Genomic DNA, 144,179 nt, shown 5'->3' on the forward strand with positions numbered 1-144,179 from the left:
TGGAGGGCTGCCTTTCTGCACGGACAGCGTCTGCCAGTCTTCTCCCCCACCAGCAAGATTCTGTTAAAGTCCTGCTCGTTCCCTCCTCCCCTTCTTGCATTGTGCCATCTAATCTAGAGCAGGGACTGTCCTTCAAAGTGTCTCTGTCCTCTGCATTCCGTTACTGTGTGTACCTGAGAACACAGTATGAAAGCTGCAGGGGAAGGGAAGTGAGAGGTGGACGCATCTGTCTTTCATGTACAGTCCAGTTAGTTGTTCACTAAATGATCCCAGTGTTCCAGCCCAAGCTATGTTCTGTTCACAGTAGGAGTTGCGTTGCGTTCACTGTAGCAGCAGGAATGCAACGCAATAGATAGGTAAAATGACTCCACGCTTGTCACTAACCGTCCCTCAGAGGGGCTCACAATCTAGTCCCCACCATAGTCATATGTCTGTATGTATTGTGTAATGTATTTATTGTAGTCTAGAGCCAATTTAGGGGGAAGCCAATTAATTTATCTGTATGTTTTTGGGATGCGGGAGGTGGAGCAGTGCTTTTCAGCGCTGCTAGATTTGGGCGCAGCCGGCGCCTTCATAGACTTCAATAGGGATCACTCCTATTGCAGCGCTCAGTGAGTAACGTCGGCTCCGTCAGAAGACAGAGCCGAAGTTGCTTAAAAACAGAATAATTCGGCCTCCAGCAATCGCTGGAAGCCGAATTATTTCATTCCCCTACTATCCATGTCGGCCTGGAGGGGGAATAGTAATTAAATCGGCCCGGACTTGTGCAGAAGCAGGATCAGCTATATACCGCTGTATCCTGCGCCCAAGTCTACCGGTGCCGATTTCAAATGTACGCGCGGGAGGAAACCGGAGTTCCCGGAGGAAACCCACGCAGACACGGGGAGAACATACAAACTCCTTGCAGATAGTGCTATGGCTGGGATACGAACCGTGAACCCAGCACTGCAAGGCGAGAGCGGCGCGCTAACCACTACGTCACCGTGCTGTATGTCGCATTACATACAGTGAAGCACAGCGTCAATGAAAAGTATGCTTCTCCGTAACTGTTAAAGGCATATAGTTTGTTACCATGCCGCTCTCCACTGTACCGCAACATACCCACCACACTGTGAATGTAGCATAGGTAGTGCATTGCAGTTTGGTGAGCTGCGTTACAGAGCAGCTGTTATGCTGCATCCCAACACACCCATGTGAAAGTACCTTAAAGAGACTCAGAGATTAGTTAAGTGGGCTTTTTTTTTTTACCCGGGGCTTCTTACAGCCCCATAAGCATGGCTGTGTCCTTCGCCCTCCTCCCGCAGTCCTCACTGAATCCTCCATTCAGCCGCAATCAACTCCTGGTGCGCGGCTCAGCCAGGCCTTTTGCGCTTGCGTAGAAGGTCCATGCATGCGTAGAAGGTCCATGCATGCGCAGAAGGCCCCTGCTGATGTCACTGAGCCGTATACCGGAGACACCGGAGGCACTAAAGAGGACAGCGAGGGTACATCCGTGCTTATGGGGCTGGAGGCCACTTGACTCAACTCTGAGTCTCTTTAAGCTGTATACTCACCTGAAGATGGATGGGGGAACTTAACAGCGACTAACGAGTTCCCCGATCCATCTTCCTACCCAGATACGTGAACAGGAGGTTAAACAATTGTGGTACTTTGTGTGGGAGTCATCGGGGATCTTAAACATCTGATTCATCGTGACATTGTTGTCATTATTGTTGCACATTGTCAAACGTTGTTTGTGTAATCGCGCTCTTGTACCCATATCGTGAGATCGCCAAAACAATCGCTCATCGCAGAAAAAATAGATGGTCGTCAGAGAAAAATCTCACAGTGGGAGCGGGCCTTTACTGTATACTCCAGCCTTGTCACTCAGAGTGTACGAAAACTCTCTTTTGTTATAAAAGTGTGTTAACAATTCTGTGTGTGTGCTCTGTGCTGTGTTGTAAAAGTAATGTTTATTGTCTGTAATTTTAACTTTCAACACAACTACGGTAGATTATTTTGGGATTGTTAACTGTTTAATGCCGAATATAATATTGCAGATGTTATGTGATCGGTAAAGCCCTGCAGCTGTGATCTCTGTAGAGGTGATTTCACTAGCAGCGTTGTGATCACTCTGCATGCAGCATTTTCAGAGCAATCGCATTCAATGGCTGCTGGGCCGAATTGTGATTGCTCTGGGAATCATGTTTAGGCCTCTTGCACACATGCAATTCTGTTTTTTGATTCAGATTAAAAAACGTAGCAGCATGCAGTGCTTTTTTAATTGGAACCAATCAGATCGAATAAAATATCGGAATCGCATTTAGTGTGCAAGAGGCCTAATAAATTGCACATGTGCAAGCTCTACTTAGACTTGGGGGGGGGGGGGGGGGGGGGCGGTTGGAGAAAGTGGGGCCTAGGGCACTGAAAAGTACAAATCCGGCCCTGCTCCTCCCATCTCTGTCCACTCCCTGCCCTCTGTCCATCTTCTCCCCTTCTCTGTGTGTCCACCCCCTCCCCTTCTCCTGTCCACAGACCTGTCCTGCTGTTCATTTCACCCCCGAATGCTTCCGGTAGTAAAATGATCCGAGATTCGGATCAAAGATCCGGATCTCTTCAATGATCCGATTCGAATCATCCGGATCATTGAAAAGATCCGAACTTCCCATCTCTACCAATTATGTCTCTCAGGAAACCAGAAACAACAACAGCCCCTGCCCCGCCTTTCCTGTCCTCCCAGCGCGCTCCCGGTGCCCGCTAGTCATTCATCCTCGGGGGCGCGCTCCCGTACCTCTCGTCTACACGCGCGCTCCCGCCTTCCATCGTCCTCAGTGCCAGGGCGCCGGCCGCGCGCGCGCATACACTTTATAGCGGCCGGAAGGGAGTCGCAGAGCGCATGCGTGTAGGAACTCCGGAGACTTCTGGGCTAGAAGCGGAAAGAAAAGTTAGCTGGAAAGTTTTTCGGGGCAGCAATGTCGGGAACGGCGAACGTGTCGGCCATGCGGAAGATCGTGCAGCAGCTGCGGCTGGAGGCCAGCATCAACAGGGTGAAGGTGAGGAGCCTTGATCGGGGGTACAGACAGGGATCCAAACTTCCTCACCCGGCCCGGGGGGAGGGGCGAGACCACCATCACCCGGCGTACAGGAGACGTGTGACTATTACCTGTGATCAGTTATAGTCTATGGATCCGATCTGCACTGTTTACAACGCTTCCTATATATTGATCTGGGTCTCCTTCCCTTTATTCAATGGCCGTATGTGGCCTGGTTGTCTCTGGTGACTGGTCTATATTAGCATGGAAATTATCTGTGTTCCTCTATTGAGACTTCTACAGTACGGGTGTACCCCCTAAGGCCTTTTTCTACTACCCTGTGATTTGCGATTTGATTCTGGTCGGAAATTGCAAGGTACATTTTACACTAGAGGTGATTGCGATTACTGAAAATCGCAAATCGTTGGCGATTTTAAATTGCTAGGGTTTGAAAATTAACAGGCATCGCGGTAGGTTATTTCCACTACCACAATTTCGTTTTTACAAAAGCGCGATCGCGCCGCGGAGTGATTTTTTTTTGTTGCGATTTTGCTATGCTATGCAGTGCATAGCAAAATCGCAATTGCCGATAAAAATTTGGACTTTGTTCAATCGCTAGCGTTAAGCGCAAACACTAGCGATTGCTAGTGGAAAATTTCCTTATGCCAAACGAATGGAGACTGCAGCGATTGCAATGCGATTTTGGGCAAAACGCAATCGTCGTCCTGCCGTGTTTTTGGATGTGATTGAGCTTTACTGTACTGTGTATAGTAGCTCAATCGCATGGTGGAAATTGAATCGCGATCGCATTTCATAGTGGAAAAGAGCCCTTTAGGGCAATCGCGTTTCAATTTCCACATTGCGATTGAGTTACTATACTCAGTATAGTAAAGCTCAGTCGCATCCAAAACACAGCAGGACGATGATTGCGTTTTGATCAAAATCGAATCGCACTAATGGAAATTGCTGCTGCAGTTTCCATTAGTTTAATGTACCTTGTGATTTGTGATCAGAATCCAATCGCAGGGTAGTGAAATAAGGCCCTTAGGCAGATAGATGGTTTGATAGATCATTTTTGACATGTCCAAGCTCGCTTTATGCTGGGCATACACGGCTCAATTTTGCGAGAAATATAATCAAATGTCTTATTTATATTTCAGTTGTCCGGGAGTGATCCATTTTTGGCGCTAGTCTGCTTTAGGGGACACATCCTGAATCCCCATAGACAAATGGCCACTTGCTGCTTGCAGCAAACTCCCTCCATTGGTTGTGACTGCTAATTTGTAAGAGATAGGGGACCTAGAGGGACACATGTGGCGTTAATAGTGGGATGTTGTGTTTCTGTATAACAGGAATGCAGCAAAACGAAACCGTTGTACCGTACATTGCGTCGCATGCAGTCAGTGAAAAGTATGCTTCGCTATACCGGTTAATGCTTTAACATACTGCAACCTGTTAAACTGCAACAATGCTGTTGCACTGTAAACATCGCATAGGTGGTGCATTGCAGTGCTGTGAGCTGCGTTACAAAGTGACCATTACACTGCACCACTGTGAATGTGGCCTTACACTAAAATTGCACAGCAAATCCTAACGTCCTCCTTGGCCTATTCAGATGTCCTGCACCTTGCTGAACCATAGCCACCTGTGTTGCTCCTCACCCACCTTTTGATCCAAGCCTTGCCCTATTCTATTATGGGTAAATTTGAAGGACAACTGAAGTGAGAGGTATATGGAGGCTGCCATTTTCAGTTCCTTTTAAGCAATACCAGTTGCCTGGCAGTCCTGCTGACCCTCTGCCTTTAATACCTTTAGCCATAGACCCTGAACAAGCATGCAGCAGATTAGGCATTTCTAACATGCCCATGGAAGGCTTCAGAAGCACTCATGTCCCTGAGTACTGCGTATGCGCGGTATGGGGCTGCCTGCCTTCTGAGATGCAAGGGCTCACGGAGGCGGCATAAGCCTTCCCTCTTATTCATTTTTAATTTTTTCCACTACAGATTTGCTTTAATTATTGTATTAAATTGAAATATATCCATATCAATTTAGGGCCACCTTTTATGCAGTAAGTACTTATACACTCTTCCCACCCCACCCCTTCTTTTTCACTTTTTGCAGGTGTCTCAGGCTGCGGCGGACCTGAAGCAGTTCTGTATGCAGAATGCACAGCACGATCCCTTACTAACAGGAATCTCTTCCAGTACAAACCCATTCCGACCCCCCAAAGTCTGCTCTTTCCTGTAACAGTTTCCCTTTTTATGGTGAGTGCTGTCATTTATTATGGATTTATAAAGCGCCAACAAATTCTGTGGCGCTGTACAAAGTAAGAAACAAACATGGGGTATAATAATTCAGGCAATGGTACACACCAATATATAGACTTGGTAATTACAGTGACAATAATAACATGATTAAAGAGACCCTGTGACAAAAAAAAGTTCCTCTGGGGGATACTCACCCCGGGAGGGGGAAGCCTTAGGCAGTGTTCTCCCCAGAAGTTTCTTCCAGCCGGGTGGCATGAAATAGTAGCCGGGTGGCATGAAAAAGTAGCTGGGTGGGGCGAGATGAGAATGCAGGGCCGGTGCTTCTGTGAGCAACTCTGCTTACAGCATAGGAAGAGGAGAGCCGATGACAGCCGGCTGGTCACCAAAACTAGCCGGGTGGAGCACCCGGCTAAAAGAGCCTCTGGAGAGCACTGCCTTAGGGTCCCAATGAGGCTTCCCCCATCCCTGTAGCTGCAGGCAATCCAGCGCTGGCTCCCCCGAAGCGTCCGGCAATCCTGGCTCGACAAGGCTTGATATATTTACCTCTCCTGGCTCCAGCGGGGGGCGCTGTTGCGGCTTTCCGCACGGAGATAGGCGAAAATAGCCGATCTGTCGGGTCCGCTCCACTAAGCAGGCGACTTGCGGCCCGAAAGTGATCGTCTATTTCCGCCTATCTCCAAGCAGAGAGCCGATACTGCGCTGGAGCCAGGAAGGTAAATATTTGCATCCCCGCCATTCCGGGAGCTTTATAGGATCCGGAGGCTTCCCCCACCCCAGGTGAGTACCCCCCAGGGGAGGTTTTTCTCAGTACAGGTTTTCTTTAAGAAAATGTATAACAAATTATGGGTGAGAGCCCTGCCCTTGCGAGCTTTCTATTTTGAGAGCTACTGATAATTTTTTAGTTCTCCTGCTACACACTATGTTCTGCTGATGCATTCAGCAGTTTAGGAATTGCTTATCCTTGCAGCTTAAAGAGAACCAGAGATGAAGCAACCTCATGTATTTTACCTTATAAATCAGTGGGAACATGACAGTAAACACCTAATCTGCTCTTTGTTACATTGTTCTCTGTTTAATTTGCCTGTTATCACCTCTAAGATAAGAATCCCGACTAAGCAGTCGGTCTGGCTTTGCTACAGAATAATTATAGCTGAGACTGTGTTCTTTGCTGTCTTCAAGTCCAAGCCTGCCCCCTGCTGGCTTTGCTCAGGAATCATTATAGCTGAGTCATTATAGCAAAGCCAGACTCAATGCTCAGTCCGGGATTCTTATCTCAGCTAGATAACAGACACTTTTAGCAGTGAGGATGGAACAGAGAGCATGGTAAATGTTTTCTCTAATGTTCCCACTGATTTCCATGGTAAAATACATGAGGATGCTTCGTCTCTGGTTCACTTTAAAGAGAGCCTGAAGCCAATTTAAAATAATAAAATAACAGATACTTGCCTAAGGATGGGGGAAGGCCCTGGGTCCTATAGAGTCTTCCCGTTCCTCTCACAGTCCCCCCCATTCCAGCGCTGTCTCTCCCGTTAGCAACCCATAGGTCAGAAACTGCTCTCTTCCGCCACGGGAGGCGTCACAAGTCTTCGGGAACCCAAAGGCTCCTGCAGCCAGGTGACTGTAGTGCGTGCAGGCGCTCCACCACCACCAAAGACTTCTAAAAGCCTCCCATGGTGGGAGATTTGAACAGGGGGCCAAGCACTAGAACGGGACCGCAGGAGGAGCGGGAAGGCTCTATTGGGATCCAGAGCCTCCCCCCACCCCCTCTTTAGGTAAGTATCTGTATTTTTTTTATGTATTTTAGATTTTGGCTTTAGGTTTGCTTTAGGGCCCGCTCTTACTATACCTATGCAAGTCTGCATGGGGGAAAAAAAAATGCATGCCGATTTGCTTGTTTGTGGGCATTTTGTTTCAACACACACACACCCCACCCATCATTCCACCGTCCGCCCTGCATTCCAAACAGCTTGCACGCGTCTTATTGGTTGCGCTGCAAGCCTCACCACAGCACACTTCCTCCTTCTGGCTTGAAGGAGGAAGTGCCCCATGGTGAGGCTTGCAACGCGACCAATAGGACACGTGCAAGCTGTTTGGAACGCAGGGCAGACGGTGGAATTATGGGCAAATAATCCCTTGCATCCCCTCCGCACACCTGCGCCAGTTAAGCCTCATTTGAATCACGGGTAATCACTTGTTGTTACTCGTGAGAGCAACCCCGCTTCTCGGTCCTCTGTGCGTCCCCTTGTTTCCTCACTGGTCCTCAGTTCAAATCTCCCACCGGCTGCATCTTCAGGTCGCCTCATAAGCAGGGCTGTGGAGTCAGTACACAAATCATCCGACTCCTCAGTTTATGAAACCTCTGACTCCAGGTACCCAAAATGGCTCCAACTCCTTAGTCTAATACTTACCAGGGCTACAGATTGATACAAAAATCATCCGACTCCCGGCTCCTCACCTTATGAAACCTCCAACTCCAGGTACCCAAAATTGCTCCGACTCCACGACCCTGCTCAGAAGTACTTGAGTCTAAAGTACCTCGGCAGTTGTCTGTCAGGAATGAGCTGCTCTCAGGAGGAGCTCTGTGACTTCAGCGCGTTCATTAGATAGGATGCCACCTGCATAATAATTTCTTTTGTCTAATGTCCTTGCTTCTAAATATTCCATGGTCAGCTGTTAAAGAGGAACTCCAGTGAAAATAATGTAATAAAAAAGTGCTTAATTTTTCAAAATTATGTATAAAAAAGTGCTTAATTTTTCAAAATTATGTATAAAAGATTATCAGTGTCTGCAGATTGTAAAAACTTTTAAATCCCTGATTTACATTCTGACATTTATCACATGGTGACATTTTACTGCTGCCAGGTGATGTCACTGGAAGAAGCGGTTGGTTGCTGTTTTGGCAGTTGGAAACAGCTATTCCCCACAATGCAACAAGGTTCACAGACAGGAAACTGCCAGGAGTACCACGGTCCTCAGTTTCTTGTGGGAGGGGTTTCACCACAATATCAGCCGTACAGAGCCCCCCTGATGATCAGTTTGTGAAAGGGGTTATCAGCTACTGATTAGGATGAAGTTCAATTCTTGGTCACAGTTTCTCTTTAAGGGGAGTATAAAAGCAATAGCAGGTCAGTGAGAAAGCGGTGGGGCACCTAATATCATAATATCAGAGCATACCGCAGCGCAGATTGCACAGAAGTCCCCAACTTTGCACGCACACACACCCACACCCTTAACCACTTCTCTACCACAGAGTTTTTCACCTAAAAACCACAGCAATTTTCACATTTAGGGGGGCAAGGGTTAATGGGCTAAATGGGGGTATAATTTATTTTAAAAAAAAAACTCACTGATGCTGATCAGTCACTAATGCTGTGTTAGTTATCTGAGATCCTCTCACGAGTGATCTCAGTAACTGTAACAGCATAGTGACTGATACAATGTTTACACACATTCTGCATGAATGAGCACCGTCATTGGCTTTGTGAACACATGTTCACATCAGCCAATCATGGACCAGTGGGTGCCCGACGCGTATGAAAATCCGCGCGTGGACGCGCACGCGATCGCGCACAGCAGCAAAATAAACAGGAGATGCCTATCTACGCCCCTGTGACTCAGGTGAAGTTTAAAGGGGCGTAGATAAGCGTGGCAGAGGTTAAGTGGTTAAAGGAGTTATCAGCTAAAATAAGAAAAATGAGCTATACTCACCTGGTGCTTTCTCCAGCCCCTAGCAGCCAACTGTCCCATGCTGACCGCTCCCCGCCGGTGTCCCGTCCTCTGTGCGGAAGCCAACCCTGAGGTCGTCCGCACTGCACCTGTGCGAACCGCCGCTGTCAATCAAGCCCGTGTTGTATGCGGCTTACTACACAGTAAGCTGCATACAGCGCGGGCTTGATTGACAGCGGAGGGTCGCACAGGCGCAGTGTGGACGACCTCGGGGTCTGCTTCCGCACAGAGTACAGAGACCGGGACGGCAGCGGGGAGCATGGCGGAGCAGTCGGCTTGGGGCAGTCAGCTGCTAGGGGCTGGAGAAAACCCCAGGTGAGTAAAGCTCCCTTTTTTTTTTTTTTCCCTTCTTATTTTAGCTGATAAACTCCTCTAAGGCCTTGTTCACACTAAACGCGTTGCCTTCCGTTTTTTTGCTATTGTGTGCGTGAGGCAGACACACCCCAACATCAGAAGTGCGTAGACTGCACTGTCTGTTTACATTGTATGCATTGTGTTGCGGTGCGCGAATGCATGCGGCACGCATTTCTTTTTTTTTTTTAGCAAACCGTGCGGCTGACCCATTTGGGATCAGCCACGCAACGCATGCAGATGACGTGTGATTGTACCCATTATGTTCGATCGCACGGCCATTTGCGTGTTGTAATGTGAACAAGGCCTTAGATTGGCTCAAGAACAGTCGATTTTCGTGGTTGAGCAGATCTATCCAGGTCTTGCATCACCAAGCACAGCTGAAAGCTTGGGATGTAGTGGTGTGAAGCGCGGTGCTGCTGGACTCATCCCCATGTATTTCCGCAAATGAGCAGATCTCTACTACACATGTGCAAGTCTTGGCTTGTGCATGATGGATGCGCCCATCTTCGGAAGTGCTTGGATATGAGTACTTAGACCTACAGGAGGCTGTGGAACAGTACCGCGAGAGGACCGAGAAGACTAAATCTAGAGCCCTCCCTCTGTGTAGGTCTAATAGACCACAATGGACAAGAATCTAGAGCAGACATGGGCAAACTTGGCCCTCCAGCTGTTAAACTACAAATCCCACAATGCATTTGCCTTTGAGTCATGACTGTGGCTGTCAGACTCCTGCAATGCATTGTGGGACGTGTAGTTCCTCAACAGCTGGAGGGCCAGGTTTGCCCATGCCTGATCTAGAGTGTATGCCAGATCTTTAGTGAACCCTGGCGCCTGAGCGAACCCCAAGCACAATGTTCTCCCCACTCCGCCCACCCGCAGTAAGCTGCTCCGTTGTGCGCTGCATGTTGTCCCTGTGCCCTACTCCCACATAGCAACAGACTTGTCGCTATCCTGGAGGCTAGTTACGCATCTGTACATCGTTGGCTCTACCCTGTCTGAGGGATCAAATCCCAATCCCTGTCGGTGACTTGTCTCGTATACATGAGACAGATAACAGAGCAGCCGATGTGGAAAGGCAACAATAATAAAACATTTGTGAAGCGCTTTTCTCCTAGGACCCAAAGCACATAAGCTTGTCTCAGATCAGTACGTAGTGCTGTGTACAGAGGAAAAGTTATGTGATCATAAATGCCAGACTAAACGGGTGGCTTTACAGTTTTACGTGTCCAGGGTTGGAGCTGCCTTAAGTTTAGCATGGCATTACACAGGGTAGGGGCAGCATGACAGAAAGCTCTGGCTCCAGAGGTATTTAGTTGGACTCTAGGTGTGGTCTAGTTATTGGATCCTTTTGATCTTCAGGTATCCAGGGCCTACATCGTGTAAGGATTTGAATGTTAGCATGCCAATTTCTTAAAGGCAATGCACATTTCTTGCCCTCCAGATATTCCGCAGCTTGGTTTTACTTTTGGTTTTACTTTTGGTTTTAACTTTGGAAAGTAATTTATTCACATGCATACATGCAGAATTGATGTGACCTTTTTCTGTCCCCCTTACAGATTTCTAGCTGGATTGAAGATTGTAGTCCGGAGCGGCCTGGTTTGACCCCCTACTAGACTTCATGCCTTGGATGTGCCAACTTCCCCCTCTGTCCACATCTAGCGTCAAACCTTTAACATCTACCTCTCCGCTATTCGCAGTAATGTGCATCTCTCTCTCGTCTCCTCAAGATAACCAATTTTTATACACTGGTGACTAACCACAATAAACGTATTTCTTTTTCAATTCCTCCTTTTTAGTGTGGATTTATATACTTGTTCTGTATCTCCAGTTTACAGTTCTGTTGTACATGTGTAAGGCCTCTTCGGCTTCATGTAATCACAGCTGATGTTCAGCCATATCTGAAAAAGAGGCCTTTAGGATTCAGCTACTTAAGGTGCCCAATACACTTGCTCGATTTCCCGCCGATAGACAGCAGATTCGATCGCGGTGATCAAATCTGCTGTGAAATCTATGCGCAAACGCTGGCCAATTTCTGTCCGAAATCGATCCCGTCGATCTGTCCGCGTGTAAAATTTCGCTCAATCGCCGGCGGGCTGGGAGTGTGTTGATGGCGGCGTTCAAATGACCGACGCTAGTGGCAATGCATTACCTGTTGGCGTGTCCCCACGGTCCTTTCTCCGCGCTGGGCTCCGGCTAGCTTCACTTCCTGTCGGAAGTTTAAACAGTAGAGCACCCTCTGTTTAAAATTCCCCTGACAGGAAGTACAGTGAAGCTGAAGCCCAGAGCGGAGAAGAGACAGCGGAGACCGGGGGACTCGCGGCGGCCGGATCAGGTAATGTATGCTGGGGGCAGCGGCAGCTCCACAGATTGTGAACCAATTTCATAGTGAAATCGATTAAAAATCTTTGCAGTGTAGGCAGCCAATAGATCCCTCTTTGATCAGATTCGATCAGACGGATTTATCTGCTGGTGGCAATCGGCCAGTGTATGGCTGCCTTAAGAAAAGAACTGTAGTGTAAAGAACATAATAAAAGGTCCTATTTTTTTGGTAATTTATAGAATATTTAGTCAGTGTTAGCTCATTGTAAAATCTTTCCTGTCTCTGATTTAGGGCTGGTGAACACCAAGAGCGCATGGGAGCGATCCGAGTGAATGGGGCTGGAGTCCAGCCCCATTCACTCGGATCGCTGCCGTACTCCGATGTCTGCAGCGCCGGTACCGGGTCCCCACACTTCCGTCAGCTTCAGTCTACACGAAAAGTGCGCTCTTTTTGTATCTCCAGCAGCTGCTGGAGCTATACGTAGAGGGCGCAATTCCCTTACGTCAGACTGGCTCTTGAGTGATGGAAATGCGTGGACCCGGTACCGGCACTGCAGACATCGGATGGCGGCGTGGGAGCAATCCGCGTGGATGGGGCTGGAGGAAGCCCCACCCAGGCATGAGTGTTTTTATACTGAGCTCTGGTACACTTTTTAAAGCACACCTGAACTAACCTGAGATAAACATAGGTACATGTAGTACAAAAAAAGCGAGTTAAAATGCGCCGCAGAACGATTGTGAGAAATCACGTGTGAAAGGTGCATACACACATCAGACTATAGTTTTTTGGAAAATGAAAGATCACAGACCAATCTTACCACCCTTCATGTAGATTGAGAGCCATACTCTACACAGTCTGATGGGAAGTTCAGCTCCATAGAATAGACTGTGAAGGTATGGCTCTTGTACTACATGGAAGGGGTTAAAATCGGTCTGTTCTTTCTTTTTCCAAAGACTATGGTCTGATGTATATGTATGAGCCTTAAAATCAGGGCTGTGGAGTCGGGGCAGTTTATAGGTACTCTAGTTGGATGTTCTATTTCTCAGAAAATGGTCATCATAAATAACTTGTGTATATGCAATAGTAGTGCCTATGCCACAAAAATGAAATAAAGCAATCATGAAACGCTACTTGTGCTGCTGATTCTGACTGTATATATGTGTGTACACAGGAACGTTTTATATATAACCTCTCTGTTGTAAGGATAAAGACTAGTTGTCACTAATAGTGATGCTTATTGAGATGCAAATAATTCTGTGTTGATGCAGGTTTATGCAGTTTTTGTATGCAAATTTATGCAGCTAGACTAGTACTGCATACATTTTCATACAAATTTTGCCCTTAAAGGGAAATCTAAAATGGGCAAAAAAAAATAAAAAAAAAAATTACCCAAGCAAAGGGCTTCCTCCCATACCCCTTCAGGTCGATGGCTCCCTCGTCGCCGTCCTCCTGGGTTCCCTCAATCCTCTGATGGCCGGCACATCCTGGGGATGCATTAAGAGCAGTGGTCCTCAAACTATGGCCCGCGGGCCGAATGCGGCCCCCTGAGGCTTTTTCACTGGACCCCAAACACAGGCCTCAGTTCACAAAGCTGTACCAACACTTTATTGAACGTTTGATAATTTACCCCATGGGTAAATCTAATTTTAATTCACTAATATGTTGGTTAATTGAACGTTTTATCGATAAAACATTCAATAAAGCTATAACGCCTTAGTGAATTCAAAATTAGATTTTACTCATGAGTTGGCCCTTGGCTGAGAGTTTGGGGACCCCTGGTTTAGTGCATGCGCAGCTGTGTGTGCTCGGGATATCTATCAGCCACCGCCTAGTGCCACATATTGCACATGCGCAGCCAAGAATGTTTTTGCGCCTGCGCAGAATAGTCCTTGCCAGGTATGTGCACCAGCGTACGAGAGATATCGGCGCGGGAGACTTGGGCACATGATACAGCCGGTATGGCTGATCCTGCTGCTGCACAAGTTCCCGGCGGCATAATTACTTTTCCCCCTCTAGATCCTCGTGGATAGTGGGGGGAATGATGTAATCCGGCTTCCAGCTATTGCTGGTGGCCGAATTGCAGTGTTTTAAAAAAATAACTTCAGCTCTGTCTTTTTGACGGTGCCGAAGTTACTCCATGCGCTGCTATAGCCGTAATTCCTATTACGGTCTAAGGTGGTGCCCAAATCTCCTGCGCTGGATTCTTATGCTAGGTACACACACTTTATGGTCCATTTACTGTCAGATTGATTATTTCCAACATGTCCAATTTGTTTTCCGATCTAAATCCAAGCATTTTCCGATCGATTTCTGTTAACTTTAATAGGAAATCGATCGGAAAATGCTTGGAAATCGATCGGAAAGCAAATCAGGCGTGTTGGAAATCGATCTGACAGTAAATGGACCATAAAATCTCATAATGTGTACCCAGCAGTAGTGTGCGTGTGCACTGGTGATGAGTAACGGATGAAATCTGAATGAGTTTCATTCGGCTTTCATCTGGATAATTAATGCACCTGAGTGGGTGTGCGCTGGAGGGTTAAACCTACCCAACAGCCTTCTTTCATCCTGTCCCACAGCACCTCTCACACTGAGTTCCAAGCGGCGGTCACGTGACTACAAACACTTCCTCCTTCTGGGTTGAAGGAGGAAGTGTTTGCAGTCACATGACGTGGCTTGGAACGCAACGTGGGAGGCGCCGTGGGTTAGATGAAAGAAGGCTGCTGGGTAAATTTAAACCCACCATTACCCCACCCACACGCTCAGCTGCATTATTTATCTGGATGAAATCTGAATAAAACTCATTTGGATTTAATCTGTTGCTCATCACTGATATGCACAATGCACAGACTGACAGATTAACAGGGATGGACAGCAGAGGATTTCTCATCAGTGCGGGTCACACTGTAGTCACTTCCTGTCTGAGTCAGCCACTTACATACCTGATATTTAACTCTTTCAGACAGAGAAAGAAAAAAAAAAAAGGAACACAGCATAGTTATTTGTGTGCTAGGCACTGTACATACACGTCTATCTCATCATGTCACATGTCACCTCGGGAATCCTTTAACCTCCCTGGCGGTAAGCCCGTGCTGAGCACTGGCTATGGCGCCGGAAGGCACCGCTCAGGCCCCGCTGGGCTGATTTGCATAATTTTTTTTACATTTTTTTTTTGCTACACGCAGTTAGCACTTTGCTAGCTGCGTGTGCAATCCGATTGCCGCCGCTGTCCGATGCACCTTGTCTCGCTGCATGAAAAAAAAAAAAACTGCTTTGCTGCCCCCTGGCGGATTTTAATAAACCGCCAGGAGGGTTAAGTGAATGTGAAGAGATGAAACTCTCTTCTGGTTACTTACCCATGTAGAGGGAAGGCTGTGGATATTATAGATCCTTCCCTGTCTCGTTCCTGCACCATCCTACATTTACTTTTTTTTTTTTTTGAGCAGCCAAGTCCAATACCTCTATACAGAACACCCAACTGGTTGCAGAGCTGCAATTATGGGACACAGAGGAGCAGGGAGGCTCTATGGGATCCACAGCCTTCCCTCTCCATAGGTAAGTATCTATCTTTCCTTATGCCTCCATGGCAGCACATTGGGTAGTGGCTCCGCCCCCTACCCCATAGAACCAGTGAATATTTAAATAGGATTAAGAGGGGGTGCTCGCTGTCGTTTTTTTTTTTTTTTTTTTTTCCCTCAGTCCTCACCTCATATGGACCTACTCTGCGTTTGCTGCAGAAATATTTTATTTTACACCTACCTGACTGTTTCCTGCAGTCTCACATGCACTTGCCTCCCGTGCGTGAAGGTTCCCATATCTGGTTCATAAATTGAGCTTTTGTGGAATGTCCCCCGTTCTGCTGGTCTTGGGGGGACTAGTGTGCAACATAATGTCTCATTGGTGATTAAATATCATTTATTTTCTCCATATATGCCTGCACTTTTATAAATAAACCCTAATGGGTTTGGCCGGTGTCCTTTCCTTCAGTCTTCCTAGCCTACTTTGCATATTATTTTGTACTTACAGTACATAGGCTTAGGAAGGCTCTGTGTTCGCTGTCTTGCCGCGTTCACCACCTGCAGGTTAATCCTCTGCTAATCTGAGTGCGGCCTGTGACGGAGGCGGAGCTATCGGGCACCGCCTCCGTCGGAGGTTTCAGCCGGATCTATGCGTCCTATTGGCCGCATCCGGCTCCCCATGCGTACCAGCGTGGTTCTTCCGGTTTCTGGAACCAAGCGGAAATGCCTATTTAACCTCAGAACGGCGTTTTCGCCGCTATGAAGCGTTCTGGACCCTGGACGGCTGATTTAGCTCCTGCAACTCTCGGTTGTGACAATCTGTTCCCTGATTTGCATCTACTTAATGTAAGTCGACCTGCTCATTTTATGTTGCGGCAATACTATATATTTTTTTTTCTGTACTGTCCTTTCCTATACCTGCTTTATTTTCCTCTGCAGCTGACATTGCCAGCTACCTCATGGACACCTATGCGCCATACACAGACCAGCGGTATAGATAGGTAGGTGCTATTTCAGGTAAGTGTGCATCAATGGGAGTGCAACTATATGTTAGTCACATATCTTTCAGCCACAGAAGACAGACACAGGACAAGAAGAAGAAATCTTCAAAGAAGGAACCATCTTCAAAACACCATTCTTCACATAAACACAGATCAAAAAGTCGCTCCCCAGCAGTCGGACAAGCACCGTTCTTCATGCAGAGATAATAAATCACCAAGAAGAAGCCGATCTCCTCACCATACAAGACATCAGCAAGCATGCTGGGCCTGTGGAGACAAGACTATGGATGGGAAGCTTGTATGCGCCAGATGTTTTACGGAAATGGCTGCGGAACCTGAACAAGCGTCAGTTGATGTGACGGACCTCATTAAGAAAGCGGTCTAAGAATCAATGGAGATATATATATATATATATATATCTATCGCAAAACCTCCGTCTACTCAGAATCCGGATCTCTCTGCACAACCAAACACGTCTTTGTCAACCGATGACATCCAGATGGAAGAACTGGCGACAGGTTTTGATTTCCAGTTAGTGCAGCCTTTCGTGCAATCAGTTAAACAGGCTATCGAATGGGAATCAAAAGAACAGGATAATCAGGTGGACAAGTCAAAACAGAAGAAAAGATATTACAGCCAGACGACTATCCCCAAAGAAACTTTCTCTAATTGTCATCCGGGACAACCTGAGATCCGGTCCCGCCCCGGATCTGTGGAAACACGAATCCAAGAAGATTAAAAGCCCCCGCCCACCCTCCATCCTCAGTTCATCTGTGTTTCCGCCACGGAAACACCTTAGAAGCAAAGCTCCCGTTTTTTTGTTTTCTGGACTCACCAGAGGGTGAGTCTTGAGTACGCTGGAGGTTTTTTTGTGTGGTCCTTAGCGGCAGCAGGCAGAGCAGAGGCGGCCTCAGCAGCAGCGCGGACTACAGACCTCTTGGAGCGGTGTACGGCTTCCGCGTGGTGTATGGCCGTTACGCCGCGCCTCCTCCATCAGACGCCGGCTCTGCAAGGCGCATCCGGAGAGCTGATTGAACGCCGGAAGTGAGGTCAGACGTTGCGTGGTGTCTGACGTGGGCGTGGAGGAGGAACATTGGAGAAAGCCAGGAAGTGAGGCAGCGTGGTCCTGGCGTCTCCGATCAGACCTGCAGGCGGCAGCAGTGAGATGTCGCAGCCTCAGAGGGGAGAGCAGCCTCAGCAGCAGCGTGAGTCGGAAGCGGCGAGTTCTGCTCCCAGATCCTCTTCGCAGGTACTGCCATCAGGGTCCAGTGGGGTAAGCCTCCAGTTGGAGGATATCTTTCCTACTACCACATTTGACAATGTAATGTATAGGATGGCATCTCAGTACTTTGTTTTTATTGCAGACAAAATCTGAGCCTAAAACTACTACTACTACATCCACTCAAGCTAAATATAAAAGATGTAGCTTATGTAATAGTAAAATAGCCTTAGAAGCCCCAAGAAATTTATGTCAGGCTTGCATAGATGCTATTGTGGCCTCCCAGACTCCCAACATCCTAAAGGAAGTTATGGATACTGTTAACAAAAATATGCAGGAAACATGAGAAAAATTTAAAGAGTCCTTGGTGCAGCCAATTAAGGAGTCTCTGCCAGGACCCTTTTCCGGCACTCCTTCCCATCACTCCTTTCCTGATATTTTTGGAGCTGACGAGGAAGAGGAGGGAGAAGAGGAAGGGGAAGAGGTGTCAGTATCCCAGGAGGAGGGAGAGCAGCCTCAGTCGGGGGGTTCAGAGGGGGATGATAGGGTAAAAACGCCTAGATTTTTGTTTTCCCCCGAGGAATCTTCTGAGTTACTTAAGGCAGTATATACCACGGAACAGATAAAGGAATCAGTTCCGGAAATTACTCCCCAGGATCAGGTGTATCTTGGGTTAGGTCAGTCCTCGGGCAGAGTTTTTCCTATCCACAAAACTTTACAGGATATTATTACTTCCCAGTGGCAAAATCCTGAGAGGCCGCTGTTCGTTCCCAAGTCAGCAAAGAGAAAGTATCCCTTTTCTCAGTCAGAAATTGAAAGATGGACTAAATGTCCTAAACTTGACGCATCCCTGTCCCAATATTCTAAGGACTCGGATGTATCCTTTGAGGACGCAGGTGTCCTCAAGGATGTGATGGATAAGAAAATTGATGCGCTTCTCAAAAAAGCTTGGGAATCGGCTGCCTTTGGTTTCATCCCAGGTATTTCAGCCACCTGTATTTCCCGAAACCTTAGAATTTGGATGGATAATCTTATTGATCAGATTTCTAAGGGTGCTCCGATTAAGGATTATGCGGCGTCCTTGCCGGTCGTCCTTAAAGCCGTCGCTTTTTTAGCGGATGCGGTTACGGAACTGATTCGGGTATCAGCTCGCACTACGGCTCTCGTTAACTCGGCTAGGAGAGCAGTGTGGCTGAAGACCTGGGAAGGGGACCAGACCTCAAAGAACAGATTATGTTCTATTCCATTTGAGGGTAGTCTCTTGTTTGGATCTGGTCTGGAAGAAGTATTATCCCGTTCAGCAGAAAAAGGGAAGCAGTTTCCTAACAAAAAGAAGAGTTTCAAGGGAAAGAGACCGTTTGTTCCCAAGAAACAGGACTCTAACCTTCCAAAAAATAGGAATGTGCAGAGGAAGTGGTCCTTTCCCAAAGGGAAAGGAAAAGGGGGGTTCACTCTCGGAAAGACGGAGCCCCCCAAGCCGAGTAAATGACGATTTACCAGTTGGAGGGAGGCTAATTTATTTTCAAGTCGAATGGGAAAAGTTAAATCCCGATCCTTTTGTTTTTCAGATAATCAAGACGGGTTATCGTCTTCAGTTTTCAAGCCCCCCCCCCCCACAAAGAAAATTTGTGAATCCAACTCCAAAGGACCCAGAAAAGGCCAGGGGTTTGGAGATGGAAATTTTGAAACTTTTAGAGAAGAAAGTTATAATTCCAGTACCCCAGGAGATATTATTCCAGGGTTACTACTCCCATGTCTTTCTAGTAAAGAAGGCAAATGGGGAATTCAGGTTCATCCTGAATCTGAAATCTCTCAACCCATTCCTGACATACAAGAAGTTCAGGATGGAAATCATTTATTCAGTGAGGGCCCTATTACAGGGCATGGAATATTTTGTGTCAATAGATCTTTCCGACGCATATCTGCACATTCCCATTTATTCCAGCCATCAGAGGTTTTTGAGGTTCGCAATCAGGTCTCAGGACCAGATTCGACATTTCCAATTTCAGGCCCTTCCCTTTGGGATAGCCTCGGCACCCCGAATATTTACAAAAATATTAGCAGAGGTTATGAAGATTTTCAGGATACAGGGAATAGCGATTGTCCCATACCTGGACGATCTCCTCCTGTTTGCAGAAACAGAGGCTCTGGCCAGAGCTCACAGAGATACAGTGATTTCCCTCCTATCCCAAGTGGGATGGTTAGTAAATTACAAGAAATCAGCCCTGAATCCAGCACAGGAGATTGTGTTTTTAGGATACAGGATAAATTCGATAGAAAGGAGGATCTACTTACCACCCGAAAAGATTGCAAAGATCCAGGGGGGAAGTAGATCTGCTATGCAGACAGCAAAAGAGTTCTCTTCGCCAGATCATGCGAGTTCTAGGATTGTTCTCAGCATCCATTCCAGCGGTCACCTGGGCCCAACACCACGGCAGAGATCTCCAGTCTCTGCTTTTGGCAAATTGGGACAGGTCCAAACTTTCCCTAGACTCACAGATAGCTATCCCAGAGGTAGTAAAGTCCAGTCTGGTCTGGTGGTTGGACTCTCAGAATCTAACCAAAGGACGTCTTTGGAGACAGGAGGAACCAATAAAGATCTTTACAGATGCAAGCTCTTGAGGATGGGGCGCAACGATGTTGGGCCATCATGCTCAGGGGCATTGGACGCAGCAAATTGCAAAGAAATCGTCCAACTTCGGAGAGTTACTGGCAGTGCAGAAAGCACTTCTATCTTTTCAATCCCTGATAGAAGGGAAGCACGTGTTAGTATTTTCCGACAATATCACGACGGTGGTTTATCTGGCAAAACAAGGAGGCACGAGATCAATCGAGCTCAGGCGCCTATGCTCAGAGACTCTGGACTGGATAGAACCTCAGGTTCTATCTTTGTCGGCGATCCACATAAAGGGGACTCTCAATGTAGAGGCAGATTTTTTAAGTCGTCATCAGGTGAATCAGTCAGAGTGGGAACTTCATCCGGAGGTTTTTCAGATGGTGATAAACAAATTCGGTATCCCAGAGGTAGATCTCTTTGCATCCCCGACGAATGCAAAGACGGACCAATTTTTCTCCCTGCACAGGTGCCAGAGATCTCTGGGGTTGGACGCCCTCAGCTTCCCTTGGGACTTCAACCTCTCCTATGCATTTCCTCCAACAGTACTGTTACCTCAGGTATTGGGGAAATTTCAAAGGGAGAGAGGGAACATGATCCTGATAGCTCCACTATGGCCGAAACGACCATGGTATGCGACCCTGCGGAGGTGGGCAGTGGCTCCGCCTTTTCTCCTGCCAGCTCGGCCAGATCTGCTAATCCAGGGCCCTCTCATCCACCCCAGGCCACAGTTATTCAGACTGGCCGCCTGGATCCTGAAAGGGTAATCTTGAGGAATAAGGGCCTTTCGGAGAAGGTAATTGACACTGTAATGAAATGTAGAAAGCCAGTAACTCAGAAGATATACCGAAAGGTTTGGAAGGTTTATCTAGCCTGGTGTGGAACTAGAACTAGAGATCAGAATTTGACTAGTTCAATTTTAGAGTTTCTTCAGGAAGGTGCAGACATGAAGTTGGCACTTAGTACCCTTAAGGTTCAATGTTCAGCACTTTCAATACTATTAGATAGGCATCTAGCGCAGGAAGAGTTGTAAAGAATTTCTTCAAAGCACTACAGAGGTCTACACCAGTAAGACAGAAAGTATTTCCACAATGGGATTTATCCCTGGTCCTCAAGTGTTTAACAAAGGCACCCTTTGAACCCATTGAAGAGATTGAGATGAAATTCCTTACCTTGAAATTAGCATTTTTGATCGCAATTACATCGGCTAGACGTATAAGTGATTTACAGGCGTTATCTATCAAAGATCCCTTTCTAATCATTTGCCCTGATAGTGTCAGGCTCAGGACTGATCCGGCCTATCTACCTAAGGTAGTCTCTGAGTTTCATAGGTCTCAGGACATTATTCTTTCTTCCTTTTGTGGCAACCCTTCGGGACAGAAGGAGGAAGAATTTCGCTATTTGGACGTAAAGAGATGTCTACTAGTATACCTTTCGAGATCAAGAGAAATTAGAAAGTCAAGCAGCCTATTTATCTTATTTTCAGGGAAAAATAAGGGGCAGCAGGCATCCAGACAGACCATTGCTAGATGGATTAGACAGACCATATCCATAACATATGAGTGTAGTAATTGTCCCTTACCACCTAATATTAAGGCTCATTCAACCCGTTCTCTATCTACATCCTGGGCGGAAAGAGCAGGAGCCACCATTCAACAAATTTGTCAAGCGGCAACATGGGCAAGTGCATCAACTTTTATCAAGCACTACAGAGTGGATGTACTGTCTCAACAAGATCAATCGTTTGGCAAAAAGGTGCTCCAGGCGGTGGTCCCTCCCTAGGTTAGTCTTTTTTTGCTATAAAGACTTTCTTGTTTATCTCTCAGGTTGTCCCAGATGACAATTAGAGAAAGACTCCTATTAGACCTACCGGTAATGGAGTTTCTGATTGTCATCCGGGACAAACATTATAACCCTTTCCCTATCTCGACTGCGCACCTTTCTTGTTACAGTTAAGATCACTGGGATCTAGTACATTCACCTTTTTTGGTGTTTTATGTCTTCCTTCATCTTGGTGTTTCTAGTCTTATATACTTTCAGACGCACTGAGTATGGAGGGTGGGCGGGGACTTTTAATCTTCTTGGATTCGTGTTTCCACAGATCCGGGGCGGGACCGGATCTCAGGTTGTCCCGGATGACAATCAGAAACTCCATTACCGGTAGGTCTAATAGGAGTCTTTTCCATTTCTGATCGAAATTGATGAAGTGGTTAAGGAAGAGTGGCAAAAGTTGGAAAAGAAACCTCCACTGTCTAACAGACTTCAAAAACTTTATCCGTTAGGAGAGCAGGAATCTAAACCTTTGGATAATGCACCTTCTGTTGATGCCTCTATTATAAGGTTGGCGAAGCATATGACACTTCCTTAAGAAGATGCAATCTCGTTTAGGGATGTTCTTCAGCGGAAAACTGATATGGACCTGAGGAAAGTATATCTTGCGGCTGGGGGAGCCTGTAGACCAGGGGTGGCCTTAGCTTCGGTGGGAAAAGCGATCAGAGTCTGGGCAGAGAATGTGGAATCGGCAGTGAGATCAGGTGCGGACATAGATTCGATTACTTCTTCTTTAGACGATCTGAAGCTTTCTGGCGACTTCATTGGCGAGGCTGCCTTTGACATTGTAAGGAATTCATCTCGAGCAATGCTATATGCTGTCATGGCTAAGCGTTCACTATGGCTGAAATCCTGGTCAGCAGATACCAACTCACGACTCTCTTGGTGCAAGATTCCCTATAATGGCAAAGCCCTGTTCGGGGGGGAAGATGGACTCTGCAATCAGTAGGGTCAGAGGCGGAAAATCAGGCCTCATTCCTCAAGATAGACGACCGGGCAAACAGTTCCCTACCTCTTCTTCTCAGCAACAAACCAGATTTAGAAACGCAAGATCGTACAGACCAGGCAAGAATGTTAAAAGGAATTGGCAAGGTGGCCAATCTTCTTTCAATAGTGCAACAAAGCAGAAGACTTCGGAGCTTACTTCAAATCAAAAGAAATCTTTTTGATGGTACGCATGTCCAAAATGTCCCTGTAGGTGCCAGATTAAAAACTTACAGCGAAGTCTGGAAATCAGTTCTCACTGGGTATTAAACACAGTGGCGCAGGGACATTCTTGGATATTCAGGAGACTCCCGACAGACAACTTTATCCCAACAAAAATTCCGAAATCACCAGAGAAGAGAGACATCTTATACTCATACGTGGCAGAGTTAATAAACAGGCGGTATCTCAGGTACCTTTACAACAAAGAGGTCGGGGGTTTTATTCCCCACTGTTTCTGGAGGAGAAGAAATCGGGAAAGCTACGCCCAGTCTTAGTCTTAAAGAGGCTAAACCGGCATATTCAGTTAGACAGTTTCAAGATGGAGTCGCTTCAAACTGTCATGCGATAACCAAGGGAGACTGGATGCTGTCTGTCGATTTAGAAGATGCATATCTCCACATTCAAATCCGAGACGACATGCAACGTTACCTGAGGTTCGCCTTAGATCAAGATCACTACCAGTTCCGATGCCTCCCATTTGGGATCTCGATCGCCCCGAGAACGTTTACAAAAGTGTTAGTATCGGTGGTTGCTCTACTCAGAACGCAGGGACTACGTCTATATCATTATCTTGACGATCTCCTCCTAGTAGCAGCAGACCGAGCACTTCTCCTTCATCACAGATCTATCTTCTACGCACTCTGACCAGATTCGGTTGGATAATCAAGTGAAAAGTCAACTAGAGCCATCTCAAGACTTAGTCTTTTTTGGAGCTCGATTTCAGACACATATCAACGCAATTTCAATTCCGACAGAGAAGATCACGATAATTCAGGACAGGGTCTCGAATATGATTCTAACCACTTCATGTTCGGCAAGGAAATGTCTCAAACTAATAGGTACGCTTACGGCGACCATACCTATGCTACCTTGGTCACACTACCACACGAGGGAATTTCAACTGGGATTCCTAGCCCAATGGAACAAGGAACATAAGAACCAACGAATTCAAATACTTCCTCAGATGAAGAACAGCTTGCAGTGGTGGTTAGTGAAGGAAAATATAGAGTCCCGGATACATCTGGTACCAGAGATTCCGATAATTATCACAACGGATGCCAGCAGACACGGTTGGGGAGCAACCTGCGAGGGCCAGTTAGCCCAGGGGACCTGGAGCATACCAACTTCCAGGAATTCGTCGAACTATCTAGAACTGAAGGCAGTGCTGTGTGCTCTACGTTATTTTCAAAGCAAGATATACGGGAAGAACTGTCAAGAGTAGACAACAAGATCAGTCTCATATTCAGAGGCAGGGAGGCATACGCAGCCCATCACTTTGGCAAGTAGCGAATCAGATTCTGGCCTGGTCGGAGAACAACCGGATATCTCTAATGGCTGTTTATATCCCAGGATCTATCAATACGGAGGCAGACTTTCTCAGTCGCAGACATATGGACAATAACGAGTGGTCTCTCAATCATGCGACATTCAACCTGATTTGTCACCACTGGGAATGGCCAGAAGTGGATCTTATGGCTTCCTTTCAGAACAAGAAATGCCACAGATTCCTTGCGAGGTATCCTTTCAAAGAAGCAGAAGCCCTAGACGCCATAACATCGCCTTGGAACTTCGAAGTGGGCTATGTATTCCCTCCAGTCCCTCTAATATACAATCTTAAAGGGGAACTGAAGAGAGAGCTGTCGTGTTTATTTCCTTTTATTCAATACCAGTTGCCTGGCAGCCCTGCTGGTCTATTTCTCTGCAGTAGTATGAATAAAACCAGAAACAAGCATGCAGCTAGTCTTGTCAGATCTGACTTTAAAGTCTGAACCACTGAAACACCTGATATACTGAATGCTTGTTCAGGGGCTATGGTTAACAGTATTAGAGGCAGAGGATCAACAGGGCTGCCAGGCAACTGGTATTGCTTAAAAGGAAATAAACATGACAGCCTCCATATACCTCTCTCTTCAGTTCCCCTTTAAGGAGACTGATTCGGGAACCAGTCACGTTACTGGCGGTAATTCCGAACTGGCCACGCCGTCCGTGGTACCCACTACTATTACAGTTGTCAACTGAGGATCCACTACAGCTTCCTTGCAGGCAGGACCTTTTGAGTCAGGGTCCACTTCTTCATCCAAACCCAGCACGTCTGAACTTAGTGGAATGGAGGTTCAGAGGAGGAAACTGGAAAGCCTAGGACATACTCCAGAAGTAATCAATACTCTTTTACAAGCCAGGAAACCTTCTACCAACTCCACATACTATAGAATCTGGGATAAATTCACGGAATTTGCCAAAACATCATCCTTCAATCCGTTGCACCCTCAGCCTAACCACATACTTGCTTTCCTTCAAACAGGTTTAGACAAAAATCTGAGCTACAATGCGATCAAGGTACAGATCTCAACCATCTCAGCCCTGACTGATTATCGGTGGGCTCTTCATCCACTGATAAAACAATTTCTACTGGCAACAATTAAACTAAAATCACCAACAAAACCTATATTTCCAAAAATCAGAGTTAGTACCTGCTAACGATGTTTTGAACAATCCTTCAGGGCAAGGTGAGACGTCGCTCCTCCCAGACGCAGGAACAGACAGCACTCCCCCTATAAAAAAGTCACATGGTCAGTACACCCTCAGTGCGTTAAGCCAAGTACCGGACAGGTGAACAACCACTAACCCACAATGTGCCACTATTTCACACAGACAAAACACTAACACCCGGGTGGGATCGTTGCCCTGAAGGATTGTTCAAAACATCGTTAGCAGGTACTAACTCTGATTTTTTCATACAATCCTTCAGGGCAAGGTGAGACGATTAACAAGTAATACAACCTCAGGGTGGGACCACCGCTTGGAGAACTTTTCTTCCAAACGCTTGGTCATTAGCCGACATTGCATCAATACGATAATGACGAATAAATGTTGAAAAGCTTGACCACGTAGCCGCTTTACAAATCTGCTCAGGTGAAGCGCCTGCATGATTAGCCCATGACGTTGCCATAGCTCTAGTGGAATGTGCTTTAAATGATGCTGGAACCTCAGCTCCCATAATCTTATATGCCTCAACAATAGCTAGCTTGATCCAACCGGCTATAGTGGATTTTGAAGCCCTCTGACCCAAGTTCCTACTTGAATGCAGAATAAATAAGGAATCTGATTTCCTGATATTTGCAATTCTGTCTATATATTCTAATACACATCTCCTAACATCTAGCATGTGAAAAAACTCTTCTTTCTCACTTTTTGGGTTTACCGAAAAAGTAGGCAGCACAATATCTTGTGACCTATGAAATTTTGACATAACTTTGGGACAAAATTTAGGATCCGTCTGAAGAATAAGTCTATCCTGAAAATCCTGAAAATACGGGCTCTTTATTGATAAGGCTTGGATCTCACTCACTCTCCTTGCCGTAGTCACTGCCACCAGAAACACTGTTTTAAAAGTCAACAACTTTAATGACGCATTCTGCAAAGGCTCAAACGGACTCTTACACAAACCGTTTAGAACTACAGACAGATCCCAAGGTGAAACATACGGCTTAAACATTGGGACTTTCCTAGACACTGCTTTTATAAACCTTATAATCAAAGGTGAGGAAGAAATTGGAATGCCTGAAAAAGCCGACAAGGCTGAAATCTGTACTTTCAAAGTACTGACTGATATTCTTTTTTCCCAACCGTCTTGGAGAAAATCCAAAACCGCTGGAATGGAAAGGCTATCAAACTTTGAGTCTTTTAACCAGGAATGAAAAGTTTTCCAGTATTTCAAGTAAATTTTTCTTGTCACCTCTTTACGGCTGGAAATTAAAGTACCAGCCGTCTTATCCGACACCCCCATCTTCCTAAGCAACACTAGCTCAGGATCCAAACCGCCAGACTCAGACTGCCTGGATGAGGATGCCATATTTCCCCCTGATGGAGTAAGTCTGGTCTTTCTGGAAGTCGCCAAGGCTCCCCTGACGACAGATACCTGATCCTTGCAAACCAACTCCTTCTTGGCCAGATCGGAGCAATCATTATCATCGGAGCTCTGCAACTTCTCCATTTGTCTAGTACTGCCGGAATTAGAGTCAGTGGTGGGAATGCGTACAGAAGGGGGAAATCCCATTTCTGATTGAACGCATCCACTCCCATACAATTGTTCCTCGGATTCAACGAAAAAAAAATTGTTTGACCTGACAATTTTCCTCTGTTGCAAACAAATCTATTGTTGGCATTCCCCATCTTTCTGTTATATACTGGAACACTTCCTTGTTCAGAGACCACTCTGAGGATAGAAGCCTGTTCCTGCTCAGCTTGTCTGCATCCATATTTAATGTTCCCTTGAGATGAAGTGCTCTCAAGGATAATACATGGCTTTCTGCCCATGATAAAATTTTCTCCGCTTCCTCCTGTAATAACGGGGATCGCGTGCCTCCCTGCTTGTTTATGAATGCCACTACAGTCATATTGTCTGACTGAATCAGTAGATGAGACTGGTTTACTGTCGACTGTAACTCCAGTAAAGCCAACTGCACCGCTTTTAGCTCCCTCCAATTGGATGACCTTAGGGATTCGGTTTTTGTCCACTTCCCCTGAAACGCTTTGTGTCCTATGTGGGCCCCCCATCCCCACGAACTTGCATCCGTAGTTAGGATGAAGTCTGTTGGATTTCTCCAAAGACTGCCCTTCACAAGATTTGATTCCATCAACCACCACTGAAGAGATAACACAACAGTTTCTGTGATGCCTACCCTGAAATCCAGCGTCTGAGGACGCCCGTCCCAGTTTTGTAGTAGAAATGTCTGTAACTTCCGCAAATGAGCTAACGCCCACGGTACTGCCACCATTGTGGAAGACATTAGACCCACCACTCGAGAAATCGTTCTCAAGGATGGACTCGGGTCTTTCTGTAAACCTTGCACCGCCCCTTTTAATTTCACCACCCTTTCCGGTGGAAGGAACATTTTCTGACTTGTTGAGTCTATTAATATTCCCAGAAAAATTATTTTCTGACTCGGAACAAGTGATGACTTGTCCAGATTGATTATCCAACCCAGAGACTGAAGGTGGTTGGAAACTACCTTTAATACGTTTTCCATCTCCTCCACTGAATTGGCTAATAACAGTAAGTCGTCTAGGTATGGAATCACCAGTATCGACTTTTCTCTTATAGGAATTAAAGCTTCTCCCAGAATTTTGGTGAACATTCTTGTGGCAGAAGTTATTCCAAACGGGAGGCAAACGAATTGGAAATGCATCACAACCCCGTTTACCCTTACCGCAAACCTCAGGAATTCCTGTGACTTTACGTGAATCGGAACGTGCCAGTAGGCGTCTCTTAGATCCAGAGACGCCATGAACGCTCCTGGAAACAACAGATCCCTCACGGAAAAAATTGATTCCATCCGAAATCTTTTCTTTTTCATGAATGGATTCAGGGTCTTCAGATTTAGAATCAATCTGTACTTCCCTGAGGGTTTTTTTACTACAAAAATTGTCGAATAAAACCCCTTCTTTTGTTCTTTTAGTGGTACTTTTCGAATTACCTTTTGATCCAACATATTTTGTAAGATCTCCAGAATCTCTGGAGCCAGAGCTGGGTCTCTTGGTGGCTCTGATATTACATATCTCGACGGAGGAGGGTGGGCAAATTCTATGCGATACCCGAATCGAATCAGTTGACGAATGAATGGACTTTTCGTCAACTGACTCCACGCATGGTAAAAGTATCTTAATCTTCCCCCCACCGCCAGAAAAGAGTCACTGCGGTTTAGACGGGGCTTCAAGAGCCTTAGCTCTGAAACCCCCCTTTCCTGATCTATCAAAAGCCCATCTTTTACCTTTCTTTTGATCTTTTGCCTGCTCCCTTTGATTAATTTTGGGCCTACGAAAAAAAGTTTTATTAGGCACCAATTTCTGCTTTCTAGGGAACGTTTTCTTTTTATTAGAAGTCCTCTCTAGAGCTGAGTCCAGCTCCGGACCAAAGAGAAGGTCTCCTGTGAACGGAACGCCACATAACCTATTTTTTGATGTAAGATTGCCATCCCAAGTTTTCAGCCACAAGGCTCTACGGCAAACATTTATCAAGGCTGTGGACCTAGCCGTGAACCTAACCAATTCGGCCGAAGCATCGGCCAAATATGCCGCGGCTTTGAGCAAAATTGTAATAGAATTTAATAATTGCTCCACCGAGGCACCTGCTAAAATGCTAGACTTTAACTGATTAATCCACAATTCAAGTGTCCTCGCCACACAGGTGGAAGCAACTGCTGGTCTGAACGACGTAGCACTAGCTTCCCAAGATCGTTTAAGATACGCGTCCAATTTTTTGTCAATCGGATCTTTAAGACCTCCAAGATCTTCAAACGCCAGATCTCCCTGCTTTGTTACCTGGGAAAACGGGGTGTCTAATTTAGGACATCTATCCCAAAGAGTAGTATCCTCTGCAGAAAACGGAAACCTTCGTTTTAATGCTTTGGATAATAAAAGTCTTTTTTCTGGATCAGTCCATTCCTTCAGTATGGACTGTTTGATAGCCTTATGCACAGGAAACACCAGCCCTTCCCTTTCTTCCATACCTTTGTACAATTGATCATGGACAGAAAGGCTAGCTGAATTATCCTTATTTATTTCTAAAGTATCATTGATAGCTGCAATCAACATCTCAGTATCCTCAATGCGAAACTTAAATCTAGAGTTTGACTCTGAGTCCATCTCTCTATTGTCTGAATCATCAGAGCTGACCCCTGTCTCCGTGACTTCCAGACTATCAGTTTCTAGAGCAGGCACCACCCCAACATCCTGTGATGATGACTGTCCTGAACTAGAGAGGGATGATTTAAATGATTCTAATGAGGCATTAATCTCCTCTCTAAATGCTTTCAAAGTGTCCTGCACAGAAGGACCTGATTGCTCCCCCATAACCTTATCCATACATAATTGGCATAAGGTCTTTGCATATGGCAACGCCAATTTAGCATTACACACTGGACATCTTTTGTATGTAGGTGGAGGCCTGGTCTTGTCAGCCGACTCTGACCCTTTCACCTGAAATACATAGCCCAATAAACAAACAACATCAGAGATATCCCCTCTCTAAATGTTATCAAAGTGAGCAAATATACAAACAGCCCCAGAACGAGATTCAGCCATCTCACCTTCTGAGCCGTTGAGCTGCTTTCCGTCTTGTCTGTGGCCGACATGATCTGTCCACATCCAGCCCAAGACGCTGTCTCTCACCGACTGCAGCCGCGCGGCTTTCCCCTGAAATATCTTCCGGCAATCAGTGTAGGAGAGGCGGGACCGGAAGAAACTGAGAGACAGACAGCCAGCCTCCAATAAGACGCGAGTTCCGGCCTACCCGCCGGAAACTATGCGTCACGTAGGCGACATGCGCACATCCGTTCGCATCCGACCAGGAAGAGTCAGCACTTCTCTGCACGTGCAAACAGACCCGCTCTGCACCGTCAGCTGCCGATTACCTCCGGTCTCCGCTCCACCGATCACCAGGGGAAGCCTCCACGCCCTCTACTCTTGCTGCCCCTCATAGGGGAAGAAAGGTAGGCAAGTCCCACAAAAAGTTCCAGCATGGGACGATGGGCTAGACTGCCTCAGTGCCACAGTCTCAGCCCACCCTAAGGAATGCAACCTGCAGCCCAGCACACAGGTCCCACTCCCAGGGGAGATGCCGACCTGCCTGGACGCAGGAACAAACAGCACTGAGGGTGTACTGACCATGTGACTTTTTTATAGGGGGAGTGCTGTCTGTTCCTGCGTCTGGGAGGAGCGACGTCTCACCTTGCCCTGAAGGATTGTATGAAAAATGGGACTTACCGTTTGTTCTAAACACTCACAACTCAACCCTTTGAACCTCTCGGAATCTTCACTATGGAATCTAACGTTGAAAACTGTATTCTTGGTAGCCATTTCTTCGGCTTGCAGAGTGTCCGATCTTCAGGCTCTCAGCTGTAAAGAACCTTTCCTTACCTTTTTTCACGACAGAGTGCGTCTGAGACCTATGGATTACTTCCTTCCTAAAGTTTCTACAACTTATCATATCAATCAGGAATGGACACTACCAGCCCTTCATGACAAGGACAATACAACCCTTCACTGTCTGGACGTTTCAAGAGCCTTGCTAACTTACTTACAGGCAACGAAAGAGATTCGTAAAACGGATTATTTGTTTATAGTTCCAGCAGGGTACCGTAAAGGTCATCAAGCTTCATCCAGGACTATTTCGTCATGGTTGGTGAAGGTGATACAAGGGGCTTACCGGGCTGTCAATATACCCTTACCAGATATCAAGGCGCATTCTACGGGGAGTATCTCTTCTTCTTGGGCCGCCTTCGCCAATGTTACAGCCTCAAAGATCTGTTAAGCAGCCAATTGGTCGACTATTAATACGTTTATTTCCCACTATAAAGTGGATGTGTCATCATCAACTGCACTTGAGTTTGGGAGAGCAATAATATCCTCCTCTGTATCTAATTTGAAATAAATTTATTTTTCTTTAGCAAACATTTATGCTCCCTCCCTTATTTTGATACTAGTTAGATCCCAATGTGCTGCCATGGAGGCATAAGGAGAGCGGAAAATTGAATACTCACCTACCGGTAATTTTCCTTTCCTGATGCATCCATGGCAGCACATGGATCCCTCCCGATTATTTGGTGAGGCTACTAGCTACAAAGACAGCGAGCACCGCCTCTTAATCCTATTTAAATATTCACTGGTTCTATGGGGTAGGGGGGTGGAGCCACTACCCAATGTGCTGCCATGGATGCATCAGGAAAGGAAAATTACTGGTAGGCGAGTATTCAATCTTCCGCTAACTTGAAGTGAACAAGCTTAGAACCCCCAGCTGCCTGCTTATAAATGGGAATATTCAATAAGATAAGATGCATTGCATGCAAAATATTTAGCTTGGAATTGGATGAATCAAATAAACTTATTGCTGATTGGCCTGATTCCAAACCACACAAGTCAGAAATTGGCATCTCATTTACTATCTGTACTCAAAACCAATCCAGCTACAGTGCTTCCAATGTTGTCACATAGGCATAAGGCAGGGCTGCACAAAACGTTAAGCGGCCTGAACCACATTCCTTAAATTCCCCCCCCCCCCCCTGCAGAGCTGCGGGCAACGGGGTATTTGAAATTCACCTCGCTCACCGATTCCTGCATCATGTCTCCATGGCAACAGAATGTCACGTGACATCAGGAAGTGCCGGCGTATTACGTGACGTGGGAATCTGTGAGTGAGGCGAGTTTCAAGTAGCCCGCTCGTAACTCTGCAGAGAGAGAGGAGAGGAATCTGGCCACCTGCTGTAGTTTGCCCAGCGCTGGCATAGGGGGAGGAGAATGAGTGCTGCCAGCTGTAGCCATGCCTCCTTAAGTACTGATGGGAGTGTGCAGGCAGCTAGGATTGCTGAACATCTATAAATTGGTGAAGGTGTCACCTATAGGCTTCTTTTCCACAGGCAGCTTAAGGCTATTTGGTGCACTGGATGGATGCTTGCACTTGGTGGCCAAGGCGGTGTCCTTCCCCATGGAGTTGCATCTGAGACGCCATGTGACTTTTTTACTGCTTGGTAACACTGCCACATTTTAAACCGTGGCAAGCAAGGTTACTGGCCACTGCATGTAATTGGAGTCAAATGGCGCTTGTGACTGATCAGTCCGACAAAAAGTAGCCTCATTTAGCAAATGTTATTGTACAGAATATCTATTAAACCGCACCTCCAGAATGCTGTAGAATACATTTAATGTGTACCTCGCCTGTAAATTGGCAATATTCTGACATTGTAGCATACAAGCGAGTGCTGCCCAGCGGGCACAATGGGCTTATTCATCACTCAGCGTTGGGCAGCTGTACACATGCTAGATTCTCAGCAGAAGATTATGTAGTGTGTATGCTACAGTGCTAGGAAACTTACTTCCTCTTTAATGGGAACCACAGACAAAGCACATATATATATATATATATATATATATATATATATATATATATATATATATATATATATATATATATATATATATATATATATATATATATCAGTGGGAACATTAGAGAAAACACTTACCATGCTCTGTTTCATCCTCACTGCTAAAAAGTGTCTTATCAGCTGTGATAAGAATCCCGGACTGAGCATTCAGTCTGGCTTTGCTGGGAATGATTATAGCTGAATCATTATAGCAGAGCCACAAGGGGGCAGGCTTGGGCTTGAAAAGACACCAGAGAAGACACTCAGCTATAATCTTTCCGTAGCAAAGCTAGACTGAGTGCTCAGTCAGGAATTCTTATCAGAGGTGACAAATCAGATTAAACAGAGAACAATGAAACAAAGAGCAGATTAGGTGTTTACTGTCATGTTCCCACCGATTTATAAGGTAAAATACAAGAGGGTGCTTCATCTCTGGTTCTCTTTAATGGGAAGTATGGGTAAATCTCATACGGCCAAGAAACTGGATTTAACAGCTATAAAAGTAAATGCTCTGTAGGCTGGGTGCTCACTAGTGGCAGTTATAAAAAAAAATGCAATCTTATAAAATTAAGCCATTAACCACTTAAGCCCGAAGGGTTGAAATTTTTTTTACATCCGAACAACTTTCACCCCCCATTCATTTGCCAATAACTTTATCACTACTCATCACAATTAATTGATCTATATCTTGTTTTTTCCGCCACCAATTAGGCTTTCTGTGGGTGGTATATTTTGCTAAGAGCCACTTTACTGTAAATGCATTTTAACAGGAAGAATAAGAAAAAAATGGAAAAAATTCATTATTTCTCAGTTTTCAGCCATTATAGTTTTAAAATAATACATGCCTCCATAAATAAAACTCACGTATTGTATTTGCCCATATGCCCCGGGTATTTCACCGTTAAAATTATGTCCCTATCACAATGTATGGCGACAATATTTTATTTGGAAATAAAGGTGCATTTTTTCCGTTTTGCATCCATCACTGTTTAGAAGCCCATAATTTATTAAATCATATTGATATACTCCTTTGACATGCATATTTAAAAAGTTCAGACCCTTAGGTAACTATTTGTTGTTTTTTTTTTTTTATTATTGTAATTTTTTTTTTTTTTTAATGTAAACTTGTATGTGGGTATTTTTTGGTGTGGGAGGTAAACAGGGTTTTTTTTAATACATGTATATGTTTAGTTTGAAAACTATTTTTTTTTTGGGTGTAATTAGCTATTTGGCCACAAGATGGCCAGAATCAAAAAGTCCTGGGAGCGATCGATCTCGCTCCCAGGCAGAAGAAAGGAGCCCAGAGCTCAGAAAAGCCGCAGCATCTGAAGAGATGCTGTCGGCTTTTCTCCGGGGGGGTCCGATCAGCGAAAGGGATTTATAATCCCTTTCATTGATCGGTGGGATAGCGGCCCGCAGCGGGGGCGCGCACGGGGGGGCCCGCGGGAGCGCGCGTGACCCGCGGGAGTGCGCGCAGCCCAACTGGACGAGAAATCTCGTCCAGTTGGGCTTAAGTGGTTAATATGAAAATAAAAATTAGACTCACTTATGTTCTATTTATCATCCATAGTACACTGAAGATTTTAATGTTAATTTTCATTTCAGGTTCATTTTAAAATGCAGCATATTTGGTCTGGTGTTTAGTTTTTAGTAATCTTTCAAAGCGGACCTGAACTCAGAACTTCCTCTGCTCTAAAAGATAAGCAGCAGCATAACAACCTTTAAAGAAAAACATTTATAGCCACTACAAATCCTGCCATAAATCTGCAGTGTCTACTTTCTGATTTCATGGAAGCAGACATAGGGTTAACATCCTGTGTGTTTACAAATTAGCTGCTCTGCCAAGGCAGGAGGTTCCTGAGCTGACACAGCTTAGAGATCAGATCACAACTTGTAATTAGTCACAGTTGAGGGGGAATTAGACAGGCTAAACTCTCTAAATACATACAGGGTGCATTTCTCTGTGCAAGAGTTCAGGTCCACTTTAAATCATTAAATTTATATAATCACAAAATTTATATCCTCTTAAAGAATCCAGCTGAGAGACATGACCTAATAATAATATCTTTATTTACAATCAGCAGAGGGAGCTGTTCTGGGAAAAATAGATTTTGTAGAGTCTCTCTCAGTCCTGATGAAGGCACTGCACACTTTGGCGATGGTCCCACGCGACAAGATGTTCATAAGTGGAATTTTCTTCGATTTGTGTCCATTTCATGTCGCTGTAATAAGGAGATAAAAAGATAACATTTTAACCAGAGTAAAACAACAAAGAAAAGTTATGTGATGTTCTGTGTGAGACACAAACCTTGTGAACCCACTCGTACTCTCCATACTTGGAGTCAAACGTTCCTTTCTGAAGGGATCTCAGTTTTAATGTGAATCTAGGTCCGAGTTCCTGGATTCCGACTTTCTTCTCACTCTTGAAGATGTACCTGTGGGCGGAGATTAGAAACATGTTGGACGTTGTGGTGATGAAGGTTGTTCATTAAAGCTAAGATGGAGACCAGTGCCTGCAACACGGGAAGCATATACCATTCTACTTAGGGTAGACAGGAAGTGGTTACCTGTGGTATCTAAAAAAGATGTAGTCTCGCTGGTTGTGGAAAGTGGCTACCTGACGCCCAACAAAGTGAGGGTCATGTGGGAAGAGAGATGCAAACATTCGCCCGATAGAGTGACCCAGTCGTGTGGAGAAGTTATTTAGGATGACCTCAGGCATGTGCTCTGTTGGTTCTTTTCCTTTCCTCTGAAACAAGACGCAAAACCAAATGGGTTAGAGAGAGAAAAAAAAAGAAAAATGCAACATGCATCTACGTAAAGACCGGCCTTAAAACAAAAACAGAAGAACACGGTCACAGCTCCAGCCTACTACATCACGAGAAGTGTTCAGCAGGTTTTCCCCAAACATAATCAGGCAGCAGTCAGGTGCAAACAATAATGTGTGTCGTATGTCTTTATGCAGTTTCCAGTCAGGGATGGGCTCAAAATCGAATGAATCTGGATAGTTGCTATCAGGATTTCACCCAGATACCTGGGGAAGGGGGGGGTTGGTCAAGCTTACCTGTCTGACGTCTTCTTCGGTCCGTCCCTCAGCGCCTCCCACGATGCGGTCCACGTGGCGGTCACATGATTACAAACACTTCCTCCTTCCGGGATGAAGGAGGAAGTGTATAGTCACGTGATGCTGGATTGGACCGCATTGTGGGAGGCGCCGAGTGACGGGCCGAAGAAGACGTCAGACAGGTAAGCTTGACCCCCCCCCCAGGTATCTGGGTGAAATCCGGATAGCAACTATCCGGATTCACCCGAATTCGAATTTGAGCATCCCTGCTTCCAGTAAAAACAAAAACAAACCCTCTAACACAAAGCCCCCCAGAGGATTGGAATTTTTTTAACTCCGGAGGGGGAAGCCTCTGGATCCTAATGCGGCTTCCCCCATCCTCTTCAGCCTCCGGGATCCAGCGCGGTGGCCCCGTCAGCCTATGCCTATGATCCTTAAGTGGTTAAATTACCAGGTTTTTTTTTTACTGTGGCGGCACTAACTGGAACCCAACTGGTGTGGCGGCAGCCGTGCTGCAATATGCACTCCTGCACACAGTGCGAAGAAGCTCTTCATGTTGGTATTATAAAAGGGCAACATCAGGATCACATATGCAAATGCATTTAATCGCTCTGTGAGAGGAAGTCTGCATATATTTGTGAGTATATCTTGGTTCAGTTGGATGCAGCACAACGTACACATCTCACAAGACAGATGATGTATCTACAGGAATCAATGTTTCCAATACTTACCTTCATCTCTTTGCGGAGGCGGACGTTGCTCATTTTGAAGTGGGCAGTCGGGCCTTCGGGTAAATGACTCAGAATAAGTCCATCTGTGGGTCAGGAGTTAAGGATAGAACATCCTACATACACACATATATACATACAACATGTACCGGGACTATAAGACGCTCATGACCATAAGGAGGCACCTAAGTTTAGAGTACAAAAAACAGGGGGAAAAAATACATACTAAACCTGGTGCATCCATGGTGAAGGGGCATCTTGTGGATTATGCTCTCTTGGACCTCTTGTCTCCCTGTGTCCTCATCTTTCCCCCTTGTGTCCTCCTCTATGCCCCTATGTCCCCGTGTCCTCCTCTGCATGGGCACAGTACAGGGAGTCCCCGATATTGTGGCGGGTTGGAGGTTTGTATTGGCAGGCATTCACAAGTCAGGAACTCCCTGCATTTGGACTATAAGACACAGTGACTTTCCCCCCAACTTTTGGGGGAGAAAAAGTGAATCTTATAGTCCAAAAAAATAAAGTAAATACTTTTTCCCTACTCAGAAGAGGAAGTTGAAGCTACTCATTTATTACGAAACAAAAAAAAGACAGCATACAAATGAATCAAATGCACACGAGTGTCACTGGGTTGAGTGTTACATAAATTCATTCAGGAATCATGAGGCAGACTTAGGGCTCGTTTCCACTATCGCGAATCCGCATGTGTCGAACGCATGCGGATTCGCACATGTAATGCAAGTGGATGGGCCCGTTTCCACTGTAGCGTTGTTGAGGTGCGTTTTTTTCAGCGGTGAAAAAACGCACAAAAGAGCCGCAGAATTTGCCTGCAAGTGGAATGCATGCGAATCGCATGCAATGTATTTATTAGGGAAATCGCACGAGTTTCCCCCATGCCTTTTTTGCCGTGAATTCGCATAGGTACCAATGTAAATTCACACAGGCAGTGACATGGTTAAAATTGCATATACCCTCACCTATGCGAAATCGCATGCGAATTCGCAGCAAAAAAACGCAAGGGGAATCGCATCCGCATGCGATTTCATCAGCGGTGGAATCCAGGCGATTCCACACCGCAATAGTGGAAACGAGCCCTAAGAGGCCTTTCACACGCTGGCAATCTAGCCGAAAAGTTGTACTGGGAGTTACCGCTGTGAACATAGAGTGAGGCAGACAGTACAATGAAAGGACCCCTCACTGCTGCTGGAAAGACATGCGGTAACTGGGTAAGACACAGCATCCTGTGCATTATTGCGTCAGAACCTGTTGCACCTCATTTCATATCTGAAAGCCCCATAGAAATATACTGTATTTTTTTGGACCATAAGGCGATATTCACCAGAAGACGCACTTAGGTTTAGAGGTCAAAATCTAGGCCGGGGGGGGGGGGGGGGGGGGGGGGGGGGGAGATCGGGGGAGGGATAGTGGTTGGGGTGGGAATACTAAATCTGGTACTTCCATGGGGCAGGGGCATTTTGTGGATCTATGTCCCCCTTGTGCCTCGTGTCCCCCATGACCGTCCGGTGCTCCTCCAGCCTCCTCCTCCTGACATTCCACAGGTGTCTTCATAACACTGAAAGTGAACCAGAGACGAAGCACCCTCATGTATTTTACTATATGTATCAGTGGGAACATTAGAGAAAACACCTACCCTGCTCTCTGTTTCATTCTTCACTGTTCAGCCTGCTTCTTATCAGCCCAGATAAAATCCCCAACTGAGCATTCAGTCTGGCTTTGCTATAATGACTCAGCTATAATGATTCCTGAGCAGAGCCACAAGGGGGTAGGCTTGAACTTGAAAAGACAGCACAGAAGACAGACTCAGCTATAAATTTTCCTTAAAGAGGAGCTGTTAGGTATTGGGTCTCAGAGAAAATAAACACATATATCAGTAGCTAAAGATTGGCTGTACTTACATTACATATGCATTTCACTGTCCACGTTTGGATTTCACAGAATTTGTATATAGTATATGCAGAGATAGATGCTCCTGACAGCTCATGGCAGGCTCCATGTTTGTGAAGCCAAATGTGTCGTCATGTCCTGCCTGCTTCTGATCACAGATAAGCTAGTTCTTGAACAACACGGTGTGCAGTGAATATTAATGAGCCATGTGGCTAGGAACAATAGCTGACTCCTGCAGTGTAGTCTGCCCGAGATTTATCAGTGTTATCACGCTGGACTGATTAGAAGCTCCTGTACCGTCTCATTAGCAGCCGAGGGGAGGGCCCCAGAATGCTTTGCAGTTTAGCTGCGGCTTGCGTCTTTATGGGTCTATAACAGACTTAAGATAAGCACACATCAAAGGTAACTGAAATGTTTATCTTCACTAATGGCTTTTGAGCTTCCTTCTAAACTGTTTAACACAGGAGAATAGAGGTTTAAATTAGCTTCTGCAGCCTGACAGTTACTCTTTAAAGCCAGACTGAATGCTCAGTTGGGGATTTTATCAGGGGTGATAAGAAGCAATCTGAACAGTAAATAATGAAACAGAGTGCAGGGTAGGTGTTTTCTCTAATGTTTCCACTGAGATATATATGGTAAAACACATGAGGATGCTTCTTCTCTGGTTCACTTTAAATTGTAATGCATCTTAAACAACACTATGTGTGAGAAAACACCGTCCCACTCAAAACAGCTGTGAAGTGCACCTTCCCGCAATGAAACACCCACGGCCGGCTGTGGGACACACTAACACACATTCATTGCTCATGCACATGATAAACTGACTTTAGCCTTTTGCTTCAAGAAACACTCCATCTCAGCAGTGTGATCAGAGAAAGTCCTGCCACAATAAGCAAACTGTTTGCCCGATTCTCCTTACAAGCCTGTCTGCAATGCGATTGATGATGCCACAGTCCTGGCGGTAATGGGGAGTGTCAGACCTTCACGCTGACAGCCAACAGATACTGAGCCCGTGTGCGCTCTCACCAAACTTCACTGACGGTTCCCGGTTTATTTTGGCGATCCACTGCATGCGCCTCTGACACAGACGCTCAGAACTCCCACCTCACACAAACAGGCTAGCCAGTTCACTCACATGGTGCGGCTTCCACTTCCTGCTCTGCAGCTGCTGGGAGGTGCCTGACCGCCCGACTTCCACCTCCAGAGCAGGTGAGCGCTGCTTCTACTGCAGATTACGGTGCACACTACACTGGCCTGGCGGAGCAGAGTACAGGGAATCCCTGACATGACGATGGGGAGGCGGACATTCGTATCAGCGGGTGTTCTAAAGTCGGGGACACCCTGTATTCAGCCCATATGTTGCACTTACTTTTTCCTCCCCACTTTCGGAGTAGAAAAAAAAATGTGTTGTATGGTCCTTAAAATACCGTAATTGCCTCGTGTTGTAATAAGGTGTCAGTTAGAACGGACTTGTTATGAAAGGGATCTTAACCCCTCTGCGACCGCCTAACCCAGGATGGCGATTGCAGAGTGGCTCTCTCGTTCCTCAGTCATGCCATATGGTGTGATCTCACGAGGAATGAGATTAGATGGCCGCAGCGATCAGCCTGCCAGCGGCTGAATAGCGCTGGCAGGCTGTATATTGTATTTATTGTGAGGTAGTGTAGGGCCAATTTAGAGGGGAGGGGTGAATAAAAAATTTAAACATTTTGATAATTTTTAATTAATATAAAAAAATAAATAAATAAATTGCAGCAGCAATCAGAACACCAAAAGAAAGGTCTATTAGTGGGAAGAAAAGGAGGTCAAATTAATTTGGGTGCTAAATTGTATGGCCGAGCAATAAACTGTTAGGGCCCATTCACACTTGAGCGTTTTGCTGGCGATTTTTCGGCAAAACTTTTAAACGCTACTGCTTTTGAAAGCGCTAGTGTAATAAAACCCTATGGGCCCGTTCTTACTTGGGCGATTTGCGCTAATCGCTCAAAATAGCGAAACGCAAACGTGTAGCCTGCACCATTCAGGAGATTTCCCGCAATCGCGGTTTAGTGCTATAGAAGCGCAAAACGCGATCGCGGAGAAATTGCTGCACTGTCCAGTGCTTTTGCGCTTCTAAGTCGGTGTTTTGCGCTTCTAAGTATGAATGGGCCCCTCAAAGTTGTGAAGTGCTGAATCTTTTAAGATGGCCTGGTCACTAGGGGGGGGGGGGGGGGGGGCGGGGGTAGTGTTCTGTGCATGCGCAGTTACAATTCTTTGTGAACCATGCATGCGCAGAATACTCTGCCCACTGCTGTAATGCACATCCACTGCAGAGCGCGATTGAAGATGCGCAACAAATACAGTCGCTATGGGGAAGAATGGACAGTGCACCGAGGTCTGTGGATCCAGCAGAAACATGTACTTACCTTAGGTAGCTTTGCTTCAGTTCAGGTGTACTTTAAAGTGTACCTGAGTGTGTAACGTGTACCTGCAGGGGCTTCCCACGCCCTCCTGGCTCCCACCATTGCCACGCATGGACCCCCGGAACATATCCAACAAGAGCAGTACACTACTGCTACTGCACAGCCCCACCCTCACTCATGCATGAAGAGGAGCGTGGTTGCGATCTTCAAGAGGTTCCCACACAGCAGGTGTGGTCTGGAGGAAGACGTGGAAGCCACTGCAGGACCCAGAGGCTCCCCTCTTCTTAGGCAAGCATCTGTTTTGTTTTTCGTTTGTTACCTCCTCAGGTTCCCTTTAATTGGTGTAGTAGATTATGTCAAACATAACATCTGCCCACAATACAGCCAGAGTGATCGCTGTGAAGGATACTTGGAACTTTCCTGTCTTCATTGATGACAATCAGGTCAGTGAAGTCCTTGGCGATACATTGCGGGATGACCTTCTTCAGGGCGAGGCCTCTCCGGTAATAGACGTGGGAGTTGGGAATGACGGAGGAGAGCTGCTCTGTAAAGCGTACCGTTCGCTGCAGAGGAAATACAAAGAAAGAAGAATTAACAGACGTTCCTCATTTTGACCCATTTAAAACAGCAGAGATGGTCAGGGAGAATTCTGCCTTGCATGCAAATGTAATGCAAATCATATGCAACTTAAAACCGCGCCAAATCAAATGCACTTTTTGGTGATTTTGATTGCCACAATGCCAAACAAACCGGAATTAAAGTGTTACTAAAGCGAAAATAAAGAAAATCAGTTTAACTTACCTGGGGCTTCTTGCAGCCCCCTGGAGTCATCCTGTGCCCGCACCATCCTTCTGAGTCCCTACATTGAGCAGCAGCAACCCCTCAAAGCTGGCCTGTCGTGCACAATAGGAGACCACTGTGCTGGCATGGCCTCGAGCCATGCGCACCCTGATCACGCTCCCACAATAGCAATGTTTGCCTACTGCGCATGCACAGCAAGCTCCCAGCGCGGTGAGGAGGAGACGCGTTGCTGGCCAGCTTTGCCGGGGTTGCTGGCCGGAGGGTCTCAGAAGGACAGTGTATGCTCAGGATGACTGTGGGGGGCTTTAGATTTCCTTTAAGCATCTCATTGACCAATTCTAATGAGCAGTGGAGATTCATTGATTGTGGCGCAGCAGGCATTTACTTACCTACGGGGGTTGCTCTGTGCCCCCCCCCCCCCCCCATATGGAAGCCTCCATCTTCTATCCCCCCTTGTTCCAAGTTCCCACGGTTGTTTTGCATGTCCTTGGTCATGCAATGCAAGATCACATTATGTTACCACATCAATGGTAACTACATCTCCCATCATGCATCACATGTCCCCAGCATGCATTGCCTGGCCAGTGACATCCAACAAAACTGCGGGACGCTGTGGTTCTGCAGTAAGTGGCATAGAGGATGGAAGTAAGTGCCTGCTGCACCACAAAAGCATGCACAATAAATAAACCTCTATTAGTTGGTGGGTCATTAAATGTTTCAAAATGTACTGCTCAAATCCCTTTAGAGCAGGTATGTCAATCCGGTCCTACGAGGGACGAGATCCTCACACATTTTTGACACAGCTCAAATGAATTGATGGGTCTGAGTCAGGCAAGGTGTGGTCCATCAGGTAGAACACATTCCTCTCTTTCTCAGTCCATCCCAAACACTGGCATGGATCTGGCCCTCAAGGGCCTGGAGTTCAACATCTGTGCTTTAAAGAGACTCTGAAGCGAGAATAACTCTCGCTTCAGAGCTCATAGTTAGCAGGGGCATGTGTGCCCCTGTTAAAACGTCGCTATCCCGCGGCTGAACGGGGGTCCCTTCACCCCCAACCCCCAGTCCCCCCCCCCCCCCCCTGCAAAATCAACGACCAACTTGGTCGTAAATTTTGCTCTTCCTGGAGGCAGGGCTAACGGCTGCAGCCCTGCCTCTCAGCGCGTCTATCAGTCGCGCATCGCCGCCTCTCCCCCGCCCCTCTCAGTGAAGGAAGACTGAGAGGGGCAGGGGAGAGGCGGAGGTACGCGTCTGATAGACGCGCGGGAGGCAGGGCTGCGGCGGTTAGCCCTGCCCCAATGCGGAATCGCTCCCCCGCTGCACGGAGGGGATTTGGGGGATCAGGGACCCCCGTTAAGCCGCGGGATAGTGGCGTTTTAGCAGGGGCACACATGCCCCTGCTATCTATGAGGTCTGAAGCGAGATTTATTCTCGCTTCAGACTCTCTTTAAAAGGGAATCTAAACTGAGAAGGATATGGACTTTTCCTTTTAATATAATACCAGCTGCCTGGCTCTCCTGCTGATCCTGTGTCTCTAATACTTTTAGCCACAGCCCCTCAACAAGCACGCAGATCAGGTGCTCTGACTGAGGTCAGACTGGATTGGCTGCATGCTTGTTTCAGGTGTGTGATTCAGCCACAACTGCAGCCAAAGAGATCAGCAGGACTGACAAGCACCTGGTATTGTTTAACCACTTGAGGACTGCAGTGCTAAACCCCCCTAACGACCAGGCCATTTTTTTTACAATACAGGGCTGTGCAGCTTGGTCAGGGTGCTGCGCAGCCCTGCAACTCGGCACACAAATCATTTTTTCCTCCTTTTAGTGTTCATAATAGGACACTCTGCTGGAGGTATCCGAACGCTGCTGTGATTTTTTTTGTTTGTTTAGTAAGGAAAGGGAGGATTTTTCCTCCCTCCGTCCTCCCTCTCCCTCCCTCCTGTGCTGTCCTGATCACCATTGGATGGCGATCGGCACTGCTCCCCGCCTCTCATAGGCATCAGCCGATGAGAGGCCACACAGAACGAGCTGCTCTGAGGGACAGCCCAGTGTCCCTCATACAGCGCTGCAGGAGATAGCAGCGATGTACAAATGTAAACAAAGGGGAATTATTTCCCGTCGGCTCTAAATAGTCTGCTACCCGCAATCGCGGCTAGCAGGCTAATCACGGAGCGGAGCATGCAAGCACGCAGTCCCTGCCAAACTGCAGCTCTAGGACTTGACGCCAATTGGCATTAGGCAGTCCTGTGGCTGCCGCCGCGGTCACGCCCATCGGCGTGACGCGGTCGTTGGGTAGTTAAAAGGAAACATCCATATCCCATTCACTCTGTTTGTTCAGGGTCTATGGCTAAAAGTATTAGAGGCAGAGAATCAGCAGGACAGCCAGGCAAGTGGTATTGCTTAAAAGGAATTAAATATGGCAGCCTCCATATCCCGGTTGTAACAGGCAGAGGCTCACAAGCAGGCCAAAACTGCTCAATACTGCAGTGAATATGTCTGTCTATGTATCACAGTATCAGTAACGGAAATAACTCATTATACCCCACGAGGACGATCTGAAGTGGTGATCAGGATCTTTGGAGTTGTCTGTCGGTTAAAATAAGGTGCAAATTCATCTGTTGCCTCATCGTATGCCACCTATTGGATACAAGAAGAAAAACATGATAAATATAAATGATTTATTAATTATAGACACAGAATATTTATATTGAGCTTTTCTCCTGGCGGATTCAAACCTCCAGAGGCAGAGCTGCAGCCACTAGGAATCGCTCTATAGGCAGCAAAAGTGTTAAGGAATCTTGCCTAAGGTCTCCTCCTGAATAGGTACTGGTTTAGGCCCCATTCACACCTAAAAGGGCAAAACGCCAGCGATTACCCCCGGCATTTTGCGGGAGTGATTTTTCCGCGGTTAACGCAGAAAAATCACTGGACACTGCAGCGTTTTGGGAGCGATCGCGATTAGCGATGCATGTTAACGCTAACCGCAAACGCAGAAGTGAGAACACTACCATAGGCTTACATGGGCTAGCGGTTTTTAAAAACCGCTCAAGTGTAAATGGGGCCTAAGGGATCCACCTCCGACACAGGAGACCTGGGTTCGAATCTCGGCTCTTCCTGTTCAGTAGATGGAGGAACATGAAAAGTGAGAGCGATATGGAGGCTGGCATATTAACCCCTTCACCACTGAGGGGTTTTACCCCCTGAGCACCAGAGCAATTTTCACCTTTCAGCGCTCCTTCCATTCATTCGTCTATAACTTTATCATTACTTATCGCCATGAAATGAACTATATCTTGTTTTTTCCGCCACCAATTAGGCTTTCTTTAGGTGGGACATTATGCCAAGAATTATTTTATTCTAAATGTGTTTTAATGGGAAAATAGGAAAAATGTGGGCAAAAAAATTATTTTTCAGTTTTCGGCCATTATAGTTTTTAAATAATGCATGCTACTGTAATTAAAACCCATGAAATTTGCCCTTTTGTCCCGCTTATAAAACCGTTTAAATTATGCCCCCATCACAATGTTTGGCGCCAATATTTTATTTGGAAATAAAGATGCATTTTTTTCAGTTTTGCGTCCATCCCTAATTACAAGCCCATAGTTTATAAAGTAACAGTGTTATACCCTCCTGACATAAATATTTAAAAAAGTTCAGTCCCTAAGGTAACTATTTATGGTTTTTTTTTTATTGTAAATTTTTTAATTTTTTTTTAATTACAAAAAAAAAAAAAAAAAAAAAAAAAAAAAAAATGGGGAGTGTGGGAGGTAATGACTGAGTTAATTTTTAGTGTAAAACTAATTTATTTCTATGTAAAAAATGCTTAGGGTGTAGTTTTACTATTTGGCCACAAGATGGCAACAGTAACTTTTTGTTTATTGCCACCTGCGAAGTAGTAGGAGGCTGTGAGTGTTTGTTTGTTTTTTCACAATGATCGCGCTGGACATCGGAGAGCAGCGGATCATTGCGGGGCTTAGATCAACGAACGGGAATGGATTTTCCCGTTCATTGATCTCCGGGCGAGCGGGCGGCGGCGTGTTTACAAGCGGCGGGCGGCGTGTTTACGAGCGGGAGCGCGGACAGCGGCGGGAACGCGGAAAGTACGGATTTCTCCGTCCCTGGGGGTTAAAGGATGGAAAAAGGGACGGAGAAATTCGTACGGGCGGGGGTAAAGTGGTTAACTTACTTTTTAATGCAGTTGTTTTTCCTCTTGCTCCTGTGTCTCTTAGGGCTGGTTTAAAATTAACAGCTCTTGCCGATCACCAGTAGGGATGATCAATGAGCTACAAACTGCTCCAAAATTATGCAAATGTATGCAGTTTGAAAATGGACCAAATCAACTTAAACCCAGGTTTAAAATGATTGTTCCATTTTTCAAGCTGCACACATTTGCATAAAAAAATTTGCATAATCTGTGATCATCCCTAATCACCAGCGATCAGCAAAGCCTAGCGCTGTGTTACTCTGTGAGTGTGTTCCCATAGCAGCTTTCCAATTAAAAGCGCAATCATGGCGCATTTGGCATTTTTTTTGATCGACTGCACTTGCAGGAATAATCATGGACAATTGCAAATTCTTCAAAACGTGCATCGCACAATCGCTCAAGTATTGTGTTTTGCAGCGTGAACTAGGTCTGATACTTTTAGCCATAGACCCTGAACAAGCATGCAGATCAGGTGCTCTGACTGAAGTGTGACTGGATTAGCTGCATGCACGTTTCAGGTGTGTGATTCAGCCACTACTGCAGCCAGAATGATCAGTAGGATAGCGAGGAAACTTGTATTTTTTCAAAGGAAATAAATATGGCAGCCTCCATTTCCTTCTCATTTCAGGTGTCCTTTAACCAAAAATAAAGAGGACATCCACCATGTCCCTCTCAGTACCAGGGATGTGCTAGGGTCAGTTTTGCAAAATAAACTGGTGCAAGCCGTGGCAGAGTGTTAAAGCGACTATATCCCCGCCCCTTTCCCTGCTGCTCTCATCTTCCCAACATGCCTGCCTTCACGGCTAAATGGTTGGAGAGCAGTGGGCAGCACAGTGGCGAGAGGCAGCGATATTGCTGAGTTAAACACACACAGACACACACACAGACACACACACAGACACACACACAGACACACACACAGACACACACACAGACACACACACAGACACACACCTCTGCTCATGCATTTTTCAGGTACCTATTAACAGTGCAATCCCACAGCTTATCAATCGTTTCCAAACGTCATGGTAATCGATCGAAAATGATCGGTCGTATCCATTAAAGGCCATATTCCCGCTAACTAATCCGATCAGATTGATGGAATCGATCTGAAAAACAGGTCGATTCCATTAATCTGATCAAATTAGGTTGCGGAAATGTGGGCGTTAATTGGCATGAACAATTGTTACTGATCAATTACCGCAGAGATAGGAAACGATCGATTGGCTGCAGGATTGTACTGTTAATGGACTGCTTTTTTATTTTTTGAAAATATTTTTTTAAGAAATAAAACAGTAATGGCCGATAGTGCATGTAAACAACCACTTACACAAAACAGAGGTAAATAAGGGCATCTGTATCTGAGGTTCATCTGGTAAATTACACAGAGATACATTGCAAAGAGGACACTGGGTACATCATGATCTAAGAGGCCATAGCGTGACTATAGCAATGCTGAAAACGCATCTAAGGCAATGTCTTAATCACCTAATAAATATAGACAAACCTAAAATAAAACGCATCAGGGAACAGAACCTAAGGTATCTATAAAGAGTTGATTATGCTTAGTGTGGCTGGATGGTGAACTGGTTAAGGGCTCTGCCTCCAACATAAGAGACCGGAGTTCAAATCTCAGCTCTTATTCAGTAAGCCAGCACCTATTCAGTAAGCAGTTCTTGGGTGAGACTCCCTAACACTGCTTCTGCTCACTAAGTGCGCTCTAGTGGCTGCCCAGCAAGCGCTTTGAAGCAGACACAAGAAAAGCACTATATTGGAATTATTAATTATTAGTCAATGGCCAACTTTAAAGTGAACTCGAGGTGAAAATAAACTAATGAGAAACAATTGTATTTATTCTCCTACTCCTAAAAATGACTTAAGACATCCCAGGATTTTATTTTATATTTAAACATTTAGAAAGTAGATTGAATGTTTTGTTGTCTCTGCTCAGTTGCAGTCTAAAATGTCCCTAAATCAAAACACATGAACTATATTGACCCCCTGCTCTCAGAAATATGTTGAAAATTGAAATACGTAGAAAAAATTGCTTATCAGTGATGGTTACTATATTCCTGACAAGCTACAGACAAGACAGAAGCTGTCACTTCCATCCTTAAAAATTAACTCTTTCAGGCAGCAAAATAAAACAAGTAAAACAGCCTGGTTATTATTATGTTTAGCACTGTACATAAACATGTTTATCTCATGTCGCCTCGGGTACACTTTAAAGCAAGCAGGTGAGGGCAGATGTTTTATCTGAGAACTAAGCACAACATAAAAATGAATTACCTCCTCATCTGCAGGGTCCACCGTCGTCTCATCATACACACGCTGGTTTTCAATGGTTTTGGGGACGGGCTTTGGAGGTGCCTGATGGAGAAAGACTGATATTATTTCTGTGCCTTAAAAGCTGGTCCCTCATTCAATTAACCCTGACATTTCCCACTAAAAAAAATAAAAAAAAGGGCTGGTCATCTTACACACCTTGTCACCAAGTGCATCTCTCTCCTTCTTGCGTTTCTTTTTCAAAGCTATCTTTTCCTGAAAAATTCAGAGAAGTCAATAGAAAACAGAACAACTTTCTGGTGTATAAGCAAAAGAAAATTTGCCGACCAATATAAAATATCACCAAACAAATGAAAGCTGTAGGCAATACTGTAGAAGTCCCTTAAAGAGAACCCGAGGTGGGTTCTAAGATTCCAATTAGCATACAGAGGCTGGTTCTGCATACAATGACCAGCCTCTGTTGCTATAACGTGTGTGTGTGTGTGTGTGTGTGTGTGTGTGTGTGTGTGTGTGTGTGTGTGTGTGTGTGTGTGTGTGTGTGTGTGTGTGTGTGTGTGTGTGTGTGTGTGTGTGTGTGTGTGTGTGTGTGTGCGTGTGCGTGTGCGTGTGCGTGTGCGTGTGCGTGTGCGCGCGCGCGCGCGCGCGCGCGCGCGCGCGTGCGTGTGCGTGTGCGTGTCCCCGTGCTCTGCTATGCCCCATAAAGCAGCGTGTCAGCCATTTACATGTGAAATGTCAGTCTACCTAATTAGGATACGTCCGGAGCCAGTGGCAGGCACAGACAGGTAGTGTATAGTGCACTACCCGTCTGTGTCTGAGGAAGGTGGTTGCACAATGAACATTAGGAGGACAGTGTCGAACCGGCAGATGCAGCGTCACAAGGCCATCACAAGGCTGATTCTGGATCGATTGCATGCTGAAATTGATCGGAAGTCATCCTGCAGTGTATGGGTAGCCGACAGATCTCTCTCTAATCTGATCAGATCAGATTAGAGAGAGATTAGTCTCTTGGTCAAATCTGCCAATCATCGCAAGATGATGAAGACTTTTACATCACTGTGTAAACCAATCAAAGGGTTTTGGGAGAATTAAATTACCTTCTTCTGGTTATAGTCTCTTTATCTTGTCTGTAGGAAGTTTTCTGTCATTTGTATGCTTAGATAAGTTTGATATTGTATCTAAGGAAAAAAAAAAAAACCTTCCCACAAAGCTGCTGGCAATGCACAGTTCCTGGCAGTTAAGCAAAGGCACTCAGACTAAGTAAAAAATAAATAAATAAAAATGGGGGGAATACAGGGATCCATATTAGATAAAAAGGAATATATATATATATATATATATATATATATATATATATATATATATATATATATATATATATATATATATATATATATATATATATATATATATATATATATATTTATTTTCGGAGAACTGACCATTTTTTGGCATTTTTATATTTTTGGATGTTTAAGCCAGGGCTGTGGAGTCGGAGTTGGAGTCGAGGAGTCGTGGCAATTTTGGGCACCCGGAGTTGGAGTCGTGGTTTCAGAAACTGAGGAGTCGGAAGATTTTTGTACCGACTCCACAGCCCTGGTTTAAGCCCCCAAACAACTACCATGTTATGGGAATCTGACTTCTCAGTATTAGGGATAGGGTTATAGAAGAGATAGATGAGAAGATGTAAGTCTATAAAGAGAGTTTAAAGTGTACCAGAGCTGTAAATCTAAGAAGAACCGATACTTACCCGCTGCTTCTTCCTGCAGCATAAACAAGTGCGAGTCCCTTGCCGTCCTCCCGCGGTCTGCTGTTCAGCCCCAGTAATAGGCTCAGTCGAGATCAGTCTGCGCTACTGTGCATGCGCAGTAGCCCAGACTGAAGTGACTGAGCCAATTACCGGGGCTGATTGCGGCTTAACGGCTCTGGTACACTTTCAATTCCACAAAGTCACATTGTAAACGAATTTGTTAATAAGCAAACAGATATATTGGGGAGGATGGGTAGTAGCACTGGAATGGGCATAAACTTTCCATATTTTTCAGACTATATGACACAGGAAACCTCCAATCACACCACCCTCTACAGCACAAAGCGCTGCGTTTGGCTGAATAGCATGGGTGTAGTTTACTACATCTACCTGAAACCTAGCCGTTCAAGGGGGTGCTGTCCACCCAATTACAGTAGCAGAATTTCCCTACGAGGTTTCCACTGGGTACCCTAAACTAGACTAACGCCAAAATCTAAGCCCTGTTTTGAGACAGTACGTAGATTTTAATATCCTGGCTCCTTGCGCAATGATTACGCTACGATCCACTGCCGACTAGACTACGCGATGACAGCTGAGCTCTGTGCGCCAGTCAGGAGCCAATGTACCCTGTGAGCTAATCACAGTGATGATCACACATGAAAAGTAGAGAAAAAAGACGCTCTGGGTAAGTGGCCAGAGCTGGAAGGTTTTGATCAGTTAAGCTAAGCATACTTCTGGTTCATTCCTGCCTACTTCTTCTTCCCATAGATAAAAAGAAAAAAAGTTATGGCAAAGTCGAATTTAATATTCATTTAATGCTTATTTCTATGGATCATGTGACCAGGACCACAATTTCTACAGTGAATCAAAACTATTACAGAATTTACTTAGTGGGTCATTAACAGAAATATGCCCAAAACTAATCTGTGGAGAAACACAGGATCCCTGAGTGAGAAGCCTTAGATGGATGCTGTTTCACCAGCCTCAGCGCTATTCAGCAGTTTACAGCCAGGCATGGCGGCTTCCATCAGAGGCTTCTCACACGGCTATGACCCGGCAGACCACCCTCGGCTCACCTTCCTCTTCTCCTGCTTCAGCTTCAGGAACATGAAGTGTCGGCGCTGCTTGTTCTTGATCTCTGAGATGCTGAAGGTTGGAGGGAAGGCTGCGGCGTCCCCTCCGCCCTCCTCCCCGGGGGGATCGCTCACCAGCCTCCCCTGTCCCTCCTCCTCCACCTTCTTCTCCGTCACCCCCATTTTCTTTCCCTTCTTCATCTTTCCCTTCTTCCCAGCCTCGCAGATCTTCACAGCAGCCATGTGTCAGCTCTCCGACGTCACTTCCGGCGCGCCAGCCACCGCTTAGCTTCCGTCGCCTGTTGTTGCCATGGATACCAACGCTGCACACTGAGCACACTATACTTTCCTGGGATAGCTAACTTGTATCACTGTATATATTACAGCATGTTACAGCATATATACAGCCGACTCCATACGTCTCACGGCACCCCGGAATAAAATAATGGCATGGATGAATATATGAGCTGTATAATCATGTATCTGTATACAGACCTTGCAACTTTCTGAAGTCAGAAAGAGGGACACCTTTAAATCGGAAAATTGTATACTCACCTTCTGTAATTTTCCTTTCCTGGATCAAACGATGGCGGCATACATATGGGTTATGGCTCCGCCCCCTGAACCCGATAGGACAGACTACCTATAAAACCTTTTGACCCGCCCCCTCCAGCCATTCTTGGTGTAAATCAGTCCTCGAATGGACAAGAGGGAGGGATTGGTATGCCGCCATCGTTTGATCCAGGAAAGGAAAATTACGGAAGGTGAGTATACAATTTTCCGATTTCCTGGACCAAACATGGCGGCATACATATGGGATGTAACAAATCACACTTGAGGGAGGGAATGCTGCAAAAGTAACAAAATTTATTTACACAGATAATACAGCTCTTCCAAAATCCACAGAAGACAAGGCAGCAGGATCAACATGATAATGTTTGAGGAATGTGCTTACAGAAGACCAACCTGCTGCTCTACATACAGATTCAACTGAAACCTTAGAAAAACATGCCCAGGAGGCAGACATGCCCCTGGTAGAATGAGCATTAATCTCTCTCGGAACAGGTAACCCCCTAATGCTGTAACATTTCTGAATCGTCTTAACCAGCCAAGAAGCAATGGTCCTAGAGGTAACCTGCATGCCCTTTCTTGGACCTCTGAAATTAATAAATAAGTGGTCGGAAGACCTGAAAGAGGCCGTGGCCTCCAGATAAGACTTAATTGATTGTCCCACATCCAGTGGGTGACATGCCTCCTCCAAGAAGAAAGTGGGTAGAGAGAGTTCCTGATTTATATGGAATCCTGAAGCAACCTTTGGGATGAAATGTAACACAGGCCTGGGAAAAACTCCAATAGGTTATTGGCACAACCCAGGGCCTGTAAGTCTGAGACTCTCTTTCCGGATGCCATAGCGGTTAGAAAGACTGTTCTTAGAACTAAATTCTCCAAAGAAATTGATTGAAGTGGGAAGAAAGGAGGGGAAGACAATACCTCCAATACCATTGTCAGATCCCACTTTGGGAAGAAAGGCTTTCTAGGTGGACGGATCTTGAAAACTGCTTGCACAAACTGTATCACCAATGGATGGACCGCCCATCGGTGGTTTGTCAAGGCTGAAAGAGCAGACACCTGAACTTTAATAGCTGCCACACTGAGACCCTTGCCCACTCCTGTTTGTAAAAAATCCAATATATTCTGGACTTCTGGACGCAGACTGTCGAAGCCTTTATCAAGAGCATAAGCAACAAACTTCTCCCAGATACGATAATAGGTAGTATTCGTAGAAGGCTTCCTTGCTTTTAACAGAGTCTCTATCACCTGAGAGGAGCATCCGACATCAGTATACTTCTTCCTCTCAATTTCCAGGCCGCTAAACTCAGACCGCTGACTCCTGGATGAAGAAGGCGACCTTGTGACAGAAGATCGTGATTCGGTGGTAACTTGATTGGGTCTTCTATGCTCAGAAACATTGCTAAGGCGAATCAAGGTCTCCTGGGCCAGAAGGGAAGTATAGCGATGATCGTGCATCGCTCCCTGCAAAGCCTTTGAAGAAACCTGGGGATCAGAGGAAACGGAGGGAAGGCATATCCCAGGGAGAAGTTCCATTCTTGTACCAGGCAATCCACTGCTGCTGCTGCTGGGTGCTGAAAGCGAGAAAAGAATCTCTGTACTTTGTTGTTCTGGGGAGAGGCCAATAGATCTATCTGTGGATATCCCCACCTCCTGGTAATCCACTGGAAGATCCTCTTGTCCAGAGACCACTCGTGGGGATCTGCAAATTCCCTGCTTAGGTGATCCGCTAATATATTCTTCTCTCCCGGCAGATAAGTTGCTGTGAGGTCTGACAGATTCCTCATTGCCCAGGCCATCAGATGTCCAGTCTCTTGAAGGAGTGACCGACTCCTGGTACCTCCCTGTCTCCTGATATAAGCCACTGCGGACACATTGTCTATCTTCAATAAGACCGATCTTCCGTATATCAGGTGTTGGAAGGCCTTCAAGGCCAGGAAGGCCGCTCTCAGTTCCAGGAGATTCGAGGGAACTCCCTCCTGTAATGTCCTCCATTTGTTCTGCATCTGGATCCCATTGCAGTGGGCCCCCCAACCTCTTATACTGGCATCTGTGGTAATTACTATCGGCACATCTGGCTGGATCTGCCGACAATTCCTTAGATTCTGCTCCCTGGTCCACCATCTGAGGGAAATCCTCACCTGGAGGGGAAGATGGAACCTTTGTACCAAGCTTGTTCTGTTCCAATGATGCAAAAAGAATATCTGAAGCTCCCTGAGGAACCAGTGTGCCCACTTTACCATCGGGATAGATGATGACAAGGTCCCCAACAGACTTAAACAGTCCCTGGTGGTCAGAAAAGGAACTTTCAGAGCCCTCTGCACCTTCATCTGGATTGTGACAATCTTCTGATCCGGCAGGCATACTTGATTTTGTATTGTCCTGAATCTTGCTCCTAGAAAAATCAGATCCTGTGCAGGAGAGAGCAGGGGGTATCAGCTACTGATTGGGATAAAGTTCCATTTTTGGTCGGAGTTTCTCGTTAAAGGACCTTTGTCGGGAAAATCTTAAATAAAATACATGTAAACTTGTTTCTTGTTTCTTCCAGAGTAAAATGAGCTATACATTACTTTTCTCTTATGTTGCTGTCACAGTAAGTAGTAGAAATCTGATATTATACATATTTTGGACTAACCCATCTTCTCATGGGGGGTTATCAGGGTTACCAGGGTATTCTTTATTTTTAAAAGCACTTAGTGAATGGCAGTTGTTCCATCCAACTGCCAAAAAAGTGTTCCAATGTTACAAAGAAGCAAAAGTTCCAGGCACCAGTAGATTGCAGTCACCCTTTATTTAGTTCCCGACACCCTCCAAACATACACATCAAGTCTTAGGCCTAAGATGTGATGTGTATGTTTGGATGGTGTCGTGAACTAAATAAAGGGTGACTGCAATCTAATGGTGCCCGGAACTTTTGCTTCTTTGTAACATTGGATCACTTGTTATCTGGAGGCACAGCTGTGTTGCACCCAGGGTTCCCGACCTGCTAGCCAAAGCATCTGGTGCCGGTGCATCTGGTGCCCTGACTGAGCCAGTTGGCGACTATTGCGCAAATGCAGCCCTGGCCACGCCCTTCCTAGTTTGCACTCCCATTGCCCCGGAGCATTCTGCTTCTGCATAGTTAAAAGTCTTAACTAACTGCTCAAGTGCAGAATGCCCCCGTCTAAGAAAGCACAACCAAGGAGGTGCGTGGCCACTGCGCATGAGGGGCCACTTGTGAAACGCATTGTCATTTGTGCATAATACGTTTTGTTTCTTCTATTGGCTTACTTCCCATTTATTTCCATGGAAAGGTATATTCCTTTTTATATTGTTATACTTGGTCACCTCCTTCACCTACTTATGTGATTCATGTGTGTATATGTGCGCACGCATTACTACATGACATAGTCATTTGTGCACTCTGGTGGTCTTCCAACTCTGAGTAGATCTGCTCAGTTCTGTTTCCAGTTCTCCAACTTGGCCACCATCAGTCGCAATATGACCATGTCCTGGCTAACAGGTGCAAGACGACTAGCATTCCATATACGTCATTCACACAGTTTATAGTGTATGTGAGTGCAATGTGCATCTGATTAGAGTGTGTGTGCGTGTGAGTGCAATGTGCATCTGATTAAAGTGTGTGTGGTGTGTGTGTGTGTGTGTGTCTGTGTGTGTGTGTGTGTGTGGTGTGTGTTTGTGTGTGTCGGTGTGTGTGTGGTGTGTCTGTGTGTGTGTGGTGTGTGTTTGTGTGTGTGTGTGTGTGTGAGTGTGTGTAATGTGCATCTGATTATAATGTGTGTGTGTATTTCAGTGTGTGTGTGAATGTGATTGTTTTGCAGGTGTGTGCCTGTGTTATTATGTGCACGTGTGTGTTTATGGAGTGTATGCGTTTGCATATGTGCGTGCACACGTGTGAATGTGATAATTGTGTGTGTGTGTGAATCTGATTATTATGTGTAAGAGTATGTATATACCATGTTTCCCCAAAAATAAGACACTGTCTTTTATTTACCCTTCAAAAAATGTGCTAGGGCTTATTTTCAGGGAGGTCTTATATTTTGTGGGGGTAGCCATCCCCTTTAGTGTATACAGCCAGATTCCCCCTGTGCTCCCTGCTATATAAGCCCTAGTGGCTGTCAGCCCTGTAGATCCCCCTAAAAGAAACCCTAAGCGGCAGACCTGCTCTCCGCCCGCCCTACTTCCACTGCTCCCGGTCCTGGCTCCCTCCTGCAGAAAGTCCGGACCCCCGTAAAAGTAGACCTAAGCGGCAGACCTGCTTTAAACCATGCCCCCCCAGCTAATGTATCCAGTAAGAGCGCTGCCCTATACAGGAAGTAAACAGAGATCACTTCCTGTATAGGGCAGCGCTCTTACTGGATAGATTAGCTGCCTTTACCACACGACACCGCTAATCTGCGATGTGTGAACTATGCTGGGAATAGCAGGAGGATCTGGATTTTCTGCAGGAAGGGGCCAGGAGCGGTTCAGCGGGAAGATAAAGCAAGTCTGTGGGCAGCCGGGGGAAGGCAGGGGGGAGAGCAGGTCTGCCGCTTAGGTCTACTTTTACGGGGGTCCGGACTTTCTGCAGGAGGAAGCCAGGACCGGGAGCAGTGGAAGTAGGGCGGGGGAGAGCAGGTCTACCCCTTAGGGCTTCTTTTAGGGGGATGCAGTCTGACAGCCACTAGGTCTTATTTTAGGGGGAGGTCTTATATTTCGGGCATACTCAAAATATATACTTATTTTCAGGGGCTGTCTTAAATTTGGGGAAATAACACGGTAGCAAAGTCCCCGTTATCCAGAAGTCTCAACTAACCGGCATGTCTGAGTGGATAATGGGCAGGGACGGTTCTCTCGTGAAGCTTGGTGAAACATTTGCATCAAGCGCAGACATTTCAGGGGCAGCATGTTTTTACTGTGTTTACATTAATAGCATGCAGTCAGAGTAGGAGAAGCGAGAGGAGAGCGAGGTGAAGAGGTCCTCATTGGGGAAAAGCAGCTTGTTGAGCTGTGTGAGGAGTCTGACAGTGAGTGGGGAAGCAGGAGAGCAGCAGTGGTTCATTTGACTTGCACAGCAGAAGGAAGGTCACCTCCTACCTCCCACTGCTGTCCTGACTGAGGAGGAATGGAGTGGCTGAGGGTGAGCAGTTTTTTTGTCACAGACTCACAGCCAGCCTTTGTGTTATTGTGTTAAGCTGCAGCATGTCATGTGAGAACATTAAATAAAGCAGAGTAAATTGTCAGGTGCTGTGCGATCATTCCACATCGGAGGGGGGAGGGTCATTCTCACAAGTTTGCCTCAGGCAGCAAAAAGTCTAGAACCAGACTCTGCTGTAAATACCCATATGCTTTTACAGGTTTATTCCAGTGACAGAAAAAAAGACACTAGGAAAGGTGTGAATTCCGTTCTGCAATAATCATTTATTGATAGCAGTCTGTGAAATAGGCCACCATCTTCATGAAAGCGTTGTACATGACGGTGTTCTGGGTGCAGAGGAAGCCCCCGCTCCTCCATATCTGCCCCGGGTAGCGGTTCAAGTCCCCGATGCAGATCCAGGTGTCACCATAGAAATTGGACACGCACCACTTGGAGTGATCGTAGCGCGAGTAGAAGGAGGGGAGGGGCAGGGCGATCCTCTTTATATTGTACACATGCCAATACAGGGAGCAGTTCGATGGCAGCTCCGTCCCATCCGGCTGCCATGTTTCCGATAATAAATCCACCTTCAGTAACTGAGCCATCCAGGCAGTGATGATATCTGGATGGAGGAGGACAAATAATCAGCACCGGTGACAGGAGGGATATCATATATACAGCAAGAGAAACTCATACCTCCCAACTTTTTGAGATAAGAAAGAGAGACACTTAAGAGGAGCTGTCAGCTAAACTATCTCAGAAAAAAAACACATATATAACTAAATAAATAATACTAAATTAATGCTCTACTTACAAAACATATGAATTGCACTGTCCATGTTTGGATTTTAGTGATTTTTCTATAATAAAAAAAGAGATGCTCCCTCTTAACTGTGTCTATTTTGAAGCCAATCCTGATGTCATTTCCTCCTTTACTCTCCTCTGCCTGATTGTGTATGCAGTGCCCGCCCTCCTCCCAGACTTCAGGCACTCCCACCCAGCTCTGCAATAGAAAATGCATTGTCTCAGCATGAGAAATATCGGCCAATCAGAGAGGAACAAAGGTGTGGGAGGGGAAAACAGGAGGGAAAGAGGCTTCAGCCAATCAGGCTGCATTACTTAAGTCTGAGGGGAAAGTAAAGCAGCAAAAAAAGGACAACCCAGCATGCCCTTCAACTTCCTTTAAGCGGCAGATGTACCAAATAAGAGCAAGGAAAACTGGGGAATGTTGTTTTATGGATAAGAAAACCAGGAGTGATTTTTAACTTTTGAATTGCCTGATTAGCATCCTTATTACTTGTTTACCAGATAAAAATAAATAATTGATTTTTGATTTTATGCTTGACTTTTACACTTTAAGCCACACCCCTGCCACACCCCTGATCACGCCCCTAACACACCCCTAGTCATGCATACCATAAAGATTTCATTTGAAAAATCTATTGTTTTATAATTCAAACCACACTGGCCCTTCCTATCCTGGTTCATTTTCCTTCATATAAACATTTGAAAATAAGAAATATATCAATTTAAAGGATAAGGATGGGAATAAAGTTTGGGCCTCTCGCATCTCTGGCTTCCCCTCTAGTTATGCTCATAGTTTAGAGTTAATCAAACATATTTTTCAATAGAAAAATACATATATTTACACAGATCTGTACATCAGTCCTAAAAGAGGGACAAATGAGGAAGAAAGAGGGACAGTTGGGAGCTACGGAAACCAAACATTTACAGACGACCAATGCAGTGCTAATTATTCCAGCGTACATGCAAATTGCATGCAGCTGGGGACAGGTGGCCTATGATGCCAGGTGACGCAGCGGCATCCTGAGGGCACATCTGGCTACCTAATAGCCCCCCCCCCCCTCCCTCCTGGCTGCATCCTGATCACCTGTCTGCATCCTGATTCTACAATATAACCCAAGCTAAAACGCTGCATCCCCGCGGCAGAACGCTGTGTTTAACCCCTCCCCCCCAAAATACCGGGGCAAAACTCCGCGACTATCCTGGTCATGGATTTTGCTGCCCGGGGAGGAAAAGCTTAGCGCTGTAGCTCTGCCTCCACTGCTGATCGCCGCCTTTCCCCCGCCCCTCTCAGCAAAGGAAGACTGAGAGGGGCGGGGAGAGGCGGTGATCAGCCGTGATTGATGCGAGTAGGGGCAGAGCTACAGCGATAAGCGCTGCCTCTACAAGGAAGCGATCCCCGCATCTTGCCTAAGGGATTTGGGGGGGGGGGGGGGTTAAACACAGCGTTCTGCCGCGGGAATGCAGCGATTTAGCTTGCGTTATAGTGTAGAAGAGGAATTTTAAATAAAAAGTGTGATTTTATGAGGCTACAGAAACTTTTTAAGCATGCCTCCCAACTTTTTGAGATGAGAAAAAGGGACACTTAAGCCACGCCCCTGCCACACCCCTGGCAACACCATGCCCCTAATCACACATACCATAAAGATTTCATAAGAAAAATGTTTTTTTTATCATTCAAAACACAGTGGTATTTTCTACCCTAGTTCATTTTCCTTCATAGTAACATTTACAAATTAGTAATATATCAATTTAAAGGATGGGAATAAAGTTTAGAGTCAATCAAACACATTTTTTAGTAGATAAATATATATATTTATATAGAGGGACAAAGTCCTGAAAGAGGGACAAATGAGGAGGAAAGAGAGACAGAGGGACAGTTGGGAGCTACGCTTTAACGTAGAATGAACTTAAAGTGAACCTCCGGACTAAAAATCTACTCAGCAGCACTGAAAAGGCTTGGTGTTTCTTTAACAGTTTCACAGCATCAGAACTTTGTTTTTCTTACCGAAGCATCATTTCTAGATGCATTTTTATCTAAGCTCCACCCATCAAAGAAAAAAAGCCTGGGCTTTTTTTCCCTGATGCTGTGCAGAGCATGATGGGATTTCCTATGTTGTTATTCACGTTGCCTAGCAACTGGGAGAGGTGCTCAGGACACAGGACAGTTGGAACTGTGTCTCACGCTCCCTGTCACCTCCTTTCAACCAAAAAGATGGCTGCCCTCATGAAATCAAACATTTGCCTGTTATTTTAAAACAGTGTGGGTAAGATATTATATTACCTCTCTATTTTAATTAACATAAATAATGTAACTTAATGACAGTATGTTTGTTTAGGCTGGAGTTCCTCTTTAATGATGTTGATCAGTCCAGATACTCCTGCTAAAAAGAATGAGCAAATCTCACAGTATAGCTGCTGTTTGGCCTTTACAAGGAAGAGATGTGACTGACATTGTGAGAGAGAACGTTTCAGTTATGTGGGGAATAAAACACCGCATACAGCCAGAGCCTGATCATCCACAGTGCGCGGTACGCTGCAGAGGGGGAAGAGGACCTGTCTTGTCCCTGGAAATAAAGTATGACACTCCACTGTGGCTGCTCTGCAAATCACAACAGGAATGGGCCCCAATAGTCCCTTCCCAACCTCCTCCCCCCCCCAGCAATGGGGGCATGGGGGCTGTTGTAATGCCCCTGGCCGCTGGACCGGATTGCCCGACATCAGCTGCTGAAGATATGCAACAATCAGCAAAGTGGGCATATTTATAAAACATATTTTATCACCACTTTATGAATGAACCTCTGCATTTTGGTTGGACTGATCCTATAATTATTAAGGTGCCCCTACATGATGGGCAGATCTGACCAAGAGACAAATCTCTCTCTAATCGAATCAGAATCGAATTAGAGAAAGATCTGTCGGCTGTCCATTCGCTGCAGGCCGATTCCTGATCAATTTCAGCATGAAATCTCTCAGGAATCGGGCGAGCCCGCTGCATCCTCCGCCTTGCCGCTGTGTGTGTGTAAATGTGCTGTAATGTGCATTTATACATTACCTGTCCTGTGCCGCGGTGGCTGCCCATCTTCCGCCTATCTTTAATTATCCCCATACATGCTGCTGGCGTGACACGTGTAATATCACACGCCGACGTGCAATGCGCTGGCAGTGTGTATGCAGCTGATTGAAGAGAGGCAGAAGACGGGCAGCCACCGCGACACAGGACAGGTAATGTATAAATGCACATTGCAGCACTTTTACACATTACATATTACACATTACATATATACACATACACACACACACACACACACATTGCGGGAACAGCGCCTGGGTTTTCATCGCTCATCTCAATATCGTTCGCCATTACCGCCGTGCATCCGAACGAGCAAGTCGGCTCTACATCTTGCAGCATGTCCAATCGACTATTGGCATGTTTGGTCGGGCATGCACTTGGTGGCACCGATTTTCATCTGATTTCGATTATAATAATCAAATTGGATCGATCACCAAATCGGCCAACTTTAGATTACAGACATAAGAAGCAGTATAGTTCCATTTTGGAACCATCGTATGAAGGTTTCTGAATAGTCTTCCTCTTTATCTTACCGTCCACAAAGTACTTGGATTTAGCGAAGTTGAGAAAGGCTTCTCCTCCGGCGGAGCTCAGCGTAGCGAGTTGTGTTGGTTTGAGAAATGGAAATGGTTTTCCCTGGCATATCGTGTGCAGATCCTGCAGGTCCATCTGGTAGGAGTCGGGGATGGAGCAGTTATACACGTTTGGGTCGTAGTACAACAGTTGGCTCGCTGTGCGGAATGGAAGGTAATTGCACACATTAGTATTAGTTGTACGGGATTAGTGGAATACTGTTTCGGATGCCCAGAATCAGATGATAGTATTCGTTTTATGTTCCCATATAAGCCAAAGTCCATTAACTACAACATCACAGATTGCCCATTAATACAACAAAAAGTTAGTTAAAATACATTTTGATTGCTATTCCTCAGTTTTATAATTGGAGTTATGTAGGATTTGAAAAGTAAATCTAATCAAATGCTTTATAATGACTAAAATATGGATAAACTATTTTAGCTGTACACAATTTAGTTGTTGGCAGATTGGGTAAACTATCATTATCTTCCACATATTTAATGCCAAAAACCATCTATGTGCCCTCATATAGTATTAGGTAGCCAGATGCATCCTCATATAGTATTAGGTAGCCAGATGTGCCCTCATATACTATTAGGTACCCAGATGTGCCCTCATATACTATTAGGTACCCAGATGTGCCCTCATATAGTATTAGGTAGCCAGATGTGCCCTCATATAGTATTAGGTAGCCGGGTTTGCCCTCATATAGTATTAGGTAGCCAGATGTGCCCTCATATACTATTAGGTACCCAGATGTGCCCTCATATACTATTAGGTAGCCAGGTGTGCCCTCATATAGTATAAGTTAGCCAGGTGTGCCCTCATATAGTATTAGGTAGCCGGGTTTGCCCTCATATAGTATTAGGTAGCCAGATGTGCCCTCATATACTATTAGGTACCCAGATGTGCCCTCATATACTATTAGGTAGCCAGGTGTGCCCTCATATAGTATAAGTTAGCCAGGTGTGCCCTCATATAGTATTAGGTAGCCGGGTTTGCCCTCATATAGTATTAGGTAGCCAGATGTGCCTTCATAATATTAGGTAGCCAGGTGTGCCCTCATATATTATTAGATAGCCAGATGTGCCCTCATATAGTATAAGGTAGCTAGATGTGCCCTCATATTATTAGATAGCCAGATGTGCCCTCATATAGTATTAGGTAGCCAGGTGTGCCCTCATATAGCATTAGGTAGCCAGATGTGCCCTCATATAGTATTAGGTAGCCAGGTGTGCCCTCATATATTATTAGATAGCCAGATGTGCCCTCATATAGTATTAGGTAGCCAGGTGTGCCCTCATATAGCATTAGGTATCCAGATGTGCCCTCATATAGTATTAGGTAGCCAGGTGTGCCCTCATATAGTATTAGGTAGCCAGATGTGCCCTCATATAGTATTAGGTAGCCAGATGTGCCCTCATATAGCATTAGGTAGCCAGATGTGCCCTCATATAGTATTAGGTAGCCAGGTGTGCCCTCATATAGTATTAGGTAGCCAGGTGTGCCCTCATATAGCATTAGGTATCCAGATGTGCCCTCATATAGTATTAGGTAGCCAGGTGTGCCCTCATATAGTATTAGGTAGCCAGATGTGCCCTCATATAGTATTAGGTAGCCAGATGTGCCCTCATATAGCATTAGGTAGCCAGATGTGCCCTCATATAGTATTAGGTACTTAGGTGTGCCCTCATATAGTATTAGGTAGCCGGTGTGCCGTCATATAGTATTAGGATGCCAGATGTGCCCTCATATAGCATTAGGTTGTCCCTCCCCCTGCAGAGTAGGTTCAGAGAATCATGCTAAAATTACAGTGAACACGATACAAAAATGTTATAGGAAATCAATCCCCATGAAGAGGAAGCCCAATCTCAATGCTAATTCCCTTCAGCTTCCAGTACAGCTTAGTCTACTCACCGATTTGTTTAAACTGATGATATCTGTATGTCACACAGATGGCTGTCTGACCATAGAATCTACCAGTATCTGGATACCCAAAGCCATCTTCTGGGAATGGGGGAAAGTGAGGTACGCTGTGGATCAGCCAAAATCCTTGCTTCTGGTCAAAAAGCAAAATGCCTGGAGAAAAAAACAATGTCACACTATAGTCTGAAAGTGGGGGAATATACTCTCCATACAACATATGACCATGCGTCAGAGTGCGCCAGCACGGTTGTATGCATAGCGCCTCCGCCCCTTCGCCTAGTGACGTACTCCATGTTGGATAGGAAGAACGTAACTGGGATTCCTGGGTAACCCCATCATATTCCCGTCATTCCCTGCTTGCACGCCGAAATGCCACCGCCAACCTTTTTAAAAGGTATGCGACGCCCATTGACTTACATTTCTTTCGCCAACATGGAAGCTGGCCGGTAACGTGCTGTTCACTGTGCAGCACTTGGCTGCGATTCGGAAACTTTCAGTGCAATGCGACACAATGCACCAAGTGCGCTAGACCCCATTGCCCTGCATTGCCGTTGCGTTACCCTGCGGTAAAACAGGGTAACGCAAAGCACACTTGCAATGCAAGTATAGAAGGGGCCTAAAGGTAAGTATCACCTCTGATTGTTTACTTGTAATTTGTGGGTGTATAAAAGGTCAATGACAGACCCTTGCATCTTTATGCAGTGCTGCACTGATGTTTTTTTTGATTTCTAAGTCATGGGGAAAGCAAAAGAAATGTCAAAGGATCTGCGGGAAAGGTAGTTAAACTATATAAAACAGGAAAGGGATATAAGAAAATATCAAAGGAATTGAGAATCCCAATCAGCAGTGTTCAAACTCTAAGAAGTGTAAAATTATAATCGAAAGAAAAGTTTTTGTGTCATCATTCATATTCTCTGAAAAATTGTTAAGAAAAATAAGTGTAAACTTATGAGTGCAACTGTTCTTATACTGTAAAGGCTGGCCCGACATGAAATCGCAAAACTCAATCACTGTGGCAATTTTAGAAAGGTTTTCTTCAGCAATTTCTGGTGATTTAAAATTTTCTGAATTTAAAGGGAACCTGAAATGAGTAAAATTATTTAAAATAAACACATGATGTACCTGCAAATAAAATTTACATACTTACCTTGCAGTCCATTCCTCTCAGAATCTCACCATTTTCTTCTAATAATGATTCCTTCCATAATGATTCCAACAAGATCTTGTCAAATTTGTCTCTCAGGAAGCTGAAAGCCATATTCTTTATTCACTAAATCAGTTGCTGTCAGTTATAACTGAAAGGACAACCGGTGTTCAGGGTAATGTCCATGTTTCCCTATGGCTCAAGCAATAGTACTGGTTAATAGAGTGCTGACCAGGAAGCTGTTATGGGGATAATGGCAATTTTAAAATGGAGGACGGAGAATTCCATCGATCACAGTGAACATACAGGACACGGAAGAGGAATAAAAGACTGATGAGCGGACTACGCGGGAGGTAAGTATGACGTGTGTATGTTTATTTTGACTTTTATTTTTCTGTTCAGATTTGCTTTAATGCTGGCGATTTGTACAGCGTTTGCAAAATCCTTTTTTTGTCTGTGGTTCTTCTGGGTAGTAAAATTGCAACAAAATCACATGTGAGGGATTTGTTTTAAAGAACTATATGGTCCACCTAGGTGTTGAGATTAGTGAACATCTTACCTTAGATCAGGATCTCTTCTATATCAGTAGCCTGGCAGCTGAAAAAGGTCATCAATGAGAAATGGAGAACTAAAATGGTGCCAGATGTTAAAGGGGTTCTCTGGGATATTACAGCTGCCCCCTGCAGCTGTAATGTCCCACGCCGCCCTCCAATGATCCGCCATTCCCCACCGCCGGCCCCGGTCTAACGCAACATCTCATCCAACTGCGGCTGCACGGCCGTGGCCATATGTGCCCCCCCAGAGAACTCCTTTAAGGATTGGCAAAACAGATGCTCCAACCTCTTCGATTTAGAAACTAACTATACTGGTCCTGCTACTGCTAGATACAAAAAGTATCTGGGATACAATAAGTAACTGAAACGGGAGGTTTTTAATCAGGATGATACCATTTGTTGGCTGGCTTGGGGGAGTGGGGGTGGGCGGGCTTTCAGCTGCGTGGCCTTTGTTTTCAGGGTTGGGGCCCGGCGGGGGCTGTGCAGCTAGGGGTTGCTTGTTCTTGTTCTTTTAAGTTAGCCAATAACTGAAACAAAAATTTCCCACAAAAATATTCAGCTTTCTCTTTTTTTCCCTCTCTCTCTCTCTGAGGTGGGGTTGTAAGCATGCTATTCCTATTTTTTTGTCTTCTCTTTTTCTTGTCTTCTCCACCTTTTCTCACTATCTTTTCTTCTCTTTTCACTCACTCTTTTTACTAACCCATTTTCACTTACTCTTTCCCTCCTCCTATTCTAATCTCTTTTTCAAGCAAATCATGATGTGAACTCCAGGACCAGCTCTAATGAAGCCTATTACCCTTGTTGGGCCAAGATAGGTCTTAAATTCTACTGAGAGTTTGCGAAAAAGAAAAAAAAAACAACACAAAAAATACAAAATCACTTTCTACAGCATCAACCGAAAAGGGATTTTACAGCTCTTCTATTCTTTGTATTGAAGCACCATTTCTCCATAAAGGCTGCACGCGAATGCGATTTGGGAAAATTCTGTGGAATCACCATTTATTGACTTTAATTAGCTGATCGCTTTCAAAACGCAATTCCAAAGCACAACAGAAACAGCTCCTTTGGGTCCAGCCCTAACAGTGCTAAAAGATGAAATGAAAGGAGCTAATGGTTAACTGGTTCATCGATCCATTACATCTATGTACAAGGTTTAGAAACTTCTGGCCAGTGGCCAGTACCGTATATTGACTTGCTGATATACCGTAAACTAGGTAAATTTCCTAAAAAGAACTTGTTTTTCTAGAGATGGGACAGTGCGGAGGCATCATGACAAGTGTCACGTCCTCAGCCTAGTGACCCATATATGAACACCAGCATTGTATAGGTCAGAGAATAGGTTTATAAAAAAAAAAATGAAACAGGACCTCCTACAGAGGATGGAATAGAACAAGGGGCACATCAATGGCAATACTTACACTGGAACTCACATTCAGGGTCTTATACCAATAGGACCTAACAAGTAATAGCGGGTTCCACACTTGGTGGCACAATGGCATAGCTCCCAACTGTCCCTCTTTCGGAGGGACGGTCCCTCTTTAGGAACCAAATCCCTATGTCCCATTTTCTTCCTTAATTGGCTTCCTTTAGGACTGATGTACAGGTCTATGGAAATATATATGTATTTTTCTTCCAAAAATGGGGCCAATTCATAAAAGGCTGTGTGGGGAAAACAAAATCTGGTCGGGGAAATTAACACATTCTGTATTTTAGACTTTTGTGTTCTAATTCATAACATTTTTCACAGGTGCAATAGAAGTGCGGCAAATTACCGAAGCCCATTGACAAAAAACCTTTGCAGTAACAGATGAGCAGTGTGGAGTGTCTCTCTACAAGCTGTTCCGTGCAGTGAGGGCATTGCAAGCCATCCCGACATCCCTTTAGATGTACATGTTTTGTTATACTGCCTCTGCTTGCTCTGAATCTGCTCTGAATCTGTCTATTAGTTTTTCTTAACATTCTATTTAATTGCCACAGCTTAGATTAACTTCCAAGAAACTTTACACATGCCATGCTTAGGTGATTTTTCCCCACTAGCTTCTACGATTCTTCAAACAGGTACCCAAGACCAAGAGGTTAAACAGACACACAGCTTAAGATATTCAGGGGATGCCTGCTTTGTTCAGATTGCTCTGCTGCTTCCTGGGGTAAGGCTGTGGCTCCAATCAGATTACAACATTCAGACTTGCAGAAGAAAGGGGCTGCTTCTATTGGCTCCATGCTCCTGTCAGTCACAGCTGCCCCTGTTTCTGCCTGTGAGTCACGGCTCCCAGCACAGTCTCCGCACGCTTTCCACCACTTCAAAGCAGACGGTATTGCTTTGTGACTTTACCGCTTGTTGTAGGCTTTATGAATGGACATTTACTGACAATTGTTGTGGTAATTACCGCACAAGTCGGTAATTTACCTCACTGTTTGGTAATTTCAGTTTTTCATGTGGTAACAGCCCTTATGAATTGACACTTTCCTAAAATGCTCTATTGGGTTGAGATCTGGTGACTGTGGGGGCCATTTTAGTTCAGTGAACTCATTGTCATGTTCAAGAAACCAATTTGAAATGATTCGAGCTTTGTGACATGGTGTATTATCCTGCTGGAAGTAGCCATCAGTGGATGGGTACTTGGTGGTCATGAAGGGATGGACATGGTCAGAAACAATGCTCAGGTAGCCCGTGGCATTTAAACGATCCCAATTGGTACTAAGGGGCCTAAACTGTGCCAAGAAAACATCCCCCACACCATTACACCACCAACACCAGCCTGCACAGTGGTAACAAGGCATGATGGATCCATGTTCTCATTCTGTTTACCCCAAATTCTGACTCTACCATTTCAATGTCTCAACAGAAATCGAGACTCATCAGACCAGGCAACATTTTTCCAGTCTTCAACTGTCCAATTTTGGTGGGCTCATGCAAATTGTAGCCTCTTTTTTCTATTTGTAGTGGAGATGAGTGGTACCGGTGGGGTCTTCTGCTGTTGTAGCCCATCCGCCTCAAGGTTGTGCGTGTTGTGGCTTCACAAATGCTTTGCTGCATACCTCGGTTGTAACAAGTGGGTATTTCAGTCAACGTTGCTGTTCTATCAGCTTGAATCAGTTGGCCCATTCTCCTCTGACCTCTAACATCAACAAGGCATTTTCGCCTACAGGACTGCCGCATACTGGATGTTTTTCCCTTTTAACACCATTCTTTATAAACCCTAGAAATGGTTGTGCGTGAAAATCCCAGTAACTGTAAATTACAAATGTACACTCGCAGTGCTATAGGCTCTGCCTGCACCATTCTGCCGTCCCGGCATTCATCCGGGTTGATGACACGCATTGTTCTGGGAGGAGAAGACATGCATCCTAGGGCAATGTAGTACTTGCGACTCCTCTCCCTATACATAGCAGTTAATTCCAGTGGTAATGCAGTTTATTTAAGGACTACATGCCCTCCTTCTCACAACACCCTGACGACACCGGGAGACGAAACCAGTCAGGTTGAGAGTGGGCATATCTCCTTATACCATCATTGTGCCAGTGAGTGTAGAATGTGCGGGTTCTATTGATTAAGGACCCTGAATGTGAGTACCAGTCTATATTTGCATACTCTCTTACATAGGATGCCCAGCTCCACTGCGGCCCAGTGTCCCCCCCATCCATGTTGGCATTTGTAAACAACAGTGATGTCATCTCCTCTCTACCCAAATAAGTTAGGAAGTAGACTGAATATGGGGCTTATGATGGCAGGGAGCAGGACACTTGCAGTCTATGGTTGTGATGTACCAGAAGGCAACAAAAGACATAAAACTGAATACTTACCTCAGTAGTGGGAAGCTTCTGGATAGTCCTGAGGTTTCCCCCATCCTCCAGGACTTCACCGATCCAGCACTGGGATCCTTCTAACACGTTCGGCAAGCATAGCCGACGCTTCCATAGAGGCAAAGGGGGCGCACCGAGCAGGAGCCAGTATGGCCCGCGCCTGCACAGTAGTGCGGAGCCGCAGAGGATTTTTCCTCACACTCTCATTGCCACACACTCTGCCACACATGATCTGAAAGAACTGACTCCACACTACTCTGAGGAGATAGAGAAGAGCACCTCACTCACCCTTGGTGTGTCCATGTTTGGTGAGGTTGTACACTCCAGGAGGGGCATCATTGTACAGCATGTATGCCGTCCCATTACCCTGGAGAAAAGGGAGATATAGCATGAACAAAACATACAGCTTAGCCCTGGATGTAGTGATTAAATGTAACAAATCATGTTCAAATCTCACATCCATGCAAAAATGTAAACATACCATCAGATTGCTTGTCCAAACTTCATCTTTTTTGGGCTGAATAATCCTAAATATCCTTTTGAAAAAAATAATTTATATTCCCCCCAAGCCCCCCCAGATCATACATGTCAAACTCCAGCCCGCGGGCCAAATCTGGCCCTCAGAGCCATGAAATTTGGCCCACGAGTGGTTTCCCTACATTGCATTATGTTTGGCCCACTCTAGTCCACCAGGGAAGCTATTTTGGAGGTGAAGCCCTAGATCACCAGGGAAGCCATATGGATGAGGTAGGGGGAAAGCACTAAACATTAGGGAACTGTATAGGTGAGAGTGGGGTGACTAGACACCAGGGAAATATGGGTTGGAGGGGGGCTATTAGACACCAGGGAACTTCATTAGGAAGGGGGGGGGGGGTGGCCAGTAAATATTGAGGTTGGCCCTGGACTTGGTCCCAGTGTTTAATTTCAGCCCACTTTGAATTTGAGTTTGACACCCCTGGCCTAGACCAAGTTTCCTGTGCACTGGTCCCCTCCCATTCCATGTGCAGCCTCATAGCAGCTCCTATCTTTCAAGTTTTGCTCCCCATCTGCAGCCTTCCTATTCAATCTGGAGGCTCCTCTCCCACATGCAGCAACCGCTGTTCCATGACCAACCGCCTCCAGGGGCAACAGCTGCCCAAGGCCCGGTAGCCTTTCCGGAAGTCCAGCCCTGCTCATAAGCTGGGGGCATTCACTGTGACAAGTGGTGATGCCAAGATCAAGGCCGGATTTATACTTTTTGTGCCCCTCCCATTCCATGTGCAGCCCCCTCTACTGTGTGTATCATCCATGTATTGTAGCCTCTCTTTCATGCACAGCTCCCTTGGGGGTCATGTATCTCTTTGTTGTGTTGCTTCCCATTGCCTGCTCTTTCATAAATAGGAACCCCTCTTCCGTGTCCAGGTGCCCCTTTGGGCTGCAGCCGCCCAAGGCCCGGGTCTTTGTGACCTTTTCCAGAAATCCGGCCCTGGCCAGGATAGAAAGTGCCTTCAAAGGGAAGGTCCGAGGAATAAGAAAAATAAAAAGAAATCCACTTACCTGGGGCTTCCTCCAGCCCCTGGCAGCCATCCGGTGCCCTCGCCGCAGCTCCGGTGGCTCCCGATCCCCTCGGGTGCAGATGCCGACCTCGCCGGATCGGCATCTGCCTGCATCTTCCTGCGTTCCACTGTGCGGCTCACTGAGTCGCTCTGACATCATCCGGGCAGCCTGGATGACGTCAGCACCACTCTGAGAGCCGCTCGCGCAGGTGCAGTCGGCATCTTGTGCCAGAGGGGACCGCGGCCCACCAGCGTGGAGCGGAGCTGCGGCAGGGGCACAGGACGGCTGACAGGGGCTGGAGGAAGCCCCAGGGAAGTAGTTTTTATTCTCCTCCTCCTCCGATGTGCTCTTTAAAAGAAGTCCCTTCGTAGGAAACCAGGCACATCATTGTGACACCTAATGCTTTCGTCTGCACATTTATTTATTTTTATTTATTCATTGTATTTATAAAGCGCCAACATATTACGCAGCGCATTTAAAGAGGAACTGTAGTGAAAATGACATAATGAATTTGCTTATTGTTTACAAAATCCATTTATAGATTATTTAGTTAGTGTTTGCCTATTGTAAAATCTTTCCTCATCCTGAGTTACATTCTAAAATGTATTACATTCGGTGACCTCTTTAGTTCTGCCAGGTGATCTGTATGGAATGTTCATTACTGAGAGTTCCATGCACAGAGGGAGATACTGCTTGCTTGGCAGTTGGAAAACGCTGTTATTTCCCACAATGCAACAAGGTTCACAGACAGCAAATTGTCAGGACCATGGTCCTGACATCACACTGTGGGAGAGGTTTCACCACAATATCATCCAGAGCCGGGACTTGGTCCTTCAGTACCCAAGGCTGAGACACCAAAGTGCGCCCCTCCATCCCTCCCACCCCAGCTGTCACACACTGATTGCTGTTACACTAAAGAGCCAGAGGACCAACGGAACCCCTACTAGTGTCCCTCCGTGGTGTGTGTTGCTCACCTGTCATTGTGGCACGTATCCTCATCTTCTCTGGTGTCCGGCGACTTTTCTAATTGTCACCATGAGCGCCTGTATCGCAGAACACTACCGCATGTAGTGACGTTATTACATGTGCTGGTATCACGTGGTACAGGTGCTCGCTGTGACAATTCAAAATGATGTCAGACACCAGCAGAGACAACTATTTGCGCCGGCGTGACAAGTGAGCATGCAACACTCACCACGGGCAGGGGGGAGGGGGACACATACATTGGGGGGGGGGCGTGGCCCGTCAGCGCTAGGACAATTTCCAACAGGCTTTGTGCTGAAATCTTTTGGAATTCATTTTGAAGTATGTGGGAAGGCAATAGATCCCTCTCTGATCAGATTCGGTCAAAGAGGGATCTGTCAGATAGTCGATCTGGAGGCAGATTGAAATGTGTATGGCCACCTATTTTGTACCTCATCCACCAGATAATGTTGCCCTCTGATATACTTACCTAGGGCTTCCTCCAGCTCCTTGCAGCCGACATGTCCCACGCTGCATCTCCACTCGCAGCCCCTGGCCCGGGGTCGCTGCTGGTGCAGAGCCGGACCTCCTCTACTGCGCCTGCGCAAGCACCACTGTCAATCAACCCTACGTTGTCCGCAGTGTGGTGCGCAGGCGCAGAACTACTGCACCTGTGCAGTACATCGTGGACAATGTGGGCTTTAATTGACAGTGGCACTCGAGCAGATGCAGTAAGGACGACCTCGAGGTTGGCCTCTGCACCACCGGGGACCCGGGCCAGCAGCTGCGAGCGGAGATGCAGCATGGGACATGTCGGCTGAAAGGGGCTGGAGGAAGCTGCAAGGGGCAGCATTTTCTGCCTGATGACTCCTTTAAAGTGGACCTGAATTATTGCACAGGACAGAAGGAAAACATAGAGAAATCCACCCTGTATGTATTTAGAGAGTTTAGCCTGTGTAATTCCCCTCCCCTGTGACTAACCACAAGTGTAATTGGATCTCCCAGCTGTGTCAGCACAGGAATATCGGCAGCCTCGGCAGAGCAGCTAATTTGTAAACACAGGATGTTAACCCTATGTCTGCTGAAAGCAGGAAGTAGAAACACTGCAGATTTATTTCTGTCAGCTGTAACAAGGAATGTTTTTCTTTAAAGGTTATTATGCTGTTGCTTATCTTTTAGAGCAGAGAGGAAGTTCAATCAATCAATCAATCAATGAAAGGGCAGGGGGCACTGAGCCAATGCAAAACCAGCAGAGGAACAATGTATAATACATTTATCTGTTGCATTTCTGCTATTGTACATCCAAATGTTTGTTCTTACTTTATACAAGCGGTAGAGCTGCTGTAGCGCTTGCCCTAGTGCACTCTGGGTCATGTTAGCCAGGAATTTGCTGACTTGCCACTTTTCTGACTTGGAGTCCAGATACAGATATTCCAGTCCTGTCCCATCGCTCTCATTGATTCTGTACTTGGGTAACTTGTATACCACAAACCTGTGCAAACACAACAGAGGCTTACATCACACCATGTACTATGTGTACTCAGTACAAACTTTCCCATCACTTCTTGTGGCCAATCTTTTTAAATCTCTAAACGCAACAATTTTGTCTGTTTCTGGTACTTGGAGTGCCGGTAATACTAATATGCAGATCAGTCGAATAAATGGTATCATCCAGATTCAAAACTCCTTGCTTTGAGCTTATCTGCCATCTCTGCCATGGCAGTCATGTGACACAGGGGAGAGATCACATTACAACTTGTGATTGGACGCAGATGAGGAAGTTAGACAGGCTAAACTCTCTAAATATACGCAGGGTCCATTTCTCTATGTTTCCTTCTGTCCTGTGCAAGAGTTCAGGTCCACTTTAACCACTTCACCACTTGAGCACAAGGGCAATTTTACCCTTTCAGCGCTCCTTCCATTCATTCATCAATGACTTTAACACCACTAATCACAACAAAATGATGTATATGCAATAGTAGTTCAGAGGCGCCAACAGGGTAAAAACAATATTTCTTTAAAATGGATAAAATGAAGTAGGTAGCGGTGGACTTACCCCTCCAAATACAGACACAAAAATTGCTGTTTTAAGCAAAAATCAGTTTATTTACATACTCCGAACAAGGTGCAACGCGTTTCGCGGGTATATCCCACTTCCTCAGGCAATAAATAGGAGCATATCACCAATGCGGTCCGGTACATAGCCTGGCGCCTCTGTGACAGACAGAGGCGCCAGGCTATGTACCGGACCGCATTGGTGATATGCTCCTATTTATTGCCTGAGGAAGTGGGATATACCCGCGAAACGCGTTGCACCTTGTTCGGAGTATGTAAATAAACTGATTTTTGCTTAAAACAGCAATTTTTGTGTCTGTATTTGGAGGGGTAAGTCCACCGCTACCTACTTCATTTTATCCATTTTAAAGAAATATTGTTTTTACCCTGTTGGCGCCTCTGTACTACTATTGCAGTTGTTTCCACCCCTGGTGGAGGGGAATTCTTCTTTTTTCCCGATCTTCAGAGAGCGACTTCTTAATCCTGAGTGGGGACAGGTCTAATCTCCTCACCTGCCTTCATAGTGGTTACCTGGACGGTAACCCTTGTTTGTGAGTATAACCTACCTATACTTACCTTCCATACCCAATTTACAGTACATACTACACTATACTGGGCTCTCGGCGTCTTCCCTTATAAAATGATGTATATGTTGTTGTTTTTTTGCCACCAGTTAGGCTTTCTTTGGGTGGTACATTATGCTAAAAATTATTTTATTCTAAATACATTTTTACAGGGATAATAAGTACAAAAATTTAAAAAAATTCATTATTTCTCAGTTTTTGTCCATTATAGTTGTAATATAAAACATTCTACTGTGGATAAAACTTTACATTTTATTTGCCCATTTGTCCCGGTTATTGCAACATTTAAAATATTTCCCTAGTACAATGTATGGTGACAATATTTTATTTGGAAATAAAGGTGCATTTTTTCAATTTTGCATCCATCACTATTTACAGGCCCATAATTTAGAAAAATAACAGTAATATACCTTCTTGACATGCATAATAAAAAAGTTCAGTCCCTAAGGTAACTATTTATGTATTTTTTTTAATTGTCTTTTTTTTTTTTTAATGCAAAAGTTTTATTTTGGAAACTATGGGAGAGTGTGGGAGGTAGTAAGGTGTTAATTTAAATGTATGAATGTGTCTTTTTATGAACATTTTTGTAGGTGTAATATTACTATTTGGCCACAAGATGTCCTCGCATATTATTTTCCTGAGCGTAGGATTAGTACGCTAACAGGAAATACTGCGTGGACGTATGACTTTGTTTTGTTACACATACATCTCATTTATGCTGGCGATCATTGACCCGGGGACTTAGATCAGTGAATTTTTCACTGATCTCCCTACTAACGGGAGGCGACACAAACAAGCGCGCTTTGCATGTGTGAGCTAAAGCATGCACATTGGCGGTCGTGGTGGAGATGCATATATATACTCCCCAGGCGGTGAGATGAATTCTGCCTGGGGCGTAGATATACTGTACTTGTACGTTTAAGTGGTTAAGCACCCAAAATACTAATACCATTGGAAGAATAATTAATCTATATACAGGATGCAAAGTTTCACATATACAGTCTCATAGCAAACGTTTGCAAAGGGTACTGGTCGTAACCACATTGATCATCTGTACTCACCCATAAAATCAAATTCCATTTACCCACTGTTCTGTGTTTATTATGTAGTCTACATCCTGACCCTGCATTGCAAGCATTCCAGTTTAACCCATTCGCGTTCCGTCGTTTTCACTTGAGAAATGTTCACCTCCCATTCATTAGCCTATAACTTTATCACTACTTATCACAATGCACTGATCTATATCTTGTTTTTTCCGCAACCAATTAGGCTTTCTTTGGGGGGTACATTTTGCTAAGAGCCACTTTACTGTAAATGCATTTTAACAGGAAGAATAAGAAAAAAACGGAAAGAATCATTATTTCTCAGTTTTCAGCCATTATAGCTTTAAAATAATACATGCCTCTATAATTAAAACTCACGTATTGTATTTGCCCGTATGTCCCGGTTATTACACTGTTAAAATTATGTCCCTATCACAATGTATGGCGACAATATTTTATTTGGAAATAAAGGTGCATTTTTTCCGTTTTGCATCTATCACTATTTACAAGTTTAAAATAAAAAAAATATAGAAATATTTCATCTTTACATTGATATTTAAAAAGTTTAGACCCTTAGGTAAATATTTACATGTTTTTTTTTTTTTTTATTGTAATGGTTTTTTTTTTTATATTAAACATTTTGTTTGGGTATTTTTGGGAGGGTGGGATGTAAACTATAGTTTTATAATGTAATTGTGTGTTGTTTTACATTTTTTTATTTTTAGTTGTAGTTTTACTTTTTGGCCACAAGATGGCGGCCATGAGTTTGTTTACATGACGTCACTCTAAGCGTAACACACGCTTAGAGTGACGCAGAGGGGAGGCAACGGCCAGAAAAAGCACAGCTTCCGAGAGAAGCTGTTGCTTTTTCAGCGGGGGAGAGGAATCAGTGATCGGGCACCATAGCCCGATACATTGATTCCATGGCTACCAAATCCGCGGCCGGGAGTGCGCGTGCACGCGCGCGATCGGCCGCGGGAGCGCGCGGTAGCGCGCATGGTTCCTGGACGTAGTTTCTACGTCCAGGAACCAAAATAGGTTAATCATAAATATTCCTGCTGTAATGAATCTTATCTCAGTCAGCCTGGCTCCTTTCTGGTGCATTGCCAGGGAGAGGGAAGCTTGTTATCTCCTCTCCCACATTCCTGTTCCTCACTGATCGGCTGGGGGCAGTTCAGTGTGGCACGAGGCTGAGAAAGGAAATACACTTCCCCCCTCTGCATAAGCTGCTGAAATACGATCTATGTTGTGCTTGCATGTGTACAAAACAAGCTAGATATGACAGTGCAGTTCCTACAGAGCTCAGAGGGGAGGAGGGATGGCAATGCATACACCATTTCAGGCAGAGGATAAAAAAAGAGAAAGGTAGGAAATGACATCAAGATTGGCTTTAGTCAGAGGTAGTAAAGATGGAAAATGCCTGGAATGGTTTCCTTTTTATTTACTATATAAAATTCACTAAAATCAAAATGTGGACAGTACAACACATAGGTTATGTAAGTAGAACAAGTATTTATCTACTTATATATGTATTTGTTTTAACTGGGATAGTATGACTGTCCCTGCTGCTATAGCCCAAGCAACTTCCAAGAAGACATAAGGGGCCTGGGGGCTATAGGGACCTATTTCTCCTTCCCCCTCTTTTGCAGAGTAAGTGCATGGAGTGCTGTTGTATTTACTAGGTCTACACTGTACTGGATCCAGTCCCACCATTTTCAGATGCGAAGGGGCGCTGCCACATACCTGTCCAAAATGTTCCACAAGTCTGGGCACACCCCCTCCCTCTTTCGTATGGATCTTACATGTTCCATCAAACGCTCACGCATAGGGTGTGTTATTTTTTCAATAGAAAAATAGGAGCAGGGACACAGAAGAACATAGACCATGAACTCAGCCCTACATGTTACAAAGTCCCTGATCTGAGAAATCGACTGTTCCCAATTTTATGGGACTGGTCCTTACCCCGTGACAGTAAGTAGGACAATGACCAATGGGGAAACACCTCTTAATCCATTGTCCATCAAGCCATGTCCTGGCTTAGTGGCTTGAGGTCTAACAAATTCATTATTAGTAAGAATAGATCCTAAAGGTGAACCTCTAAGAAAGGCTAAAACTGGTTGGCCCTAAACTTTTATCTTGTTCTAGAATTTGCCAATTTTTACGAACAATCTCTCTAATTCTCTCAGACATGGGTGAGAAATCAGAGACCATGAAATAACTGTCACAGTTATTTTACCTTATTAATTATTAAAGCTGCCCTATTTCATTCTCTCATTCTTGCAAGTGACTGATCCAAATTTGGTTTATCATAACCTCTTTCTAAAAAGTGACCAAATATTTCCTCTGCTTGACTTTCAATGTCCTCATCTCTAAAATTGTTTCTCCTCAGTCTTAAAAACTGACTGTATGGAATAGTGTTTTTTTTATGGGTAGGGTGGTAGCTAGAGTTACGCAGGACTGAGTTTGTGGCCGAGCTCTTCCTGTACCCCTTAGTAACCAGGGCTCCTTTGTGAACTTCAATCTGTAAGTCCAGGAATGTAATTTGAGAACTCCCCGCTCACCAGTGAACAGCATATTCACGTTGTTCTGGACCAAATACTCTAAAAAAAAGTCAAAACAGTCCCTGGTGGACCTCCAAATGACAAACACATCATCCAAGTACCTAGACCACGCCCCTCAGGTCACATCTATATGGGTTTCTTTCCCCATAGATAAATTCCGCCTCCCATTTTTCCCCAAAAATATTTGCAAACGTAGGTGCTACCGAAATTACCCATTGCTGTCCCAGCGATTTGTCTAAACCACTCACCCCAAAACGAAATGCATTAGGGTTAACACAAATTTAAGGCAATGTCCAATAAAATCACTCTCGGGCCTATCAACAAGCTTAGTTAGTTGCATGTAGCATATCTAGCACAGCTTCCACACCCAATTGCTATGGTATCCTGTTGTACAGGTTTACCATGTCAATGGCTGCGAGGCAGTCTTCATGCCTCTGCATCTTCATCGACTATCTGAAGAACATGTGTCGCGTCCTTAAGGTAAGACTGAATGTGGGTTAGGAGGGGTTGGAGGACGTGATCCAGATACTTTGAGAGGGGCTCAGTCACGGAGCCCCTCCCTGAGACAAAGGGTCTGCATGGGGGGTCCACCAGGAACTTGTGGACTTTTGGCAGAACATAAATTACAGGCTTCTTTGAAAAGGGAAAATGTTTAAATGTTCACAGTAAAATTATCACGGCTTTCATTGTGAAAAAAGACACCGAGCACGAACAAAGTCACTGCAAATATTGTGTCGTGCGTATGGACCTTCAGGCACACTGATTGGTTCAAGGAACTCATGATCCCTTGCACCAATCATTGTTACTTGGGATGGGGGCATCAGGGGGCTGTGAAATCTTTTTTATTATTATTTTTTTTTTATATATATCTTTTATTTTAACCACTTGCCGACCGCCCACAGCCCATGGGCGGCGGCAAAGTGGACGCCTTAAGGACCGCAATACGCCTGACGGCGGCGGGTCCTTAAGGCGTGTCCGGGGAGCGATCGCGTCATCTATGACGCGCGCTCCCCGCGGCGAAAGGTCCCGCCCACCTTGCCCGATACCCCGCCGGCCAATTAGCAGCGCCGGCGGGGTTTAAAAATACGATCTGGCCAATAGTATTGTATAATACACTTTGTTTACGTAACAAAGTGTATTATACAGGCTGCCTCCTCCTCCTCTGCACGCATCTTCGCACGGATCTCGGAGGAGGAGGCAGCCCTGTTAGAGCAAGCACAGAACAGGTTTTTTACACCCACAGACCCCCCGATCGCCCACCCCAGCCTTCAGAACCCCCCCTGACCACCCCAGCAGACCCAAGTTTGCACCCAAGCACCCCCTAATAAACCTATCAATCACCCCCTGCCACTATCTGCCGACGCTATTATTTAGATTAGGTCCCTAACTGCCCCCTAGGGTCCCTTGATCACCCCCCCCCCCCTACCCTCAGATCCCCCCAGACCCCCCCCCCCCAGCCCCCCACCCCTGTATACTGTACTGCATCTGCCTCACCCACTGACCACCTGTCTATCACCTGTCTCTCACTTGTCTATCACCCCTTGTCACCACCACCCATCAGAGCAGACCCTAAACTGTCCCTTGGGGGCACCTGATCACCCACCCAGACCCCCAGATTGTCCTCAGACCCCCCCCTGATAACCTCCCCAGTGCATTGTTTACATCTATTCTCCCCTGTAATCACTCACTGACCTCCCATCGGTCACCCCCTGTGTCTGCCACCCATCAGATCAGGACCCAATCTGCCCCGTGCGGGCACCTAATCAACCCCCCTCACCCTCAGATCGCCCTCAGACCCCCCCCCCCCCCCCCCCAATCACCTTCCCAGTGCATTGTATTTGATTGTGCTGTCATATTGTGCTGTCATTGTATTTGATTGTCCCGTAATTGTATTTGATTGTCCCGTGATTGGCCTGTGATTGTCCCGTGATTGGCCTGTGATTGTCCCGTGACTGGCCTGTGATTGTCCCGTGATTGGCCTGTGATTGTCCCGTGATTGGCCTGTGATTGTCCCGTGATTGTCCCGTGATTGGCCCGTGATTGGCCTGTGATTGTCCCGTGATTGGCCTGTGATTGCCCCGTGATTGGCCTGTGATTGGCCCGTGATTGGCCTGTGATTGTCCCGTGATTGGCCTGTGATTGTCCCGTGATTGGCCTGTGATTGTCCCGTGATTGGCCTGTGATTGGCTTTGATTGTCCCGTGATTGGCCTGTGATTGTTTCTGATTGCTTCTGATTCCCCACTCGCCACCACCCCCCTGTCACTATCCTAGTGATCTAAAAACAGTGATCAGTGGAAACTGTCACTTTTTTAGTATCACTAGTGTTAGCAGTTAGGCCAGTTAGCTAGGCCCCTTTGTTAGTGTCAGTTAGTGCTCAGCCCACTGCACCACAGTCACTAATTAGCGTCATCACTGTCGCTAATCAACATTGTTACTATATAGTATCTGTAAGTGATCATTACTGATCGCAGTCAGATCTATTAGGGTCACTAGGATCCACTAAAAAACGCAGTGTTTGCCCGATCAGGTCTGATCGCTCGCCTGCACTTGCGTTCAGCCCACCCCACCGCAGTGACAGAATTTTTTTTTCTGATCACTGCAAAAACCACTGTACACTAGCTGTGCACTGTAAACATCAGTTTTGATTTTTTTTTTAATCAAAACTCAGTGATCACAGCTTTCTACCGCTCAAATACTCCCTTTCGCTAAGTAGGTGCTCTTTTTTCTGGGTAGTCTCAGAGGAATACCCCCTAAATTTAGCAGTCCACCATGGCAAAAAAGTGGTATTCCGATGATGAGGTTCTCAGGTACATGGCCCAGTCGGATGAGGACGATTGGGACGAACCATTCGACGAATCATCTGGGTCAGAGTTTGTACCTGAATTGAGCAGTGGCTCACTGACCGATAGTGATGACGAGGTTGAGGTCCCGGCTAGAGCCAGCCGTACCACACCCCATGTCGTTGGACCGCAGGTGGCGCAGGATCAGCCTCAAGGGCAGCAGAGTGGTGCTCGTGCTGGTCTGAGATTTCATGGTGGGGCAGGCAGCACAACATCTCCTGGACCTAGAACCAGTACTTCCGTACACCCTGGTGAAGTGGCGAGCACCAGCGTGGAAGTTGAAACTGGTTCGGTGGCACGTGTAGTAACACCCCAGTCGCAGCCATCAAGTAGACGGGCCCGTACTACCCCTAGTTTACCAGAGGTGCTGGCAAATCCAAATTGGCAATCCCCTGATACCGCCGCACCCGTACTGCCCCCTTTCACCGCCCAGTCTGGAGTCCAGGTGATGACAGATAATCTAGGATCGCCCCTAGACTTTTTTTTATCTGTTCATCACCCAGGATCTCTTAGACCTAGTCGTGGCAGAGACCAACCGTAAAGCCACACAATTTCTAACCGCCAATCCGAATGTCTTCCTTGCCCAGCCATTTCGGTGGAAACCAGTCCAAGTTTCCGAACTTAAAATTTTTTTGGGCCTTCTCTTAAACATGGGTCAAATCAAACAAAATGTGTTGCGGTCTTATTGGTCTACAGACCCATCACAACATGTTCCCTTGTACTCTGCTGCCATGTCCAGGACACGATTTGAGAACATCCTGCGCTTCCTGCACTTCAATGATGATGAAACCTGTCATGAAAGTGACCACCCTGCTTTTGACCGGCTCCACAAAATGCGGCCCCTCATAGACCACCTGTCATCAAAATTTGCAGATGCTTATACCCCTGAACAGCAAATCTGCGTAGATGAGTCCCTCATACGTTTTACCGGGCGCCTTGGCATCAAACAGTACATCCCAAGCAAGCGCGCCCGGTATGGGGTGAAACTGTATAAGCTCTGTGAAAGGGCCACAGGCTATACATCTTATTTTAGAGTCTATGAGGGAAAAGACTCCAAATTGGAGCCGGTCGGATGCTACCTGGGGAGCAGTGGAAAGGTTGTGTGGGACTTGGCGTCACCCTTGTTCCAGAAGGGGTACCATCTTTATGTGGACAATTACTACTCAAGTGTGGCCCTCTATCAGCACTTAAAGTTAGAAGGAATCCGATGCTGTGGCACCGTGCGGCATAGTCGCCGGGGCTTCCCCCAACGGCTCATTACCACCAAACTTCAACGGGGGCAGAGGGCCGCATTGAGTGCTGACGACCTGCTCGCGGTGAAATGGAAGGACAAGAGGGACGTTTACTTTCTGTCCACCATTCACGCAGACACGACAGTCCAAATTCAACGGCGAACTGAGGTCATTGAAAAACCCCTTGTCGTCCACGAGTATAATACCAACATGGGAGGGGTGGACTTCAATGACCAGAGGTTAGCGCCCTATTTACTTTCCCGCAAAACAAGGCGCTGGTATAAAAAAGTGTCCTTTTATTTAATTCAATTGGCAGTTTACAACAGCTTTGTTCTCTACAGTAAGGCTGGGAGAACTGGATCGTTTCTACAATTTCAGAGACAGATCACTATGGAACTCCTGTATCCAGGAGGTGCCCGGGCCCAACCCCAAGATGCAACTAGCAGGCTGCATGGAAGGCATTACGCCTATCCGATTCCAAGTACCCCAGGTCACCGAATCCGAAGAAAACGCTGTCGTGTCTGCAGCAGGGCTGGAACAAGGCGTGACACCACTGTTTATTGTCCCCGCTGCCCTGACCAGCCTGGACTATGCCTAGGGGAGTGTTTTGAGAGGTACCATGAGCAGGTACACTATTAGAGAGTAGGGAACTACAGACACAGCGGTAGGCACACAAGGGTCTCTCAGTGCTATTTCACACTGCTGCGATGCGTTAGGGCAAAATGCCTAGCGAAAGTCACACTTTGCGGTCCCCCCCTACGCCGGAAGTGCTTGACTTAACACTAGTGCATGCCTACGTTACTGCGTGGCTTCTGTGGCAATTTCGATCGGCCCGGAAGTCATGTTAGTCTATGGCGACGCAGTTCATTACTAGGCCGAATGCTACTCTTGTGGTATTCCCTGAAGGTCTGTTTTGGACGATACGGTGCGGCAGGCTCGACCCACCGGATATGTCAATATGCAGTGTGAAACCAAACATCTGGTTTTGAGAGAGCGTAATACACAGGGCTGCCAGAAACCTCTCCTTTCACTTGGGACAAAATGCGTAATGTACTTCGCCACAACTCTGTGCGATTTGCACTTCGCACATTGTCCCATGGGGGAGGAGAGGTTTGTCCTCGGGAGGTAAGTTAAAAAAAAACAAAAAAAAACAAAAAACAGGTAAGCAAAGAAGCTAATGTTTAGTTTGCAATGTTAAGGTTTTTATTAAAAAAGTTCAGTTTATTAATGTTAATGAAGTAATTGCTTTGCTGCTTGCCTGTTTTTTGTTTTTTTTTTTGTATTTTTTTTCCTTTTTCCATCCAATAACCTTCCAGGTGGACCGAGCGAACGACTAACCAGCTGCAGCACTGATGGTGCATCCTGACAGAACATTGCGCGTCTGTCAGCTTACACATAAGTCGGTGCATGCAGCGCTGCAGGACGAGATTTCTCCTCCGCAGTCAAAAAGATACGTTTGCCGAGGCATATGGGCCGAGGAGTGGTGTTGGGGATTCATATGCTTTGGCAAACACTTTGTATCAAAAAAGAACTCTGGCAATGATTTGTTCATCCACATCGATCGGTGTGAATGGATAAATCAGGTTTGCCAGGGCATACGAGCTGGTGGGTTTGGATTTTTGGGGCGGCAGCTCCTATGTCCTGGCAGACGCCTTCTCCTCCTTTTTGTATTGTTTTGTCTTTTTTCTTCTCTCTTTTTTCTATCCAGACCGACCAATCAGCTGCAGCACTGATGGTGCATCCTGACAGAACAATGCGCGTCTGTCAGCTTACACATAAGTCGGTGCATGCAGCGCTGCAGGACGAGATTTCTCCTCCGCAGTCAAAAAGATACGTTTGCCGAGGCATATGGGCCGAGGAGTGGTGTTGGGGATTCATATGCTTTGGCAAACACTTTGTATCAAAAAAGAACTCTGGCAATGATTTGTTCATCCACATCGATCGGTGTGAATGGATAAATCAGGTTTGCCAGGGCATACGAGCTGGTGGGTTTGGATTTTTGGGGCGGCAGCTCCTATGTCCTGGCAGACGCCTTCCTCTTTTTTTTTTTTTTTTTTCTCCAAAATTTTTTGGCAGATATTTTTTCATCCACATTGATTGATTGTTTGACGTTAATTTTTCCTTTCAGCCCACAGTGCATTACCCTTATGCCCAATATAAGGAGTATAGCAGAAACTCCTAATACTGGCCATACATGTAATGATTGCAGAGACCCTAAAATGCCAGGACAGACCCCACGAATGATGCCATTTTGGAAAGAGGACACCCAAAAGTATTCCGTGAGGTGCATGGTGAGTTCATAGAATGTTTTATTTTTTGTCACAAGTTAGCAGAAATTGTGGTTTTGTGGTTTTTTTTCGTTTTTTCACAAAATGTCATTTTCCGCTAACTTGTGACAAAAAATAACATTTTCTATGAACTCACCATGGCCCTCATGGAATACCTTAGCGTGTATTCTTTCCAAAATGGGGTCATTTGTGGGGTTTGTTAACTGTCCTGGCAAGTGGGCGGGGTGCTAAATTTTGAGCACCCCTGTAAAGCCTAAAGGTACTCATTGGACTCTGGGCCCCTTAGCGCAGTTAGGGTGCAAAAAAGTGCCACACATGTGGTATCGCCGTACTCGGGAGAAGTAGTACAATGTGTTTTGTGGTGTATTTTTACACATACCCATGCTGGGTGGGAGAAATACCTCTGTAAATGACAATCTTTTGATTTTTTTACACACAATTGTCCATTTACAGAGTTATTTCTCCCACCCAGCATGGGTATGTGTAAAAATACACCCCAAAACACATTGTACTACTTCTCCCGAGTACGGCGATACCACATGTGTGGCACTTTTTTGCACCCTAACTGCGCTAAAGGGCCCAAAGTCCAATGAGTACCTTTAGGATTTCACAGGTCATTTTGCGGAATTTGATTTCCAGACTACTCCTCACGGTTTAGGGCCCCTAAAATGCCAGGGCAGTATAGGAACCCCACAAATGACCCCATTTTAGAAAGAAGACACCCCAAGGTATTCCGTTAGGAGTATGGTAAGTTCATAGAAGATTTTATTTTTTGTCAAAAGTTAGCGGAAAATTGATTTTTATTGTTTTTTTCACAAAGTGTCATTTTCCACTAACTTGTGACAAAAAATAAAATCTTCTATGAACTCACCATACTCCTAACGGAATACCTTGGGGTGTCTTCTTTCTAAAATGGGGTCATTTGTGGGGTTCCTATACTGCCCTGGCATTTTAGGGGCCCTAAACCGTGAGGAGTAGTCTGGAAATCAAATTCCGCAAAATGACCTGTGAAATCCTAAAGGTACTCATTGGACTTTGGGCCCTTTAGCGCAGTTAGGGTGCAAAAAAGTGCCACACATGTGGTATTGCCGTACTCGGGAGAAGTAGTAAAATGTGTTTTGGGGTGTATTTTTACACATACCCATGCTGGGTGGGAGAAATAACTCTGTAAATGGACAATTGTGTGTAAAAAAATCAAAAGATTGTCATTTACAGAGGTATTTCTCCCACCCAGCATGGGTATGTGTAAAAATACACCCCAAAACACATTGTACTACTTCTCCCGAGTACGGCGATACCACATGTGTGGCACTTTTTTGCACCCTAACTGCGCTAAAGGGCCCAAAGTCCAATGAGTACCTTTAGGATTTCACAGGTCATTTTGCGGAATTTGATTTCCAGACTACTCCTCACGGTTTAGGGCCCCTAAAATGCCAGGGCAGTATAGGAACCCCACAAATGACCCCATTTTAGAAAGAAGACACCCCAAGGTATTCCGTTAGGAGTATGGTAAGTTCATAGAAGATTTTATTTTTTGTCAAAAGTTAGCGGAAAATTGATTTTTATTGTTTTTTTCACAAAGTGTCATTTTCCACTAACTTGTGACAAAAAATAAAATCTTCTATGAACTCACCATACTCCTAACGGAATACCTTGGGGTGTCTTCTTTCTAAAATGGGGTCATTTGTGGGGTTCCTATACTGCCCTGGCATTTTAGGGGCCCTAAACCGTGAGGAGTAGTCTGGAAATCAAATTCCGCAAAATGACCTGTGAAATCCTAAAGGTACTCATTGGACTTTGGGCCCTTTAGCGCAGTTAGGGTGCAAAAAAGTGCCACACATGTGGTATCGCCGTACTCGGGAGAAGTAGTACAATGTGTTTTGTGGTGTATTTTTACACATACCCATGCTGGGTGGGAGAAATACCTCTGTAAATGACAATCTTTTGATTTTTTTACACACAATTGTCCATTTACAGAGTTATTTCTCCCACCCAGCATGGGTATGTGTAAAAATACACCCCAAAACACATTGTACTACTTCTCCCGAGTACGGCGATACCACATGTGTGGCACTTTTTTGCACCCTAACTGCGCTAAAGGGCCCAAAGTCCAATGAGTACCTTTAGGATTTCACAGGTCATTTTGCGGAATTTGATTTCCAGACTACTCCTCACGGTTTAGGGCCCCTAAAATGCCAGGGCAGTATAGGAACCCCACAAATGACCCCATTTTAGAAAGAAGACACCCCAAGGTATTCCGTTAGGAGTATTGTAAGTTCATAGAAGATTTTATTTTTTGTCAAAAGTTAGCGGAAAATTGATTTTTATTGTTTTTTTCACAAAGTGTCATTTTCCACTAACTTGTGACAAAAAATAAAATCTTCTATGAACTCGCCATACACCTAACGGAATACCTTGGGGTGTCTTCTTTCTAAAATGGGGTCATTTGTGGGGTTCCTATACTGCCCTGGCATTTTAGGGGCCCTAAACCGTGAGGAGTAGTCTGGAAATCAAATTCCGCAAAATGACCTGTGAAATCCTAAAGGTACTCATTGGACTTTGGGCCCTTTAGCGCAGTTAGGGTGCAAAAAAGTGCCACACATGTGGTATCGCCGTACTCGGGAGAAGTAGTACAATGTGTTTTGGGGTGTATTTTTACACATACCCATGCTGGGTGGGAGAAATACCTCTGTAAATGACACTCTTTTGATTTTTTTACACACAATTGTCCATTTACAGAGTTATTTCTCCCACCCAGCATGGGTATGTGTAAAAATACACCCCAAAACACATTTTACTACTTCTCCCGAGTACGGCAATACCACATGTGTGGCACTTTTTTGCACCCTAACTGCGCTAAAGGGCCCAAAGTCCAATGAGTACCTTTAGGATTTCACAGGTCATTTTGCGGAATTTGATTTCCAGACTACTCCTCACGGTTTAGGGCCCCTAAAATGCCAGGGCAGTATAGGAACCCCACAAATGACCCCATTTTAGAAAGAAGACACCCCAAGGTATTCCGTTAGGTGTATGGCGAGTTCATAGAAGATTTTATTTTTTGTCACAAGTTAGTGGAAAATGACACTTTGTGAAAAAAACAATAAAAATCAATTTTCTGCTAATTTTTGACAAAAAATAAAATCTTCTATGAACTTACCATACTCCTAACGGAATACCTTGGGGTGTCTTCTTTCTAAAATGGGGTCATTTGTGGGGTTCCTATACTGCCCTGGCATTTTAGGAGCCCTAAACCGTGAGGAGTAGTCTGGAAATCAAATTCCGCAAAATGAACTGTGAAATCCTAAAGGTACTCATTGGACTTTGGGCCCTTTAGCGCAGTTAGGGTGCAAAAAAGTGCCACACATGTGGTATCGCCGTACTCGGGAGAAGTAGTACAATGTGTTTTGGGGTGTATTTTTACACATACCCATGCTGGGTGGGAGAAATAACTCTGTAAATGGACAATTGTGTGTAAAAAAATCAAAAGATTGTCATTTACAGAGGTATTTCTCCCACCCAGCATGGGTATGTGTAAAAATACACCCCAAAACACATTATAGTACTTCTACTGAGTATGGCAATACCACATGTGTGGCACTTTTTTGCACCCTAACTGCGCTAAGGGGCAGGGCTGTATTTAGGGTTTGGGCTCCCCTAGGCACCCCAAACCTATGGCGCCCCCCCCCCCCCCCCCACCCCCGAGGGCGTTGGCGGCACGCGGTGCGTGCCGCGGCGAAAAATGGGCGTGGCCACATAATACAGTGGGCGTGTCCATAACATACAGTGGGTGTGACCAATTAAAACTTCCTAGTAAGAGTGCAGCCCAAAGTCAAAGGCCATGTTTTCTCCCCGGGTATGAGTAAAGTGACTAGGGTTGCAACGGTATGAAATTCCACGGTATGATAACCGTCAAAAAAAATACCACAGTATGACGGTATACGGTATTATGCAATTTTTTTGGACCAGGGCCCCACCTCCTTCCATTACATTTTGTGCCCCTCCACCCCAGTGTGGGGTGCCCCACTCCCTCGGGAACTGTAAAAAGGCTCACCCTATTCCTGCAAAAGTCCTGATGGCGTGATAGGTGTAGCTAGTAATAGGTGGTCGCAGCATAGGTAGCTAGGGATAGGTGAAGCCAGGGATAAGTGTGGCCAGAAATAGGTGGCCGCTGTATAGGTAGCCAGGAATAGATGTAGCCAGTAGTTGGTGGCCGCTGTATAGGTAGCCAGGAATAGATGTAGCCAGTAGTTGGTGGCCGCTGTATAGGTAGCCAGGGATAGGTGTGGCCAGAAATAGGTGGCCGCTGTATAGGTAGCCAGGGATAGATGAAGCCAGTAGTAGGTGGTCGCAGTATAGGTAGCCAGGGATAGGTGTAGCCAGAAATAGGTGGCCGCTGTATAGGTAGCCAGGGATAGGTGTAGCCAGTAGTAGGTGGCCGCAGTATAGGTAGCCAGGGATAGGTGTAGCCAGTAGTAGGTGGCCGCTGTATAGGTAGCCAGGGATAGATGTAGCCAGTAGTAGGTGGCCATAGTATAGGTAGCCAGGGATAGGTGTAGCCAGTAGTAGGTGGCTGCAGCATAGGTAGCCAGGGATGAGTGTAGCCAGTAGTAGGTGGCTGCAGCATAGGTAGCCAGGGATAGGTGTAGCCAGTTGTAGGTGGCCGCTGTATAGGTAGCCAGGGATAGATGTAGCCAGTAGTAGGTGGCCACAGTATAGGTAGCCAGGGATAGGTGTAGCCAGTAGTAGGTGGCCGCAGTATAGGTAGCCAGGGATAGGTGTAGCCAGTAGTAGGTTGCCACAGTATAGGTAGCCAGGGATAGGTTTAGCCAGAAATAGGTGGCCGCAGTACAGGTAGCCAGGGATAGGTGTAGCCAGAAATAGGTGGCCGCAGTATAGGTAGCCAGGGATAGGTGTAGCCAGAAATAGGTGGCCGCAGTATAGGTAGCCAGGGAATTGTTCTAATGACTGCATCTGCTCAGATACTGATAAAGAATCGTACAAGGATTTGTAGACAGTCCCTATTCAGTATATGGCAGGCTCTTGTGTACAGCGCCCAGCCACCAACCTCTACCCCTCCCCAAGTGTTCTGTACTGTAGTGATGCTGGAGGAGTCTGCAGAGCCAGTTCTGCTCCATCAGAGATGGACAGCGTGAGTGTAATAAGCTGAGGCTGGGAGCACACTGTATGTCCGTTTTCTGTACGTGTTTTCTGCACACCATGTGTGTCTGTATGTGTGAAAACATGCAATTTTTATCACAGGAGCTAATGTAATTGATCGAGAAAATGCGTGCAGTGGTTTGCTGCGGTCTGTTCTGATCTGCATGGGGAAAACACATTCAAGTGTGCACTAGCCAATTGATTAACATTGGTTCTCCGGTTACCTGTGCAGAAAGTGAAGGGGGTAGGGGGGCCCCATCCAAAGTTTCGCAGGGGGGCCCAGTGACTTCTAGTTACGCCCCTGCTGGGCCCCCTTGCAAAAATTTGGATGGGGTCCCCCCCATAGGTGCCAAATAATCGTAATGCGGCAATGTTTCACCATAAAATAATCGCAATGTGGGCAACATTTCAGCAGAGAATAACCGCAATGAGGGCAACATTTCACCAGAGAATAATCGCAATGAGGGCAACATTTCAGCAGAGAATAATCGCAATGAGGGCAACATTTCAGCAGAGAATAATCGCAATGAGGGCAACATTTCACCAGAGAATAATCGCAATGAGGGCAACATTTCACCAGAGAATAATCGCAATGAGGGCAACATTTCACCAGAGAATAATCGCAATGAGGGCAACATTTCACCAGAGAATAATCGCAATGAGGGCAACATTTCACCAGAGAATAATCGCAATGAGGGCAACATTTCACCAGAGAATAATCGCAGTGAGGGCAACATTTCACCAGAGAATAATCGCAGTGAGGGCAACATTTCACCAGAGAATAATCGCAGTGAGTGCAACATTTCACTAGCGAATAATCCCAATGAGTGCAACATTTCAGCAGAGAATAATCACAACGTGGGCAGTTTTTCAGCAGAAAATGTCCCCAGTTTAGGTAGTAGGTTTATAGGTGTCCCCAGTTAGATAGTAGCTAGGTATATAGGTGTCCCCAGTTAGACAGTAGGTACATAGGTGTCCCCAGTTAGACAGTAGGTACATAGGTGTCCCCAGTTAGACAGTAGGTACATAGGTGTCCCCAGTTAGACAGTAGGTACATAGGTGTCCCCAGTTAGACAGTAGGTACATAGGTGTCCCCAGTTAGACAGTAGGTACATAGGTGTCCCCAGTTAGACAGTAGGTACATAGGTGTCCCCAGTTAGATAGTAGGTATATAGGTGTCCCCAGTTAGATAGTAGGTAGGTATATAGGTGTCCCCAGTTTAGGTAGTAGGTATATAGGTGTCCCCAGTTAGATAGTAGGTATATAGGTGTCCCCAGTTAGATAGTAGGTATATAGGTGTCCCCAGTTAGATAGTAGGTAGGTATATAGGTGTCCCCAGTTAGATAGTAGGTAGGTATATAGGTGTCCCCAGTTAGATAGTAGGTAGGTATATAGGTGTCCCCAGTTAGATAGTAGGTAGGTATATAGGTGTCCCCAGTTAGACAGTAGGTAGGTATATAGGTGTCCCCAGTTAGACAGTAGGTATATAGGTGTCCCCAGTTAGACAGTAGGTATTTAGGTGTCCCCAGTTAGACAGTAGGTATTTAGGTGTCCCCAGTTAGACAGTAGGTATTTAGGTGTCCCCAGTTTAGGTATAGGTAGTAGGTATATAGGTGTCCCCAGTTAGATAGTAGCTAGGTATATAGGTGTCCCCAGTTAGATAGTAGGTATATAGGTGTCTCCAGTTTAGGTAGTAGGTATATAGGTGTCCCCAGTTAGACAGTAGGTATATAGGTGTCCCCAGTTTAGGTATAGGTAGTAGGTATATAGGTGTCCCCAGTTAGATAGTAGGTAGGTATATAGGTGTCCCCAGTTTAGGTAGTAGGTATATAGGTGTCCCCAGTTAGATAGTAGGTACATAGCAGTCCACAGTTAGATAGTAGGTATATAGCAGTCCCCAGTTAGATAGTAGGTATATAGCAGTCCCCAGTTAGATAGTAGGTATATAGGTGTCCCCAGTTAGATAGTAGCTAGGTATATAGGTGTCCCCAGTTAGATAGTAGGTATATAGGTGTCCCCAGTTTAGGTAATAGGTATATAGGTGTCCCCAGTTAGATAGTAGGTATATAGGTGTCCCCAGTTAGATAGTAGGTATATAGGTGTCCCCAGTTAGATAGTAGGTATATAGGTGTCCCCAGTTAGACAGTAGGTATATAGGTGTCCCCAGTTTAGGTATAGGTAGTAGGTATATAGGTGTCCCCAGTTAGATAGTAGGTAGGTATATAGGTGTCCCCAGTTTAGGTAGTAGGTATATAGGTGTCCCCAGTTAGATAGTAGGTACATAGCAGTCCACAGTTAGATAGTAGGTATATAGCAGTCCCCAGTTAGATAGTAGGTATATAGCAGTCCCCAGTTAGATAGTAGGTATATAGGTGTCCCCAGTTAGATAGTAGCTAGGTATATAGGTGTCCCCAGTTAGATAGTAGGTATATAGGTGTCCCCAGTTTAGGTAATAGGTATATAGGTGTCCCCAGTTAGATAGTAGGTATATAGGTGTCCCCAGTTAGATAGTAGGTATATAGGTGTCCCCAGTTTAGGTAGTAGTATCAGTGCTGCAGCTAGCTAAATCAGCTTACACCAGCAGTGAAAGGGTTACACACTAGAGACAGAGAGATGCTGGACTGTGTGATCAGGGCTGACATGTGACAGGCAGATAAGGCAAATTAAGTTGAGAGGAGGTGTCCTCTTACCATGGAGAGTGCCCGTGATGTTTGTGCAGCCAGTGTCCCTCTCCCCTTGAGCTTGATGAGGCAGGAGGCTGGGATTGAGGGAGAAAACCTGACTCTGCGCAGAAAAGCTGCAGACATCAGGCAAGACAGGGACCCTTGCAGAGTCATTTTAGACGAGCTGCCTGCTAAGCTGTCAGTAAATGAATTATGCAGCTTCAGGTCGCACTTCCGACCCTGCCCGCCTGCAGTTCATTGGCCAGTGGTTTGCTCTGTCACACACTCACAGGCTCAGCCCCGCTGAAGAGGAGGTCGGGACTAAACCACTGCCAGGCATGGATGGGGAGGGCAGGTGCCAGCTGCAGCTACCCTGGGCTGGACCAGACTCGCCCCCAACCCCCCCTCCCTTAAAAAAAAAATAATAATCCAGAGGTCCACTCCAGAGGACCAGAGGAAAAATTTTAAATACATTAAATAACACACCATATAGGAGGCCGCCCCCCCCTGAGGGGCCGCCCATGGCACCGGCCCACGGGTGCCTCTTAAGAGATACGGCCCTGCTAAGGGGTCCAAAGTCCAATGAGCACCTTTAGGCTTTACAGGGGTGCTTACAATTTAGCACCCCCCAAAATGTCAGGACAGTAAACACACCCCACAAATGACCCCATTTTGGAAAGTAGACACTTCAAGGTATTCAGAGAGGGGCATGGTGAGTCCGTGGCAGATTTCATTTTTTTTTTGTCGCAAGTTAGCAGAAATGGAAACTTTTTTTTTTTTTTTTTTTGTCATTAAGTGTCATTTTCCGCTTACTTGTGACAAAAAATAATATCTTCTATGAACTCACTATGCCTCTCAGTGAATACTTTGGGATGTCTTCTTTCCAAAATGGGGTCATTTGGGGGGTATTTATACTATCCTGGAATTCTAGCCCCTCATGAAACATGACAGGGGGTCAGAAAAGTCATAGATGCTTGAAAATGGGAAAATTCACTTTTTGCACCATAGTTTGTAAACGCTATAACTTTTACCCAAACCAATAAATATACACTGAATGGTTTTTTTTTTAATCAAAAACATGTTTGTGCACATTTTTCGCGCTGCATGTATACAGAAATTTTACTTTATTTGAAAACTGTCAGCACAGAAAGTTAAAAAAATCATTTTTTTGCCAAAATTCATGTCTTTTTTGATGAATATAATAAAAAGTAAAAATCGCAGGAGCAATCAAATAGCACCAAAAGAAAGCTTTATTAGTGACAAGAAAAGGAGCCAAAATTCATTTAGGTGGTAGGTTGTATGAGCGAGCAATAAACCGTGAAAGCTGCAGTGGTCTGAATGGAAAAAAAGTGCCTGGTCCTTAAGGTTTAGAAAGACTGTGGTCCTCAAGTGGTTAAACAAGTTTGTTTACTTTTTTTTTTTTTTTCGAACAATGATCACTATAACAGTGGTCATTGAGGGACGCTGAAGACACTGATTGACCAAAGGATCACATGATCCCTCGGGCCATCCACTGTAGCCACTGGGTCAAGGAATCACATGATCCCTTTGACCAATCACTACTGCAGTGGAGGGGAGGGGGTTCTCACATGCATGTGCGCGCATACAATTTAATGAACCAGGAAGACATGTACTTCCTGTATGCATTTTTGGAGAACGACCGCTGTTACTAGAGGTAACAGCAATCAATTCTCACTTAACAGGCATAGATTGGCTCAGGGGACAAATGACACATTCCACCAATACCTCCTGAATCTCGGGCCTTTGGGATGTATTTATTATTTATTTATTGTATTTATAAAGCACCAACATATTACGCAGCGCTGATTGCGCATGTGCGGGTCACCTGGTGGAATGCACGGTTGTGATTATCACATCTGTGCAGTACAGCAACTGCAGCCCCAGGCGTGACTATCACATCCATGCGGCTGAAGTGGTTCAAAAAACATGCACCCCACCCCTTTAATAAGTGCTGCTTGCCTCTGTGACCCTCCGGGCCCCTCTTAATGAGAGCAACGCAGCATGAACATACATTGCCGTAGCTCCGCCCCCTCCTTCTCACTCTGCAGCATGTCAGCATGCGCAAGCTTTCCTCCATAAGGCGCCTATGTCACGTGACATGCATGGGCGCCTTATAGAGGAAAGCTGGTGCATGCTGCTATGCTGCAGTGTGAGGTGGTGGGAGTGGAGCAGTTATTTCCCACAATGCAACTAGGCTAACAGACAGGAAACTGTCGGGACCTAGGTCCTGACATCATACTGTGGGAGGGGTTTCACTGCAATATCAGCCATACAGACCCCCCAGATGATCTATTCAAGAAAATGTAATGATTTTTGGTGGGAAAAGGGGTATCAGCTACTGATTGGGATGAAGTTCAATCCTTGCTTACAGTTCCTCTTAAAGGGGCCAGAGATGGCTGGTGCAGAAAAGGTTAATGTGCAGCGCTAGTAAAGTATGAATAAAGGATAACAGTGCACAGTAATAACTTCCTGAAAAGATATTTTGTGCCTCCTGCCCTCCTGTCCTGAGTTTGGTTTCACTCCCTCGGCTGAGATAACAATACATACCAGTCCACAGGTTCTCCAGCCTCATTGCGGCATGAGATGTCCTCAGCGGCGACAGAGGCGGCACAGAGACATGCCAGCCACGCCAGCCACATCACATACACTCCAGACATGTCCTGTGTCCTCGAGAACGCTCGTAAAGAAGAAGTCCCATGGTTACTGTTCTGAATCGACAGCAGGAAGTCTAGTCATGTGACCGAGGGCTTGTGGCTTTGTATGAAACAAAAAAAAATACTGTATTTAAAAGGATAACTATCATTATGAGAGCCAAAGAGCATTGTTCAGATTAATCAATCATCTTTACTAATTTGAAGACACTGACTTGAAATCTGATTGCTGGGTGAAATGTCAATGGTAACATTTTAAAGGACAAGTGAAGCAAGAGGGATATGGAGGCTGCCATATTTATTTCCTTTTAAAGTGGACCTGAACTCTTGCTGCACAGGACAGAAGGAAAACGGAAATGCACCCTGTGTGTATTTAGAGAGTTTAGCCTGTCTAATTCCCCCTCATTTGTGACTAAACACAACTGTAATTTGTTCTAAAGGTATAGGGAGTAAGTAAGAGGTGGGGTAACCTACAATATGTATACCATAGAGGCAGTGTATATTTAGGATACATTTAATAAGAGGTACAACTTGGCCAGAGGTTGAAGAGGAATGACCTAAGTTAGAGTATTTGCTTGTTGGAAAAAGTAGGGAGTGTTTAAAGACTTCAAAGGTTGGAGAGTGACAGATGTGTTTTGGAAGGGGATTCCAGAGGAGGGGTAAAGCAAGTGAGAAATCTTGTATCCGTGTATGCAAGGATGTGGTTCTAGAAGAGAACAGAAGAAGGTTGTGTGTAGATCTGACAATGCACTTAGGATCTTATCTGGAAACTAGTGAGGAGATGTACAAAGGAGAGAGATTGTGGAGAGCTTTGTAGGTGAGGGTTAGACATATTTATTTTCCAGCTATTTCCTTTTCCTTTACTTGGACCAAGATTTATCCTTTCCTTGAATTAGGCCTCTCTGATTGCTCGGCAGCTAAATGGTCTCCCGGCTACTCCAAGGTGTTTTGCATAGACAGAGAACTGGTATAGTTCCACCACAAGCGTGTACATATTGTTGCGTCGCCGGTGAGTTGGGTGTCCAGGAGAGCTGGATGGCGGCTCTCCCTGCTGCTGCAAAACTCCCCGGCGGTGTTAAATACTATCCCCCCTCCAAGTTGCTGCAGCTCGAAGGGAGATGTAATTTGGGGTCCAACAACCGCCGGAGCCCCAAATTACCCTTACGCCTTTTGTGCGGCATAACATTGCTGCTATGGGGCGCCTGGTTCTAAAATTCAGATCACACTGGTCCTCTTTATCGTCATTTTGTTCTCCTTCATTTTAACATTTCAAAATAAGAAACATATATAATTTTAAATGGAAGAAATAACATTTAGGGTATATTAAATACATTTTTCAGTAGAAAAATACATATATTTACACAGGTCTGTACATGAGTCCTGAAAGAGGGACAAATAAGGGAGAAAAAGGCATTTAGTTCCCAAAGAGGGACTGTCTCTCTGAAAAAGGGACAGTTGGCAGCTATGGTTTACAGTAAAGCCTTGACCCAGGAAAACATGGTTATATTACTAGCATTATGACTAATTGACTATGCTTTCTCAGCAACATAAACCACGTTAGCATCCCTCCTGTTCTACAAATTCCTTTGAGTGGGTGGAAAAGGTTAAACCCACTCTGTAGGACTAGAAAAAAATGACCTAAGGCAGGTTAACTAGTTAATCACTAAGGGTTTTTTCCCCTTAAGGACCAGAGCAATTTTCACCTTGCTGCACTCCTCCCTCTTATTTGCCAATAACCTTATCACCACTTATCCCAACACAATGATCTATATATTTTTTTGTTTCGCCACCAATTAGGCTTTCTTTGGGTGGTACATTTTGCTAAGAATTATTTTATTCTTAAGGTAGCCATACACTGGTCGATTTGCCATCAGATTCGACCAACAGATAGATCCCTCTCTGATCGAATCTGATCAGAGAGGGATCATATGGCTACCTTTACTGCAAACAGATTGTGAACCGATTTCAGCCTGAAACCGTTCACAATCTGTTGTGGTGGTGCTGCTGTCGCCGCCGCTCCCCCCCCCCCCCCCCGCATACACTAACTGCTCCGCCGGCGCGACTGCCCCCGGTCACCGCTGCTCTGTCTGCGCTCTGGTCTCCAGGTCCGGCATGCCTCACTTCTTCTAGCCCGGCAGGAAGTTTAAACAGTAGAGTGCTTCTACTGTTTAAACTTCCTGCCGGGCTAGAAGAAGTGAGGCATGCCGGACCTGGAGACCAGAGCACAGACAGAGCAGCGGTGACTAGGGGACTGGAGTCGCGCCGGCGGAGCAGGTAATGTATGCGGGCTCTATTGCGTCGGTCGTCGGGCACTCGAACGCCACTAGCGACGCGCTCCCTACCTGCGGGCGATCGACGGTAATTTTCCGCACAGAGCGATCGACGGGATCGGACGAAATGGATCGAAATTCGGCGTGCTGCAGGAACGATTGGCAGCAGATTCGATCCCAGTGATCGAATCTGCTGTCGAAACGGCGGCAAATCGGGCCAGTGTATGGCCAGCTTTAATGCATTGTAATGGGAATAATAAGAAAAAAAATGGAAAAAAATAATTATTTCTTAGATTTCAGCCTTTATAGTTTTAAAAGAATACATGCTGTTGTAATTAAAACCCACGTATTTTATTTGCCCATTTGTCCCGGTTATTACACCATTTAAATTACGTCTCTATCACAATGTATGGCGAAAATATTTTATTTGGAAAAAAAGGTGTATTTTTTCATTTCAATTACAAGCCCTTATTCGCAAAAATAACAGTAATATACCCTTGTGACATACTTACTAAAAATAATAGCTAAGGTAAATATGTATTTTTTTTTTAAATGTCATTTTTTTAACTCATTAAGGGCCGCAGTGATTGAGATTTATGCCCTGTTTTGGTGGGCTCCTGGCTGGCAGGGCGTAGATCTCAATCACTGTCCGCAGCGTGCATCCACCGTTCCCCGCCGATCGCGCCGCTCTAAGCCGACGATCTTAGCCGCATCTCACAGGCTCTGCCTGTCTCTATGACGGCAGAGTCATGTAAGCCGGTCAGGAGCCGATTTCATTGACTCCTGGCCCTGTCTTTCAATACAAGCCACTCCCGTTGGCTTACATTGAAAAACAGGGTCAGGAGCCAATGAAAGCGGCTCCTGACCGGCTCACATGACTCTGCCGTCATAGAGACGACAGTCTATGTCCTGGGGGTTCCGGCGAGCGGCGATGACTGCGGTTGCGGCGGATATGTGCGGCGATTCGTCGGGATTCCGTCGGGATTGGACCAGTGGTCTCTGGTCCTTAAGTGCCCAGAGACCGCCAGTCCTTAAGTGGTTAATATGTGTTTTATCTTGGTAACTATGGGAGAGTGGGGGAGGTAAGGGGAGATGTACAGTATGTATTTTCGTAGGTATGTAATGCATGTAGGTGCAATTATACTATTTGGCCACTAGATGACACCTCCCCCCCCCCCTGGTTTAATTCCTCCTGTGTAATGTAATCATAGGAGGAAGTAGTGTGTGTATGTTTTACTTTCGGTTTATCAATGATCACGGCATTCATTAATGCTGGTGATAGCTGATCACAGGCACTTAGATCTGTGAATGAGAACAGTGCGGTGACGAGAATGCATGCGGAAGCGGGCACAACGCCGGTGGCAGCAGTAGACGAATATCTATGACCCTGGGACTTCAGATGAAATCCTATGGGACGTAGATATACTGCATGCGGTGCAGCAGCTAGTTAAAGTCCATCCATCATGCACCGTGCTGCCTGCCTGACACATGGTGTGTACCAGGCTTAAAGAGAACCTGAGGTGGGTTTGATAAATCATATTAGGACACAGAGGCACGTTCTGTGTACAATGACCAGCCTCTCTGTCCTTCCACCATCTTATGGTTCAATCGAGCGGTACCGTGTATTCCCAGCATAAGTTCCTGCAGTCATTGTGAGATCAGCCATTGTTGATATATTGGATTAACACATATATGTGAAATTTACAAACCCGGCGGGGGAGGGGTCACCATTGTCATTAGAAGAATTTGCACCTTCCAGCTGCAGGTGAGAGCAGTTTAGAGATGGCTCAGATAATTAACAAGAGAATGCAAGATGTCTGCTCAGCCCTCAGGAGGGCTGCCTGTACATTTGTTGTGTTCATGCCTTTTGTCCGACTTCAGTAGATGGGAGCGAGGTGGACTGGCTGTAGATCAAGGACTTATAGTGTGTTGCAGTATTATTATTTGGCGGTAAACGCTCGCAAAACACCTCAGTGTACCTGGGTCTTAAAGATGGACATACATCAGGCGACTTGACAGCCGACCGACCATCCAATTCGATTAATATAAAAATTGGATGAAAATGGGTGCCACCAAATGCATGCCCGACTGACAATGCAACCAATTTCAGGCGACATGCAATTTCCCGACGATCGACCAATGTGACAAAACCTCCGACGCTGAGCCCCCTAATATACATGTCCCCCCAGTGCCCCTTGTAAAGGATACATTACCCGCGGCCTCCGCTTGTCCCTCCGCTGGCTTCCGGGCGCATTCCCCTCTCCATGCACATGCGCCACACGTGTTTCCTGGTAAGGGCATGCGTATGACGTCACACACACGCGCCCTTACTAGGTAACCACATGGGGTGTGCGTGTATGCAGAGGGGGTATCCCCCGGAGGCAGCGGGGACAAGTGCAGGCTGCGGACAGGTAATGTATCCTTTACACGGGGCACCGGGGGGACATTTACATTAGGGGGGAACAGTGTCGGGGCAGCGGATGCGGCGCACAAGGCCGATTCCGAATCAATTTCAGCATGAAATTGATCGGGAATCGGCCTGTGGTGTATGGGCAGCTGACAGATCTCTCTCTTATCAGATTTCGATGAGAGAGATTTGTCTCTTTGTCGAATCTGCCCATACATTTGCCACATGTATGGCTACCTTTAGATACCCTTTCTTGGTATTATTAAGTTTGCTTATCATCTTTTTAACATTGTACTTAAAAACTAAAACTAATCAATACAGAGAAAGCAGAATAAGCCAGGCAGAGGCTCCCAGTTAAATGATAACAGGACAGACCAGATCATTGTACCTTTATCTCTCTGTTACACAAACAAGAGGGGATTGGCTGCTGGACAGAGTACAAGTGGATGCCCCCTGCCCAGCCCCCTTCACTCCCACCTGCTACAAAACACTCTGTCTTCACTTGTAAATAATTTGTTACAAATTGTCTGGACGTCTGAGAAGCATGGCTGAGTACTACGGCGGAGCACTAAAGGTATCACCAAATGGCATAATACCATATTAGCGGGGTTGTAGCAATAGCCATAGCAGCGGCTATGGGACCTTGGAGCAGAGGGGGCACAGGCAGTACTTAATGTATTCACCATTAACTTTCTTGTGTTTCTCCAACCTCTGACTAACTTAGTGCCCACTGCCCATGAACTATGTGCAGTGTTAATTGCATAAGAATGTAAATTGCCCAATTAACTTATATCAATAGGGCCTACCCTATGCAGGTGGCATTGCTTAAAGAGAATCTGAAGCCTCCCTAAAATCATGTTTTTATTTTAAAAACCTCTTTAGCATAATTGCAGCACCTGCATCCTGAAAACTCGGACGTGCCCGGAAGCCAGCGGAGGGACAAGCGGAGGCCGCGGACAGGTAATGTATCCTTTACAAGGGGCACTGGGGGGACATGTATATTAGGGGGCTCAGCGTCGGTGGTTTTGTCACATTGGTCGACCGTCGGGAAATTGCATGTCGCCTGAAATTGGTTGCATTGTCAGTCGGGCATGCATTTGGTGGCACCCATTTTCATCCAATTTTTATATTAAACTCAATCAATCACCCCAAATTCCTTGGGGCTAATTGCGGGGAGCGCTTCCCAGTAGAGGCAGAGCTTTGGGCTGGTACTCTGCCTCTACTCCATCAATCTGCGCTGATCGCCGCCTCTCCCCGCCCCTCTCAGTCTTCTTTCACTGAGAGGGGCGGGGAGAGGCGGCGATCAGCGCAGATTGTCGCGCATGGAGGCAGGGCTACAGTCCAAAGCTCTGTCTCCCCAGGCAGCAAAATCCACAATCAGGAAAGTCGTAGATGTTTGCCCCGATCGAAATCAATCAAAAATCAGCCACAAATCGGCCACACGATCGATTGATAGATTTGAAAGAATTGATTTCTGATCGATCGATTCTATAGAATCGATCGATCGAATGATGGCTGAAATCGACCAGTGTATGGGCCCCTTTATGCTGGGCATACACTGTACGTTTTGTACCGTGTAAACGAGCAGCTGGCTCAATTCCGGCGCGTCCCCGCTCGTCCCCACAGCGCCCGGAACTATTCCCGATCGTCCCCGCGGGCGGCTTCTTATCTTCCGCTCGTTTGTCCTGCCCGCCGGTATCGAGCGTGGATTCGATCCGCCGGGGTATCGGACACGTCGGAAATTATCACTTGAGCCATCAGCGCTCGATTACATGGTACAAAACGTACCGTGTATGCCCAGCAATGGACTTACCTGCCAGATAGATAATTTCCAACATGTTGGAAATGATCTATCTAGTGCTGGGCATACACGGGTCGACCTTCTCTTATCAATCGAGCCATTGATGGCTCGATTGATAATATCCAACAGTTTCTCACGGATCGATTCCCCGCTCGATCCCCGCGGGCGGACAATAGCGGGGAATCGAGCGGAAGACAAGGAAGCGCCCGCGGGGACGAGCGGGAATCGATCCGGGCAGCCACAGGGACGCGCGGGGACGCGGCGGGAGTGTATGCTCCGTGTATGCCCAGCATTACCATCTATCTGCCTAGCAATTAGGCATTGTTCTACTCAGCAGGAGATAACCAGAAGACAATGCACCAGAGATAATGACCGGTCTCTACAGAAAATAGAAAACCTAACTGAAAATTGTATGGTGTGTACTAGGCATTAAGGTGGCCATACACTTATAGATTTGCAGCAGATTTGACCATCAGATAGATTTCTGTCAGATGCCTGTCAAGTAGAACCTGACAGGAATCTATCTGATGTGTGCCACACACTAGGAACAGATTTCCAATAGATTTCAGAATGAAATCTATAGGATATCGATCTAAATACATTATTGGACCATTAGATCCAATGCAACTCTATGGGCCGTTTGATCTACTGCCAGCAGCAGATCGACCCAGATTTTCCATTCTGTCAGATATATCAAATCAATCGCAATCGTCCGCAAATCGATCAATTGATAGATTTGATAGAATCGATTTCTGATCGATCGATTCCATAGAATCGATTGATCAATGGCTGAAATCAACCAGTGTATGGGCCCCTTTATGTATGCTCTTATTGTATCTATAATTGGCAATTGCTTTTTCCACAAAAATACCTTCTTATAATAAATAAAAAGGACTTGTTAAAAATCTTGACCTAAAGAGGTATAAAACTCTGACATAATATTCAATAAAAACATGTTTTCCTACTTTTTATATCTCATTCGGTTATCATATTTGCTTTTGTGCATAATTATTATTATTCATTTAGAAATTACAAGTTCCCAAAGTACAGTTTTTTTGCTCTGGGAGCTGCCTTTGCATTTTATTCATAACTGGTTTATTAATCTTGAATTTTGAGCAGAAATGCTTTCTGAGTGTCTGTCTGTGTTCAGGAGAGTCTGCACAGTCAGAGAATGTGTCACGTTCCTCACAATTAAGTAAACACAAGATCATTGTAACGGTTGGGTGTTATAACTCAGACGTCTGATTATTAGGTGATCTGCAGTATCACCAATAATACAGACACTATACCAGATTATTAGGTGATCTGCAGTATCACCAATAATACAGACACTATACCAGATTATTAGGTGATCTGCAGAATCACCAATAATACCAGTATAGCTGACACAGACTGTGTGAGTAGTGCTTGGTGCAACCGTAACTTTAATAGTTTTGCGAGACCTTGCCAGAGGAGCTGGCAAGGTACTATCAGTACACTGACTGGATAGATTTGGACAAACCTTCCCAGAGGAGCTGGAGAAGGTACTAACAGAGAGAGTACAGAAAATAGTATTGCTGGTCTCTACCAGGGGACCTGGCAAGAGACCAATAACAAATCAGACTGATAATAACACAGACCTTTTCCAGAGGGGCTGGAAAGGCCTAACTAGGAGGAATACAGAAATAGACTGACTAGTCCTTACCAGAGGAGCTGGCAAGGAACTAGTTAAAATGACAGCTAGAGTAGCTAGGCTAGACCTTTCCAGAGGAGCTGGAAAGGTAATACAAGTGACTTAGATAGTTTGGCTAGACCTTTTCCAGAGGAGCTGGAAAGGTACTAGCTGTCACTAAGAAACACCTCACCAGAGGAGCTGGTGGGTATAGAACACCTCACCAGTGGCAAGAGCCCACTGGTGAGTAGAGAGGTCAGGCAGGCAAGGGTCGGCAACAGAGAGGTAAGTATCAGTACAGAAACGTGAGGCAGAAGAGTAATCAGAAAGTTCAGCAACAATAAGCAGATGGGCAGAAGTACAGAATCAGTAAGCGAATGCGAAGTCAGAGTATAGCCAGAGTCATACACAGGGCCGGGCCGAGGCATAGGCTGGAGAGGCTCCAGCCTCAGGGCGCAGTGTAGGAGGGGGCGCAGAATTCATTCAGCTCTCATTCGTAATTGTGTTTGATGCAGAAAGAAATAAGAAAAAGGGATACATGGCAGTGACTGCAAGCCAGATAACTAGATATTAAGGTGTTGGGGAGGTTGTGGGCCCTGTGGCGCCTCTTAGTCTAATAGCAATCAGTGTTTGATGGCTCGGGTGGCAGGGATGGAGGGGCGCACTTTGGTGTCTCAGCCTTGGGTGCTGGAGAACCTTGTCCCGGCTCTGGTCATACACAGGTAATCAATAAATAACAATAAACAATAGTCCTAGTCTTGTGTGAAATCCCTGGTTTCCTCCCAGATCAAAGCACACCGGATACTAGTCTAAGGTCTGAGCGCTAACACATAGTATTCACGACAGCAGACGGGGAACAAATGAAGACAGTCGGCTTAAGAAGCGGAGGCACGCTTCTAGCCACTCCCAGCCCTGAATCAGCCAATCCGAGCAGCGGGAGTCATGCGTGACGTCAGCCAACCGGCAGGTCAGCTGAAGCGCCTTCTGCCCGCATAAAGGTCCTGTCTCCGCGTGCCCGCGCGAGACAGAGACCCTATGAGCTGAAGACAGTACCGTTCCCAGTGTACTAGACGCTGAGGGAATGGATGAGACCTAAAGGACAGGGAGAAAGGCGGCTGCAGACACCCCCTGCGTGTCAGCAGCCGCCGACTCCATACTTGTTACAATAATGTTATCTCCAGTTCGGATGTGTCCAGCTTTCTCTGCAGGGAACTTGTACGTCCTGTGTTTAACTAATTGAAAGCTGTTCCAGTAAAAAAAATGGTGGTAGTATATAATATAAAGCAAATGTTCATGCACTCAGTGTTGCAATAAGTGTGTGCTAAGTCACTGTAGACACAATTTTAATTAAAGAATATGACCAAATACAGCACCACACCTATATATATTCAAAGTATAACAACATTTATTGATCTTCATAAAATACTATGTACAAGTTAAAAGCATTTAAAAAACCAATTGGACACCTCAATATTTCATTTCATATATAATATAATAATGAATAGCTCTAATAAGCGTAGGATGAAAATTAATATGAATCACCTGGGTAGCTCAGATTCAGGGCATTTTCCACCAGCGCGTTTGCGCTGGCTGAATCGCGAAAACGCAAACCACTAGCGATTTTACAATCGCTACGGTTTGCTTTTTAACATAGGAATCGCGGTAGGTCATTTCCACTACCGCGATTCGCTTTTGACGGGAACGCGAACGCGCGGCGGAGCGATATTTGCCGCGATTTTGCTATGCAGTGCATAGCATAGCAAAATCGCGGCCGCGAACGTCGGGAAATCGCCGGTTTTGCGATTCAGCAATCGCTAGCGTTCAGCGTGAACGCTAGCGACTGCAGGTGGAAAAGGGCCCTAAGAGCTGTCACAGGGATTGAACCCGGGTTCAGAGAGCCAAGCCCTAAAGATCAAAATAAATACAACCTGTAGTGCAAAATACAAACACTGATAGATATACAAAATACAAAAGACAAAAACATGTATCCATGTGGAATACCGTGCATAAAGTGCTAATCGTGCTGAAGGAGATCAGCCCCTAGGGCAAACATGGATGCTGAAAAGTTGATGCTGAGACCGCCTGCAACAAAATAAAGTGGCAGAGGGGACGAGGCTAACGTGACCCGGATGAAAGATATGACAGCAAGGTGTCCAGTGATATAGAGAGGCCCCCGGTAGACAACTCTACCGGTATCGCAGCAGTCACGCCGCTTTCTCAAGAGTGGGGGGTCCCGTCACTCTTGAGAAAGCGGCGTGACATGGTGCATATTTTTTTGCTATTCCTGTACTAACAAACGTTTTAGAAATGTATTTTGTGGGCATAAGTGTTCAAATCCTCCAAAAGCATTTTGCTCATCGTCTTTCAATCTTGCAGGACTCGGATGTGGAATTTGCACGCACCGCTTACGGGAAGAACGCAGTGAAAGTCCTACAGATCAGACGAGACGGGAAATGGCATTTTATCAAAGAAATCGAGGCCGATGTTCAGCTCGTCCTACAGACCAAGAAAGATTATCTGGATGGGGATAACGCTGACATCATTCCAACAGACACAGTGAAGAATACGGTCTATGCTCTGACCAAACTCAAAGGGGTAATTCCTCTACTTCCTCTGTGTTTATTGTTCATTGATCCATCTCTGCTGGTGTGATGCTGATAGCAGACTGATCACTCTTCTCAGTATGGAAAACTGAATGTCAAGTCATAGCTCATAGGGAAGGTTCGGGTGTGGCAGGTGCATGAAAGGATAATAATTCAGCTTGACATGAGGGAATTCAAAGCAGGCTAAACCAGGTTATTGGAGCTATTATCTATTTTTAAAGCACTGACATCTTAAAGAGAGCCTGAGGTGAGCTCATAACATTTTAAAGAATGATGCTACCTGATCCGGGGGGCTGGCCGGGCGGATCAGGTTAGGTAGCCGCTATCCACGACGCTCTCCGACGCTCCTGAGGCCTGCTAGGGCCCACTTTCATGACCTCTAGGTCACGATGCTGGAAAGAGAGCGAGATTCTCTCCCAGCGTGCAGGGAGGCGGGGTAGTGGCAGGGGGCGCGGCCAGAGAGAGAGAGAGCTGCCCCGTGGCAGCTCTGGAAAGCCTGCAGGATTGCCCCTAGAGGGCGTTTTTAACAGGGAATCTCTCTCCTCCCTTTACCCTCCGAGATAGCAAGGCCGAGAACATGGCCCCCTACCCAATGCTCCGCCTCGGGTTCACTTTAAGAGGAGCTTTACAGAGTCCATATCCATGCTGCCCTCAAAGGACCGCACAATCTGATCCCTGCCATAGTCATAGGATGTGTACACACATCCATTTTTTGTTGGCCAATTATCACTGGCCAATTTTAAGACTTTCATGTAGCATGAGGGCAAACAGATATTGAATACTATGAGCCAGGGTCAGGGATGGGCTTTCGAATGCAGAAGTACTCGAATTCTGAATGCTAACGTAGGTTAATTAATGCACTTGTGCCTGCGGGATAGGGGGTTAACTTACCCAGAAGTCCGGGGATCCTGTGTGTGTCATCGCTGTAGTCCCCTGGGACGCGTTCCACCACTCACTACCTCACTACACATTTCCTCCTTCTGCCGTAATAGCCGTTCAGGCGCTCACCTGACTGCTGCGAATGTTCACCAGGGTAACTGCTGCTGCCAGCCTGCTGCCCACTGCCTGCCCCTTGCTTTCATGGTGCCCTAGGCCATGGCCTTTGAAAGCCAGCCAAGGTGATACTGTGGCACACGGACAATCAAGATGGAGGTCTGCTTATAGATGGGTAGCTAGGGAGCAGCCACTCATAGATAAGTGAATGCTCACCTCCCCTAACACCCCCTTCCAAAAGCCCACACCATTTATGAACCTCAGGGGAATATGCTTGTTACATTTTCATGCTCAGAACTCATTGATGCATCTAAGGGCTAGAGCCTACTAGCAGTACTTTTGCATTGCTTATCGATCGTGAAAACCACTGCACCAATGGAAACCTATTGGGGAGAGTTCCACATCAGCGTTTTGATCGCTAAGTGATCGCAAAAGCACTGCTTGCAACAATTTTGCAATTCACCTGGAGTGATTGAGAAAAGACCCTCATTGCTTTTGTATAGCGATCACTCTGGACTCTCTAAATTGCAAGATTGCTGCCGGCTTTTGCGATTGCTTGACGAATCATGGAGAAAATCGTGGTACCACTCAAGTGATTTCCAAATCGCTGTACTGGGTGCCTCACCTATAAAAGTCTTTGTTTTAGATGCAACAATTCACACACAGTCTCCCCTCCTGCACATTATCTGATTGGATGACTGATGGATGGATTTCATGTGAATTTATTGCATACTAACTCCTAACGTCTCCATTTTAGATAAAAACCATTGAGGATTTCTCGCTGGAAATTTGCAATCATTTCTTATCGTCCTTCAGACACGTTACAAAAGTGAGAACCTATATTCAGGAGGCCCCCTGGAGACGCATTGAGAAGGTATGCCAATTATCTGTGCTGTGTTTACTAATGAGCCAATGAGGGGACAAGAGCTGTAACCCAACCAATCAGCATTTCCCATTCATAACCTGGGAAGAAAATGACTGGACGGTTTCCAAAGTCCCTTTAGTCATAGCTGGTGATTAGGCATAGTCAATTAAATTCAATGGGAAGACACAAAAAAAAACCCCAAACGTATACTTACCTAAGGAGAGGAAAGGCTCTGGGTCATATTAAGCCATCCCGTTCCTCTTGCGGTCCATGCGTTCCACCGCTGGCTTTCCCCGCAGGAGGCTTCTGAAGCCTTCGGGAGCCCGACTGCTCCCAAACATGGGCTAATCCGTACTGCGTCTGCGCTACCACGCTCTCTCTCATGCGCTCGCGCATGCGCAGTACAGAGCCACACGTCTTCGGGAGCACTCGGGCTCCTGAAGACTTCCAAAGCCTTCTGTGGCGGGGGATTCACAGCCTGTGCTGGAACGCGGGGACCGTGAGAGGAACGGGAAGTCTCTATTGGACCCAGTAAGTATCTTTTTTTTTGGGGGGGGGGGGGGGGAGGGGGCTTCGCATTAGCTGTAAATTATATTTCTGAATCTAATTTTCATGCAAATGTATACAGCTTATCAATGGGCCAATCAACTGCAGCAGCTGCTTTAGTGTTACTTCACACCAAAAATCTCTAAGCGTATTCACAAATACTTAGCGCTTTTTGTAGCGATTTGCAGAAGCGATTCCGGGCATGTGCCTAGCGGTTTCCTATTTATGCCTAGCGATTTTGGAGCGTTTGGCTTTAGCGATTTTGTAGTTCTTGTGGCAAAAAAGGAAGTACACTTTGACCTGGAAGTGAACATCTTTTGGCAAAAAAACTAATTGAAACTTGCTCTGTTCAACAATATTTAAAGGGATACTGTAGGGGGGTCGGGGGAAAATGAGTTGAACTTACCGGGGGCTTCTAATGGTCCCCCACAGACATCCTGTGCCCGCGCAGCCGCTCACCGATGCTCCGGGGCCGCCTCCGGTTCACTTCTGGAATTTCAGACTTTAAAGTCAGAAAACCACTGCACCTGCGTTGCCGTGTCTTCGCTCCCGCTGATGTCACCAGGAGTGAATTGTGCAGCCCCAGTATGGTCTGTGCCTGCGCAGTATGCTCCTGGTGACATCAGCAGGAGCGAGGACACAGCAAAGCAGGCGCAGTGGTTTTCAGACTTTAAAGTCTGAAATTCCAGAAGTGAACCGGAGGCGGGGCCAGAGCATCGGATGAGTGGCTGCACGGGCACAGGATGTCTGCGGGGGACCATTAGAAGCCCCAGGTAAGTTCAACTAATTTTTCCCCGACCCCCCTACAGTATCCCTTTAAAGCAATTTTACAATTTTCTTATACTATACATTGAGGTGCAATCGTCTCCAAAATGCCGCAGGACCCATGTTTGGGGGGGAAAAAATCACATTGCTGTGGTGTGAATTAGCCCATACAAACACCTGTTAGCCAAGTGCTTTTCGATACACTGGATAGATAGTCTGTTGTGTTGAATCTACCATGTGTACTACATTTAGGCAGATTTCCGCAGAATGTTATTTTTTAATGTCAATAAAGTTAGTTAATTGTAAAAGAAAAAAAAGCAGAATCCGCTATTTTTTGCAGATGCGGAAAACGCATTTCTGATTGGAAACCGCGGTAAACTTCTGCATTCTCTGATTGGCCTAATACTTCCAAAGTCTTCTGATTGGCCGAAAATGACCACGGTAATCCAATTTCCACAGAAAAAAACTCTGCATTCTCTGATTGGCCAAAAATCTCAAGCTGAAATCTAATTTCCTCAGAAAAATTCTGCATTCCCTGATGGGTCCAATGCATCCAAGTTCTGTGATTGGGCTAAAATATCTGAGCTGTGGTAACGCACAATTCTGATTTCCGCATGCCGATTTCAGCCGCCATAAGCCCATTTCCTATTGGAAACTCAGAGATCGGAATTCCGCAGAAGTTTTCCGACCATCCCTAAGAAGAATCCCCCCCCCCCTTCAAACACCAACTCCCCTCCCCCAAGTAATCAGACTGGCAGAATATGTACTATTTGTGACATAAGCATATACCTCTTCTATCAGCTGAAAGAACCCATCACGCTGAACTATAGGTTGCATATCATGAAAAAAATCTAAGGACTCGTATACACTTCCAACGCAGGTCGCCCATCAGGGATCAGCACCTGATCTCCTTCAGCGACATGGGCGGGGCTGTACACATGCGTCAGCTGTGTAGCTGATGACACACTGTGTTGCTATGCAGGGGGGGGGGGGGCAGGGACAACAAGCTGTGCATGCATGACGTCATGTGGTGGGCGAGGAAGTGGCGCTTAGGATGGGATTGTGGGGTGATCGACGTTGCTGGGGCTGGTTAGATCCATCTAGCTGATCGTTCGCGGGTTGGGCGTCGTGGTGCGCTGTACACACACCTGATTGGCCGATAATGAGCGCTTCAGCCGACTTAAGTCAGGCGTGTGTACGAGGCTTAAAACACTGAACTGAAATGTAGGCCACTTGATTCTTGGCTGCTACATGAATAGAACGTTTCAGTGGTGTGTCACACAGCAGAGCTCATTAACCATTTTAGCCTTTTGGACGTGACTTTCACATCCAAAAGGCTGCTGCTGCGGTGCTGCACACGTACGCCCCCGTGCCGCCCCCGTTAGCCCGGAGATCAATTAATGGGAACATTGTTCCCATTCATTGATCTAAGTCCCCAATAGAAAAACCGACGGCTTCTTTTCAGAGGCCGCGGTCTTTCTTGAAATAAAAATATCATGTCCTCCTTGTTGTTCCTGTAAGCGAGAGTGCGCGCTCACAGTATAGAAAAACAAAAAAATCACTGTGGCCATCTTGTGGCCAAATAGTAAAACTACATGCACATACATTTTTATTACAAAAAGACACAAAAAATTACATTTAAAATTAACTGTTTACCTCCCAAAAATACCCAAATAAAAAAAAAAAAAAAAATTTTTTAATTTTTTTTAATATGCATGTAAAGAGGGTATACAACTAATATTTTTTTAATCATGGGCTTGTAAATAGTGATGAACGCGAAACAAAAAAATGCACCTATATTTCCAAATAAAATATTGGCACCATACATTGTGATAGGGACATAATTTAAATGGTGTAATAACCAGGACAAATGGGCAAATAAAATATGTAGGCTTTAATTCTGGTAGCATGTATTATTTTAAAACTATAATGGCCGAAAACTGAGAAATCATGAACTCTTTCCATTTTTTTTCTTAACATTCCTGTTAAAATGCATTTTGAAAAAAATAATTCTTAGCAAAATGTACCACCCAAAGAAAGCCTAATTGGTGGCAGAAAAAAACAAGATATAGATCAATTAATTGTTATAAGTAGTGATAAAGTTATTGGCGAATTAATGGGAGGTGAAAATTGGTCGGATGCATAAGGTGAAAAAAAACCTGAAGACTGAAGTGGTTAAGTGCACTGAGTGGGTGGGGCACAATCCCAGCTTCCTGAGCAGCTCAACCAGGTGTTTCACATACAGGAAATGCAAAGTTTAGGATCACATAAAATGTCTTTTTGAAACTCTTACCATCTTTACAGCAGTTCTGCTTCAAACATGGCCTGTTTCTATGTTGCAGGACGGGGTGCAGCATGTCCATGCCTTTATCTATTCTCCAGAAGGGGTCCATTTCTGTGAAACGGAACAGAATCGAGGGGGTAAGATTTATAATGGATTGTTTTCTTTTTTTGTGTGTGTGAATTTTGGAGCAGTTTACAATTATTTTGAAATTAACGATATAGAATCCTGTAAATAGTATGCAGAAACTGAAAGTCAGATTATCATAAACAATATTAAAAAAAAGTACAAATTAAGTACGAAATTCCTACAAAAGTGTCTTTGTCAGTGACTTCCTAGTAGCACAGACTACTGCAGTTTGACTGTGCAATTTTTTCAGACTTCTGTCTGTGCCCCGCCCCCTGGCAGTCTAAATGCTATGATTATGCAAGGCAAACAGTACCAGTAGCCCTGCCCACAAAATTAAATCAAAGAGGAACTGTAACCAAAATAACAATCAAAAAAATAGCAGATTTTTTGCTATAATAATTAATTACTACAGTATACTAATTTATAAATTACTTAGACAGTGTTTCCTTTTACCTGATTTATTCTCTGAAATGTATCACAGACAGCAACATCTTTAGTCCTGGTTAGTGATCTCTGCTGAATGTTTGTTACTGAACGTTCTAAAGGCAGTACAAAAACATTGCTGGTCTCCCAGAATGCTTGGGGACGGAAAAAAAGGGGGGGGGGGGGGGTAGGGGGAAAGACTAGGAGGAGAGACACACTCTGTATAATAAACAGCCCAGGGTAAGCCTAAGTTGGAGGGCAGGGCTGCATATCAATATACAGCAATATATAGTTGTAGGAAGTGTTTCTGAAGCTGAATCCAGTACATTTAACATAAAAGTGGGTATTCTGTATAATTTACTGCATTCTACTATATCAGGTGCAGGGAACCTATGGCTCTGGAGCCAGATGTGGCTCTTTTGATGGCTGCATCTGGCTCACATACAAATCAATAGGGGTTGATTCACTAAGCTGCACTGCTCAAGCAGCACAGCTTAGTGTGGCAGCGCAAGTAACAGTTTCAAAGTAGGCATGCTATTGCTGTAGCGTGCACTACTAAATTACTCACGCTACCCCACTTGACAGGCAACCTATTGGGCCAAAGTGACAGGCAGCCTATTGGGCCAAAGTGTGAGAATCTCGTCCTACAAAGTGAATCAACCCCCAAGTCAGCTAGCTAATTGTACAAGCTGTTAGTCGGTATTTCTCCTGTCTGGCTCTCAGGGAAATTGCTGATGTTGCTGAAACCCAAGAGAAGCTGAAGACGTGTCTGACACTTCCGTTGCCCAGCGGATCAACTGTATACACATCACCATGGCAACATGGCCTTCTGCTGCGCATGCGCACTGTCCGAGATTGAAACATATTGTATGGCTCTCACAGAATTACAGTTTAAAAAATGTGGCGTTTATGGCTCCCTCAGCCAAAAAGGTTCCGGACCCCTGTACTATATGATAATGTTATTACAGCTCCATACCTCCCAAGTTTTGGAGACAGGAAAAAGGGACACTAAGACACTCCTCTGCCACATCTTTAACCACTCCCCAATTTATAAAACCACGCCCTTCCCCTATACAGTTCCCCCCTCCATCCTATGCAGAGATTGGCACATGGAGCGATGGTGGGGAAGTTAATCACAGCACACACATGTATTAAAGGATATAAATTAGAGTAAACAGTTCTACATGAAGAGTTATGAATATATTAAATAAGAAAATATAGATTGAAATGTGCAAAATATAAAATTCTTTATTTCTGGCAAAAAAACTTAATATATCATAAATGCATAAAATCACACAACTAGCCAGTGGCGGACACAGCTAGCAGTGGGCCCCTGTGCAAAATTGTAATTGTGGGCCCCCTATGTATGGGCGTGGCTACAACCTGCGGCGCGCAAAACGCGCCGCGGCAAAAATCAGTGGATAGAACCTGCGGCGCGTAGCGCCGCGGCAAAACAATGGGCGTGGCAATGACCGGATGAGGGCGGAGCTAACTGTAACTTAAAGCGAACCCGGGGTGAGGGTTTATTTCCTTTTAAACAATACTAGTTGCCTGGCGGCCCTGCTGATCTATTTGGCTGCAGTAATAAACTGAATTACACCAGCAACAAGCATGCAGCTAATCTTCTCAGTTCTGACAATATTGTCAGAAACCCCTGACCTGCTGCATGCTTGTTCAGGGTCTATGGTTGAAAGAATAAGAGGCAGAGGACCAGCACGGCAGCCAGGCAACTGGTATTGCTTAAAAGGAGAGAAATATGGCAGCCTCAATATTATTCTCACCTCAGGTTCCCTTGAAAAGTGCAACGCAAAGACAGTGGGCCCAAGTTTTGGTGACCCTTTCCCCAGAAAATTCACATAATTGTGCAGGTTTTCTCAAGAAAATACACATATATGCCCAGAAAATACGTGCAATCATGTCGGCAGATATGCCCAGAAAATACGTGCAATCATGTCGGCAGATATGCCCAGAAAATATGTGCAATCAAGTCGGCAGATATGCCCAGAAAATACGTGCAATCAAGTCGGCAGATATGCCCAGAAAATACGTGCAATCAAGTCGGCAGATATGCCCAGAAAATACGTGCAAACAAGTCGGCAGATATGCCCAGAAAATACATGCAATCAAGTCGGCAGATATGCCCAGAAAATACGTGCAAACAAGTCGGCAGATATGCCCAGAAAATACGTGCAATCATGTAGGCAGATATGCCCAGAAAATACATGCAATCATGTCGGCAGATTTGCGAAGAAAATACATGCAATCATGTGGCAGACCTGCCCAGAACATACACCTGCTAATATAAATAAAACAAAAACATTTACTCACCTGCAGCAGCAGACCTCCTGTCCCAGCCTCCATCCGGCGCGCAGCTCCCATGGGTGGTTGGGTGGATAGGTAGCCTAGTGGGTGGGTGAGTGGGTGGGTGGGTTGGTAGCCTGGTGGGTGGGTGGGTGAGTGGGTGGGTTGGTAGCCTGGTGGGTGGGTGGGTAGGTAGCCTGGTGGGTGGGTAGGTAGCCGGGTGGGTAGGTAGCCTGGTGGGTGGGTGGGTAACTAGCCCGGTAGGTAGGTAGGTAGCCCGGTGGGTGGGTAGGTAGGTAGCCTGGTGGGTGCGTGGGTAGCCGGGTGGGTGGGTAGGTAGCCTGGTGGGTGGGTTGGTAACTAGCCCGGTAGGTAGCCGGGTGGGTGGTTAGGTAGGTAGCCGGGTGGGTGGTTAGGTAGGAAGCCTGGTGGGTGGGTAGCCGGGTGGGTGGGTAGGTAGGTAGCCGGGTGGGTGGTTAGGTAGGTAGCCGGGTGGGTAGGTAGGAAGCCTGGTGGGTGGGTAGGTAGCCGGGTGGGTAGGAAGCCTGGTGGGTGGGTAGGTAGCCTGGTGGGTGGGTAGGTAGGTAGCCTGGTGGGTGGGTAGGTAGCCTGGTGGGTAGGTAGGTAGCCGGGTGGGTAGGTAGGAAGCCTGGTGGGTGGGTAGGTAGCCTGGTGGGTGGGTAGGTAGGTAGCCTTGTGGGTGGGTAGGTAGCCTGGTGGGTGGGTTGGTAACTAGCCCGGTAGGTAGCCGGGTGGGTGGTTAGGTAGGTAGCCAGGTGGGTGGTTAGGTAGGTAGCCGGGTGGGTGGTTAGGTAGGTAGCTGGGTAGCCGGGTGGGTGGGTAGGTAGCCTGGTGGGTGGGTTGGTAACTAGCCCGGTAGGTAGCCGGGTGGGTGGTTAGGTAGGTAGCCGGGTGGGTGGTTAGGTAGGTAGCCGGGTGGGTGGTTAGGTAGGTAGCCGGGTAGGTAGCCGGGTGGGTAGGTAGCCGGGTGGGTAGGTAGCCGGGTGGGTGGTTAGGTAGTTGGGTGGGTGGTTAGGTAGGAAGCCTGGTGGGTGGGTAGGTAGCCGGGTGGGTAGGTAGCTAACCCTCCCTTCCTTCCTCACCTCGGGGGGCCCCCTCCCGATATGCGCGGCGGGAGAGCGAGCGGCAAATGCAGGAAGTCTTCAGGGCTCTCCAGGCATCCGCTAGAGGCCCAGCCGCTGAGTCTCCAATATGTCTCCAACTGGAGACATATTGGAGACCAAGCGGCTGGGCCTCTAGCGGATGCCTGGAGAGCCCTTCCTGCATTTGCCACTCGCTCGCTCTCCCGCCGCGCATATCGGGAGGGGGGCCCCCCGAGGTGAGGGAGGGAGGGAGGATAGGAGTCGGGGGGCCCCCCGGGAATAAAATAATAAAAAAAAAAAAATATAAAAAAATAAAATAAAATACTTAATGGGCCCCTGAAGAAAACGGAACTTCAGGGGCCCTCGTGCGGCGGCACGGCCTGCACGGCCGTATGTCCGCCCCTGCAACTAGCGGAATATAACCCTGCATTTCAACTTTGCTCTAAAACATTATTTACAGCATAATATATGCAAAAAGCATTTTTTTTTTACTAGACCAGCATTGGAAGGGTTAAACACAGAGGTTTTAAGTTCCGTGCAGACGTTCAGATAGTTACATTCTATTTAGTTATATGTATATATTTAGAAATGTTACACTCTTTGGCTGTCCTCCAACTCCTTCTCAGTGAGAGAGATGAGTCACAATAAACACTTAGATACATTTGTGTAAACAAAAAGTATCTAACTCAAGTTCGGATGCCTCTGCAAAAATCTCCAGGGACTTTAACCACTTGATGACCCACCCTTTACCCCCCCCCTTAAAGTGAACCTTAAGTGAGAAAAAAAAATTGAGTTTTACTCACCTGGGGCTTACCTCAGCCCCCTGCAGCTGATCGGTGCCCACGACGAGTCGCTCTGATGCTCCGGGTCCCGCTGGCGGCCACTTCCGGTTTCGCCGTCAGGACCCGTCAGGCTGGGGAACGCGGCTGATACTACGCGTTCCCAGCCAAAATAGCACCCCTATGCGGCCATATGTCCGCATACGAGTGCCTATGCGGACATATGGCCGCATAGGGGTGCTATTTTGGCTGGGAACGCGTAGTATCAGCCGCGTTCCCCAGCCTGACGGGTCCTGACGGCGAAACCGGAAGTGGCCGCCAGCGGGACCCGGAGCATCAGAGCGACTCGTCGTGGGCACCGATCAGCTGCAGGGGGCTGAGGTAAGCCCCAGGTGAGTAAAACTCAATTTTTTTTTCTCACTTAAGGTTCACTTTAAGGACCAGCGCTGTTTTGAGTGATCTGTGCTGGGTGGGCTCTGCAGCCCCCAGCACAGATCAGGTTGCAGGCAGAGAGATCAGATCGCCCCCCTTTTTTCCCCCCTATGAGGATGATGTGCAGGGGGGGTCTGATCTCTCCTGCCTGCCTGGGTGTTGCGGGGGGGGGGCACCTCAAAGCCCCCCTCCGCGGCGAAATCCTCCCCCTCCCTCTCCTACCTTGCCCCCCCCGGCGATCGAGGCTGCACAGGACGCTATCCGTCCTGTGCAGCCAGTGACGGGACGCCCCCTGTCACATGGCGGCGATCCCCTGCCGCTGAATGGCCGGGGATCGCCGATCTGCCTTACGGCGCTGCTGCGCAGCAGCGCCGTACAATGTAAACAAAGCGGATTATTTCCGCTTGTGTTTACATTTAGCCTGCGAGCCGCCATCGGCGGCCCGCAGGCTATTCACGGAGCCCCCCGCCGTGATTTGACAGGAAGCAGCCGCTCGCGCGAGCGGCTGCTTCCTGATTAATCAGCCTGCAGCTGGCGACGCAGTACTGCGTCGCTGGTCCTGCAGCTGCCACTTTGCCGACGCACGGTATAAGCGTGCGGTCGGCAAGTGGTTAAAGCCCTGTGTAACCCTTCCAATGCTGGTCTAGTAAAAAAAAAAATGCTGGTTGCATATAATATACTGTAAATAATGTTTTAGAGCAAAGTTGAAATGCAGGGTTATATTCCGCTTTAAGGATCTTGTATCACAATATGGGTTATTAATAAGAGCAATAGCACACAGGAAGGCAACCAATATGATTGATCCATACAGGATTTCTAGCACTTCACAAGCATATTGAAAGATAAGATATCCACCTCACTATTCAGATGCTCTGTAACCAGATATCCAGGGTAGAGATCCCTGTCTCACTCTCTCTCAACTTCAAAGACATTCCTCGCTGAGCCTGGAGTTTTATGTTGTTGTGCTGCTGATGAAGTTCTGCTTGAGGCAAAGCTGCACAGTGTAATGCGATGCACGTGTTTTAGTGTTCTCTGCAAAGACTCTGGGCAGTGAAACAGTTAACTGCAAACTCTCCTGCTCTGTGAAGAGGTCGGGACATTTGACCAGTGATGACGTGATAGAGGCTGCAACTCCTTAGTGCTATGGAGAAACCGTGACACTTGGCCAGTCTGCAGCTTCTCTTTAACCACTTCCGGATTCTCGGTGCGTATATATACGCCCCTGAATCCTGAAGTTTATTCCATGGAAACCGTTCCATGTCAGTTCACGGAGGGTGTCTCCGTGAACACCCTGCGAGCCGATCGGCGGCTCGCAGGGTAAATGTAAACACACGGGGAAGATCTTCCCCGGTGTTTACATGTATACGGCGCTGCTGCGCAGCAGCGCTGTAGAGGAGATCGGCGATCCCCGGCCTCTGATTGGCCGGGGATCACCGGCATCTGATAGGCTAAAGCCTATCCCATCAGGCGCAGGACGGAAATCCGTCCTGCGCCGCTCACAGGGGGAGGGAGGGAAGGGGAAGGAGGCCAGAAAGCGCTGCGGAGGGGGGCTTTGAAGAGCCCCCCCCCGCAAGCGCAAGCAGCCGGCGGCGATCAGACCCCCCCCAGCAGGACATCCCCCTAGTGGGGAAAAAAGAGGGGAAGTCTGATCGGCCTGGCTGCTAGCTGATCGGTGCTGCGGGCTGGAGAGCCCACGCAGCACCGATCAGCACAAAATGTCTTGGTATAGAAGTGGTTAATATCTCTTAAACCACTTGGGCAGCAGTTCATTTGCCAACCATTTCCTGAAACATAGGCTCTCGCACGTGTAGACAGCAAGCTTTGCAGCCATAAGCTGCTGATCCAAGCAGAAGCAGTCCTAGTCATAGAACTCATATTTATGAATCTTTTGTGACACGGGGACATTGCTAGGATCCCATATTGCGCCTGACGATGGAATGGCGGATCAGTCCCCTTCCCCTAGTGCCTCCCTACTTACCTAGGCAGAGTCTGGCTACCTAATGCTAAGGGACATTTGTAGCTACCTATAATGGGCTAAGGGAAGTAAGGTAGAAATGACAGATGGGTCAGCCAGCGGTGCAGTTAAGCGGGGTGGGGGGTTGTAGGTTCATGGAGGGCGACGTGTAGGGTGCCAGGACATCTGTGCCTATAGACTCCTGTAATGTAAATCCGGGCCTGACCTGGGCCCCCTCACCACCAAAGTTAGTCTTCAGGGCCCCCGATCTGGCACCACACATCTACCCCAATCACAGCAATTGTGATCCACTTACAGTGCTGCGTAGGGGGTGCGGAGGCCACACGTATCCGCACTACAGCTCCCACAATCCCTTGCATCCCCTACTACTCATACCAGGTGACAGCTCCTAGCCAATGAGCGGTCACCTACGAGCAGTAGGCAGTGCAAGGAATTGTGGGGACTGTAGTGCAGACGTGTATGGCCTACGCATCCCCTACGCAATGCCGTACTGCCAGCCTCATACTGCAAGGGCCCCCGGGAGCAGTCCCGAGGGGGCAACCACCTAGAGTTCCGGGTACGCAAGGGGGCCTGCAGCTGTCAGGGGCCCTGGGGCAATTGCCCCCTTTGCCTTAATGGCAGCACTGGCCCCGCAATCACCACAAAACTTTGGACAAAACCCCTCCTGTCAAATAAAATAATAGATTGTGAATGTCATACAAACAGATGTATGAAATGTAGTAAAAGCAGGTATGTCCCCCTAAAAAATTAATTAACCAAGTAGCGTCTTCTCCCCCCCCCCAAAAAAAAACCCCACAACATAACTGAGCAGTGTTTCCCCCCTAGACATTACAATTAGGCACTAATTATCACAGAAAGTATCTCCCCAAGCAACATCATTGGGCATTGTGAATACTCAAAAATCTAAGGCAGCATGTTCCCAGAAGCAACATAATTAGGCAGTGTGTAACCAAAATGTAATTAGGCATTGTGGCCACTCAAATTATATAATGAGGCCTCCAATTTATATCCCTCCAATTTATAATTAGAGTTGCACAACCAACAAGCAAAAAAAGTTATTGAAATATGTCGAGAAATTTTAGACAGTTCATGAAAAGGGTTTTGAGAATCAACTCCACTGTAACCACATTCTTAGGGATCAAAAATATTCATTCCTATATCTGTACATCAGGCCAGAAAGAAGGTAGAAAGGGACAGGAACTTACCACCAAAATAGGGACAGTTCTGAGCAGTGACCTCTATGCTGGCATATTTAGGTCTATGGCCATCAGGGGCACAACTAGACTTAATAGGGCCCCCTGCAAAAATGATTGCATGGGGCCCCCTTCGTCCCGGAACCCCACGTGATCGGGAGCCGGAGAATGGCAGCAGAGAGTGTTCAGCCTCTGGAAGTAGGAAAAAATAATTACACACGCTTCTGCACACGGTTCTTGTAAGTGAATGGGGAAGTTTATTTGCTAATTGACTGCACTTGCGGATGGGGAGAGAAAGGTGGAGGGGCCGCTAAAGCCTCTGCCGCCCCCCCTGCAGGTGTCGCAGGGGTGATTGCTACGCCCATAGTCTATGGCCAGGGATTGGCATTCAGCTCAGCAGACTATTATACAGTATGTACTACTGAAGTCTTGCAGAAATGCACCCTGTCGCTATGGATATCGACTGAATTAAAGAGCTTATAATACAGATGGTGCCAGCGTACATGCTTTCACAGTATGTACTACTGAAATTTTAGTTTTGAGAAAGAAAGTTTAACTACTTGTTGCATGCCGTGCAGCATGCGTGCGCCGCCGTTACCGCCAGTTAGCAGGCAGATGAATGAATGGGAACACAGTTCCCATTCATAAATCTAAGTCCCCGATTCAATGAACGCTGGCGTCTATGAGAAGCCTGCATTCATTGTATCTTTCCTGTTGTTAAAGTGACCCTTAAGTGAAAAAAAATGAGTTTTACTCACCTGGGGCTTTCCTCATCCCCCTGCAGTTGATCGGTGCCCTCGACGTGTCCCTCCGATCCTCCTGGTCCCGCCGGTGACCAATTCCGGTTTCGCCGTCAGGACCCGACAGGCTGGGAACGCGAGTGATTCTTCGCGTTCCCAGCCACAATAGCTCCCTCTATGTTGCTATAGCGGCTGCTATAGCAACATAGAGGGAGCTATTGTGGCTTTTTCCACTTAAGGGTCACTTCAAGTGCCACATATTACTTCCAATTCACGTGCTTACGTAGTTGAATCGGAAATGACGACTGAGGACATCTTGTGGCCAAATAGTAAATTACACCAAAATTCATTTTTATTTAATAAAAACCCCCACACTGACTTTTATAATTAACTATTTTCCTCCCACACCCTCCCATAGTACCCATTTGTAGGGACGAAACTTTTGTAATATTTATGTCAAGGCGGTATATTACGATTAATTTTTAATTTATGGGCTTGTAATTAGTGATGGACGCAAAACTGAAAAAAATTGCACCTTTATTTCCAAATAAAATATTGGCGCTATACATTGTACTAGGGAAATGTTTTAAACGTTGCAATAACCAGGACAAATGGGCAAATAAAATGTGTGACTTTTATCCACAGTAGAACGTTTTATTTTAAGACTATAATGGCTATAATGGACAAAAACTGAGAAATACCGTAATGCATTTTTTTCTTTCTTATTTTCTTATTATTCATGTTAAAATGCGTTTAGGATAAAATATTTCTTAGCATACTGTACCTCCCAAAGAAAGCCTAATTGGTGAGTGACAAGAAAAGCAAGATATAGATCATTTCGCTGTGATTACTGTATATTCCTGCGTATAAGACTACTTTTTAACTCTTGAAAATCTTCTGAAAAGTTGGGAGTCGTCTTATACGCCGGGTGTCGCTGATGCCGTGTGATACGCCCTATCCTGTTACCGCCTCTCAGATCTCCCTGCTGAGGGAGAGCAATTTATACTTCCATACCGCTCTGATAAACAGGTAGACAAGGAGAGCTGACCAGTCTACTTAAGGAGAGTTGACCAATGCAACAAGTCAATTGACTATATACTGTTATATACTGGGTAACACATACAGTACAGCACTAGTATCTGTTCCTACACAGCACCAGTACATGATTTTTTTTATTTTTATTTTAATTTGGTGTGCGTTGGAAGAGAGGTAGTCTTGTACGGCGAGTATATCTCAAACTCTATATTTTAGCTGGAAAAGTTGGGGGGTCGTCTTATACGCCCAGTCGTCTTATAAGCCGGAATATACGGTAGTAGTAATTAAGTTATTGGTGAAAGAAAGGGAGGAATGCTGACAGGTGAAATTGCTCTGGTCCACAAGGGGAAAAAACCCTCAGTGGTCAAGTAGTTAAGGTGTAAAGTCATAGCACTAAAGTTTCAATAGAGGTTCAGATTCTGTGACTTAAACTGTATTTATAAAACTTGAAAACTAGTAAGACTGAGAACACAAAGTACCACTACAAGCATGAGGGTCAGAAGTACAGAGGTAATCAGTAACTGTTTCAGAATAGTGAACCAGTACCAGGAAAACAGATGTACACCACACAGACTATTATAAACAGAGACAAGGGGGTCAGTCACCTGGGTCTACTGAATGTGGAGTAACAGGGGGCCTCAGGTCACAAGCATTCTGTGCAAAACTGTGTCACTGTGCCCTATCCACCAGAAAACAAGGCTTATACAACACTTTACACAGGGGCGTAACTAGACGTAATAGGGCCCAAGGGCATAGATAGTCATAGCAGCCATAGCAGCCGCTATGGTGTCCTGGAGTACAGGTGGTACTTGACGTATTCAACAACTTTATTGCGTACCTCCACCCTATTACTTTATCTAAGTGATCATGGACTGTATGCAGTGTAGATTGCATGAGAATGTAAATTGCCTCCCTAGCGTTCTGGACGAGCTAGGCTGGTTCAGAGACGCTGGAGTTCACCGCTCAGGCCCTGCTGGGCCGATTTGAATAATTTTTTTTTAAACACGCAGCAAGCACTTTGCTTGCTGCGTGTCCTACCTGATCGCCGCCGCCGATCCGCCGCTACCCGCCGCGATACAGGGCCCCCCCAGCCGAGACCCCGTGCGCTGCCTGGCCAATCAGTGCCAGGCAGTGCTGAGGGGTGGATTGGGTGACCCTGTGACATTACGATGTCGATGACGTCACAACGTTTGTCGCCATGGCGATGGGGGAAGCCCTCTAGGAAATGTGGTTCAGAACAGGATGTCCGGACAGGTCACTGCGCCGGCGGCGATCGGAGGGCAGGGAGGGACGCCGCAGGGAGGGGGGAATCATGTAGCTAGGCTAGCTAAATGGAAAATAAAAATAAAATGTGCAAAAAATGGCCAGAGACGCCGGAGGTCACCGCTCAGGCCCCGCTGGGCCGATTTGAATATTTTTTTTCTAAACACGCAGCTTGCTGCGTGTCCTACCTGATCGTCGCCGGTTGCCGCCGATCTGCCGCTACCCGCCGCGATACAGGGCCCCCCCAGCCGAGACCCTGTGCGCTGCCTTGCCAATCAGTGCCAGGCAGCGCTGAGGGGTGGATCGGGTCTCCCTGGATCGTGGCGTCGATGACGTCACAACGTTCAGGGAAGCCCTCCAGGAAATCCCGTTCAGAACGATATTTCCAGACGGGTCATTGCGCCGGCAGCGATCAGAGGGCAGGGAGGGACGCCGCAGGGAGGGGGGAATCATGTAGTTAGCACTAGGCTAGCTACATGAAAAAAAAAATGTGCAAAAAACGTTCCCGCGGCCGCAGGAATCAGAACGCCAGGCAGGTTACGGTAACTCATATCCATCGGGTAGAGGCAGATGGCATTTCTCAAGAATGCCTACATCTTATGGCCCCAACCACTACGTTTGGCTACCTATGCTGGTGGCGCGGGGGGGGGGGGGGGGGCTTCTGGCAACCCATGCTGGGGTCTACCTAAGGGGTTCCTCTGGCTACCCTTACTGAAGGAAGGTCTACGTAATGCTGGGAGGCCCTCTTGTTACCTAAAGTTGGTGTGTAGAGGGAAGGGGCACAAAGGTGCCTTGATGTTTTTGAGGAGGGGGCCCAACCAAAGCTTTGCTATGGGGCCCCATGATTTCTAGCTACGCCCCTGATAGCCCCCCTGAAAAAATTATAGCACAGGGCCCCCTTTGTTCCCAAACCCCACGTGATTGGAAGCAGACATAGAGTTAGCATCCTGTGTTTACAAATTGGCTGATCTGCCAAGTTTCCTGAGCTGACACAGCTGAGAGATCAAATTACACTTGTGATTAATCACAGATCATGGGGAATTAGACAGGCTAAATACTCAAATTACATACAGGGTGTATTTCTCTCTGTTTTCCTTCTGTCCTGTGCAAGAGTTCAGGTCCACTTTGGGAACAGTTTAAAAAAAAAAAAGCCAGATAATTACCTAAGGAGAGGGAAGGTTCCGAGCCCTATAGAGCCTTCCCTCTCCTCTCTCAGTCCCCATTCCAACACTGGCTCCTCGGAAGCAGTATTCAACCAATTTGGTTAAATACTGCTGTGTCCACCGCCGAAGGGAGGCTTCGGAAGTTTTCAGGAGCCTTAGTGCTCCCAAAGCTGAGCCACTCCATACTGCGCATGCGCGAGCCCCCTCTCTTGCACACTCAGTAGGGAGCTGCCTGTCTTCGGGAGGACTCGGCTCCCGGAGACTTCCAAAGTCCCCCATGGCGGGAGAATCGGAGGAGCTGCCACTGCAACTAGAAGACTGGGAGAGGAGACCTCTCCTTAGGTAAGTATCTGGCTTTTTTTTTTTTAAATGACTCCTAATGACTTTAAAGAGAAACTCCGACCAAGAATTGAACTGTATCCCAATCAGTAGCTGACACCCCCTTTTACATGAGAAATCTATTCATTTTCACAAACAGACCATCGGGGGCGCTGTATGGCTGATATTGTGGTGAAACCCCTCCCACAAAGAAATTTTGAGTACGTACTCCTGGCAGTTTCCTGTCTGTGAACCTTGTTGCATTGTGGGAAATAGCTGTTTAAGCGGTTTCCAACTGCCAAAAAAGCATGCAACAGCTACATCACCTGCCAACAGTAAAAATGTCACCATGTAATAAATGTCAGAATGTAAATCAGGGATTTAAAAGATTTTACAATGGGAAAACACTGACTTAATCATTTATACAGTATTATTGTAAAAATGAAGCACTTTTTTTATTACATTATTTTCACTGGAGTTCCTCTTTAAGTCTTGTACACGCACTATATTAAACTTGGCAGAGGTGACTGATAACCATTTTTGCCGAGAATCTATCGTGTGTGTATAGTGGCCCCCAATTCCCCTCAGCATGTTGGCTTTGCAGGCCGACTTGATCAAATGCTGATTGAGGACATTGTTCTTCCCACTCACTCCTCCCGATGGGTGACGCTCCTTGTCTGCCACTTCATCGGCCCTTCCTCTAGCCCCCCTGCATAGCAACAGAACGCATCGCTAGCCTGGAGGCTAATAACACATCTGTGGCAAAACATGAAGATAACTGACTCTTGGGTGCATGTAAGAAAACCTTTAATCTAGAAAGTACTATACAAAAAACTCACAACATACTAAACATACAATAAACAATTGTAAAAGGGATTCTAGATCCTAAAAATACCAGCTTGCTAACACCCATAACTAGGTCTCTCTGCAGTCCTCTGTTCTAGAGTGTACCCACGATCAACAATCGAGCCAATAAGTCTCCCATAGGAAGATTTAGTTTGTATTGTCCATGAACCGAAGGAGAACAATAAGTATATAAATATATCAGTGTGTGGTTATATTAGTGGAAAAAATGGGATACTGAGTTCATCCGTGATAGCTACAAATGATAAAAGGTACAGACATCAAGTTTCTTATATTTACATATGGCCTAATCACCGTCCATGCAATAGATGCCAGCGGGTATCAAAAGATTGGACTCAATCGCAGTCCCATACAGTCAGTGGCGTAGCTAAGGAGCTGTAGGTCCTGATGCAAATTATACAATGGGGCCCCCCAAGCACTCTATACATAACAATTGATACAACGCACCAAAACCTGCCAATGGCAACTACAGTGTCTGAGGTGTAAGAAGGGGATGGGGAACAGTGTGTTAATGATTACTACTATTCATAGTATCTATAGAGGTGATTATTATGAGCACAGGACCAATAGAGAGCTAATACTGTAGTTGAGGGAGGGTCCTTTGGGGCCCCTTTGGCCCAAGGGCCCCGATGCGGTCGCAACCTCTGCAACCCCTATTGCTACGCCCCTGCATACAGTGTTTATAAGCTTAACTGTTTTCAAGTTGTTGGACTCAATCGCAGTCCTCAATGATACATATGCGGGTTTCCACCGACCGCCTCCAGTTGCATATAGAAACTTCAGCCTATGTTAGAAAGCGTGTGATACAGCTTTGCAGAGCAGGGAAGTGAAGTCATGCAGGTCATGCACAAAATAGCCAAGCAAAGTTCACATGTAGCAATGGTCACTTGAAGCATTGGATTTTGTTTGGTACAAAGTTCATGTGACCAGTCAGTATCCACATAAAGACAATCACTTATGGTAATGCGTAGTTAGTAGTGTGATTCATGCTTGATGTTATAATCATAGTTACCACGCCACTGATGTACAGTTTGTAGAAAAGCTGGTTCCGAGGGCTCTGTGGGTAAAGATGGGGTGTAGCAAGTGGCATCAGACGCTATGTATCTGACATGTTTCGCCATCCAACATGACGGCCTCTTCGGAGATAAGCGTCTAATAACACATCTGCACAGCCTTGGCCCTGCACTGGCACCTGAGAGATCGAATCCCGATCCCTGCTTGGCGACAATTCATTAATGCAGTGTCTCTCATATATTACTGAGGCCTAAAGCAAATGTCATGTCACAGCCCCACATGTCAGACTGTCACATGGTACAGCAGCCATACAAAATGGCTCTTATATTACTGGGCCATGAGAAAGCATCACGGCTCCTCATGCCGCTGTGTTAGGCTCCCTGCACGCTGCAAATCCGTTTTGCGATTCCGTTTCCGATTTGCAATTCCGATTTTCCCTGAATACAATCAACAGAAAAAAAACGGAGGAAAAAACGCAGCATGCAATAACGATTACAAATCGGAATCGCATGCAGTGTGCAGGGAGCCTCACACCTATAATATATTCCAATGCCTGGGCTCTGGGTCAGTGGGCAGAGAGAATGTAGTGAATACAGATTGCAGGGTAGTGCATACCTCCCAACTTTATGAGATAAAAAAGAGGGACACTTAAACCACGCCCCTGCCACACCCCTAATCACGCCCCCTACACACCCCTAGTCACGCATACCATAAAGATTTCAAAAGAAAATTGTGTTGTTTTATAATTCAAACCACACTGGTCCTTTCTATCCTGGTTAATTTTCCTTTGCCAGGTTTGGCGATGGTACCATGTAAACATACAAGGTTAGGTACAGTTATGAATAAACAGTGAGTAGGCAATGAGTAGACAGTAGTGCAGTACAAATAAAACAACACTGAATAGACAGTAATGCAATAATAACACAGTGATCAAGTACTACGGTAACGGTAACAGCATAGGGGCAAAATAGAGCAAGAGGGCAGGTCAGTGGGGGAGAATAAAGGGGACCAGAGGGGGAGGGGGGGGGGACTAGAAGGGTAAGAGAGCGGGTACAGTAGGAAAAGAGAAGGGAAAGAAAGAATAAAGAGCCATGTGGTCATCAGTATGGCTATGTGACCATGGCCTTTTGGTCAGATCAGTGGAGGGGAAACCAGAGGGGAGGGAAAAAACTGAGAGCAGCTGCCACCTTAGACGCCATCAGCTGCTTCCTGACATTTGCAAACCTTATCAGGTAACTGTTGTTTATCCAGCTATCTCTTCCCTACGCCATAGAGTGGAGCACAGATGCTTGTCTAACCCGAGTTTGTAAGTATCAGTAGGCCATGAGAAGGCCTTGAATTTACTGAACCTCTATCATCTATAGGAGGGCTTCTGAATGTTATTCCTATGGTGTTTTCTGTCTTCTAAAATATTTTCATGTTGACTTTCTACACGTTGTGGATTCCATGCAGGCCAGCCTATCGTTTCTGCTGGTATCAAAGAACTCCGAATCTTGAAGACAACACAATCCGGGTTTGAAGGTTTCCTGAATGATCGATTCACAACACTCCAAGACGTGAGGGATCGCTGCTTCTCCACTGTTGTCAACTGCAGATGGAAATACAACACTTACAAAGGGGTGAACTTTGAGGCTAAATGGTACGTGCAACGTAATTAAAGCACAACTTCATGCCAACAGCTAAGCAGCAACATAATTAGCACACTTACCTTCCAAAAGATTTATAATTGAGTTTGGTCAGTCCTGTGATTTTAGAAGGTTCCACACAGCCTAGCCAGACTGCCAGCAAAGTGATCTTCCTTACTCACTCCAAGAAAGTATAGAGAAGTCAAGACAAGACAAATAACATTTATATTGCGCTTTTCTCCTTGCGGACTCAAAGCGCCAGAGCAGCAGCCACTAGGGCGCGCTCTATTGGCAGTAGCAGTGTAAGGGAGACTTGCCAAAGGTCTCCTACTGAATTAGTGCTGGCTTACTGAACAGGCAGAGCCGAGATTCGAACCCTGGTCTCCTGTGTCAGAGGCAGAGCCCTTAACCATTACACCATCAGCCAAGTCAGAGTCTCCTGATTGGACTGTGAAGAGGAGCAGCACACTAATGAGTCCTCAATGTGCTCGAACCTCCTTCAGGAAGCACCCTGTGTATGAGTGGCAGCATAGTGCTGCTCCACCACCTCCCAAGCTTGAGAAACTCTGTGTAGAGGACAACAAGCTCTGAAGCTTATACCAGCTGTATACAAAACAAAAATCCCCCAGTTAATCTTCTCAAATTCTATTTTGTTTGTAAACGTGAATACAGGACGTCTTCACTCTCACAATTTCCATATTCAAAGCAGTCATCCTAGGGAAATTCCCCCAGGGAAATGTCAGTCATGTGACCCAGGGATCTGTGCACAAAGTATGGAGCTACCAGTTGAGTGGGAGCGTCTTTCTCACAACGCCTTGAAAATTTTGACTTTTTGGGTAAAGTCAAATTTTCAGACAAGAAGAGGCAGGCTTTTCACGGTGTTCCCTCCTATCACTTGTTTCATTCCTTCACTTCTTCTGCCCCTTAAAGGGAGTGAATGGGGTGGGGTACAGGAGGGAATGGGGGGAAACATCATTGTAAGCCTGCCTCTTCCTGTCTGAAAACTAGAGTTTAGTCAAAGTCATATTTTTCTAGCAGTGATTATGGGAACCAGGGGAAATGAGGAGAGGAACGGACAACGCATGGAGGTACAGTATGTGGGTACTGTATGAACATACCTCTGTCCTTACCTCAGGTAGCTTTGCCTCGGGCCAGGTGTGCTTAAAGCTCTTATGTATGAGTGGGTTGGGTATTAACATCAATCATTTACATCTGGAGGTAGCTGTTAGCTCAGCTGTGTGTCAAGAAATCACAGTGTCTGCAGAGGTTAGGGGTCCGAATAACAAATAGCATTGCACTGAAATCTCAACTTATGAGCAATATTGGTTAGGCTGCCAAATACATACACATCAGTGCTGCTACTCTTTAACCACTTAATGACAAGCAGACTTATATAAGCAGACTCCTGCTAGAGCCTCTTAACCCTCCTGGCGGTATGAAAAATTCCGCCAGGAGGCAGCGCAGCAGTTTTTTTAAATCATGTAGCGAGCCCAGGGCTCGCTACATGATAGCCGCTGCTCAGCGGCATCCCCCCCCCCGCCCGCTTCGATCGCCTTCGGCGATCTCCGATCAGGAAATCCCGTTCAAAGAAGGAGGGCTTCCCCCGTCGCCATGGCGTCGTCGTGACGTCATTGGGAGTCCCGATCCACCCCTCGGCGCTGCCTGGCACTGATTGGCCAGGCAGCGCACGGGGTCTGAGGGGGGGGGGGCGCGCGCCACGACGGATAGCGGTGATCGGGCGCGGGGCGGTGGCGATCGGTGTGCTGGCGCAGCTAGCAAAGTGCTAGCTGCGTCCAGCAAAAAAAAAATTAAGTAAATCGGCCGAGCAGGGCCTGAGAAAACCTCCTGCGCGGCTTACCCCGAACTACGATCAGGATTACCGCCAGGAAGGTTAACGGCTCCAGGACGTTTTTAGAAGTCAAACAGCGCTGCAGCCACTGTGCATGTGCACGTGAGATTAGTGGAAAAAAAACCTACCATAGAAAAAATACACCTTTATTTCCAAATACTATATTGTCACCATACGTTGTACTAGGGGCATAATTAAAATATTGAGATAACCAGGACAGGCAGATAAAATGTGTGGGTTTTCTGTACAGTAGCAGTGTTTATATTAAAACTATAGGGAATGAAATTGAAGAAATAGTGTATTTTTTCATTTTGTCCTTGTTCTTCCCTTTAAAATGTATAGAAAATAATGTAATTACTGAAAACAAATATCAACCCCAAAAAGCCTAATTGGTGGTGATGAAAAAAACAAGATATACCGGTAGATAATTTCATTGTGATTAGTAGTGAATAAGCTATTGGCAAATGAAAGGGATGAGCACTGAAAGGTGAAAATCGCTCTTGTCCGTTAGGGTAAAAACCCCTTTGGGGTGAAGTGGTTAAAGAGTCACTATTCTCCAATTCAAAGACATAACAACAAAAGTTGTATAGGTGATATTTTTATTGAACTGTACAAGATTTCTTTGCAAGCTTTCAAAACTTTAATTACAGTTTCTTCTTCAGGCATGATACAGAACTGGATCAGAATACATATTGGTACGGTCCTGATCCAGTTTTGTATCATGCCTGAAAAAGAGGAACTCCAGTGAAAATAATGTAATAAAAAAAAGTGCTTCATTTTTACAATAATTATGTATAAATGATTTAGTCAGTGTTTGCCCATTGAAAAATATTTTAAATCCCTGATTTATATTCTGACATTTATCACATGGTGACATTTTTACTGCTGGTAAGTAATGTAGCTACTGCTTGCTGTTTTGGCAGTTGGAAACAGCTGTAAACAGCTATTTCCCACAATGCAACAAGGTTCACAGACAGGAAACTGCCAAGAGTACGTACTCAGAATTTCTTTGTGGGAGGGGTTTCACCACAATATCAGCCATACAGCGCCCCCCGATGGTCTGTTTGTGAAAAGGAATAGATTTCTCATGTAAAAGGGGATATCAGCTACTGATTGGAATAAAGTTCAATTCTTGGTCGGAGTTTCTCTTTAAAACTTTTGAACGCTTGTAAAGAAATCTTGAACAGTGAAAGGTGGCCATACATCTATCAACTTGATGGCATCCTATTCAATATTGGATGAAATTTGATGCCGCCAAGAGCATGCCCGATCAAAGATACGCACAATTTCAACCCAAAATCGGTCGCATGTAACGATCAGCCATTCTGCAAGATGTCGGGCCGTCATGGTCGTTCGGGTGCGTGGCGTTAAATGCGAGCGATATCGGAACACCCCCGGTGCTTGTTATGTTATGCAGAGCTTGCACAGTGGTCTGTTTTTGTAAATGCTAGGCGTCCATGCTTCTCAGCAGCCAGCTCTTCTCTACTTCCTGTTTCCCTACACGTCATGCAGGGAAACAGGAAGTAGAGAACAGCCGGCTGCTGAGAAGCATGGACGCCTCACATGGACAGGTGAGAGATTTACAAAAATGCACCGCTGCGCCAGCTATGCAAGTGGATACTGGCCCACAGGAAGGAGGAATGATGTCAGCCCCCCCTCTCCCTATTTCTGCCGGGCGGTGTCACCCCGCTCCAAGCCTGCACCCACGCCCAGGATATCACTATCCCGGTGCCCCCCCCCCCCAGGTAATCTGCCTCCTGAAGCAAGAGCTTCAGTCTGCGTCATGGTATGTCCACACCTGCAAATGTCATACACATTTTATCTTCCTACAGATGCATCAGTGTAGTATATACATAACTGTGCTTAGCTGTGTGATCACCAAGCTGAACTTTGTGTTTTTTGTTCTTTAAGCCAAACCATGAATCGGATTATTCTTGATAAATTTGCTGGCCCGTATGACCAGGGAGAATATTCCCCCTCCGTGCAGAAGACTCTCTATGACATCCAAATGCTGGGACTAAGCAACATCCCTGAGGTACCGAGACCTTCACAATTTACTGTATAAGATGAGCGATTGTGGTTGTCTATCACTATTTTGTAGAAGTTGGCTATTTTTCTGTAGTTTGCCCTGGTTTCTAATAGCTGTAGAAGCTGCCATAATCCCCCTCCCCTTCCCTCTGCCCTTATTTATCCAGGAGAAGGTGTAAATGTAATCAAGTGTGACTTCTCTAAACTGTTTGAAGTGTCCTATCTACCCCCCCTCACCCTCTTACTGCTGATGAAGGCTTTTGTTTGCTCATTGCTACTGCGAATTACAGCAGTCCTTATCTGTCTACTCTTTCAGCGGACAGCGGTCCATGGAAGTAGGGCAATAAAAGCCTCTAACAAACATTTAAATGTAAAAAGAAAAGGTGAAGTATATTTTTTTAGCAATGAGCTACATTGTTAGCATTCATTTTTTAGGTGCTATTGTGACGCTCTGGGGACTAAAAATGCTGCTCAGTTTACTATGAAGGGAACCTCAAGTGGGAGGGATATGGCGGCTGCCATCTTCATTGTATAATAAACCATGCCAGTTGCCCGGCTTCTGTGCTGATGCATACTTTAAGCCACTGACTCAGAATAAGCATGCAGATTTTTTCGAATCTGGTCTGACTCCTCTGGCTGTATGCTTGTTGCAGGTGTGTGACTCAAAAACAACTAAATCTCAGCATGACAGCCAGGCAACTAGCATTGTTTAAAGTAAATCTGACTTTAAAAAAAAAAAAAAGAGTTAGATACTTAAAAAGAGGGATGGATTCCACAGAGACTTCCTGGTCATCGCTCCACGCCCTTGTTCCACCGATGTCCCCTGGTGAAGTTATTCGACCACCTCAGTGATTTAACGCTTCGGGACTCCTTATGCAGGCTTCGGAGGAACGCGCGCCCCGAGTACTCCCCGAAGACAAGCAGCGTCCGAGCTCGCATGTGCACAGTATGGATGCCGCTGTCTTTCAAAATACCGGGGGACACGAGTACTTGTGAAGCTTGCCAAGGAGTCCTAAAGGTGGCGATTTTGAACGTAGGGCTATAACTATAGCACGGATATATATTTGTAAAAAGTGGCTACACACCCCTCATAACAATTATAGTAAATACATGTTATGTGGGGTCATTTATCAAGAGTGTCTGAGACAAAATATTGGTAGGTTTTTAGAAATCTGTCCAGAACTGTCTCAGACTTCTAAAGAAATCACTAGACTAGAGTGCAGTTTTCTTCTTAATCTGTTCTTAAATAGGAGTTAGGAAAGTTTCTCAGACAGTGCAGTGTGTGAGGGAAATTGCTGTTGCTGAGGTAACTAATACATCTGCTGTATTGATACTGGTATGCTCTGAGTGAGGAATTCAGTAGGGGGAGGAGCCTTTCACAAATCATGCCTACCCTGCACTGATGCACCATCTGTAGAAATGCTATTAAACACTTCTTAATCTGCAACACTAGGGATGCATTTTCACTTTTCTTAACTGTAGTACAGTTCTAGAAATTCATGCTAAACTACCACTATTAAGTAGGATTTAAGAAGTTTCTTATTATCATGCAGAGCTGTTCCTACTGCTGGTTAGAACTGTTTAAAGAGAACCAAAGACGAAGAAGAAATAGTTTTATACATACCTGGGGCTTCCTCCAGCTCCATAAGCCTGGATCGCTCCCTCACCACCTGTCTCCGCTGCCTCTGTCCGCCGGTACCGGGTCCCATCATTTCGGCCAGTCGAGCCAGTCGACGCAAGCGCAGTGTGCTCCCTCCGTACTGCACAGGTGCATGCGTACAGAGCCGGAGGGAGCCCCTGTGGATGCGGAAGACTGGTCGCGTCTGGCGGAAGTGACGGGACCCGGTACCGCGATAGAGGCAGCGGAGGACGGCGGCGTGGGAGCGATCCAGGCTTATGGAGCTGGAGGAAACCCCAGGTATGTATAACATCTTTGTCCATTTTTAAGCTTTCCCTTGCCTCTGGTTCCTTTTAAGAAGAAAATACTGTGGGTAACGCTTCGATAAATCTGACCCAGTGAGTTTGGGCCAGTGAGTTGAATTTGGTCTAGTAATAATTTGGGTATCCTTTATAGGTGTATTTTGAAACACATTATCATGCAAAACCAATTAATATAAGCTATAATCGTCCTACGCACAAGATTGCCTTGTCTGGAGGAAGAAACGGCCATGGATATTGGAATTAATCTTGGATTTTTGTGAGCAGCATAAAAGCTATTTTTCTACAGACATAATTAGTAATGCAGATAATAATGCATCATACTGCTGGTTCCTGTTTTGAAACAAAATTCCCTGTCCCATTTCCTTCTGCTTTTTGGACGTAAGTGGTGAATTTTATATCTACATTACATTTCTGTTCCCTGTCTGTATTCTTAACAACAACATTTACATTCTACCGGCCCCGTTTCTAAGGGCGGGCCAGGAGGGTGTACGCTCGGGGCGCAGTGAGGGAGGGGGTGCAGACTGCAGAGGCATACTGGGAGGAGGGCCTGAAATGTATGGCGGTGGCAAGGGGTGTTAGTAAATACTCGCCTTCTGGGCTCAATGCAAGGATCGCGTGCCACTGGGCTGCTCTGTCTCCAATGCCGCTCACAGGAAGTAGAAAGGTGAGTTTTTAGTAACACCCCTTGCCGATGCCATACATTTCAATGGAGGGGGGAGCATGGAGGGGTAACCCAAGGAGAGGGAGGATTCAGACCGGGGCTGAGTCCCAGTGTGCCACTGCTCCCCTCTCCTTCGCTGTAATCCCCCAGCCTGAGGGGGGCACTTGTGGCTGGCTTACCTATACTGGTGATATCTATACCTGGCTAATCTATACTGGGGATATCTATACCTGGCTAACCTATACTGGGCCACCAATGGCTGGCTGTCTTATACTGGGACACCTATACCTGGCTAACCTATACTGGAGCACCTATGGCTGGCTATCTTATACTGGGGCACCTATACCTGGCTAACCTATACTGGGGCACTTATGGCTGGATAACTTATGCTGGGTCACCTTTAGCTGGCTAACTATACTGGGGGGCTAAATATCGCAAATAACGTTCTCAAGCCCATGGGGGGTGGTGTAGTTTTTACACCCTCAACCTGGAAACTGCCCTGCATTCTACTTCCAGTCTCCTCCCCCCATTCTTCCCTCACATCTCCTGTTGATATAATGCAGACAACATTACTTGCCACACTGCCAGGAAACAGGAAATTTGGGCGACGCCATAGGTGCTCATATAAATAATGGCTATGGGAGGAAATCTGAGTGTCTGATAAATATTGGGCCCGGGGGCTGCCCGCAATACAAAATATGGCTACAAGGTCCAGGTACAATAGCAGGTGCAAGCACTATGGAGGTGGTAGAATTGGTCAGTGATTGATCAATTATGATTGAAAGTATGTACCAGGCTTAAAGGAATCCTCAGGCGATTTGACAAAAATCTGCCTTACTCACCTGGGGTTTTCTCCAGCCCCTTGCAGCCGACTGTCCCACGCTGTCACCTCCGCTCTCCACCACTGCCCCGCTCTCGCCACACACGGTGCAGAGGACGACCACAAGGTCGCCCTTACTGCGTCTGCGTCAAGCACCGCTGTCAATGAAGGCCACGTTGTCTGCGGCTTACTGCGCAGGCGCAAAAGATCTGCACCTGCGCAGTAAGCCGTGAACAACGTGGGTGTGATTGACAGCGGCGATTGAAGCAGGCGCAGTAAAGCCGACCTCGCGGTCCTCCTCTGCACCGTGCAGCGACAGCGGCGGGGAGCGTGGGACAGTCAGCTGCAAGGGGCTTGAGAAAGCCCCAGGTGTGTAAGGCAGATTTTGTCAAATTGCCTGAGGATTCCTTTAATAGTTCTTATTTACACTAAAGCCTAGTACACACTAGCAATTTTGATAGGCCAATTATTGGTCAATTTTACCACCTCCATGTAGTATGACCATTTACCTATATAATCTGCATAGCATTGAAAATCTGTTTGGCCCTCATACTACATGGAGGTGGTAAAATTGACCAATCATTGGCCAATCAAAATTGCTAGTGTGTACTAGCCTTTATCAACCTGATTGTTTTATTCAGAATTTGCATTATTCAGTTTTTGGGTTTAGTTGGACTAATACTGTAGGTTGATTTCATTCTCTGATATGATGACACGGGTACCGCTAACATCTCCTCCATTTCAGATTGAAGAGATCGAACTGATATTACCAAATAAACACTATTTCACCATTGACCTGAGCAAGTTTGGCCTGACCAATCAAGACGAGGTAAATGATCTCATTGACATTGTTCCGTAAGGCTTCAATGAACAGTGTTTGGAGAGAAGATGATTTCACTGCTGTCTTTTGGGTTATGTATTTGGTTAACTGTGAATACATTGGCCTCGATACACTATAGGGTGCTAAATGTTAGCATGCCAGTGAAAAGGCAGTTAGGACGCGAAAACGGTCGCTACACGTGCTAATATGCGCGTGCAAAGGTTAGCGCTCCGCGATGCGTGCGCAGAACGTCGCACCGTTTGTGTGCAAAATAGCTTGAAAAGTGATTTTACACGTGAATGGTGCGATGTTTCGGGAGCACCAACTTAACGCGCGATCAGTAACAGCTTTGGACGTGCAAACTACTTAGCACCCTAGTTTGCACGTCCAAAGCTTTTAGGCGTGCTAACTGTGTTAGCACCCTTTTGTGAATCAAGTCCATTGTGATTTATTATTACCTTCTAGAGATGGTCATCTTGGCTTCAGTTCACTCAGACTTACCACCTTTCACACCGAGGCGGTGCGGTATTTTTACCGCACCACAGCTGGGCAATGAAAGTCTATGGAGGCTTTCATACTTGCAGTGCAACGTGATGGAAGTGACGTTTTCGCCGCATCCCCAACGCAGGTAAAGAACTATGTTAAAGCTGCGGCGAGTTGCGGCAATCTGCATCAGCTAGGAGGTCCTGTTAGTTCTATGGCGACGCGTGGAGTTAAACTATGCAATGTTGCGGGGCGCATGCGCGGAAGCGCATTTTAACAATACACTTTTGTGCACTTCCGCATACCCGAAGCAGAAAGTGACAGCAAGCGCGCATCACGTGCAAGTCACTGGCCGGTGGCCAGACAGGGAACACCATACAATACCGCGGTGTTCCCTGCAGGACTGGTGCGGTACGGTGCGTATCACACCGCATCACTGATGCTGGTTTCTGGTGTGAAACTAGTCTCAGAGAAAATCTAAAGATGAAAAAAAAAGTTTAACGTACCTGGTGCTTCAAACTCTGAGAAAATTGCTGGGGTGTATGTATTAATAAATTGACACACACCATACAATCTTTAGCAAAATTGAAGAAACATTTCCAGGATTCCGGATCGATAAAAATCGAGAAAAAAAAAGCGAAATCTGAAATTTTCAGTAGAATTAAATAAAAGCTGTTGGGGGTTTCCTGTGGGTGCTGGTAGGCTTTAAAATACTTACCGAGGCTCCTGTGATGTCTGGCAGTCTCCCTGTACCTCTTCGCGGGCTCCTAGCAGCTTCCGGCATCTGTGTACGGAAGCTGGAGTGTCACATGACCCGGTGCGGGTCAGCTGACGCTCCAGCTTCCGGGCACTGAGTAAGCCGGAAAGCCGCTTAGAGCCCGCGGGGAGATAAAGGGAGACTGCCAGACTGCCTCAGTACGTATTGTAGGGGGGAGGTTTGTGCTATTTCATGTGGTAGCAACCATCAAGCATCTATATTCGGCATCAGCGATCCCCACCAGTGCCGGATACCAGGCACTTTGCTGTAATGGTTTGGAGCTGATACAAATTTTGTTAATTTTATGCAACTTGGACTTGCACTTTAAGATACATACACACGTCGGATTTTTCCAAACTACCGATCATTTGGACGTCAAATCGGGCGTGGTATAATTGGTCGTTCAGCTAATAAGACTGGACTTCAACGATCCGCTCGGTGGATCGTTCAAATCCAGTCTTATCAGCTGAACGACTGACCGTACACACGCCCGATTTAACGTCCAAACGACTGGATGTTCAAACGTCCAAATGACCGGTCGTTTAGAAAAATCAAACGTGTGTACGAGTTTACTTGTCGGTATAATATTAAAAATATAAAAATATTGCTATCTGTAATACATCTTTCATTCGTTTTCCCTGCACTGCAATAATCCAACAAATACCGAATGAAATACCGCATGAGGTAAAAATTCAAACTGAATTGTCATACTGTTTTTCGGTAAATAACTGCATTTACGAAAATGCTAGTGAATTTGAAAACAACGGCTAAAATCCAACATGCGGTATTTTACGCACCCTTATTTAGGCTGGTTTCACACTTAAAGAGACTCTGAAGCGAGAATAAATCTCGCTTCAGAGCTCATAAATAGCAGGGGCACGTGTGCCCCTGCTAAAACGCCGCTATCCCGCGGCTAAACGGGGGTCCCTTCACCCCCAACCCACCCCTTGCAAAAGTGTGTCGTGAAAAGGTCGCTGGCTGTCTCTTCCTGGAGGCAGGGCTAACGGCTGCAGCCCTGCCTCCAGTCGCGTCTGTCAGCGGCGCATCGCCGCCTCTCCCCCGCCCCTCTCAGTGAAGGAAGACTGAGAGGGGCGGGGGAGAGGCGGAGATACGCGCTGACAGACGCGCGTGGGGCAGGGCTGCGGCGGTTAGCCCTGCCCCAACCAGGAAGCGCTCCCCGGGTGTATCGAGGGGGATTTGGGGGTGAAGGGACCCCCGTTAAGCCGCGCTATAGCGGCGTTTTAGCAGGGGCACACATGCCCCTGCTATTTATGAGGTCTGAAGCGAGATTTATTCTCGCTTCAGACTCTCTTTAAAGTGTGCGTCGCGGTGCGATGCCCCACCCCTAGCCGTATCTCCTTGCACAAAATCACAAACATATGACCCTGTGGCAGAGTACAATGACAGGGTCACATGCATAGTGCTGCCCTCCTGCTGGACAGGAAGTATGTCACTGAGATTCCTGCGGCTTTCCGTTGTATTTCCGCAGTACTCTGCCATAATTTTTTTATATGTATGCATCACCCATTAACTTCAATGCCTTCCACTGCCGCTGTGTCGCCACAGAACTCGGGCGGTAACGCCATGTTGCCTCTGCTTCTGCCGAGCGGCGGATAAGGCACTTATAGTGCAACGTAACGGGCTGCATTAAGTATGAATTGTCCCATTGACATTCATTGCTTCATAAGTATGAATCATCCCATTGACTTTCATTGCCCCCTGCATCAAAAGAGAGGAATGCAATGCAGGAATCCTACATAAGTGTGAAAGGGGCCTTATCGAACGTGTCTTAGTGAATTGAAGCCAATGTGATGCTAATAGTTTCAGTTTGCATTCCAATTTAATGCAAATTGGATGCAGTTGGAAATTGGGCCAATCAAAATGGTCAAGAAGTGAGTTTAATTTGACATGGTGCATCCATGGTGAAGGGGCATCCTATGGATATGCCCCCTTTGTACCTCATGCCCCCTTGTACCTCTTGTGTCTCCCTCTGTCCTCCTCCATGCCTCTTTGTGCCCCCCCCCCCCCCCCCCCCCCGTGTCCTCCTCTGCATGGGCACAGCAGCACAGTACAGAGAGTCTCCAACATTGCAATGGGTTGGAGATTCATATTGGCAGGCGTTCGCAAGTCAGGAACTCCCTGCATTTGGACTATAAGACAGTGACTCCACCCCCCCCCCCCCCCACACACACACACACTTTTGGGGTAGAAAAAGCCCCAAAAATACAGTATTTGCTCCCATGGAACGTGTTTTAATGGTTATGTTTTGGGCTGCTCTGATTTCCGCTCATGCTCTCTCTGCAGGTTTTGCTGCCCTCTGACAAGCCCTATGGAAATATCATCGGCTCGCTGAGAAGAAGAACGCCATCCAAGCTATAACCCGATAACTGGACACAAGTGCCTGCTTTGTTTGATTTGCTGTAATAATGGTTCTTTAATAAAAACCCAAAATGGAAAAATTGGTCATGAGTTGGGCCATCACTCTATTGAGATGAATGACTTTAAGGCTAGTCACTAATGAGGAAGATTGCTTCCTCGACAATTAGCTATAGCATATTTCAGATTCTGATCAATACAGTAAAGTCCCTAGTATCCAGCACCAGAAAGGATCGCCTGATGCCAGATACATGTGCTTGCCGGTTGCTTGAGCAACTGGCCAAAAAAACACAACCCCCTCCCGCCCAATACTCACAGAGCCTCTAGCAACGTCTTGTAGGCTTCCTGTTGCTCCTAGTGGCTTTCCGCCTTCCTCCATACATGGAAGGCGGCGTATCACCTGACACACATTAGGTCACATGACATGCTGTGAGCCGTGCATGGACACCATAAGCCACTAGGAGCCCTCTAGGACTACAGGAAGGCTACAAGACGTCACTGGAGGCTCGATGAGTATTTTAATGCCTGCAGACATCCCTAAAACCCCCCTCAAACAAAGCCCTTGTTATCCCCTCAGGCATGCCGGTTAGTTAAGACTTCCGGTTGCCTGGGTTCTGGATAATGGGGACCTTTCTGTAGTTGGGAAGTGGCTAGCAAGTGGTCAGAACGACTTACTAAACTCTTCACAGCTTGCCCACTGGTGGTAGTTGGTAAGGAGATGGGAGGCGGCAGCAGCCAGAGTCTCATGGTGTGCTCAGAGCTGACCCAATCCATGTTCTCTCTCTTCTGAGAATTTAAAGGACAATTGAAGTGAGAGGGATATGGACGCTGCCATATCTATGCCTATCCTGCTGATCCTCTGCCTCTAATACTGTTAGCCATAGACCCTGAACAAGCATGCAGCCGATCAGGTGTTTCTGACATTATTGTCAGATCTGACAAAATAAGCTGCATGCTTGTTTGTGGTGTAATTCAGACACTACTGAAAACAAATAGATCAGCAGGGCTGCCAGGCAACTGGTATTGTTTAAAAGGAAATATGGCAGCCTCCATATGCCTCTCTTATAAAGTGAAGAGCTTTGAAGGGAGTCTGAAGGTAAAATAAAAAAAACACATACCCACCTAAGGAGGGAGAAAGCTCTGGATCCTATAGAGCAGGGGTCTCAAACTCGTGGCCCGCGGGCCATTTGCGGCCCTCGATACAATATTTTGTGGCCCTCGCTGGCAAAAGCTTCCTTATAGTTCGCTTCAGTGCTCCCAAGTAATCCGCCGCATCCCCGCCGCTAAACGAGGGCTGCAGAGCCCCCAAATCGCCCGGGGGGCTATCCGCTGGCATTTTCTGGAAGGGGCAGAGCTTTCAGCTTCAGCTCTGGCCCTCCTGATGTCAATCGCCGCACGGATCGCTGCCTCTCCCCGCCCCTCTCTGTGAAGGAAGAGTGCGATGGGCAGGCAGAGGCGGCGATGCGCCGCGATTGTGAAATTCCTTATGCGGCCCAGCCTCATCCTGACTTTGCCTCCTGCGGCCCCCAGGTAAATTGAGTTTGAGACCCCTGCTATACAGCCTTCTCGTTCCTCCTGCGGTCCCTTCGTTCTAGCGCTGTGTCCCCTGATGGAATAGAGACTGCTCACTTCTTATGCGCAAGGCTTCCTTCGGAAGTCTTCAGTAGCCCGAGTGCTCCAGAAGATGGGCAACTCCGCAGTGTGTATGTGCGAGCGTGCTTTCTTGCACACTCGGGCATGCGCAGTACTTAGCAGAGATTTGAACGGGGCGGTAGCCCTGGAATGCGGGGACCGTGAGAGGAACGGGGAGGCTCTATAGGACCCGGAACCTTCCCTCTCCTTAGCTGAGTATCTGTTTTGTTTTTCATTTTAGCTTCAGACACCCTTTAAAGAATTCACAGTCAGCAGTGAGAAGGCTGTAATTAGAATGGCAGCCATTAGCAGCACAGACTCCGGCTAGGCAAAGATGATACACTGATTACAGGTTCAGGTACCAAACGTTAGGTAACAGAACGATTCACACTCACAGCACACGTTATTCTGGTGTTGTAAACATTTATTGGGCGTTCAGGAGCAGCAGTAAGCTTCTACAATAGTTTATCATGCTGTTGTCTCTGTTACAGTAATAAAATACAGCTTTGTTCCTGTGAGGATTTCAGCACCATCAGGAATAGAAGCACCATTGTGTGTGAGGTTCCTGTTCTTGGGAAATCACCACTGATTGTCACACTGGAATATTAGAATTATAGCTATTCATATTCAGAGCATTCTTTCTCAGCATAAAGAGAAAACACTTAAAAAAACACATTCAAGAGCAACCGTAACGACATATAATTCATCCACTTGTATGGTAAATATCCTGGTCTCAGTATCAGAAACACTTCTTTTAGTTATACATTGCTGTATATTGTTGTGTAGCTCCGCCCTTCCACTGAGGCTAAGCCTAGGCTGTTTATTATGTGGAATTCTCCGCCCCCCAAGCATTCTGGGAGACCATAGGTCTTTTCTACTGGCTTTAGAACTCTCAAAAAAACACAACAATCAGGGTGAGGAAAGTTTTTAAAATGAGCAAAAACTGACTAAATAATTTTTGAATGAATATTGTCAAATAAAAACTTTTTTTTTTCCATTATATTCATTTGATTACAGTTCCTCTTTAACTGGATCAGTTGTCTCAATATTGAGAAGTCAGGTGTGGGTGGAGCATGGGGTTCCTAATGGCGATATAAAGTTACTCCACCCAATGGGAAAGCTACGGATGGCATAGGCCACAGTGCAAGTGTTATATTGGGCCCCTCAAAGCACTATATACGTAGCAATTGATACAGAGTACCACTAATTGCCAAGATCAGCTGGAGTATCAAGAGAGGTGTAAGTAGAGGAGGGGAACAGTTTAAAGGGAATCCAAGGTAGGGATCTAAATTAAAATAAATAATGCTACCTGATCCGGGGAACTTGGCGGATCAGGTAGCCGCCATCTACGCCGATCTCTGTTGCTCCTGCCATCCTTCAGTTTCGCTTCTGTAGCCCTTGGGGTCTAGACGCTGGAAGAAGCTGTGTCTCACACAGAGCAGTGTTCAGGGAGGCGGAGGATCGGCAGGGGGAGGGGCCCGAGAGGGACAGAGCTGCCCAATGGCGGCTGGCGAAGGCCTGAAAGAACGCTTTGCCACTGACCTCTTACCAGGACTGAATTATCAGATATGAATGTACTAATTTGTAACAAAATAAAAACCTATCTATCTATCTAATCTCTTGTCTAATCTATCTAATCTCTATGTAACTCCAGTTTTTCTGTCTACTGCTGTCTAGCTGTTTCCAGTATCTATTTGTCTATCCAAGTCCTGAATTTATTTACATCATATTGGGGGTACATAAAAGCATTTACATGTGTCCCTCAAAATCCAACTAGAGAAAAACTGTCATTTGCATACCTGAATTCTTAACCCTTACAGCCAGCAAAATAAAAAAGGAGCACAGCCTAGTTATACATATGCTTGGCACTGTACATACCCATTTATCTCAACATATTACGTCAGTTCTGGAACCCTTCAAAGAATGTTATTTAAGTAAGTCTTGTGTTTTTGAGTTTGAGTCTTGAAATTACGATCCCTTTATACTTGGTCAGATTTTCCAAAGTATATGAGAATTCCGCAAGAGAAATTAAGAAACTTCTAAATAAATTTCAACATCTTAATAACGTGCATTAGAAAATCTATCTCTGTACCTCCATCTGATAGTCAAATATATACTGTATATTGCGCTTTGTGCTTTTAAGATTAAATGTACTATGCAGGATGGGAGTGTGAAAAGACATAAAATATATTGACAGCTTGCTCCTTGATTCTACTGCATCGGCCAAAAATGGTATCATCCTCGCAAGATCAGAAGATTCCACAAGGCTTTGGAGGGAGGGGGACTCTGTAAGGAGATTTATTATAGAATGTGCAGTGGATGGAATCTACATAATAATATGTAAAGAACAAAAAATATATCTGTGACTGCGCATCTCCCTTATCAACACCTACATTCAAGAATGCATTGTGGAAAAACCTGATAAGGGATATAAAGATCTCTTTTCTGGTTATGTCGTGTTTAATTAAAGTCCTATTGTTTCTACCTGTTTTTTTAATGCAAATATTAGAACATTTGCATTAAAAGTTTTGTGCATTGCACATTTGTTCTTGTTAAAGGAAATGTATTAAGACTACCTGACTGGCTGGCTCCTGTAGCTACATTTCCTGTTGAGATGACAGTAAAACTTTATTGGACAGACTGAGATGACAGTAAAATATTATTGGTCAGACAGATATGTAAACTCCTCCCCATAGCTAATCACCACCCACATGAGACTATCAGGGAGGTGCTAGAGAGGGGCCACTAGCAGTGAGAAAGTGTTTCTCATTAAAGAAAGGGTCATAAAAAGGTACACATGACTTTTGTGAATATAGCGCAGAGGATGTGGGAAGCCTTAAAGAGTACTCGAGGCGGATAATATATGCATTATAGGACACAGAGGCATGTTCTCTGCCCAATTACATGCCTCTGTGTCCTTCTGGTGACGATGCCAGTCAATCCTGGGATCTGCTGTCACCTCGCCAAAACTAGCGACAGGCTAGCGACAATCTGATTGTCGCTAGCCTCCTTTTCCCTGCCAGCCATCAATCAAATTGTTTCCCCTGCATCTCTCCACTGCCTCCTCCAACTTGCTCCCCACCTCTGTCACATCATCACCCGCCTCCTCCAATCGGCAGCTAAGCCATGACCCAGGAAGTACTTCCAGGTCGTGGCCATCTTGGATCTGTCTGCCGGTGTTCAGAGGCTGCGGAGGATGAACGGAGAGCGGCACTGATGCATCCCAGGAGGCGGCGTGGAGCAGGTAGTATGCTCTTTTTTTTAATTTTTGATGCCGCCTCGGGTTCTCAGAATGTGCAGAGAATATCTGTAGCTGCAATGCTGGCCGCAAGGAGTTCATTTCCTTAAGTGGAGGGGAGGAGCCCGGTGCATTCAAATAATCTGCTCTGTTTTCAGGAAGCAACTCCTTCTCTGCTGGCAAGAAGAAACCACTGGAGCCAGCCAGCCAGGTATTTTGAAACATATTGATAGGAAAACATATACACATACAATGCACAAAAGATTATGCATTGCTGTTTGGTGACAATTTACTATCCTATCCATTAAAAATAAAATGGAAGCTTTACACAGCGTTGTTACAGAAAGCATAACACTAACTGATAATCAGAATCTAAAACATACATTTTACAGCCAGACATTATTCATGCATGTCACTCTGTATACCAAATATACATTTATAAAAATAGACATAGCATATATTCCTACACACAAATGTGAATTCCTAGCTAGGAATGGTCAATGAGAGGCAAGTAAAGTGCGCTATTTACTTATTTCTCCAGCAGCCACTGGACAAATTCATAAAGAGTACACTTCCTCTTGCGTCAGACTGGCCGCGACTGGAAGAAGTTACAGGACTCGGTACCGGAGCTGCGGGCAGCGGAGAACGGCTGCGTAGGAGCGATCCGTGCTGAGGAAGCCCCAG

The 144,179-nt window shown here is 46.0% G+C and overlaps 5 protein-coding genes across 8 annotated transcripts in view; 2 read left to right on the top strand and 3 right to left on the bottom strand.

Moving 5' to 3' along the window:
• The first annotated feature begins 2,866 nt into the window (after positions 1 to 2,866).
• GNG5 (G protein subunit gamma 5) lies at positions 2,867 to 11,136 on the top strand. The gene is made up of 3 exons (XM_068239138.1): positions 2,867 to 3,032; positions 5,133 to 5,275; positions 10,915 to 11,136. The coding sequence occupies exons 1-2, from the start codon at positions 2,952 to 2,954 to the stop codon at positions 5,256 to 5,258; spliced, it is 207 nt and encodes a 68-aa protein (XP_068095239.1). The 5' UTR covers positions 2,867 to 2,951; the 3' UTR covers positions 5,259 to 5,275; positions 10,915 to 11,136.
• A 23,903-nt stretch (positions 11,137 to 35,039) lies between these two features.
• Positions 35,040 to 51,458, bottom strand: RPF1 (ribosome production factor 1 homolog). Its single transcript, XM_068239139.1, has 9 exons — positions 51,193 to 51,458; positions 48,568 to 48,624; positions 48,373 to 48,453; positions 44,421 to 44,516; positions 41,492 to 41,645; positions 36,782 to 36,864; positions 35,554 to 35,735; positions 35,295 to 35,421; positions 35,040 to 35,208 (listed from the first exon to the last, which is right to left on the bottom strand). The coding sequence occupies exons 1-9, from the start codon at positions 51,430 to 51,432 to the stop codon at positions 35,167 to 35,169; spliced, it is 1,062 nt and encodes a 353-aa protein (XP_068095240.1). The 5' UTR covers positions 51,433 to 51,458; the 3' UTR covers positions 35,040 to 35,166.
• A 5,681-nt stretch (positions 51,459 to 57,139) lies between these two features.
• On the bottom strand, positions 57,140 to 94,406 carry DNASE2B (deoxyribonuclease 2 beta). 4 transcript variants are annotated; one of them, XM_068242455.1, is made up of 6 exons: positions 94,248 to 94,406; positions 72,576 to 72,747; positions 69,045 to 69,123; positions 63,246 to 63,407; positions 61,286 to 61,483; positions 57,140 to 57,497 (listed from the first exon to the last, which is right to left on the bottom strand). In XM_068242455.1, the coding sequence occupies exons 1-6, from the start codon at positions 94,355 to 94,357 to the stop codon at positions 57,160 to 57,162; spliced, it is 1,059 nt and encodes a 352-aa protein (XP_068098556.1). In that variant the 5' UTR covers positions 94,358 to 94,406; the 3' UTR covers positions 57,140 to 57,159. The 4 variants fall into 4 exon arrangements, with proteins under 4 accessions (XP_068098556.1, XP_068098557.1, XP_068098559.1 ...); XM_068242456.1 differs by lacking the exon at positions 63,246 to 63,407; XM_068242458.1 differs by lacking the exon at positions 61,286 to 61,483.
• A 5,106-nt stretch (positions 94,407 to 99,512) lies between these two features.
• On the top strand, positions 99,513 to 138,708 carry LOC137520785 (uricase-like). The gene is made up of 8 exons (XM_068239140.1): positions 99,513 to 99,602; positions 104,857 to 105,075; positions 106,834 to 106,950; positions 110,595 to 110,673; positions 126,718 to 126,904; positions 130,651 to 130,774; positions 134,935 to 135,018; positions 138,554 to 138,708. The coding sequence occupies exons 1-8, from the start codon at positions 99,573 to 99,575 to the stop codon at positions 138,626 to 138,628; spliced, it is 915 nt and encodes a 304-aa protein (XP_068095241.1). The 5' UTR covers positions 99,513 to 99,572; the 3' UTR covers positions 138,629 to 138,708.
• A 1,963-nt stretch (positions 138,709 to 140,671) lies between these two features.
• SAMD13 (sterile alpha motif domain containing 13) overlaps positions 140,672 to 144,179 on the bottom strand; it is a 30,135-nt gene continuing 26,627 nt past the window's right edge. Inside the window, exon 4 of the mRNA XM_068239141.1 lies at positions 140,672 to 144,179. This exon is cut by the window's right edge and continues 1,445 nt beyond it. The gene's annotated coding sequence lies outside the window, so the exon portion shown is untranslated.

This window comes from Hyperolius riggenbachi, chromosome 6, assembly GCF_040937935.1.
Source record: "Hyperolius riggenbachi isolate aHypRig1 chromosome 6, aHypRig1.pri, whole genome shotgun sequence".
Lineage (NCBI taxonomy): Eukaryota > Metazoa > Chordata > Amphibia > Anura > Hyperoliidae > Hyperolius > Hyperolius riggenbachi.

What these genes read in the sequence shown, in the direction of transcription:
- GNG5 (XM_068239138.1), top strand. Translation starts at nt 2,952, where the DNA reads ATGTCGGGAACGGCGAACGTGTCGGCCATGCGGAAGATCGTGCAGCAG. An exon ending in CCAGCATCAACAGGGTGAAG is followed by an intron (nt 3,033 to 5,132) that starts GTGAGGAGCCTT and finishes CACTTTTTGCAG; the next exon opens with GTGTCTCAGGCTGCGGCGGA.
- RPF1 (XM_068239139.1), bottom strand. Translation starts at nt 51,432, where the DNA reads ATGGCTGCTGTGAAGATCTGCGAGGCTGGGAAGAAGGGAAAGATGAAG. An exon ending in TGGACCCTGCAGATGAGGAG is followed by an intron (nt 44,517 to 48,372) that starts GTAATTCATTTT and finishes TGTATCCAATAG; the next exon opens with GTGGCATACGATGAGGCAAC. An exon ending in GCCTCCGCAAAGAGATGAAG is followed by an intron (nt 35,736 to 36,781) that starts GTAAGTATTGGA and finishes GTCTTGTTTCAG; the next exon opens with AGGAAAGGAAAAGAACCAAC.
- DNASE2B (XM_068242455.1), bottom strand. Translation starts at nt 94,357, where the DNA reads ATGTCTGGAGTGTATGTGATGTGGCTGGCGTGGCTGGCATGTCTCTGT. An exon ending in GCTGGAGAACCTGTGGACTG is followed by an intron (nt 72,748 to 94,247) that starts GTATGTATTGTT and finishes GTGTTTGCACAG; the next exon opens with GTTTGTGGTATACAAGTTAC. An exon ending in ATCCAAGTACTTTGTGGACG is followed by an intron (nt 57,498 to 61,285) that starts GTAAGATAAAGA and finishes TCCTCCATCCAG; the next exon opens with ATATCATCACTGCCTGGATG.
- LOC137520785 (XM_068239140.1), top strand. Translation starts at nt 99,573, where the DNA reads ATGGCTGAGTACTACGGCGGAGCACTAAAG. An exon ending in CCTGGAGACGCATTGAGAAG is followed by an intron (nt 106,951 to 110,594) that starts GTATGCCAATTA and finishes TCTATGTTGCAG; the next exon opens with GACGGGGTGCAGCATGTCCA. An exon ending in GACTAAGCAACATCCCTGAG is followed by an intron (nt 130,775 to 134,934) that starts GTACCGAGACCT and finishes CCTCCATTTCAG; the next exon opens with ATTGAAGAGATCGAACTGAT.